The following is a 121,896-nucleotide window of genomic DNA, read 5'->3' as shown; positions in this document are numbered from 1 at the left end:
TTTAGTTGCCATGCAACACTCAACTTAATCCCATAAATATATAGGTTTCCAGATAAATGTGTATGGCCTCAAAATCATGAAATTGATTTTCTTCCACAATTGTTGGAGATCAGGGGTTTAGAGCATTGTGTCTTCCGCTGCCGAAGAAAACAAAACATAAAAACTTGTTTATCTCTGTGTTTGAGTTATTTTGGTTATTATGAACGACAGTATATTGAGAGTAAAGGAAAATGCAATGTTTTCGGTCTATGGCGTCATAATGGAGGAAGGTTTTGAGACAATTTGTTTTTTCACAAAGTAAATATATTGCAGCTTAATATTTATATGACATCTTACTGCAATGTTTGTGGACACGTGGGGCAGAAAAAACCAGTTGACATTAGAGTGTTGCTGAAAGACTAACCACTGTTTCCCTTTCTCTCCTCCACAATCATCAGGCTGGTTTCTGGACCTGTGTGTGCTGAGGGGGTGAGTCGACACATGAAGGTGTTGAAGTGTTCCTTGTCTCGACAGGAAACAGGAAAGGGAGGTGTGTGGTGATGTGACTACCTGAGGATCTCCTGAGCTGCAATTACACGTGGGCTTCAGCCAACTTTAGCAGCAGCATAAACTGAAAAGCTCCCGGGTCGGGTGAGGAGAGGGTTAACTGACTCATCTCTGCTCACTTGCCTTGAAGGGACCGACCTGACACTTTGATGTGGCGCTACAGGCAATGATTCTGGATTAAGGCTCTGAGGTTTTTGCTGTTAAACTGGTGTTTACAAAGACCTGTAGTTAGCTGCTGTTCTCATTGTGGATGCTTTGAAGAATCTTTTACGGTTCAAGCATTTGACAGTTTTATTTCAGTGTCACCGTACAGACAGGTCACTTATGAATGAGTTACTGCAGGAATTTCATCACCAGAGAGATGAGATACGATTTTGGTGCACTAATATTGTGAACAATCACCTGCTGTTGTTATCTCTGAGTGTGTCTGAAAGGTGTAATCAGAGACAATCCATCCACCACTTATCTGTCAGGGTTGTGTGTGGGGGAGCCAGTGGGCTCGGGCCAATCGCAGCTAACCCAGGTCCACCCTGGACAGGTCGTGGACTCGTGGAGACAAACAACCATTCACACTCCCGCTCAGACCTATGGGAAATTTAGTGTCGGTGGGCGGAAGCAGGAGGGAACAAACACAGAGACAACACAGAGAACATGCAAACTTCATTCAGAAAGTTCCCGGGCCCAGGGTTCGAACACACAACCTTCTTACTACGAGCGCCTGTGCTAACTCCCTCTCCCTCGTGCTCCTCCCTGTAAACCATGGATGATAAATTAGTAAAATTCAGGCATAAACAAAGAATACAAATGCATTTTTAGGATTATGAAGAACACGTCATCGCTGTTACATGAAAAATTCTACAGATGGAGAGAAAACAAATTCCACAATACGACGAGGGACAAAATCTGCACTGATGTAGTGTAAATAAAAACTGATTGTGGGTTTAAAACCCTATCAGCCTCTTTACGGGCTATTTTTTAAATCGACATTTCCTTCATTACAATGCTTTGCCATTGCCTTAAAAAATTAATGGACTGATGCATTTTGTTGACAATAAGAAAACTGAAATTTACTAATTTAGTCAAAACTGTGTTAGCACAGAACACTTTGTGCTCAGTTTGATTGTTGGGTTCCACACTGAGTGGTAACTTTACTGCAGATCCAGATACTGTGGCAGAACGTTGTTCCAGAACTGCTGAGACTCATCTGGTTTCCTCTCCCGTGCAGTCCTCTGTTTGGTCCGCGGTGCAGGTCTGGGCGTTTCTGGGGGAGCAGGTTTAAGAGGCACTTTCTGTGTGTTGTCTCTTTTTGTTTTTGTTGCACCGACTTTTCCTTCTCCTCTTCTTCTTCTTCTTCTTCCTCTTCCTCTTCCTCCTCCTCATGTTCCTCTCTCTCAGTCGGTTGTTTACTGTCTTTACTGACTTCTTCCTCGTCCTCGTCACCCATTTCTTCTTCCCCTTCATTTGCCTCATCCTCACCCTCATCTCCTTTTTCCTCATCATCATGTTTCTTATTTTCAGTTTGCTCCAGTTTTCTCTTTTCCCTCTGATTTCTAACTTTTGTATCTGTTTTTGGTTTAATTTTTGTTTCCTCCTCCTCTTCAGTCTCCATCATAGTCTTTTTATTCGCTTCCATACTTTCCTCCTTACTGTTAGTTGATTCCTCCTCTTCACCCTCCTCAGCCTCTTCTTCCTCACCTTCCTCTTCCTCCTCCTCCTCTTCACCTTCTTTCTCCCCCCCCTTCTTCCTTATCCTCCCCTCTAACCTCCTTGTTTTCCTCCTCTGCAGTCTCATCCCCCTCCTCACCCTCATTTTCCTCCCCCTCCTCCTCTTCCTCCCCCTCTGCAGTCTCATCCCCCTCCTCACCCTCATTTTCCTCCCCCTCCTCCTCCTCATTTTCCTCCCCCTCCTCCTCCTCCTCCTCCCCATTTTCCTCCCCCTCCTCCTCCTCCTCCTCCCCCTCTGCAGTCTCATCCCCCTCCTCACCCTCATTTTCCTCCCCCTCTGCAGTCTCATCCCCCTCCTCACCCTCATTTTCCTCCCCTCCTCCTCCTCCTCTTCCTCCCCCTCTGCAGTCTCATCCCCCTCCTCTTCATTTTCCTCCCCCTCTGCAGTCTCATCCCCTCCTCTTCATTTTCCTCCTCCTCTTCCTCCCCCTCTGCAGTCTCATCCCCCTCCTCACCCTCATTTTCCTCCCCCTCTTCCTCCCCCTCTGCAGTCTCATCCCCCTCCTCACCCTCATTTTCCTCCCCCTCTGCAGTCTCATCCCCTCCTCTTCATTTTCCTCCCCCTCTGCAGTCTCATCCCCCTCCTCTTCATTTTCCTCCCCCTCTGCAGTCTCATCCCCCTCCTCACCCTCATTTTCCTCCCCCTCCTCCTCCTCCTCTTCCTCCCCCTCTGCAGTCTCATCCCCCTCCTCTTCATTTTCCTCCCCCTCCTCATCTTCATTTTCCTCCCCCTCTGCAGTCTCATCCCCCTCCTCTTCATTTTCCTCCCCCTCCTCCTCCTCCTCCTCTGCAGTCTCATCCTCCAGGTCAATAACGTCTTTCTCCTCTGTCTCGGTCTCATTTGCACTTTTCCTATTTTCTTTGGAGCTTTTCTTATCTTGGTCTTCTTCATCATCATCAGTCTGCCCACTTTCTTCATCCTGTTTCTCATCATCATCATCTTCCTCTCCTTCACTCTCATCTGTCTCTTTATTTTCCTCTGAGTCTTTCTCCTCACCCCCCTCACTTTTAGTGGAATCAGTTCCACTCTCTTCCTCTTCATCACTATTTGTAGACTCTATAGAGTTGCTTTCCTCTTTATCTTCCTCCTCTTCACTTTCACTGCCAACTCCACTCCCAGACTCTTCACTGTCATCGGTCTCACTTTCATCCCCTTCCTCTTTACTCTCTTCTTCACTGGACTTTTCACTTCCCTCCTGCTCCTCTGTTGCTTCAGAGTCACTTTCTCTTTCACTTGTGTCCTCACTGCTTTCCGCTTCGTTCTTCCCTTCAGGTACAGAAGAATCACTCTTTTCACTTCTGCCATCATCTTCCTCACTGCTGGAGCTTGTGTTCTTCTCACTGTCTTCTTCTTCAGATTCACTAGCTCGCTCTTCATCAACCTCTCCAGAAGCACTCTCCTCTTCATCATCACTCTCATCTGTACTTTCATCTTCCTTTTCTTCTTCCTCTTCAGCTTCCATGTTACCTCCACTCTCACCCTCTGAATCTTTCATTGTCTCCTCATCTCCTTCCTCTTCATCCTCAATACCCTCATCTCTTTCCTCCACATCTTCACTGGAGACAGTGGAGGTTTTCTCATCTTCCTCTTCGTGATCCTGCTGGGAGGTTTCCATGTCTGTGTAACTGTTCTTTCCTTCTGTTTGTGAAATGTCTTCACCCTCACTTTGTTCAAACAGGTCACTTTTCACTTCCTCCTGTTCTGATGGATCACGAGTTGTATGATTCCTTTCTCCTTTTTGAGCTACACCCCCAGACACCAATGAAGCGCTGACTTTCTCCGGGATTTCTTCTTTAGGATTTGAGAATTCTGTTGAAGATAAATTTGATGTAGAGGAGACAGAACGTTGCGTAATTGCACTTTGCTTGGTGAATTGTTTTGCACGGCTGAGTGCTCTGGATGACGTGGAGGTGGATGTGTCACCGTCAGACTGGAAGTCCTGTACGTATGTCTCTGCTTCACGAACGGCCTCAATAGCTGCACCTGCCATCCCAACAGCAGGATGAAGAGATACTGCGCTACTAAGAATTTCCCCCCATCTTAGTTTTTCTCCTGTCATACTCGGAGTTTCCTCTTTGTGTCTTCCAGAAACAAGATGTGTATCAGTTGGTTCAGAAACTTCTATTCTCTGAGGCTTTTGTGAATAAATTGGGTTATAGAGCACTTCAATAGGTGTATCCTGCTGTGGAGACTCAGCCTTAGTACTCCTCACCTTGGTCTTTGTATTATATTTGGTATCTGCACCAGCTTCAGCTTTAACTTTGATATCTCCTTCTTCTCCCCATAGCTTTCTCTTTGACTTCAGTTTAGATTCTTCTTTCTTTGTGTCATTTCCTTCAGCACTGTCATTAGGTAGCTTCTGCTTATCTGCAGGTTTACCTTTTAGCTCAGTGGCTGCTCCTTTTCCTTTGCCTCTTATTTTAACTGAACTATTTACAGTTTCAGCTTGGACCGGTGTCGATTCGACCTGTTGTGGCCTCCCTTTGACTTTCACAGGTGTAGATCTCACACTTGAGGATGTCTTAGTTTCAGTTCGAGCTGGTGGGATGATGGGTGTCAATTCTTTTTTCACATTTGGTGTTTTACTTTGATCTTTTCCCAAAGTAGATTTAATCTTTTGCAGCTCTTTTGTTGGAGTCAACTGGATGTCGGATTTTTTTGCTCTGACTGTATAGTTGGTGTCTTCTTTTGCTGAGTTTTTTGTGGATGTTGAACTTCTCCTTTCAGCAGATAAGCTTTCATTTCCTTTCAAAACCTTAATAACGGGAGATGTCTTATCCAAGGTTGATGATTTAGTTTTCTCCCTTTTTGCTGTACCTCTCAAGTCTTTATTTAAATAGCTGTCTTTCGCATCTTCTTGGATTATACCACCTCGCTGGAAATTTAGACTTTTTCCGTCTTTTCCTGTTTTTGTACTCAGCTCTGAAACCTTGCTCTTGTCATATTTCTCTGACTTGAAATGGGAGAGCTCATTTTGAGTTTGTTTGTGTTCTTGACTTATAACTGTACTGGACTGTTTGATAATGTTCTCTTTTCCTTCTCTCACAGGAGACACGTTTTTCTTTAAGGGGCTAGAACCCTTCGGGAGCTCTGTGGGTAAAGCTTCGTTAGAAATTTGGTCCGTCTTCCCGTTTGACTGCATCTGCTCAGCGAACGTCTTGGACTCTTTTGTAGCTCTTCGAAGAGCACGGCTCTTTTTCTTCTCCTTGAGTAAATCAAAGAGAAAATAGAGATGTAGTAATATGTAAAAATAAAAATAACACAGGCAGAAAAAGGTTCAATGCTGGGCGATGCCAAGTAAAAGAGAAGTTGTACAGGCACAGCAGCAGACCTGCAATCAATATGGCTGCATATGTAATTATGGCATGTTACTGCCAAATTTAATCTCACATTCAATTAGGAGGATAAGGCTATTTTGAGATTTCAGTTACAGTAGTTTTTGTAGTTACATCAGTATGTTGGGAACAACAATAATACTTTGTCTGGATATTGTTTATATTCATTTCATAATTATGTGATTTCTGAAACATTTTTTTGTGTGATTTTTGAAACACATATAGAAAAAGAGCTTGGAGCATATGAGATAGTATGGCTTTGTGCAGTCTGAGTAAATCTTTATGGTAATGCCAAGAATATTGTCGGGCTTATGTACATAGTGGGAATATTTAACAAAGATGCTATCAACAAATCTCTCATCAGGTCTAAATACAGATGTGGGTGGCGGAAAACCATTGTGATGGTGGAGAAAGAATTAGAAATCTTTTTTCCCCCCATTTGCACTGGAGATAAATAGATTGTGGTTAATTGAAGGTCAGTGAGGTGTTACTTAGTCACAGCAGCTTTTCTAGCACAATAAGGGGTTCAAATTTCACTTCATTAATTCAAAGATTTGTTTCAGATCATTATTGTAGCTATATCTTATTCTCGGTGACTCTTTAAAGCCCACACATGGCCAAGTGGAAAATATGTAGAAAGTAAGATTGATTGATAAGAATTTATTCAGATACTGTACCATAGTTACATTTTGCTCAGTGCCAAAAGTCTATTTAATGAGCATTTTAAAAATAAAGTCTTTGGCTGAGTAGTGCAAATGAACACAAGAGTATGTTGTTACTATTTTAGTTGAGTAAAGCCTTTGAATCTCTCTGCCATCACTGCACGCAACAGACTTATAGTCAATGCCTATTTATCACTAAAACTAAGACAGGAATGAGTTAGTGAGCACCACATGTTGTACTACAACGTGGGAGACTTCTTCACAGCTTGCTTCATCCCTGGCTGTGGAAACAGCCATGAGATGTGGCAAAAATCCTGCCAATTTTTACAAAGCATCATGCGTGTGTGTGTATCTGAGGGTGGAGCCCAAACACATTTGTGTATTAGAAGAACCAATCCAAACATCTCAATCTGCTTTGAGGAGATTGATTACAGACAAACTGGGAAAACAGCAGATGAAAGTGAAAAACTGACAAAAAAAATAAATTCTAGTTTATAGTTCACCTTATTTCTCCACAGAAACAAACACACACACACACACACACACACACACGAACACACAGTATGGATGCTGAGCTATGCATATTTCCTGGAAAAGTCAACGAGTGTTCATAGTTGCTGCTTCCTGGCCTGGAGTGCACATAATCTAGACCACAGCCAAGAGGCCTGAAGAGGAAATGAATCTCCGACTTGCTCTGTGTTTATGACTCTATGGACAATATACCTTAGTATATTTCTGTACTCCAAAGTCAAAGTAATGTACAGGGAGCTTTTAAAAATCATGTTTTTTACTCACCAAGTTTGGCAAAAAGTCTGCTCCTTTTTCTTCCATATCTTCATTGATCACTTGTCTCAGAATTGTTTCTCCCTCTGAAAGAACCGAAAGGAAATAGTTCATCTCTGGTGCAAAACAGTATTTATCTTTTAATTGATTTCAGCAAGTTCCTTAAATAACGTGGCTATTAGAGACCCCAGAAAAGGTTTAAAATTGTAGGTTCAACGTACCTGTTTTTGGTGAGACAGGAGACTCTTTGTCTCTGGGATGTTTACTGGGAACCTGAGTCGGAGGGCTACAGGGATCTTTAAGAGGTAAAGAAGATGACATTTTGCCACTTAAGGCCTTTTCAGCAGATGCTGCATGTTGCACTCTATTTTGGGGAGAGACAGGAATGTCTTTTTTATGTTTAGTTTTAGACTTAGGTGATAGAAAGGATGAGGGCAATTGTTTAGATTTAGACTTTGAGTGGGTGGCGCTGGAGTCTTTATTCTGAAACTTGGTTGATGATTGAGATTGTGGGCTTGATGGCGTCTGCAGGGATTTGGACAGGGATCTAGGCGAGAATGGTGGACTGCCAGATGGAGCTTTGGGAAATGATGAAGCAATGGTAACATCCTTTGACAGTGTTTTTGGAGTTAGGTGGAGATTTCTAGATGTTTGCACGGAGGAGTTGAGGAAGCTGGAATTTAGATGTGGGATGTTCTTAAATGTCTCCCTAAACAGCTCCCCAGGGCTTTCCTGAAAGACAACAGCAAAAGCTTTCCTGAGAAAAGGTTTGCATCTATGGAGCTCCCCCAACCGGTTAGATCGTGGTACTACAGCAGAGCCACATGTTGATGCAATACTGCTTCCTTCTGGCATGAAACTATAATTACATTTCACCTGAATGCCCCAGAATAAAACATTTAGGGTTTTCTGTAGCTGGTCGTTCAGACAGAGAATTCTCAAAGCAGATTAACCAACCTTGTGCATACACAATCCTAGTTTAAGTTCACAGGTTCTGCTACACATAGCCGGCACCACAGCAAAACAGCTACTTTAACAGTTTAGGACCACTTAATTTTATGTGTCTAATAAGAATGTGGCTCAAAGATTGGCTGTTATAAGCACAAGAATCAAAAGTGGAGGTTCTCACTTTTTCTCTGTGACGAGCTCGAGCAGCAAGGGCTGAGAGTGGGACAAGTGCAGTTGGATCAATCAAATTGTGTAGCAGGAAAATTTCAGTGCCACTCGACTCCAAGTTGCTGTCGATTGTAACCTTCTCTGGCGCCATGTCTCGGCGCTCTGGTGGCCTGGGTGCAGCCAGTATCATCATGTGGTTACCACCGCAGGATACCTTAAGACAGGAAGACATCAACGTCCACATGGAAACAATGTAATTTATTATTGCATACTGCTCTCACACCCATTTATACCTGTTTATTTTCAGACTCACAAAGTGACTGTGTTTACACAGAAACTTATGCCAAAAATATTCGGGGTTTGTCATTCTGTCAAAGGGCATTTTAACAGCGGGGCAAGGAATGAAACCATGAGCTCTACTGAAGCTTTTCTTTCCATTCACTTACTAACTGAACTTTGTATTTGAGAAACCGTGCATTAAGTGTTGGGCTGAAGTGATTCATGAAGTTCTCCTCCCCTAATCCCAGTTTTCCATGACGACCATCACCAAATATGTAAAGCAGCCCATTGTCTGTAGAAGAGAAAAATACATTAAATTATATTTTTAAATTGGAATTAATTTGGCTTCACTGCTCAGGTATATTCATCATGACAAGGGATGAAGTGGTTTGTGAACAAATCAATTGAAATGACTAAAAATTCACAAAAGTTTTGAAAACTGATTATTTGAAGTGATTTATCAGGTTGTATGTCCTAATTCAAGTGATTCTAAAAATTAGGTCTTGGGAAATAGGGCAATCATTAAGAGATAGCTAACCTGTGATGACAGCGGTGTGGTTTTCCCCACAGACAATGCGTCTGGTGTTGCTGTCAGAAAAGTGCTCCAGTGGTTTAGGCAAATCAGCTTCAAACAGAAATGTCCCATGGCCCAGTTGACCATAATGACCTCTTCCAAATGTGTACACGTGGTCCTCTGGCATAACAAAACACACACAGAGAACCAGATTTTACTGCCACATGACTGACAGTTACTGTAAGTTCCATCTTTTACTTTAGATGTTATTTTGTACATGTAATCTGCTTTTCCTTTTAACTGTATCCCATTGATCTGATTATTTCAGCTACTTTGTAGATGAACATTTTGCTCTCTATAAAAATAATTTGTGTCTATATCTGAATCTTTGTCACAACAACTTCAAAGATGTACAAATTGGATGTACCTATATTAGCTTTTTATCCAATTTAGCTGATAGTATGGTCTTTTTCTATTTCCTCCTTTCTATTTTAACACAACAGATTCTTATTTACAATTGAATGTTTTGAACATATCACAACTTTTACTTAATTGACTTACTGAGGTAGTAATCAGAATTTATAAATCCTAATTCTAATTACACAACTGATAAATGATTAAGCAGGTGAAATATTTGTGTCTTTAATATATGTTAACTATAATACTACAATAGAGTAATATAAACATGATATGTAAATAAATAAGTAGACGTGTGAATAATTAAGAGCAGATACCTGTTTCTGGAACAAACCTGTAAGTGCCACAGTGTGCTCCCCTCCACAGGACACCTGGGTGACGCGTCCCAGGATCTCTTGGACCTGCTGTGGCACCCTGTGATTGGAAAGCTGTTCTACATGGAGACCAAGCCGTCCATTTGCACTCTCGCCAAATGTGTAGAGAACCCCATCAACTGAAAGACAACAATGAATAATGTTAAAAATAACTGATGGTTCAGTACTTACTTTGGAGCATTGGCACATTAATCTGAAGGTACAAAAGAATATCCAGCAACACAAGGACAAATTATGTTAAAAGGGTACATTATTCCAGAAAGCGGTGAAGTGCAAGTGAACTCATCAAGGTGAGCTGACTATTTCTTTGTATTGTGGCTGTTAATGAGTCTTACAGCTGTTCCCTCTATTTGTTCTGCATGTGCTTCTGGAATTGTTTGACAAAATAAAGACAGTTCCTGAGGAGTGATTTTTGGCTGTGATTAGCTGGCCTGTACCTGTAACAAACGCTGAGTGGTGGTACCCGCAGGAGACCCATGTCACTGGTTCACCAACATTTATCTCCCTGGGTTCTGCTGCAAATCCTTCACCCCCAAGTCCAATCTGACCCACAGAGTTGTCTCCCCACATGAACAGCCTTCCGTCCTCTAACCGACACACAAACAGACGAGTTTGACACACAAGCATGTACAGTTTGGACCACAAACACCTATATTGCATTATGACTTGTCTCTTTTTGAACCTGTTAAGGCGGCGGAGGTGTTGCACCCAGCAGAAAGCGTCCTGATTGGTGCATAGCCACAGAAGGGATTCAGCAGCTGAAAGGCTGTAGTGTTGTTGCAGTGTCCCAAACCGAGTTGCCCCTCCTGGTTCCGGCCTGCGCCATACACACTACCCCCCCCTAAAAATATAGAAATCCTAGTTCATGACAAAAACATCCACTGGATGCCACGATTTTGTGTCAGAGGGATCTTTGTATCGTCACGTATGATTATTCATCTTACATGTGCAGACGATCGTGTGATCTCTCCCACAAGCTACAAGCTTCACCTTCTCGGACTTTAAGGCTAAGAAAACAAAACAAAACAAAACACAAGGCTACTATTATTAAAAAAAAAAGGACACACACAAAAAAAACAAAATTAGTTGATTCGTTTCTTAGTCAGCTGACCAAAAATATACCAGGATTTTTTTTTTAATAATCCAGTGTTCTGCTGTTTTTCCTAAACTAAAAATATCAAATATTTCATCTTGCCTGTAAAATTTGCTTTTTTGTTTTAGTAAATTGTATATTGTCTGATAGCAGGTGTCTGACTGCACAATTAATGGATTACTCAAAAAGTACTCATCATATCATTAAATACAAAAATAGTTAGAGGTGATGTAGAATAACTTACCTTTCACAGAGGCAGGTTTGTGGACAGCAGGCTTCAATCCCAGCCCCAGTTGGCCCCAAGTATTAGCACCGAACATAAGCAGCCTCCCATTTTCTGCAGTTTTTACAGACATGGAAATATGACTTGGCTGTAAAACTCACACTTATTCTATTAGTATACTTAAAAAAAATAAATAACTAATATACATAGTGTGAATACCTGTGATGACAGCAGTGTGCTCCCCTCCACAGGATATATGCACTGGATGGTCATTCCTCAACCAGAATACACTGGGCACATTATGTGCAAAGCTGCTTCTTCCAAATGTGAACAGGGCTCCGGTGGCTGATGGCAGATGAGCAGTCATACATCACACAGGTTGTCCAACTAACACCGACTAAATCCCGGCCCAAGCTGCTGTCAGCCCGACAGAAATAGCACACACACACTCACACACACTCACACCGTTAGTGAAATAAAAAGGGTCGAATAAGGACCACACAGAAAGCTCGATGCTGTGGAGCCTGAAAAAACCTCACCGGGTACATCCACACGGGTCTGTCCGGTCATCTCCGCCGCTCTGCCCCCTCACACCTCCTGCCCTTCACGGTGCAGCTCGGAGCCGACAGCCGGCGGATGAAGGGCGGGTGGGGGGGGTGGGGGGTAAAGCTGTCCCCGCTTTAAGCCCTAAAAAAGCTATTTTTTTTTTTTTTTTACAAAAATCACAACAGGGAAAATAAAATATGGTGTTTTAAACTGCTTCGTCATAATTAAACACATTTCACACCCCCATCAGTGACTGCTGAAAGCCAATAAAATGTGCGCTGCTTCACTTTATGTTGCGTTCACGTCATAGAATGAAATTGGAAAAGCAAAACTTGGCGGTGTGACCTCATTCACATCAGATAAGCAGCCCAAATAAGCTGCTGAAACCAAACACATGCAAATAGTCTGCAAATCCTATTAGGAAAAAAATTTAAAGTTGTGGTGATTTTGCAAATTGGCTATGAAGCCACTTTCCCTGAATGGTTAACTGCAGCACTATCAAAGTTGTGATCGGTCACGACACGTAAATTCAACATATCCACAAATATTTTTTATGTCAACGTAAGTGAGATTTCAAGGTGAAACCTATTGTTAAAAACACTAATATTTAGCTTTTCCCACAATAGTTCACTGAGAAAACTACTGCGGAGATGAAATTTTGTGATTTGCCCATCGAACTTCAGTAGTGGCTGCTGAAAAGCTCATATTCCGTTTTGTGCAATATAAACATGTGAAATAAAGCGTGAGTGACCCAACGTGTGATGGGGGATCTGCTGGGTATGGACCTGCTCTATATGTAAAGAGCCTTGCTGTAACTTTGTTATGATTTGGCGCTATATAAATAAATCTGATTTGATATTTAACCAGTACCGCGACATCGCGTGAAGGCCCGCCCACTTCCGCGTGGCGTGGTGACGTCAGTTGAAAGCCACGCCGCTGACAGCTCACAGCTCGTCCCTGTTGGAGTTCCACTCTAATGCGCAATGTTTTCCCAAATGTTGTCTGTAAACAGACCCATTTTAAAATGTTTGAAGACTTTGCATAACCGAGCCACACGTGGCTTTAGGTAAGAGAGTCTAGATTACTTTATTTCCGAATCAATATTGTCAGAAGTCAACTTCTTTTTATCAGCAGCGAAAGGAATATTTGCTTTTCTCTTAATATTTTCAGCATCGGACCTGCTGCCCAAGGCGCAGTGAGTTTAAAGGGTCGCAGCTGTCTCACACTGAAGGATTTCAGCTCAGATGAAATCAAAAAGTTGCTGTGGGTGTCGGGGGATCTAAAACATCGGATCAAGCATGAGAAACAGGTATCTTCAGTTTTCTATTTAATGCTAAATTCACTTTCCTGTGCAGTCCCCGTGTGAACCAATTAAGGAAACTAACATGTCTATTTCAGTATCTCCCTCTTCTGCAAGGAAAGTCCATTGCAATGATATTTGAGAAGAGAAGCACCAGAACAAGAATGTCCACAGAAACAGGTGTCCGTTTTGTCTATATACATGATCTTTACATGTAAGGCTTTTTCAGATATTCACATGATTGATAACGAAGTTGGGTCACTCCATAAAACATCTGTAAAGGTCCTTGGTTTGGCTTTAAGGTCTAGCAAACGTGGATTTGTGTATTATTACATTTATGAAAGCACTACAAAAAATAGGACCTTGTAATGTCAACAGTACTGATACCTCTCCCGAAAGTCATTGTTCAGATGGACACAAAAGAACTGCTGAAAGGCGACTTTCAGTGCATCCCTGCAACAAAGCACTGAACAGCACTGTCACCCACATAACACTTGGTATCACTGAATGCTTATTTGATTCAAACACCAATACATTTTTCCTTTTACTGCACAGCTTTTAGTGAAGTTCAAGTTGCTGTAATATCACAATTTCAGGTTTTGCTCTGCTGGGTGGACACCCCTGCTTCCTCACCTCACAGGACATCCACCTGGGAGTGAATGAGAGCTGTGCAGACACAGCTAGGTGAGTCTTCTAACTATAATTTCACTTACAGGAATATGCTACACAAATCAGTGGTTCCTCTTTCTTCTCACACATTAACTCATCTCATAATTCTTTTTTTCAAGGACATTTGTGGAACACCAATGCACATAGACATACCTTAACTATAGCTTTTCAGGTCAACAAGAAGCCCCTGGTGCTGTTCAGCAGTGTTTTCCAAGGAGCCTTTCTGTTCAATCCAGTTTTTGAACAGCATGTAATCTTTTCCTCCACAGGGTTCTCTCAGGACTCTGTGATATCGTCTTGGCACGAGTGTACAGCCATTCTACGTTGGAGGAGCTGGATAAGGAAGCCTCCATCCCCATCATCAACGGGCTGTCTGACCTTTACCATCCTATCCAGATTCTGGCGGATTTTCTCACTTTGCAGGCATTGCAACTCTTCAGTTTATGAGAATTTTCATCAAGCATATGACAACAACTTTGCTTCTTCTAAATCACCATTATTCTCTTTCAGGAACATTATGGGTCCCTTAATGGATTAACGGTGACCTGGATTGGAGATGGCAATAACGTCCTCCACTCTTTCATGATGACTGCAGCCAAACTGGGGGTTCATCTTAGGATTGCTACACCGAAGGTTTACCTCTATTCCCACTATCATGTTCATCACCTATATTTGTGTGCAGCTAACCATAGACATCTAACCTAAACAGATAGAAGAGATGCCTGAGAAAGTTGTGGTTCTGTAGTGAAATGTGCATCAGTATTCCAAATCAGAAACTAGAATAAAGTGTGTCTTCGTTCACAGGGCTATGAGCCAGAGAAGAGTGTTATTCTGGAAGCACAGCGACTGTCAAAAGAGGTGGGCTCCTTTCCAGATTTTAGTACTTTAAACTGACCTGTGGTCAAGGAGAATTAATGTGACATTGCATTTTGTCTCAGTACGGAACTCAGCTTGTGCTCACCTCTGACCCAATGGAGGCTGCCCATGGCAGCAACGTTTTGGTAACTGATACCTGGGTTAGCATGGGACAGGAAGAGGAGAAGAAAAAGAGGCTCAAAGACTTTGAAGGTTACCAAATCACGATGCAGGTAAAGAGAAACCGTAGTACTTTCATTGAAGGCACAATCCAACATTTTTATTTTCCAGGATCCCTTTTTGGTGCACAAACAAATAAGGACCTTCATTGAAAAAAGAAATCATTAATAACTTAGTACCTTGGCTCTGGTTATTACAGACAGGAAGTGTGGCCAAACCAGACTGGACTTTCTTGCATTGCCTTCCTCGTAAAATGGAGGAGGTGGATGACATGGTGTTTTACTCCTCCCGCTCCCTCGTGTTTCCCGAGGCTGAGAACAGGAAGTGGACAATCATGGTGAGATGAAACTCTGTATATTTAGATCATGTAATTCAGCTTTGGTCTCCATAATGTAAATGTCATTAATCACCACTGACTTTGTGTCTTTCAGGGTCTGATGGTCTCTCTGCTGACTTCGTACACACCGCAGATACCCATGCTAAAGTTTTAAATTCAGGCCTTAACGTGGTGTTTTACTCGTGTTGACTGTATGGCATACTGCATGTGGCGTTCATTTTCCCCTGGGCGCACATATTAAACCGGGCGCTTTTAGAAATGTTGAATAAATGCTGTCAACGCTGGGGAAATGTTTTTTGAACAGTCTATGGAGTTTAAAACAGATAAAAAGCCTCCATCCGTTTGATTCCTATCTGTCACGTGCAGGCGGAGTGCGCCATCAGACGGACGGAGGCGGTACCGCCTCGCTTCCTATTGGATAAGGGGCGATGACGCGCATGTGCGGGAAGCTTTGATCTGTGTGTGTGGTCCGGACGGATAAAGATGATACTTCATTCACAAAACCACCGGCTCCTTACTGAGTAAACACACATTGACATCTCAGGCTGGTTCAACAAACACCAGTGCGAACACCAACACCGCACGTTGCACCCCGAAGCCGGACGAAAAGGACATTTTTATAGTTTGTCGGCGCATTCACCGTCACGATGATTGAAAAGCACAACCATTCATTTCGACTGCCACAACAAGCCGCGGTCGGTACAACTGTCACTGTGTGGATGTGAAAACAAGGCAGCGACCACCCACAGACCGGGGAGGTCTGCAGGGACACGGAGCCGGAGGAGGGTGGGGGAGAAGAGGGAGGGAGGAGGGAGGGAGAGGACGCCATTGCAGCCGCAGCTGGCCGTCTCTGATTCGGCTCAGACTTTACCAAACTTCACGATGTCCGGCGCGGAGGATCCGGAGCTTTTTCAGGATCGACTCTCGGTTATTGCACCGCGGTGAGCAGACGGACAAGTAAGATGGACGTTTTGTCACCACAGAGGAGAAAATGTGGAGCCACGGAGCCGAGCCAAAGCAGGTAAAGAGGTCCGTGTTTCTGCAGGGGAGGGGGGACAATGGGAGAAAGTTTCAGCTAGCCCAGGCTAACTAACGGTTGTTGTTTTAGCTAGCATGACCGCTAGCAAGCGTCAGTCTGGTTATCGTTATCTTTAATAAAGGTTACATTTACCTACAGTAGGTTGTTCAGAAAACTAAGATGTGGGGGTAAACTCTCATCCATGCTGATATCTTCTGAATAAAAAGTTAACTTCACCCGCTGAGAGATGCAGTGAAATGATGTTATCTACCGAGGCTAAAGCCAGAGGAGCTTATATTTCACATTAAAGTTCACGGCTTTGGATTACGCTTTAAGTTTGACCACAGTCCATTTAATAAAGAGGATTTTTTTTTTTTTTTACCTTCCAGACCTTATATCTCTGTATAAAGTTGGTAAATAAGAGAAGTGTCTTACATGTCCCATTTATTCTAAAAGGCAAAAGTCACTTTAAAAATGTTAAACATCGTTGAACAAGCTAAACAGAAACACGATCTGCTGTTGTCATTGATAAAAACGTTATGAGACGATTTGCACTTTTTGTTTTGAGTAATTGCCGGCTTGCTCCGGTTTGCTCTTTTCCAATCGAAAATTAATTTGTCAAATGATTTCTCCAGCTTTACATGTTGTCAGGAAATGAATCGTTTTGTAGACAAATCTATCAAACTCCAAACAAGATCCACACACATGCTTTATGTTTTCCACGTGTTGTGTTTATCTGGTGGATAAATGCACAAAAAAAATTAAGCATTTCAACCAGCCGTTTTTGGCAGCAGAAACAAGTTTTGGTTCAGCCCTTCTACTGTCTGTGATAATGTTTATTATCTAAAGGAGATTACTGTTCTAAGGCCATGTAGATCTGAAACAGTACAAAAACCTAACTGGCTACAATTTCAGTAATTCTGTCATTGTTTAATCATCAAGCACAATTAACACATCTCTCTGGGTAACATTTTTAAATGTCGAAATGTTGTAACTTAAATATATTTAGGAACTTGAGAGTTTAACACAGAATTTCCAGTTATGTTTTTAAAATGTCCAGACAGATTAGTTTGGCCTTTTTAAATAAACAGTTGAACAATCCTTTGTAATATCCTCATTCATTTTTCTCTCTAACCCTGTCCTGCTCGACAGCTGTCTCAGACCATTCCTTGACCTGTCCAGTGGCCCCGTCTCTCACTATGAACAACAGTAGGAACTGCACCGTGGTGGGGAATGGTGACAGTCTGGCTGCCCTGGAGTCAGTCTCCATTGTGACCATCACGCTCTTTGCCTGCCTGGGGAACTTCCTAATTGTGGCCACCCTCTATCGCAGACCTTATCTGCTCACACCCAGCAATAAGTTTGTGTTCAGCCTGACCCTGTCCAACCTGCTGCTGTCGATGCTGGTGCTGCCTTTCGTGGCTGTAAGCTCAGCAAAGAGAGAATGGGTGTTTGGTGTGGTCTGGTGCAATTTCACTGCCCTACTTTATCTGCTCATCAGTTCTGCCAGCATGCTGACCCTCGGAGCTATTGCCATCGACAGGTTAGTGCAGAATAATCATTATGGGCGCTTTGAATAACAATTTAAGTTTATATCTTTCACTTGAATGAATGCATTTTTTGCCTTCTTGAGCAGCAATTAGGGCAAAACCAGTACTGCAAGTTGTAAAAGTAGTAGTAATATTTGCAGAATTGCAGGCTGTAAAAAAACAAACAAAAACAAAAGATGGCAAGAGAACAGCTGATCACTGGCTAGCAATATTGGATAAAACTTGTATTAGGCAGCTTCCATATGTTTGTGAGTTTGAGTTTGGGTATTGCCGACGAGGAATGTTTAAATTCATCACAATTGTTCCATTGTAGCTAAAACAGCCACACTGCAGAATGTGGCTCAATATTTATTGTCATTGGAGCAACATTTTCCTGGTCAAAAAATTACCAAAGCAGGTAATGTTTGTATCTAGTGTCTAGTTTTCCCCTTTTGCCCTGCTTTTCTCCAATCCTCAATGAAACACATGTCTGTTCCTAATGATCAATGTTGCATTTTTGGGTCAGTCTTTAGATTTGTGAAAGAAGATTAGTATCCCTGCGCTTGGTTGTGGTATTTTTCTGGAGAGATTTTTCCCAGCTTTAGTGAAAAGAATTACAAAGTAATGTGATACAGTGTAGTATAGTAATGTGAATATATCATTCATCTGCTGAGCTGAGATTATATCCACTGATCCTTCAATTCAGAACATTTTAAATGAATGAGGCCAAGGGTAAAAATAAACCCCTCCATGGGTACCAACCAAAGTGTGTCTCCAGAAACAAGCACTGTGAATTAACATTCACTGACTCATCATTTTTCTTTGATCATTAAGTTTATATGTAATGCGTGAAATAATTATTTTGGTAATTGAGTACTGCTTTATATTAAGGCAAAGTTCTTCATTTGGATTTACTTAATACATAATTAGCCCTACCCCTAATGAGTATTCACTCCTTAATACATAAATATATAACATGTATCTTTTTTTCAGGGATCAGAAAGGATGTGAATGCTCTTACTGAGCTCTACTGTCCTCTCTGCTCTCACTCCTAATTACCCTAAGCACCTTTGGGAATTTGTGATTACAGTGCAAGTATTTGTTCTTCAGCAAGCTGCTTTCCCTCTCCTCTGTATGCAGCTTTTCAGAAAACACTTTACAGCTTTAGTTGGTGCGTGACAGTCAAATCTGACTGGTTGTTGTTTTTTGAACCAGAAAACTCCCCTGAGAAAAGTATTGTTTTCTTAATTGAAGGTTCCCTCACTGCTTTCCTCTTACATCACAACAGGTACTACGCGGTGCTCTACCCAATGATCTACCCCATGAAGATCACAGGAAACCGGGCAGTTGTGGTTATCACCTATGTGTGGTTACACTCTCTGGTGGGCTGCCTCCCTCCTCTGTTTGGTTGGTCCACTTTTGAGTTTGACTGTTTCAAATGGACCTGTGTTGCATCTTGGCACAAAGAGGTGAGCTACACTGCCTTCTGGGTCTCCTGGTGCATCCTTCCCCCCTTATTCATCATGCTGGGCTGTTATGGGGTCATTTTCCGTGTGGCCCGCATGAAAGCTCGAAAAGTACACTGTGGGACGGTTGTTGTGGCTCAGGATGACTCAAATGGAGCTCAGAGGAATGGGCGTAAGAACTCAAGCACCTCGACTTCCTCTAATGGGAGCCGGCGGAGCCTTGTTTATGCAGGAAGCCAGTGCAAAGCCTTCGTCACCATCTTGGTGGTGATAGGCACCTTCCTCATGACCTGGGGGCCATATGTTGGTGTGGTTTGTACCGAGGCTATCTGGGGACAGGGAAGTGTGTCTGAATGGCTGGAGACTCTGGTAGCATGGCTTTCCTTCTGCAGCGCCGTGTGCCACCCACTCATCTACGGTCTGTGGAATAAAACGGTGAGGAAGGAGCTGTTGGGGATGTGCTTCGGAGACCGTTACTACAGAGAGTCTTTTGCCACTCGGCAAAGGACATCCCGACTCTTCAGCATCTCCAACAGGATCACAGGTGAGAGCGTTTTACGTGCACGTTTCTATGAATGGGGTGGGTTTGTTCAATTTGAAAGATTAAAAGTCTCATTTATTATCCACACCTGTTTTATAGATGTAAAAACGTGACTCCATGTGCTACGAGCAGGAACAGTTTTTAGGAAGACACATAGAACAAACGAGAACAACAAAGCTTGTGGCTGCAGCTGTCTGCTGTACTATATGAATGTGTAATATCTGAGACTGAAAGTTGCTTGTGTTCTTTCAGACTTGGGTATGTCCCCACACCTGACTGCCATGCTGGCAGGTGGAGGCCACCTGTTGGCCCCTGGGAGTAGTACAGGAGATACTGGCTTCAGTTTCACTCAGGACTCATGTAAGTGTTACACACAGCAAGTTGGAGTTTTTTTTTTAACACTAAATCATAATTCTTACATCATAATACAGCTGCACAGTTATTGGAAAAAAGGCAATGAAAGGTCTTTTTAATCAGGGCATAGTTTTTGTGATTTCTGAGCAATTTATGTTTAGTGTTGTTACATGTTTTCATTCCATATTGCTGACCTTACACAGAACAGGGAAACAAAGGTTTGTCTGATTTGTGTCCTGGAAAATATATTTAATAATTATTTTTCTTAGTTTTACATTTTATAGATGAAATGTTTACATGCAACAGAGGGGAAAAGCCAACTATAATTCCTCCATATAACTGGGTCTGACTAGTCAACTACCCAAAACTAAATTTTAGATTATTAAATATAAGAAATACTAAAATCTGAGAAGCTGGAACCAGAGAGTAAATTACCAAATTACCAAGTTGTCCTGGTAATTTACTTAAATGTTGAATTTATCAGATTTGCAGATTGTCTCTTTGGAATAATAATAATTTGTACATTACATACTATTATTGTTTAAATAAATTGAATGCTTATATAGTGTGACCAAGAGTTGGATCTGAAATGTGTTTATTCATGCTATTAAATTACCAAGACTTTGCTTTTTAACTTGGTGGAAGTTGAGCTTCCTAATGTAACCACCACTGCGCTGTTCACAGCCTCACATTCCTTTTTCACAACTCACGTTTTCATTTGAGGATGGTGTAAATAGAGCAAGTAATGTCATGTGTAACACAAAGAGGATTCCAATTATGCAGATCATACCTTTCTGGTTATCAGACGTATGACTAATATTTTTGTTCGGCACGTCTCCCGGTTAACCAGGATTTGTGTTTCCCCTGCAGGTACAGATGTGATGCTGCTGGATAACTTCTCCATTGACGGCTCCTCCCAGCCACAGCAGCACGGAAATCTGTCTGGGAAGAGGAGGAGCTCAGTCACCTTTGAAGACCAGGTGGAGCATTCCAAAGGTATCTGTCATTTCCCCACTTCTCTAAAGATTAAACCGGAGGGGGTTTGAAACAAAGCTTGTGGTCAGGAAGTTATATAACAAACCACACACAAAAGATTTGTTTACTGTCGAATTTCCAACAAATAATTCACTATCACTTTTCTCCTCAGCTGAAAACACCAGTGCATCCTCAGTCCAAGTCCACGCAGAGGTACACAAATCTCTAGACACGTTTGCCTCCTGCCTGGCGAAGGCTATAGAGAGTGACGCTAAGCTCACCCTGTTTGGGGACAGTCTGGCTCTGCCTGGGGGGCTGTTTACAACGAGGGCAGCACCGAGACCCAGATACCTGGATGGTCAGAGGCTGAGGCTGGAGAGTATCGATGAAGGGATTGTCAAAGATGACAGAGATGAAGAAGAGCAGGATGAGGAGGACAAACCAGCCTGAAAACAGCTGCTGTGGTAGCTTTGGACAAGCTTAGACCGGACACCATTATTACTGGTGAACTCTAAGGGTTTCTCCCCCTGAACAAAATAATGAGACCTTTCAGAGTGGAGCTCGTACTGCTCCGTGGTATACATTATGAAGTCTTGCTACACGTCGGTACTCTGTACTTGAAATAATTAGGAAACAGGAAGAGGCACATTTTTCATTCCACTATGTTGGACCATTCAAACTGCACACCAGACTCTGGAAGCTTTTGTATGGCTTCAAGTAATCAAATACTAAGATTTAAACACTGTAACCTTAATGGTCTGAATGTTGTAGTAAGTACTTTACTACTATATATTATTGTTGTTATTCCACTCCACATTAGGGCCGTGCTGAATGAAAATACATTAACATTCGTCTTCCATGTGACTCAACACTGTCATCTTTAAAACTTGCTCTAAGCCACAGTAAGAAAAGTACGTTTTGTCCAACAGTCCAAAAGCCAAAGATACTCAGTTTATTGTTACCATGTACCACATCAAGCATTAAATGTTCACATCTGAGAAGCTGGAACCATCCGGTAATTACATGTGATTGGTTGATCATGCGAACAGCTAAAGACCAACAAACTAAATGATCTGCTAACTAATCACAGCAGCTCTACTGAACTGGCTGTAAGTGTAAGCATATAGGAATGAATAGGAATTATTTGGTATAGGAAATTGGCAAATTATGAGAATGAGCTGTTTTAAGAACGATCAATTATTACAATGATACAGTTAATCTCTGAAACTCAAAGCCCTGAGCGTCAACAGAATCTGCAGGCCAACATTTGCAGTGTTATTATGGTACATCAAGTGTGAGGTGTGTTTCGCATTGGGCCGGTACCTGGTGTAGCCACAGCTGTATTCGGACCAGGCGTCTGTCACAGATGACTGTGGTCAGGCACAGTAATTGCACTTGAACATACAGTGTGTACTTGTTCTCACAGAAACCACTCTTTGTTTGCCAGAGGAGATGATTATTCTGTGTTTGTGTTCAGTCAAAGCACTGCAAAGCAGAATAACAGCAGTGATAGTGGAATGACGACATCAGAAAATAGACTGGTGAAATAATGGTGCCATCAATGAAAATGCATCAGCAACGCCCCGCACTGCATAATATTGTGCTCACAACGGGCAGTGCAACTTAACAGTGATGAAATTGAAAATCAACAGACTGAAAAAGTAATTGGGCTTTAATTTAAAAATTCATTTGGTTGACGTGGTTACCTCAGTTTGTACACGCCATTATTTACTTTACTATTATAAAAGGAAGTCTATTTGTTTATGTGTAGAGCACAATGCTAACGCTTCAGTCTTACCTCATATTCCCACCATATTTGAATAGGTACTGCTTATGTAAGAGAAACCTGAAAAGTGATGTAACCGTTTCATTTTCACCACAAGAAAACTAGTATTTCCATTTAAGTTTTGTATTAAGATTCTTATATTAAGTTTTGTACATAAAGTTTTCTTGAACAAACTTGTCTGTGTTTTGTTGTCATCAGTTTGTCTGCAGGTTGATTTGAGCTCCCGGAATAATTAAAAGGCAAAAAAAAAAAGTGTTGAATTGAATCTATGACCCTAAAATATTTTCTTTCCTATCATGAGCAGTAACAGTATGTTGTTTTATGGGGATGTAATTATATTGTACATGTTAAATTGGTTTAATTCTCTTGTGAAGCTGAAGTCAGCGGCATCAGATCTAAGTCTATTACTGCTGGTTATTTAAAAAAACACTTTAATTACAGTTAATCAATTTTAAGAGTGAATTCTTTTTCATAGAGACAAGATGTTTTTAAATCCATCCCATTTTAGTGAAAATGTATATTCATTGTGGTCCACTGTGTCAGGAATTCCATATTTAAGTCTTGAATTATTTGAAAGTCATTCGTTTCTCTGTTAATCCGCTGGACACATACAGACATCTTTGAGATGCCATAACATCATAACTTTATTTTTGACAAATTCTGTAAAAGATTATAATTTAGTGACATAACTCCTTGAGGAACAAAACCTCAGCTTAGTCCCCCCCCCCCCCCCAAAAAAAAAAAAAAAAAAAAAAATTAAAGCATTCGCGAAGTTTGCTTTACTTAAAAGTCCTCATTCACATGCGTAACTGCTGGAGCAGCACATCAACATCTCAGAGCTCTGTGCTACAAATCCAAAAGGTCACACGTTAACACTGATCGAAGCTCACGCTCTCCTAACAAAATAATATTGCACTTAACATCCTCGCACACCATATATAGTCCTTTCCTTTTGCACTCACACATAGTTTATCCTCGTACAATAACATCAGTAAGAAAAGTATCTTAAAAAAAAAAACAAAAAACACAAGAGGGCTAGAAATTAGACTAATTTTCAAAAAGAAGTATTCTACACTATTCTTGTACAAATCTCTTTTTTTCCAAGTGCTATACAGCAAAAAGAAATAGTGTTTTCTTTATAATAAAACGCCAGCAGACTACTGCTCATCCTCATTTTCCTGGCCCGATCCTTCAGAGCGATCGCCTTCTTGTCGATCTACAAGTCAGAAAAGGAAAACATCAAAGAGAGTGACAGAAGGAAAAAAGTTAAACAGTCCTGAGAAAATCACCCCCACAAAAAAACAAAAAGGTTGGGTGAGCGAGTGTGTACCTGTTCTGATGTGATTAAGGGAGGCCAACATTCGGAGCATGAAAGACGCTGGGACTGTGATTGTATTTCGTGTTTCCTCAAGCATTAGCTCGTTCCGAGTTATTACCTTGACACCAGATAAGAAAGAGAAACTATAAAACTTGATTTATAACAAGAAGGGGGGAAAAAAAAGCTTTTGTCATAGAAAAGGAGGGAAAATCTTATTAGAATTGGGAATATTAGCATGTGCCATTTGTTCTTTCAAGTTTCTTTCATCATTTTACTTCAGTTAATGCAGATATTTAAAGATATTAGAAATTAAATGTGCATGTATGTATCCAGCAAGTGGCACCATATCAGTATTGGAATGAAAATGGAACTTTACTTTTACGTTGTTCTATACGATGATTCCATGTTTAAATATAAAAAAAGAATTAAGACTATAGTTTGGTGTAGCATACGGAGTAAAATGCTTCCTTTTGGAATGTGGTGAAATAAAAATATAAAACTTAACTACTTTACTCCACTTGGTGAATAAATGTGTTCAGTTCAGTTCGGTCCAGGGAACCGAGCAGCTAACGTGGCTCTAAACAAACCCGCAGTGACAAATGCTCAAAAACTATCTGCTGCCTTATCAGATCCTCCTCCTGTTACCTCGTCAGCGAGCACTCTGTTGAAAGATGGCGACTCTTCCAGTGGTGACCAAATTTTGATATCATAGTCTATCCCTGAAGAAGCCAGTACTGAAACAGACCGGAGAATGTTGGTGAAAGTTGGTGAAGTGGGAAACATAAGTGACAGATCTTGGTTGAGGGGGTATGAGGGGGTTGATCTGTGGTCCAGGAGGAAGCCAGACCACAGATCCAGCTGCGGTGGGACTCACTGGGGTCGAAGGGGTGCGGCTGCAGGCAGTTGACCACGTGGTTGTCAGCTTCAAGAAGCATTAGATGCTCTGCAGTGTGTCTGTCCCAGATGAATATGTGGCCACAGTCGGAGCCGCTCATCACAAAGTTGTTGCCCCAGAAACATGACTCCTTTATCTACGGAGAGATAAAGCCGACTTCAAAATTTAAAGCATTTAAAGAAAATTCAAAGAGAGTGATTCGTTAATTCACTCGCTCGCCTGAAATTGGGCAGAAACAAAGGGAAACAACCGTCCTGGCTTTTATAAGTTAAATCACCAGTATTTTTCTGTTTACATTCATGGCTTCTGGTGTTTATCTATCTGCTCAGAACTTCCCAATCCCCTAAGAACAAACATGTTTATGTTGGTATGTTTATTTGTTAACTCCAGGTATCAGCTTTGGCTGTTTGACTACAACTACAAAGAACCTGATTTCTGCCTTCTCCCCAAAATTGCAGAACTATTCCTTTAAGATACATTTTTCATAGCGGTTCTCAACCCCCATCGAACATGATGTAAGTGAGCTGAGCTTTACCATTGTCCTGGAATTACGGTGGCCCTTGTAGACCATTTTGACCGACGGTCTCCTGATATTCTGGGTCTCGCTCTCCTCCATCTCCCTTCTCTCTTTCCTTCGGCGAAACAGCTCCTGGATTCGGGCTGCCGCTGAACGTCTGATGAATACAACAAACACTAGCAGATGCAATTATAAAGCACACAAAACAAGACAGACAAGCCCATGCTGCCATTTCTTGTGCTTATGAACTCCATGCCTCGAATTTATGCTGCAGTGATCTTTTCAATGGGTAACAAGCTTCTTTTGATAAACAAAACTGGAAAGCAGCCACTATAAAACGGCAAAACACTCACCGGCTAGGTGGGAAATGAATTAAGCCATTAGCATTGTTATGCAAAGCCTTGTTCATTCAGTGTCTGTATTCAAACGCACGCACTCCGGTCGATGATGAAAAAGTTTCAGTTGATGTGGTTTTTCCAAAGAGGTTTACACTGCCGGGCTCCTTTCCATTACGAAGTCATGCACACATCTGTCATTCCCGCTTTTTTTCCCCGACGCTCAGTGGTGTAACATCTTCAAAACACCCACGCTGTAAGCGGAGTCAGCACTCACATGCTCGGCACTCTAACACTACAGTTAGCTGTGGCTTCATTTGTGTTTTGTTTTGTTTTTTTTGTGTGTGTGTGTGTGAAATGACACAAACCGTTATCTTCAAACTACACACTGCTGAGTTCTGTTGCATGTCACACACCTCACAGGTTAGATGCTTTTAATTGCTTTTAATCGCCAGTGCAAGGACTTTACCTGATCATCCTATCTCCTACTGCAGATCCTCTGGTATTAAATCTATATGTGTAGTGAAATAGTCAATGGCAAAGCATCACAAAGAATCTAAAAGACAATAACGTGTATTGAAACATTTGAGGACCAACACGTTGTCTGGCATACCTCTGTCCCTGTCCTCTGAGCCGCGCTGCTGGGATCAGAATTGGATCGTCATCGCTGTCATCAGAGTCCTGGTTTCCCCGTGCAGGCTGGCTCTGGCTCTGGCTCTGGCTCTGGCTCTGGCCCTCCCACTCCGGTGAGAGAGGGCCTCTCCACTGCGGCCCCCTTCCACACTGCCCCTCCGCCGCCGTCGGCTCCGCCCTCCTGCAGCCTCCCGATGTGTCCTCCGCGTCCTCCGCACCCTGCAGCTGACTCCTCTCCTGAGGGCCAGACACTGCTCCATGGCCCTCAGAGGAGGACCCTGCCCGGGCTGGAGCTGACGGGCTGGAGGAGCAGGAGGCGTCACATGGGGGCTCTGCAGAGGCGGCGGACAGACGCGGCTGCTTCGGGGAGTCGGAGGTAGCTGAGGGGAGACAAATTAAACATGTAGGGTTTTCAAAGATCCTATGTCATGTTCACAACTTTACAAACCAAATTAAATTAAAAAGCTGTCAAAACCAATCGACATCTGCTTTCATCTAACTTGAGCTTCACAGAGAGTACATTTTTATCTCACCCACTTGGATTAAGTTGTCTCTGCTGACATGTTCATAGAACAAACTTGATTTCTGATCAAACTTGTAACAGCTGCAGGGTGTCTTTGGCTTTTACTCTGAATGGGATATGAAACTACGTCAGGGAGCTTTCCTCCTGGATGAGCTGAGGTCCTCACCTTGCTCTGACACTGAGCTCTCTCTCTGACTCTCTCTGCTCTGAGAGGCCTCAGATGTTTTGGGGGCTGCGCTGCCCATCGAGCTGGATGTGCTGCTCCTGTAGAGGAAAGAAAACAGTGGCCCTCATTCATTTTTAATAAGAGAGAGCAACACTCAGCATTCTCAAATACTTTTATTAAGATTTTCAGAGTTTGCCAGGGAGCAAACTTTGAAAATCTGCCATCTCTGAAACAGAGGAGGAGCTGCTTCCTCCAGACTCCACAGCACGGCGGACAACAGATAAGGACATATTCTGCAATAAACATCACTTCATTTGCACTCCTACAGTTAACTAAACTGTTACAGTAAACAAAACCTTAGTCGTTATTAACCTGCTGTCTTTAATCTTCCTCTTTTCTTATTATTTTGTCTTACCTCTATGTGTGATTTTTTTTTTAATTATTATTATTTTACAGGCGAGTGAACTGACATTTCCCTGTACATTATATCAGTGACTTCAGAGAGCAGAGATCTACTGGGTGTCACTCACCACTCATCAGTGAAGTCCAGCTTGATGGTGCTGGTGGTGGTTCCCTCTGAGCTGTAGTGCAGGCTGAGCACCGGCTCCGCTGCACCTGATCGACTGCCAGTCATGGTGGCGGAGGATGAGGTGTTGTTGGTGGAGGAGGTGGTGGTGAGAGCGCTGCTGGTGGCTGGTGGAGACAGAGATTCACCAGAAGAACCTGCAGCTTCTGCTCCTCCTAAGAGCAGAGAGCAGAGAGAGAAGACACAGGCAAAGCAAACAAGGATTTATTAATGAGATTGAAAAAGCAATGACAGGCCCGTTGAACATTATCAATTTGTTTTCTGTTCAAATCAAGTGAGAAAGTTGCTTTATAAGCACATTAGTTATTAACCAGGGGTCATCCATCAACTAACAGAGATAGGAACATGCAGAGTTAATAACATGCAGCAGACAAAATAAGAGCAGAAAGAGGTGGACACACTGTGACAGACACAACACCAAGTCAAAGCCCTTGGAAGATCATTACACACACGCACACACACACCTCTGTGTGGCCACAGAGATTCAGCCTATCAAACACAAGGGTCAAACGGTTGATTAAAAAATAATTAGTATTAAAGCCTGATTATGAATATAATTGCTGTATAACTGTTGTCCTTCTTAAAACCAGGGCACAAAACCCCAAAGCAAGAGGATGTTAAAAACTGTTATACAATGTCAGTAATGCCACTTGGTTGAATTAATCTTTACCACTGATCACACAACCTTCAAGTGTGGGCATCATCAACGTAGATATTCAGATAGGTCATAGAGTGGATGCCACTAAATAACTTCTTTTATGTGTTGACAGAAAATGGAAAAAATAAAACGGCAGCTATGACGAAAACAACATGAAAGGAATTGAGGACAGATTGTGGAGAGGGCTGAATGAGAAAACAGTTTTTGTTTCTGAGGGAAGCTGAAGAGGACAAAGCGAGTGGCAAGATGGGGCAAGGTGAGGCTTGTTGGGGCGGGAGGACGCACCCTGCTGTTCATCAAGAGTCATGGATCCCAGCTGTTGGTTTACCACAGACGAGGGGGAATCTGGAACATAAATGACACCGGCTAAACATTGGAGAAAGAGGTCAAACCTGAGCGCTTACACAGTCAACAAGCGTTAAAAACTTCAAGTAAAACAAAAGTACAATCCAAGGCCAAGCAGGAGGAGCTGTAAAAATCAGCCAATGAAAAAATAAGCTTCATCTTTGATCAGGGAAGATCATTTCACATACTGGCGCTGCAGCATCAGCTTTTATATGCAAAATGAGCGTCGGATATTAGTGAGTCTGACCAAAAACAAGAGAATGACCAGTTCACACATGCTTACTACAGATGGACGACTTAATACATGAAGGGGCAATGTTACACAAGCTGAGAAATCACAATCCTCCAGATTTACTTATCGAAGTATAAACGAAAATTTAAGCCAATATATAAATATAATAAATTAAGCTTGTGTATTTTAGAGTTAGCTACGAGTAAAAAAATATTGAGGCCTGTTTTAAATTAGATAAAACTTTATTCTGTTACTCGATCACCAGCTTCAGTTACGTTAAACAATGTGTCCAATAAAGCCCCTTTCAGACAAAAGACCTCGTTACAGCGTCACAGGAAGTTAACACTCAGATTTCATGTCTGAGTCACTTTCAGTCACTTTCAAAAAAAAAAAAAAGTGGATTCACTGGGAAAGTGTCTCTAACATATCATGGTCACTAATTAAGGCTCCAGCAGAAATTTAGCTGCATCCCTGATGGAGCCTCTGTTAATAACGCAGATGAGGAAAAAAAAACAAAAAAAAAAAACACATTTTATTTATTCCACGTCTGAAAAGGGCTTTAGTTATGACTCAAGTCGAAGTGAGATCAAACCAAAGTGAATCATTGTGGCCACTAACTCAAGACAACTGATCGGGTGAGAGTGCTTCATCAAACATGGGTGAACAACCACATGAGCCAAAGCAGAGCTTCACGCACGTCAGCTGGTGCCACTCCAACAGACGAGGTTGCAGGTGAGAACTCAAGCAACAAGGGGAGTGATGGAATGAGAGCAACAGTGAGTGAAGGGCTGAGCAAACCATGGAGAGGCGACACAGTGGCAGCTACAGAGGTTAATAAGTACAAGGTGCATTATTGGAAAATGGAAAGAGGATCACTGGGGGATTAGTGGTCAGTTCTGGCAAGACTGGGTCTCTCTGGAGCCTGACTGTCTCTACAAACAGACATGTCTGCTTTGCCAACATAGAGGGGAAGAGTAAGATGGCAGGGGGAGGTGTGGGGAGGGGTGGGGCTCCAAGTGATCACCCCATATGGAGGGGAAGAGGGGGGCGGTTTCTGCAGGGTGGCGAGGGGGAGCTCGGAGGGGAGGGTAACCTGTACGGGGTAGAGTCTCAGCAGCACCAGCAGCACCAGCAGCACCACCAGCAGCAGAGGTAGCAGCTCTTTGTGACTGTCTCTCAGGGGCTGCAGAGGAAGCAGAATGTGCCGCTCGCTGACCCTGTCCTGGGGGGTCGGCCAGTCGAAGTAACCTCTGCAAACGCCTACACACTAAACTTATGGGCAGCCGGTGAGGACCATACTCTGACAAAGAGGCACAGGAAGAGAGGGAGAGTGAATGCAAGATTAAAAGACTGACGGAGGAGGATGTGAGGAGAGGATTGGGAGCAGAGTAAGGCGGCAAAAATATGAGGAGGAGAACAGGATGCTGAGGAAGAAAAGAGTGAAGTGAGGCGGCTGCTTGAGTGGAGTGGCTCCAACAGACACACACTCATACTCGGAGAGGAATTCCCCCTAATATTGAATGTAGGAAGACACATATTCACTGTACTAAAGAGTAAAATGTAAATTTCTGAGACTAATTTTGTAAAAAAATTCACAGAACAATCAGGTGAGAGGTGTGACTCTTCTTCATTTTTTAATATTTTACCTGAGAGTGCTGGAGTTTCTGAGGTCGGCGTGGCTGTAGGGGTGGGGGTCCCAGTCGTGGTGGCCTGACTCCTCTGCTCTGAATCAGGAGAGGATGTGAGGGGGGAGGAGGACGGGGCCGAACTCTCCACCGATGAGCAACTGGAAGGAGGAGGTGCTGTGACTGCTGATGAAGACCCTGAGGAGGAAGAGGAAGTGGATTTAGGCACCGGGGCAGCGGCGGCAGCAGCGGGGCCAGCAGGTACCTCTGGACCCTCTGTCCCCACAGGCCTCTCAGGGGCACTGGACTCCTGACTGGAGCCTCCTGCTGGGGCAGCTCGAGTATTTGATGCAGCTTCTGGACGGGCGGCTGTTCCTGAAAGGGAGAAATGAACACGTGGAACAGGTGTTGAATTATCAAAGAAAGCAGCTATTGTTCACAGATAAAAACTGCACCCCACTGAGGGCACAGTGTGTCTGGAGGGGGCAACAGAAGACTCACCTCGGGGTCGTGTCTGCGGTCGGGTTCCTCTGCTGCCCTGAGCCTCACTGGCCTCCTCAAACCAACGAGACAACATGTCCGACATCCTCTGCATCAGAGAGACATTTGGGCTCTGTTCCCCTTCAGGAGAAAGAGAAGCACAATCAAACATTACAAAACATCCGATTTAAGATTTCAAAGAGGAAGCTGCTGCAAGATTTTGTAAAATGTAGTCAAGACGATCATTATTGGTTTTTTCCTCTTTGGAGAGGAAATGAGACAGTTCACAAGTATAGACTGAAAGATTGAAGAAAAATGTGCCAAATTTCAGACTGAAGCGAACGAGAGGTTGATACTTTTGGGTGGAATATCCCTTTAAAACAGAAACTGATATTACCTGTGGGCACAGGTTGTTCAGCGTGCATCTCTCATACATTGTGTGCTGATCTAAAAATTTGAGTGGATTCCTGAGAAGCAGCGGTTTTACTATTGCCGATGAGATAGACAGCAGTTGTACGTGATGAACAGTTCCTCTTAAGTCTATTTCAGAATCTTTCACTTCATCATTTTGATGTGAAGTTAAATTGTTACTCGAAACAAGCGTCAAAAAATGTGTGGGCTACATTAAAAGGAGGGGAGCGTGTTTGTGACATTGTCTCAGTGGCCAGATCTATGAAGTGAGAGTTCTGCTTTAAAGCAGATGAGAAGCAGCACACACATCAATTACAGCACTGCGATCTTACCGTCTCTCTCCCTCTCACTCTCGGGGCGAGCTCGGGGTCCGGTGTCTGACCAGTCCCCTCGTAGACGGAGGCGCTTCACTGGAGGCTGCCTCAGCTGTGGAAACACACACACAGAAAGATTAGCAGTTTGTCAGTCAAAGCAATGTCAAAAATAGCTCAGCTGCCAGAGCAAAACACTGCTCGTCTCTGTCAATGCCCTCTTTAAAGTGTCCCCCCCACCCACTTAGGCTGCACGTCTGATGTTGCCTTCACTTTCCCGTCCCCTGGCTCGCTCTGCAGGGCGACAGGCTCAGAGCCAGAAATAGAAAGAAGGGGATCTTAGTGTAGACACTATCAACTGCTTCACTTAGGAAATATCATCAGGTCTGGACGTGGACTGGAGGTGGTGAAAAGGAACAGATGATAAAAGACAAAGGAGAATAAATAAGAGAGGAAAAGACCGTGAACAAATGGGGTCACAGATGCAGGAAAGAGGGGGAAGTGTAAGCCTTTACTTGGTTGGTGCCCACATGCCACCCCCCTCACCACTGAACTATTTTGGAGGATGGAGGAACACTGCTTGCGTCGTTGCTCTGTATTTGGAAAGGAATGTGTGTGGTAGTTGTATCTCGACACAGCTGAACTCGCCACAAGGCTTTGAAACGCTGACACCATGATCCAGCACATTCAGGTACACGTGAAGCCAAACACTTAATCTGAGCTAAAACGCTCCGGAGTGAGTCCTCAGCCCAGCAGCTATAATCATAGAATATGTGGGAGACAAATACTTGTGTTTAAGGTTTAAGGTATGACAAAATCAGTTGAGGGTTGTTTTTTTGTTGTTGTTGTTGTCCTTCATCTAGCCTCCTTGTCATGGTTTTTCAGGGTCATTTGTTCCCCTCAAAGCACTGCATCAGCCAGCACAGATTTAGCAGCAATGTCCGCAGTGCTCTCATAGTGAACAACAACAAGGTTCACTGTGTTTACAACAAACATTCCTTCACTGTGCCTTCCCTAAAAAAAAAAAAACACTGAATGAAGACGTCATTGTTTAAGGGTCGAGCCTTACCTGCTCAATAATCTCCCCTCAGATGAATATAGGACACACCTTACTGACTGATGACACTCTGACTGCTCCTCTTAATATTTGTCATGAGATCTAAACTTTTCTTTAACCGCAGTTCTTAAGTATTGACTATCAATAGTCAATTATATATTGACTTTCCAAATTGCGTTTTATGAGCAAATACCTGCAAAAGTGATGACAATTCCTATTCTGTGTTCAGGGAAAGCAAATGTTAATATACTAACATACTCAATTCCAGTTAAAACGAACCAAAATTGGGGCATCTTGAAAGTTATTGTTACTGAAGTAGTTGAGACATGAGTGAAAATGACAAAGCCTCAAGGTAACACAAGAGTCACACAAGTCTTAAAAGGTTTTTTATCTGTATCTGTATCTTTGAATTACCCTGGGTATGAATTGTGCTCTATAAATAAACTTGCCTCGCCTTAAGGGAGAAAATCCACTCTGCTCTTACCTCCTCCCTCCTCTCCTCTGACGGGCCCTTCAGCTCTCGGGCTTGGTCATCTTTAGGATCAAACAGGTAGATGTAATCAGAGGAGTAGCTGACCAACACCTCCTGACCGTCCTCGCTGTAGCAGAGAGACGTCACTCTGCATGACTTGTTGGACAGGTGAGCAGGAACAAAGCGAACACACATGCCTGTCGTTCCCCGGCCCGTGTAGTTACCTGAGGGGAAGAGAGAGTGTCAGCTGGGCTGTCTGGATTCTTTCAGTGCTCATGAACTTGCCTGCGAGACAGTTATGCTGTGAAGAACCTTGAGATCCTTTTTACCCCCTCTAACATCACTCCACAGGGTTAAAAATCATTGACAGCATCCAGACCCACAAAGAAACTCACCTCACTTGGCTATAATCTGTTAAATACAGTTATATTTTCAGTATTGTTCTGTTTTTGTTTGTATCTATTAACATTTAAAGTCACTGAGACCAAAACAGTAGATCGCATCAGACTTCTTTTAAAATACTAATCAATAGATTGAGGGCCAAAATACATCCAAACATGTCATGTCAACATATGTGGAGTTCTTTTAAATCAAGTCTCAAAACTTTTCTGCATGTCACTGTCTTCTAGTACCTTTAATTTATGGTTATCCTGTTTCTGGCTTCATTTGTTATGCCTTTATGTAGTTTAAAAAAAAAAAAAAAAAAGCACACTATTTTTATTTGAATGATCTTTGACAAATAAGATTTACAATCATTCTGTTCTCTTCATGTACTCATGTACACATCTAACAAACAGACATACCGGGACAGCACAGCTGCATGGGAATAAAATCCCAGAGAAAAATTTGGCTCATTAGTTACATTTTCCCTCTACAACATCGAAAAGGCATCATGAATCTACTATATTGACATAAATATGAAGGAAGACAAAGCTGTGTGAGTGACCTCTGCACTGAAAAGCCCACCTGTCGCTCTGGTGCCCAGCATGCGTCTGTCATAGATTCGCACCGAGCTGTCAGAGCAGCCCACAGCCAGATAATACGGCACAAGGGGGGAAATGGAAATAGATGTTGCAGCTCTGCGACAGTTTATCAGGATGTCCTGAAATAAAGGAAAACGCAATGTGGTGAAATTTAAAGAGGCAGCATTTTAAGTGAAACACTGAAGGATCAAAATATACATTCAGATGGATATATCCGGCTAACTCTGATAAAACCAGTCCAATCCAATATGAATTCATCTTCATCAAAAGATATGATGTTTAGTCATCATTTTTGTTTAAATTAAGTCCAACATCTTGTATAATAATTAGGAGAGGGAGGTAACAGAGTCTGGTAAAATCGTTTTAAGGTCACAGGTGACTGATCTCCAGAATGAAATTCAAGAAGATGCAACACAATCTGGGATGGTACGACCTCTCTCTTCTACTCACACATGCACGCCAAGAAAACTGTTTCTGAATCACTTCAGAGAGACATGGCAGCACTGACGCCAAACTCTTATCAGAGAAGTAGCCATAAAATGTTCAATATCAACTCCAGTGATCAATTCAGAATGCAAGTAAAATTGAAGTAAGCAAAAGTGGTTGAAAATTGCTCCATCGAAATGGAAATCACATCCATTTTTATTCAATTTCAATTGTAAGTAATTCAATCAGAGTCCACCCTCAAGCTCGATACATGTTGAGTGACAGACTGAAAGAAAAGGTATCTCTTCTGTGACCGTACATCTTTGCAGTCTTCTTTAGTGCAGCTCGTCTTTGTGCGAAGATCAAACCACCTCACTGTGCCGTCCTCCCCACACGACAGAAACGTGTAGGGGTCATTTGGTACCGTCATAATCTGACAACAAAAAGGAAAGAAGAGGGTTTATATTATAGAGAGAGAAGACCTGAGTGAGATAGATGTTATTTCTGGGTGACATGCTGCTGCTTCAGAACCTCATACGCTGTCCCATAATGGCAAGTGAACTGACACTGTCTGTTGTACTCAGGACTCTTCTCTGTGTGGGTGTAGTAGATGATGCCATCTCCAGAGCAGGAGATGATCTCCTGGTCGTTGGTGTGGGGCATAAACTTTGCACTGAAGATATTTGCCCGATGTCCTGATCGTATGGACTTCTTGACCTGAAGATGAGAAGCAAAAAGGCTGTTTACTTGGAGAGTCTCAGGAAGGAGGAACATTATATCCAAGTGCATATGAAAGTCTCTCTGACCGGAATATATCTTGTGCAAAAGAGGAAATTGGTTTTTGTTCCCTGAAAATAAACTCAGAAAAATTTTAATCAGTGGTTAAAGAGCAAAAAGAATCTTAACTCTGGTTCCCTTTTTTGACTTTTAAGAAAAATCATGAAAACATTTAGTGTGAAAATTTGGATCAAAGAAATGTTCAAGACATCAAGAGATTCTTTCACTTTTTCTGTGAATTTTTTTTGTTGAAAACAGGCAAAGGGAGATCTGATTCAGGCCTTATGACCCTTAAGCCCCTTACATCACTGTTAAATCCCAGACGTACACAAAATATACCCAACCACAGGCTTTAACCACCATTAGTCCTTTAAGGGAAAACCTCTGCAGGCGATCCCTCGTTAGAATCTGCATTTCTAAACATTTTCACACTTCAAGGCATCAGAAATTAGGTTTCATCTCCTGTCGACTCGCAAAGCAAAGCATTCCTGCACAAATAAAGTCAGACAATTTAAGTGGAGCTGTGTATAGCTGCTGTCACTGTTTTGATGAAGACCTACCTTCTTGTTGTACGGATTCGTAATGACCAGAAAGGTATCATCTGACCCTGACAAGATGTATTCTCCGGTGTCATTCCAGGATATAGTGTTGACCTGTGGAGAGACCACAGCTTGGATTTAGAGAAGTCAATATTGAAAACTTGGTTCGATCAATTAAAATGAATTAAAAGTTATTTAAGTAGCAAAGATATGCATTCACTCTCATTATTTTGGGAGCTATTTACACTTTTACTATGGTTTATAAAAGCTAAACCAGTTGTGTCACAACCTGGATGTTTGGATGCCTCATGAACAGCTGCAAGGTTAGAAAATGTAAAATTCCTCCACGGAATTGCAGAAATTTTTCAGAATTTTTTATTTAATCTTTGTTCTTTGCTTTTTGGAATTCAATTCAACGTTATTTATATAGCACCAAGTCAGAATCTTGAACTAAACAGAACCATAGGCTGAAGGGTCAGCGCAGACAAGAGGCTGGAACCACTGGTGCATATGATTAACTGAAAGCTACAATGAAAGGTGTAATGAACAAGAACACTCTAAAACTGCGTTCATTAACATTTAAATAACTGAACCTGATCTGGTCGCACAGTTCACATAATTCTAATCCATCAGTGGATCTAGAGTCCAAGCAGAGCACGGACCATTCACTTCCTTGTTTGCTGTTACTTTGATCAGCATTTCATCACCAACTATCCACGAGATATTGTTTCACCATCACCCTGTTGACTTTTCTACTGCAGGATCACTGACTTAACTCTGAGCTTTAATTGTGTTTTGTAACCGATTCAGATCAACGGATCCTTTTACTTCCATTTATTTATTTATTGATGTTGCAGCCAGTGATGTTTTTTGGTGAGACTCTATGAGGGTCTGAGAAGAGCAGACGGAAACTACAGAAAAATCCAAAACAGCTTCATATATGCAGGTGTCCAAAATGTAAAAGACGGTGAATGAAAAACACATGGTCACTTGGGCTGGTTTCATTATTAGTCAACTTGTTTATTTCTTTGTTTTTCCACCAATCTATAAATCAAACCAAAGGGCTTTTACATTTTAGTTTTTTTTTATACAAAATACAAGTTGAAAATAAATGTTTACCAGTTATTATTTTTGTGTTTTCTGGTGTAACTTTTCTCGTTTCACTTTATGTGTTTAAAAATGTGAATTTCTCTCAAGGGCTCAGTCATTTTATGGAGGAAATGAGACATAAAATGGGAATTCAGGAACCATCAATTTTGTCAGGCGTTCCTTTTTTTTTTTTTTAAATCACTGAAAAGCCATAATTGAATCCTTGCAGTAGCTCAAATCCTAGCACCCATCCTTTTCAGTTAATAGTCCAGTGTTGAGCCATCCATAATTGATGACCTGCTGAAGGTCTCCAGGGGATCAACTGCTGCACCATCCACTTTAATATACTATAATATAACTGACATATATTTGTTTGAAATTAACTGATCAACCTAATGATTAGGTTCTGTACAATATTATCTGCAACAAATATCTATTGCATGTTCCCAGCACCTTAAGGGAGGTCTTGAATTTACATAATAAAAATTTTAAACTACATTTTTAGGTTCTGCAACAAAAATGTAAATATCACTTGATAAATGGCTGAAATAATGCTACTTAAATAATTATAATTGGTATGTTTAAGCATTAATTAAATCAGTTTGCTGCCTTAAGTGGGCTACAGAACATATTTGCTTATACATGAAATAAACAGTTTATATATTCATAATATCAAAGACAAAGTATTTCTCTAATCCTTTTTCCTGCAGCAGATCTGATTTAGCTCTGGTGGGTATTAAACGGCTGCTCTCCTGGGGCTCCTGTGTGTGTGCTTGTTGTGGTGTTCTGGATGGACTAGCGGCCTGGCTGATAAGATGACAGGACGTGTGACCGTTATGTCAGCTTCAGGTTTCTGGGAGGCATTAACAACCTGACCTCAGGTCAAAGATTTGCTCCCTGTCAGAGACCCAGGCCTCACAAAGTGACGAGGAAAAGGTGTCAAAAAGTTTCATACATACACAAAAAGGTGAGGGGAACTTACACAGCCATCATGAACATTCAGTGTCGCTTCAAGTTTAAGCCTCTGCACAAATTCTCTTCTACCTGTGAAAAGAGAAAAATGTGATTTGTAGTAATTGTAAAGACTAAAACTCGAGCTCCTGTTAAATCAGCCTATAAATGCAAGATAATGTGTGTGACGGGCCCACACCTATGTGTAACTGTAATGTGTCAGTACAAAAATGTTTGTCTCAAAGTGTCAAGGAAAAAAGGACATTTTCTCTGTAGAAAAAAAGAAATATTTAATTTTCTGAATCATTTACTTGTGGAGTGTGTGGAGCAGCTTCAGGACGACAGTATCACTGACTCGAGGAGTCAGACCTGTCAGAAACCACCGTTTGCACATCGGCTCAAGGATCAATCTTACCTTGATTTTGATCAAAATTGGAATGTGGAGTTAATGGGAAACCTTTACAGGTGCTGATCAGCGAGTTTACAATCTCTGGGTTTTTATATCAACACAGAGTTATCAGGTGTTTACATGTCATGGCATCCTGCTTTCTATCAGAGGGCTTCAGAGCCCAGGATAAGGCCTTATTCAGGTTTCTCAAACCAGTCCACACATAACCAGAGTGATGCTTCCAAACTCTGATTACAGCCAGGACACACTGGGACTAATGAGCCGGCTCTGTGGTCAGTCAACTATGGTGTTATTCAGTTGAGACTACAAGGGCTGCTACTAACTATTATTCTCGCTGATAATTGCAAAGTGAACTTTGTTGTCAAGTCAAATTGCATCTCAAGCAGCAGCAAATTATTATTTTCACTGTTTTTAATATAGATACCTCATTAAATGTTTTGTAAATAAACAGCAAAAAACAAGAATTATTTTATAATGATGTAAAAACACTAAAGCTTGATGCAGGTGACATTTATTTAACAAAGTTTGTGAAATTGTAAACACTTTACTAATTATTTTATAATCTCTTCTCGCTCTCTTTTTTATTTTTATCCTTAATTATTTTTTAAAAACACTTTGAATTGCCCTGGATTGCATCTCAGCCTCAAAGCTTCAGTAAGTGGACTCATTTGGGTATTTTATTGGTAGATTAACTCTGAAGCCATGTCAGGATTTTTGTCACACATCTGTCCAAACTGCTTTGTTTCTGTTTTGCTCTCGCAAGAATTTCTGAATTTCTGACAACGTGCCACAAATAAGTCCTCAGTCATCAGAAAGAATGAAAGAAAGAAAGTAAACGCACAGCAGCCTCCATGGAAGTTCCCCTGGTGGAATTCATTGTAGACTATGTGTTGCTGCCCCCCCCCCCCCCCAGAGCTAAATATATCCTTCCAGAGCTGTGACCCACTCATCACTGCATGCGTGTACTCATACACAATAACAGCTTGAGCCATATCTCAATCATGCTAAATACTGCACTGACTAAACCCCAGAGGCCCCCTCCCACCTCCACAGGCTTGTAAATCTCCATCCAGCCACTGTCAGGTGCTGACTTTTTGACAGGACACGCTGCAGATGGGTCTTAAGGAGCTCTCTGCCTCTGCCAACGGGACTGTCCTCTATTTACCCCGCAGTCACTGCAGCTCTAACACGCTGTCCTCCTAATACGGAGACTCACAAAGACACAAAGAAGAATGACCGATATACACGCAGACATGTCTCCACTGGGGACTACGTCCGCAAGAACACTCAGACAGCGCGACAGCGTTGCCCTGGCCAGCTACACCTAATCCAAAGAACGATACCAGACTCAGCTGCCTCTCCACAATCAAGGATATGAATCACTCAGAAAACACAGTATACTGAAAAATCCTGGTCACACCTGGTCTGGTAAATAATTAGTGTCAATATTTCATGATCCTGTGGATTCAGTTCAATTTGCTGCACTGCTGTTTTAGGCTCTCCTGACAGAAGCACAGCAGGCAAGACAGGAAACTGCTGTATGTGTTGGGTGGGGGTGACGAACACTGATTTTATTTTTATTTTTTATTTTTTTAATCTGAAGATAATTACAATAAACTGACTATCACTGCCTATATACTCAGCTATGTTTTTTTCCAAATAGATATTCAACATTAATCTAAATAGCACTTTTATAATATGTTTTATTTAAAAACTTTGGTCATTCATTGTTCTTCAAAATCTATATTTAAAAGGTTTACCTGTGTATTGTCTTGTATTACCCATTTACTGTACTGTATTTATTTTTTTTACTTCAACATTATTTTTTTTCCTTCTTTAAATCAATATTATTAAATTAGATTAGAATTTCAATTAATACTGCTTTTTTGGCAGTACTTAGGGCCTCAGTGAATGTTAGTGGAGGTACGAACTGGGTTTGTGAGTAGGTTTTAATCACTTCCTTACAATACTGACTTTCATCTGTTTCCACCTCTGCTCAGTACAGCTCAGCCTTCTGGCAAATTATGTTTTATATTTGAATAACAACAAAAGTGTCTCTCCGAGAACTTTTGAGACTTTGAGCACGTTTTTTTGTTGCACATGGTTTAATTTCCACTGCACTTTCTAATGCACTTCCTAAATGCATTACACGATTGATCCAGGTTTTTAGTAGATTTTCAACCCATTCAAAGGCTTTACTTTAGACTTCAGTTGCATAAGCATATGGTGATGTAGCCAGCTTTGCTGTGCATTATCTGTCTGCACAAAAATCCTGTTATTACATCTTCGCTGAAATCCGTGTGCAAACCAATTTAATCTGTCCAAGAAGACATAAAAATGATCTTTTGGTGATCTGCAGCATCAGGGCTCACACATAACATTTAATCCCACATCTCCTCTGCTTTAGCTCTGGACTCCCTTACATGAGTAAATGAAACGTGCATGCCTCTGCAGGAGAAGCACGACATCCTTGTCATGTGTGAAAAAGCTTGGGGCACAGCCATGTTGGCTTCAGCTGTCAGTTCCTCAGGTTTCTGCCTCGGACGGTGATAAAACGACACATAATGTTCAGGTCGCTGTTAGCATGTCGGAGGTTTGGTCTGGTCTTACCTAAATAGTTGGTCCTGATGCTGTTGGGTTCGCTGTATCCAATTAAGCGTTTATTTACATCCCAAACCAGGTTGCCAGTGCAGGACATTGTGGCCAAATGTGGCTTTTAATTAACAATAACATTGAAACTAAGCTAACCCTTTCCTGTTGATGTCGCCTTTTCTCTACAGTCGCCTCGGTTTAACCACCGGGATCGGCCCCCGGTTGTCGGGACGGTACGGACGAAAGCTAGTCCCCGACTCCGAGCGTCCTCATCGCCGGTGGGAAGACTGGCGGCTCCGGTCCGGACTCTGCGGTCCAGCGGGGTGTCTGCGGACTGTCCCCCTGCTCTCCGGGCTGCTAAATGTCCCTCCTGTTAGCATAGCCTGCTGTATTTCTCCCCGCACACAGCGGTCAGCTGTGTCCAAACAACGCGATAAACACAGAGGCGCTCGATTTAAGGCACGGAGCAGCTGCAGGGGCGGAGTGCGCTCAGGAGAGCCTTAACAACACACAGAGCCTATTTGCTGGACTTTTGTTTAATTAAATTTTATTTTGTTGGCATAATAACCAGTATTATCAAACATTTTGAGCCTCTTGTTGTCTTTGGACATTTATTCCTCCAGAATTATCATTATCATTGTGATTATGATTATTCATTCATTTAACATGATTATTGAATATTGGAGGTATTTAAGCCCAAAAGTATTCCGCATATTGATGATACAATATAGGATAGTGCATATAAACAACTAAAAATTTAGGATGTGTTTGTTATGTTTTACAGTTTATGTGTTAGTGCATGATTGATAATAATCTATTTGACTTACTTCATACATTTGCCACTTGAAGAATTCAGTTTTGTAAAAATATTCTTATCCGATGGCAGTGCCCGCGGACGTAGTGCAATGGTAGAGCACATACTTTGTATGCAGAGGCCCCGGGTTCAAACCCCAGCCACAAGACAAACCATTGGCAGGCCTGTGCCCCGTCCTAAACCTGGCTGCAGCAGGAAGGACATCCAGCTGTAAAAACAGCAGAACAATCAGTCATGCAAGTCACAGAGCTCGCTTGTTGTGGAAAGAGGATGATAAACTAAATCCTATATGTCAGTAGACGTCAAGCTTGCATTTTTTCCCCTCATTGGTTGAAAAGTAAATGACATACGGTTCATTACGTTCACTTCATCAAGTAAGTAAGCTCTCTGCTTTGGTGATAGTTTGGAATGAATAGGTTGGGAGACAATTATGGGACAGGCAGCATTAACTGCTGTTTCAAGGACTACTACAAAGTCCTTGAAATTGGACTGCATTAAATGATCTGGGGTAAATATGCATTCACATATGCATGTCATCCCCTGAGACCTGGACTGATAAGTGGTATAGATGAAGGGATGCATAGCGGTGGACAGATTTCATTTAAATGTGTCTTCCCTTCCTTGCTTAAATGTTGATTCAGATTAAAATATTTACATGCAATGTAACAGTGAATTTCTGATAAAGGTGACTAGACTTAGTTATTATTTTGGATGGGGTTGGGTATACAGGAGGAACTTACATTGTATTGAACCATAAACATCATTACTCTGAAAGAAGAAGGAGGAGTTAAACTGTGACCATTAAGCTATTTTCCTTGACGAAAAAGTGGTGAGGGGACCGTTTGTACCCACCCGGTCCGGACGCCCAGGTGACCAAAAGAATAATACAATATCAACCAATCATATCGAGGCTCCCAACAGGCGGGCCAATGAGAACAGAGGGGCGTGGCCACGCCCCTCACGTGATAGGTTGCATCGCGGGGAAAGTCACCTAGTCGTTTCGGTCAGAGGGAAGCTACTGTCGGCTAACGGTGTTAGCATGAGCACAGAGCCGCCCGGCGAAGGTCGACAGTAGGACAACAGCATCCAGCTCCACGGCCACCGGCTCACCCAGCGCCCCTTCACCGCCTCATCTGTTCTCATCTCCGCAGGAGCCGAAGTCGAACGGGTTTCTAAAGCCGCCGGCTCTGAAAGGAAGACACGTCGCCGGGCTAGCTCTAAGTTTCTTCTCCTCGGGCTGAACATCCAGTCATGGCTGCGCTCAGAGCGTCATACCACCGGATCCTGGACAGGATCGAGCACATGCTGCCCTCCAAACTGAGACCTCTGTACAACCATCCTGCAGGTGAGCCCCCCCACCACCACCACCGGCTGGGTGTTAGCTCCGTGCAGCTGCAGGCCCCCCGGCTGAGGTGGAGGATAGGAAGCAGCTGCAGAGTGTACCTGTCCCCAGAGTCTGAATGTGGGTTTGCTCCGATTTAGATCAGTAGCTCGGTGTGTAAAGGTCAGCTGAGTTTATAGCAGGAAAAGTATGCAAGTGTTGTCTACAGGCAACAAGTTTATTGTAGTGTGATGGTGTGATGGCGGTATGAAGGCTGTGCCATCGAAACAAAGTGTCATATTCAGCACGTTGCTGGCTGATGTTATTGACTGACACTGGTGGCTTACAGCTCATGGTGACAAATACAAGGTGAAATTAAGATAAATGATCAAACTCCGAGCAGTCACATTCAGTATGATGTGGAGATGAATTCTGGCTCGTCTCCTGATTATGGTCTGTGCTTGTGCTCAGAAATCCAACTGGGCTGTCAGTCAAGGTTAGTTTTATCTGCAAAAATCGGTTCAATACCACTCTTTAAATTATTAACTCAGCATGTAATATTAAGAAAGCAAGAAATATATTTCACAAATTCAGATGCTCAACCTCATATTGAATACAAATAAAAAACAAAAGCTATGAATATTCTGCTGGAAGGAGGAAATGTGTGGATTTTGGCTGAATTAAATTACTTATATATCTATAACAAATGTAATTGAAGCTCATTTTCTGCAGTTATTGCAGTAACTATCCAGTTAATCTGCTTGATCCACCTTTTGTCTGAATTTCTTGCAGTCATCTCTTATTCAATGGTTACAAACAGCACCGTAAAAAGTATATTTTTTGATGTACTTTATATAAAAGAGGCGAGTCTAAATGAAGCAGAACAACCTTAGAGGTAGAAGAGCACAAGAAAGGATTACATGTCCAAATGTTTCAACGCTAACCCCTAACCTTCATAACGGGAGAGATCACTGCAGTAGACTGCATTATTACCTAACAAACGATGTGTTTCTCCTGTTAAAGTACACACACACTGTTTCTCTTTGACTCTGACTTTAAGTAGAGGGCATCTGGGCGTCATGTGGGACAGTCTGATCATTGTTTTGTCTGCACAAGGGCAAACAAGGACTCTGTGAGCAGGTGTAAAAGGGCCATGACAAAGGGATTGTGTGTGTTTATTTACAGTCAGTTATGTATTATCTTCCTGATGGTGTGACATTCAGTGTCAGCTTTGGAATTTTTTGTTGCCCAAAAGCAAAGATAAAGAGTTTGAGAGGAGCTCAGTTATACTGTACCATTGCTAGTTTCTAAATTGTGAGAGTTCACAGCTAACAATTGTTGACAAATCTTTCAATATCAAATTTATTACAAAAATATTATTACATGATGGCAGTAGACTTTAAACTAACAGAGTTTTCTATTCTTCCTTACACTTCTTCTATCTGTTGAAAGAAAATGACCTCTTTTAGTCCTTTTTAAGTAGGTTTGTCTTAAGTATCTGTTGCACTGTTCAGGTCTGATCATCTATCGAGACTCAGCGTTCATCTGTAGACTCATTCAAATCTGAGCCAGCAGATAAATTACCTCAGAGAGAAAACCATGTAGTGAAGCCAAATAGTGTAACACGATATCAATTGTTAGAACATGTTTCTGAAATGGAAATTAAATGGAATTGAAACATTTTTGATGTATTTTATGTGTTTGTTTTTTATTCCAGGACCTAAAACTGTTTTCTTCTGGGCCCCTATGTTTAAATGGGTGAGTGCATTTCACAGTTTTTCCTCTTCACCTTTATGTACATGTACAAGATCCCAACCTTTTCAAGAGTTGTTTACTTTTGATCAGCTTGCAAGTTGCAGCTACTTAAACCAATGATTTAAAATAATTTAGAACCCTGTAGATATAGAATCATGTAGACATCAAGAAAGCAAAAAGTACAAAAACCTATTTTATTTTTTTATTTATTATTATTATTATTATTTTCGTGGTGGTGGTGTCTTTGTTTTAATCATCCCAAAAGTCATTTGGGGTCCTGACACAAAGGTCTGTGTAATTTGCTTATCAGTGTAAACAAATTAGTCATTATGTTGTAGATATGTGGAAAAAAAATCAAAACAGGTTTAACAGGGTAAAGAAACTCTGTTTTCTTCTCTTCAGGGTCTGGTGGCAGCTGGTCTGGCTGACATGACTCGACCAGCAGAAAAACTCAGTACCTCCCAGTCTGCAGTGCTGACAGCCACAGGTGGTACAAGGTTTTAATTATATTCATCAGTGTTTCAGTTTGAAATAGAACAGAAGTTGTGTGATCTATAACTGAAACAGTTTTAAGCTGGGGTTTCCCTTTCTGTTGTGTCAAATGAGTAAAATTAAAGGAGAAGAATGTTTTTGTATTTATGTTCCGATTTCATTTTATATTAACGGAATAAAATATTGAACAATACCAAAGATGTTCCCATCATCAACTTTCATTCATCGAGTTTGAATTCTTAATTTTTATGTATCGTTATTCAGCTCAATATTTGAGAGAGAGGGACCAAACTGTGTTAAAGGCCACCTGATGCTTCTGCTTTTTCCATATGTGTCTTTCAAATAATCTTATGTTAGCTTTTTGCCAAAATATAGACCTTGTTGTCACGAGCAGCCACTGGTTCAGCATTAGGGTGCATAACCTTTACCCTTAAATGTCCTTTTCCATCAGGGCTCATCTGGTCCAGATACTCGCTGGTCATTATCCCGAGGAACTGGAACTTGTTTGCCGTCAACTTCTTTCTCGGCACCGCAGGAGCCTCCCAGCTTTACAGGATCTGGAGGTTTGTGGTGAATTTAAAGCGAATATAGCTCACTTATAGCAGATGAGTTAGTGGCTTCTGTCAGTTAAAACTGACCTCATATTCTCTCATGCTGATTAATGTGAAGGAGTCCAAGATAAATAAACAGTACCTTTCAATTTAAAGTCTTCCTAAATCATTGCTGACATGAAATCATAGAAACAAGTTAATATTTCATGAAGACCGTTGCAGGTGCAGCAAGAGTTGGAATATGAAATATAATATGTATAACACATTAAAAGGAAGTCTTTGATAGAGTCCCAGAGCCTCAGATAAGACTTTCCTGACTTTTTCTGACCCTCCTTCACCACCAAAAATGCAAATGCAGATTTTCCTCGTAAAATTATTTTACTGATTTTTATTTCTTCAACAGGTACGAGCAGGATAAGAAGGCACAGGATAAAGCGGCTGCAGAGTCCTGAAGGCTGCAGTGGTCTATAAGGGGGACTTCAGACCAGGACTAACCTGCCCCATCACATCATCCCACAATGTTTCCATTGCATCCATGCCATAACCATTACTATGCCACATTCAGCCTGTTGTCTCTGTTGGAAATGTGCACTTTTCCTTAAGTTTCAAATTTCCTCAGGGTGTTGAAAAAAATGTAGAAAAAACAGAAATAAACTAGACAAAGGTTTTTTTTTTTTTTTGTTTTTTTTTTTAACTGTAATCGACACACTCAAGAACGGTGGTCATCAACGCACAAGTATTGCTTGTTCAACAAGTGATATGATTGTACTTTGTTTGGTTTGAGTTCATTGACATGTCCTGAACTCTTTTTCCATCAATAGTTTTCAGGTGTAGCAAATCAGTACTTCATGCAATAATTTCCCAAAAATGTAACTTGGATTTGTGTTTGAGTTCAAGGAATGTTTTCAAATGAAATGTAAACAGATGCCATCATATTTCTGTTGACTTATTTATAACTTGATTGACAGTTGCACCATCTTGTACCTCAGTGATTATTAAACCATTCTTGATTACCATGTAACAATTCCTTCCATTTTAGTGTGTAAGAACAAATTTTTTAATTTTGATTAACTTGATTAGATTTTTTTTTCTTGCAGTCAAATCTGTTTAGAAAGATGCTGTTATGTTCTGATTTTCTATCATGAACACTTCCACCAATGCACGTGTCTGCATCAGTGGAGCTTTGTTACAAAGGCCAACCAGTAAACACTGGTTCTGACACAGTAACACGCGCTTTAATAAGACCTGCTTTTGATTCCTGTTTTTAGAAGTGTTTGTTACTTTGCCAGTTGCCTCACTGAATAGTTGTGATTTTAGCAATAATTGGTGTAATTACTATGAAATCTTTATCTGCTGACTGAACAAATGGCACTTTTAAAGTTGATTATGGCTTCGTGGCTATGTAATGCTAATAAATTTGGTTTAACACCTGCGCTTGATTTAATCCCGTCTGATATATGGGCCACTTCTTTTCTTTTTTTAATCCGGACAGAAAAAGGATATCTGTGCTGCCGTCAAAGGCCCAGCACAAAAAGACTCTTTAAGCATGGATGAATGACGTGATAAAATTTGTAAAAAATTGTGCAAAAAACCAAATGGATGGGTGGAAGGGATGCGTCAAGTTGTTTAGATGCTGAGTGATGTTATCTTGTTTGGGGGAAAAAAAAAACAAAACTGAAAATTACTGCTTCAGTGTTTTTACTCTGTGGAGCGTGAACTTATATTGACATAACTAATAAGGGCCTCTGTATGATTTTGTTACACTTATTTTCAAATCAGAAACCACACAAACTATGGTTAACCACAATTTTATTCACAACCAGAAAGGATGAAACAGGTTTAGCGTTTTCCACCGACACGGGGTGCGCTGACTTTCATGGGCTTGGCAATCTTGGTTTTCTGTGCAGTCTTGGCTGCAGCCTACAAAAAGGAACAGAAAGTACATTTACCATTAAAAACTGCTCAAGCATCTAATAATCTAGTGATCCTTACAAATGGCAAATTACTTTGTCAATGTGCAGTTAAGCCTTTTTGAACCAGGTCAAATGGTGTAGCGCTTGCTAACCAGCATAAAGCCCTTATTTAACCCCTGAAAATGCAACAGGAGAGCGTACCTTTGCACTTGGGGCAGCAGGCTTCTTGGCTGCCTGCTTTGCCTTCTTGGCCTCCTTGGCAGCTCTGTGAGAATAACAAGAAACAATACAAGTGTGTAAAATTTCCTTTGAGCTATCACAAAATTAAACAGTAAATTATCTGAGGACTTGAAAAATTTTGTGTTTTCATCCAAGAAATTAAACTAAATACTCAGAAAAACTCTACATCAGGTAATATTTGTAAAGCTGCTGTCATACCTGATGGCCTGCTCCCTCTGGGCCTTGCGGACCTCGGGCTTCTGGTTCCTCTTGGCCATGATCTCAGCCAAGGAGGCCCCAGTGATGGCCCTCTGAAATTTGACTGCGCGGCGGGTGCGCTTCTTTGTCACCTCTTCCTGTTAAAATACATGATGTGGGGATGAGTTTGTAGCCCAATTAAATTTAGTTCACAGAAAACAGGCAACATGTCCAACCCTGCCCTAAAGACAGGACCAGGTCCATCCCACAACTTCAGTCTAGTGAAAATGTCTGCTTCAAGCCTCCTGTCATCACTGTAGGTATTAGAAACTGTTTCCTGATTAATGAGGGGACCACACAACCCTCTTCAATGAAACTTTAAAGGAGATATGTACTGTATTGAGAATGTAAACTTAAAAAAAAAACAAAAACATTTTTTTCCAAATGAAACTTAAAAGAAGCAAATCCACTCCTTTAGCACAGTAACAACAATCAGGAGTATGGACAAAGTTCTGAATCATCACCAGTTTGTGATTTCTAATACCTCACACTTAAATAGTAAATGATAGACATTGCCTATTATCTTTGTGAGCTCCTTAACAGGTGCCACATAGACTTAAACCATGTGATATATCATGGCAACATCTAAGATGCTTTTCAGGAACAAACTTAATTCTAACATGAGCTTAAAAAATAAATCACCATTAACTGCTGGTCACTGTAAAGGAGCCTGTCTGAAGATAATCCTGTTAAGTGTAATAGGTAAAATGTTGGAGAATTTGGAGGCTGGCCGATGGTGAGAGGTCTGAAAAAAAGAACGTCAAGGGCCAGTACTATGATCTCCAGTTGTTCTATGGCTACAGGTGTGGAGTGAGCATTGCTACCAAGACTGCAAAACACAATCCAGCAACAGCACATAACACAGACCAACACTGTGCACACCATTCACCTGCAGCCAAACTGAAATGTGTAACCCAGGAGGAACCTGTGATAGCACGTGTTTTATAATCTGCGCTAAAGTACGGTTTCACAAAACCACACAATCTGTGAAAGTTATCCACCATGATGATATCCAGGCAACATTTACACATTTTCATCTCTTAATACAAGTACAACAGCATATAACAAGAAAGGATCATACATCGAGTCAACAATCAAACATCAAAACCAGCGCTGATCTCACTACCAACAAATGCTAGTCAAGATGATGATACTGACCGCTACCTCAGCAGTACCAGATAGCATGTACATTTTTTTTTTTTTTTTATAAACGCAGACACCTCATTGACTCACACACAGTTACTTACAGACTGGCCTTTCTTGTGCTTGCGTCTGTAGAGCACAGTCCAGTTGATCTGTCTGGGGTTCCTCTTGGCCAGGAAAGCAGACTCGCATTTGGCGTTCAAAAACTGGAACACCTAACGAAGACAGAAAACGAAACTCAGTTACCTCTTACTTACTACACATTAACATTCAAAAACAATTGCCTTGCTCACTCATTTCCCTCAACACTTCATCTTCATCTAGTGAAGGAGGCAATTGGGAATTCAGCCTAATGAGCATTCTGATGATTTTGTGACATCTGCAATTTGTATACAAAATCAGTTAATGCATGTTGAAGCACTCTTGAATACTACTTGAAAAGACATTGTAAAGACCCAATTACTGCAGCTCTTACATGCAACACAATAAAATAATGTAACTTACACATGGAAAGCAATATAAGCAAAATGGTTACCATGCTAAATGAGTGAGGACTGTCCCAACTTCGCTCTCACTTTAAGAGCCAAGAGACTAAAATCCCTATTGTCTCATAACTTGGCTCATTGTCAAGCTTCCGAGTTGAGGACAAATGTTAAAAAGCTGATGTGTCTCTAATTAAAACGTAAACACTGAATGCTTCACCCAGGCTGTCAGCTAACATTAGCAGGTTACAGAGGAGCCAGCTGAGCCGACCAGGCCTCTCCGCTGACTGTTGTCACTGTACTAATGTTACAGACAAACCTGAGGACACGTAAAAGACGGGAAGGTGGATTTAATGGGGCCAACTGTGAACCGCTTTATGTCTGCGGACACAGCTCACACAAGCCGCTCTCGGACGCTGGAGTTACCTTTCCGTCTATCCTGGCGTATCGGCGGCCATGGCCGGGGTAAATTTTATACCCGCTGAAACTGCACAACTCGACCCTGAAATGGACAAATATCAGGCATCATTGATAGAAACGTATATAAATACAAACTCGATGTGGGTATCACCGGTAAAATGTTTATTTTAGAGTTAGATGGCGTTTGATAGTTCTCCGTTTACTCACTTCATGATGGCTACGAGAGGGCACAAAACCGGAAAGGAAGATGACGGAAACGGAAACACAACTAGGAGACTTCAAATGAATTTATATAAACGAATAAAAGGGGAATATTTGTGGCGAGTCAACACTTAGTTTTAGTCCTTCAATTATTACCTGCATATAGAAATAAATTTTTAATAATAATTTTTCACCAAGTTGATACTTGACTCATTTTAACATGAGGTGGTAGTCTGAAGGTTGCTAAGCAAACAAATTAACATGTATGACACATTTTTTATTTAGAGAAGCAGTCTTACTGAACAAAACAGAAATATCAAACACCACCTGTTTGCCGTTTTGTTGTCGGGGTTTTTGATCAAACCTCTGGCGGGTTTCAGCAACACAAGCGCGCCATCGGAAACGACGGCAGTTGTAGTCTTTTTGTACCACAAAGAGACCGCATCGTAACGAATGTGACACTTTATATAGACTACATTTCCCACAAATCTATCGGGCAAAGCCAGTTGACAAGTGACTTGTCACTTCCGGTCTCCACAGACTGCGGCTAACAGCGTTAACGCTGGGTGTTTTGTCGGGGAAAACAGGATGGGTGTATCAGATTTACAGTTTGATACAAATGCTGGCAAGTGACCCCCCGGTTATTTTTTGTCACAGAGAGCAATTATCTACGTTAATTTAGTCTTAGATATTGTGAACCTTTTATCAGTAGCTAACATTAGCTAGCGTGCATCACCGGTGCTGCCATTAGCGAGCTGCCGTTAGCAGATCAAAGCATCCTGTGACAGACTGACAGTCCTGTAATGTTTCACAAATATTAAACATCGGATAACTCATTTTATGGTATGGTCTGCACATTGTGTTGACTTTGTCTGCCATTTTTGGTTGTAGGAAAGTCAGATTTCATATCTTCAGAAGTAATAGTGTCGCCAGATATAATTACACCATAGTGTATTTCATTTGTTGTTTGATAGATGTGTATATTTTGATGCGTCTCTCCCACCCCTGCGTTTAAAGCTCTTGAGTGTTTGTACGCTTAGTCACATGTGTTATGACCAAACTTAGAGTTGTTGTGGTTTTCCAGCCTGTTTAATCTTCTCCTTCCTCTCTCTTCTCAGGACCTGTGCTGGATCTTTCGGCCCGGAGTATCCAAAAGCTGGATCCCAGTTTCACCTGCTCTGAAGACACTCACACTCTCATCCTGGACCGTAACCACATCATGAAACTGGACCACCTGGAAAGGAGCCCAGGCCTTCAGCAGGTAGTCATCACTGTTTTTCCTCTTTTACTCACTTTTCACCTGCTCAATTTGCTAAATTATAGCATAGGTAATAGTGACTCTGCCTCTGAATGCTATATATAATTTGTATATTTAATAATGTGCTCTAAGTCTTAATCTTTTTCTCTTCAGCTCTCTGTAGCCAGCAACCGTCTGGTGAGAATGATGGGTGTGTCTCGACTTACAGAATTGAGAGTTCTCAATCTTCCCAATAACAGCATTGGCTACATTGAGGGGTTAAGAGATCTGCCTCACCTCAAATGGCTCAACTTGTCTGGAAATAATATTAAGGTATGGGTAAGAGTGATTCTCACCCATCCCAAATATCTTCAACAAAATATCAATACAATGATTAGTTTCAGCAACAATACAAATGTGTTGTATTTTTAACCAAGTGTACATTCTTGCACAGGTCATTGAGCAAATCGGCAACTGTGTTTCTCTTCAACACCTGGATCTGTCTGACAACAGCATATCTACCATTGGTGATCTGGCTAAACTCATAGCATTAAAGGTTAGTGTCTACTATGTCAAAAGCAATCCAAAACAAATCAATGATATAAACTTATAGCACTGTTCTAATTCAGTAATTCACTTTCTGTCAAATTTTCAGACACTTTTACTCCATGGAAACAGCATAACAACACTTCGTAGCGTTCCTGCTCATCTGCCTCCCCATTTATCAATTCTCTCCCTGGCAGAAAATGAGATAAGGGATCTCAATGAAGTAATTATCTTCTTAAACTTCAATCCAGCAATACTGATCTCCACGTAAAATATATTGTCATTGACTAATTTCTGTTTCTTTTTCTTTGGTATTCCCAACTTTTATTCCAATTGCTCCATAGGTGTCATACCTGGCACATCTCCATGAACTGGAACAACTGTCAATAATGAGCAACCCTTGTGTTATGGCAACACCCTCACTGCCAGGATTTGACTATCGTCCTTATATCATGAGTTGGTGCCTGAGCCTGAAGGTCCTGGATGGCTACGTAGTCTCACAAAAAGAAGGGTGTGTTCTTTTATACCCTTCTAACAGTTTTCTTTTCAGGCTCAACATAGCAATAGGATTCTCATCTCTTAATGAATCTGTCATTTATTGTGTTTATTCATCACAATTTCAGTCTGAAAGCAGAATGGCTGTACAGTCAAGGTAAAGGACGTTCATATCGACCAGGTCAGCATGTACAGTTGGTTCAGTACCTCACCACTGTTTGCCCTCTGACTTCATCACCGGCTTTGGAGACGGCAGAAGATGCTAAGCTGGAGAAGATTCTCAGTAAGCAGAGGTAGAAATCTGATCTAACTAAGAGCCTTTTTACCAACAGTATATGCTCATTGATGGATAAATATTTATATGAATGACCTTGTATTTATATTGTTACTTTGTTTCCCTCAGGTTTCATCAAAGGCAGTTGTTAGAGGAGACTTGCAGCAGCTGTCCTAGTCCTCCTCGTCCAACCCAACTTGATGTGGAGAAGCACAGTCCTCCAAATGCCACTCCACAGGAGGGAGCCAGAGAGGTGAAGAAAACAAACATTGCACCAGGACCAACAGCAGTTCCATCAGTCCAGGAGACAGGTAAAAGAACTTTGGCTCTATACCATATTTCTGTCCAGAAATCCAGCCTTTGTGGATGTTCTTTCCTTATTTTAAATTTTTTTTATATTGCTATCTTTCTTTAACTGACAGAGCCAGTTGTTCAGTTCAATACTTGGGTGAGCTGTGATTCTTCCCAAACACCATTGCCAGTGGTTCGCAGCCCAAGGCTCAGAGAGGACCACATCTATTTGGAAGATGTTCAGACAGATGAGGAAAAACTCAATGGAAGCATGCTTTCCACAGAATCCACCTTTCTACCCCTCACATCTGATCTGGAGCCACAAACAATCCAGTCTGACAGTGAGGAGGAGACAGAGACATTTGAGCCTGACTCTCTGGCCCTGAAGCAGCCAGCAAAACCCAAAAAACACTACTCAACCAGTAAACATCAAACTTCACCAGTGCATAGGCAGGAAAGTCGGACTCTTGAAGAGGTTATTTCTGGTGGAGCCGCACATGTTGTCTCTCCAGGGATTAAAGTCAACACACCACAAAATGATTTGGAAACATCCTTTGCTTTTGGAAAAGCAGAGATGAAAGAAGCCCCCAAGCAGGAAGATTTTGGCATATGTGCCAGTAACACAGGTTTGATGGAAGCAGACAAGGCTGCAGTTAGAATACAGTCCTGGTGGAGGGGGCAGTACACTCGCTGCTTCAACCCCATGGCCAGAGAGGTGCGCAGTGAAATCCGCCTGCGCAGAATGCAAGACCATATTCTCTTCCTGTCTGAGAAGCTGGACAGGTAGTAATAAAGTTTTTCGTAATACTGAGTGTTTTTTTGTTTTTGGTTTTTTTTTGTCATTTTTATTTGTGTTACAACAGTGATTGTGCTTTCACATATGATTGCAGATGTATAAATATGAAATTAAAACTTAATTTATTAAAAAGGTAAAACTGATGTGTTTCCAGTGTGCAGAAACAGTTTGAAGAAGAGAGGTTACAAAGGATGGTTCAGGAGGAGGCCGTGAAGTTTCTGTGGAAAGAGGTCAGTTACTTATATTTAGCCCACATTCACTACTACTACTACTACTACGTCACATAATGTTGATGTTTTGTGGTGTCCTTAGATGAATGTGATCCATATGGCTGCCTCATTAGTTTTGAATGATCATTGTTTGTTTATATGTAGCTCCAGTCTATGCAGCATTGGAAGGAGTCTGTGGAGCGGCAGCTGGCTAACAATGCTCAAGTTGTCGCCATCCCTCAAAACTCGTCTCCTGGGCAATGTAAGGCTGCCCCACCTGTTGCCTCTAGCACAACCAACCCACCTACCACAGATGTGTCCTTCCCAGACTCTGGCTTCCAGTCGACAAGCGACCAGCCAGCAGCACAGGAGGACAGCTTCCTGAGCAGTGGGACAGAAGATTCTCTGAAGACGGTGCGAGCGCTCAGCCCCATTCGTAGTGGCTTTGCCAGTGGCAGCGACGGTGTGGACAGTGCAGACTGCAGCCTGCTTGAGCAGTACCTCTCCTCTGTACAGCAGAGGGAGGAGGAAGCTGAGGAGGTGATCAGTGATAGAACAGAAACACCGCAGCCCTCCTCACCAACTTCACCTGGTAAAGTAGGACAGTCCAACTCCCCTTCACAGAAGACAGCTGCTCCCGTCTGAGGTTCAACACCTACCTGGAGTCGGCACACATACAGAACTTCAGAATTTGTGCAAATTGGATATGTAACCCCATTTTAAACATGACAGGAAACTGCACTCATCTTGATTTCTGACCCAAATCTGACTGTGGGGGGGGGGGTAAATAAAATAAAATAAATAAATAAATAAAATAAATAAAAATGAACAACACTGCACTCAAGTCTGAAAACAGAACAGGCTTGAAAACAATACCTTACTGTGAATGTAACTAAAGTTTTTTTTTTTGTACTCACTACATCATTAGCTATTCAATGGACACTTTCCTCTCCATGTGAAGACAATGATTGCGATGTAGCCTAAGAAGGTTTTAGCAACTCAAAAGACATTTTTTAACACCTACAGTGAGCAGGATCCTTTTCCTCTACTGACGCAATGACCAGATATATTCCGTTTGGCAACATCCACTGCACTCTTAATGAACTGCAGTAACCTAGGAGTTTATGAATTAACCATAGTGCACTTGTACACACATGTATGTATTCTACACACTATTTATTGTGTCACACTGTTAATGATTAGAGAAAAATGCTGTAGCATCTTTATGTTCTTAAGAGAAATGTAAATAAATCTGAAATAGTAATTTTCCAAATATTCCTATCTATTTTTACTCTGTTTTCATTATCAAGTACTCTCATTACTTCTGAAATGTTTAATGAATTCAATGACAATTAACAGCTAATTTTCTTTTAACCAGAATCTGTGCCCAATAAAACTGGCAATAAGTAGACGTTAGTTTAAATCAAGGGGAAGAAGTAGGAGAGTAAGCAGTGCCATCCATTATGTTTGACAATTTTTCTGACCGGAGAACAGAAAAATACAAAAATACAATTGGCCCATCCCTCTACATTACTTGCTCGTGCAGCAGTTGAGCTACATCTTTTTCAGCAGGCAATATCCCTCCCCGATCACAACTCATCCAATGTAGACCACAAGGACAGAATAACGAATCCTTCCGCCATGCTGTGCAAATCTCAACACTAGTTGGAAGCTGCAATGTTTAAAAAGTCTGTTAGAAACATATCAGTTGTTCAATTTAAATTGCTGCATGACAGCATAATACTGTTAAGAAAATCTATACATGACTATAATTTTAATTGAATTAATATGTATTGACAATATAATCTTAACTAAACTTTAATCATTTATACATGAATAAGCCTAACAAAAATTCATACCAATAATTTACAATTTCCATAATGTCTCAACTTTCTGACTTGGGATCTTAAATGAGTACACATACTTCTTGTCAAGTATTACTCCAATACAAGTAAAAGTAACTTCGTCCAAATATTACTTAAGTAAAAGTATAAAAAAATACAGGAAAGTAGCTTTATTGTCGTTATACAATACACAGATGTAATTCTGCTACAGACATGTTTATAGCTCAAAAAAACCTTCAGTTAAAGAGGCCCTTCCAGAACTGGTCTCTGGAGGGATCCGGTCTAGTCTCTCGTCTCTGGAGGGGTCTGGTCCGGTCCAGAGGTCTCCAGCTCCGGTCCTGGTGCGGTCTGGTCCGGTCCAGAGGTCTCCAGCTCCGGTCCTGGAGGGGTCCGGTCCGGTCCAGAGGTCTCCAGCTCCGTCCTGGAGAGGTCCGGTCCGGTCCAGAGGTCTCCAGCTCCGGTCCTGGTGGGGTCCGGTCCGGTCCAGAGGTCTCCAGCTCCGGTCCTGGAGGGGTCCGGTCCGGTCCAGAGGTCTCCAGCTCCGGTCCTGGTGGGCTACTGTCCTGCAGGTTTTAGATTTTTCCTGCTCTAATACACCTGATTCAAATGATCAGCTCGTCATCAAGCTCTGCTGAAGTCTGATCAGGAGTCACTCATTTGAATCAGTAAACATCCAGGACCGGATTTGGAGACCTCTGGTCTAGTCTCTAGGCTTTAGTCCGTACAAAACAAGTTTTCTGTGACACAACAAACGGTCTCAAACTCGTGGAGGTCTGTGGGGGTCCGGTCTCTGCTGGTTGTGCTGTGTTACCTGTTGCTGTCTCCGTTACTCACCTTGATTAATAGACTGTCCTGTGTGCTCCGTGTCCAGTTCCTCCTCTTCTTTTATGATAGTACTTCTTGTGATAGATGCAGGATGACGACAAAAAAGGAAGCTGTTCTTCGCTGTTCCGAAGTCTGTAACCTCACGCAGTCAGTTTTATGTTCGCTTGTTTTAATTTACCGACCGAGCGGAACTTAAACAGTCCACAGTCCCCTAGCGTTCACTATGTCAACGTAGACATGACGTAACCCACATCCAGCCAATCAGAGGCTTAGGGGGGCGTGTCTAGGCGTGGTGACAGGAAGCTCGGTCAATTGTTATCCAAAGCGGTTCAGATTCCGGCGACCTGCAGGACATCAGTCTGTCTGTCCCTACTCGGCTCGAGTCGCCGCCTTTTCCGGTCTCCATTAGCCGCAGCGACCCCCGACACCCCCACTTACCCTGCCGTCGGGTTAACCCCCGTCCTAACGCGTGAGCGTTTGTTAACCTCGCGCCCACGAACACTTGGACCACCCAGCGTGCACGTGAGCTCCGGGAAAGCGGTCGGTGTAACTGCCATCGTGTGAAAGGTGCCGGCGTTTTTCCGGCCTCCGGGACGTCACCATCCAGCCGCCTGTCTGCTGTCCCACCGGCCGCTTGGTGAGAGATGAGTAAGATCTGGAAACCAGACCGCCGACCGGTGTGTTCACTGTCTTCACTGTGTCTACTGTGTCTACTGTCTTCACTGTGTCTACTGTCTTCACTGTCTTCACTGTGTCTACTGTGTTCACTGTCTTTACTGTGTCTACTGTCTTCACTGTGTCTATTGTGTTCACTGTCTTTACTGTGTCTACTGTCTTTACTGTCTTCACTGTGTCTACTGTGTTCACTGTCTTTACTGTGTCTACTGTCCTCACTGTGTCTACTGTCTTCACTGTCTTCACTGTGTCTACTGTCTTCACTGTCTTTACTGTGTCTACTGTCTTCACTGTGTCTACTGTGTTCACTGTCTTTAGTGTGTCTACTGTCTTCACTGTGTCTACTGTCTTCACTGTCTTTACTGTGTCTACTGTCTTCACTGTGTCTACTGTCTTCACTGTCTTCACTGTGTCTACTGTCTTTACTGTCTTCACTGTGTCTACTGTCTTCACTGTCTTTACTGTGTCTACTGTCTTCACTGTCTTCACTGTGTCTACTGTCTTTACTGTCTTTACTGTGTTCACTGTCTTCACTGTCTTCACTGTGTCTACTGTCTTTACTGTGTCTACTGTGTCTACTGTCTTCACTGTGTCTACTGTGTTCACTGTCTTTACTGTGTCTACTGTCTTCACTGTCTTCACTGTGTCTACTGTCTTTACTGTCTTTACTGTGTCTACTGTCTTCACTGTGTCTACTGTCTTTACTGTGTCTACTGTGTCTACTGTTTTCACTGTCTTCACTGTGTCTACTGTCTTTACTGTCTTCACTGTGTCTACTGTCTTCACTGTCTTCACTGTGTCTACTGTCTTCACTGTGTCTACTGTCTTTACTGTGTTCACTGTCTTCACTGTGTCTACTGTCTTTACTGTGTCTACTGTCTTCACTGTGTCTACTGTCTTCACTGTCTTTACTGTGTCTACTGTCTTCACTGTGTCTACTGTCTTTACTGTGTTCACTGTCTTTACTGTGTCTACTGTCCTCACTGTGTCTACTGTCTTCACTGTCTTCACTGTGTCTACTGTCTTCACTGTCTTTACTGTGTCTACTGTCTTCACTGTGTCTACTGTCTTCACTGTCTTCACTGTGTCTACTGTCTTTACTGTCTTCACTGTGTCTACTGTCTTCACTGTCTTCACTGTGTCTACTGTCTTTACTGTCTTCACTGTGTCTACTGTGTTCACTGTCTTTAGTGTGTCTACTGTCTTCACTGTGTCTACTGTCTTCACTGTCTTTACTGTGTCTACTGTCTTCACTGTGTCTACTGTCTTCACTGTCTTCACTGTGTCTACTGTCTTTACTGTCTTCACTGTGTCTACTGTCTTCACTGTCTTTACTGTGTCTACTGTCTTCACTGTCTTCACTGTGTCTACTGTCTTTACTGTCTTTACTGTGTTCACTGTCTTCACTGTCTTCACTGTGTCTACTGTCTTTACTGTGTCTACTGTGTCTACTGTCTTCACTGTGTCTACTGTGTTCACTGTCTTTACTGTGTCTACTGTCTTCACTGTCTTCACTGTGTCTACTGTCTTTACTGTCTTTACTGTGTCTACTGTCTTCACTGTGTCTACTGTCTTTACTGTGTCTACTGTGTCTACTGTTTTCACTGTCTTCACTGTGTCTACTGTCTTTACTGTCTTCACTGTGTCTACTGTCTTCACTGTCTTCACTGTGTCTACTGTCTTCACTGTGTCTACTGTCTTTACTGTGTCTACTGTCTTCACTGTGTCTACTGTCTTCACTGTCTTTACTGTGTCTACTGTCTTCACTGTGTCTACCGTCTTCACTGTCTTCACTGTGTCTACTGTCTTCACTGTGTCTACTGTGTTCACTGTCTTCACTGTGTCTACTGTCTTCACGGTCTTCACTGTGTCTACTGTGTTCACTGTCTTTAGTGTGTCTACTGTCTTCACTGTGTCTACTGTCTTCACTGTCTTTACTGTGTCTACTGTCTTCACTGTGTCTACTGTCTTTACTGTCTTCACTGTGTCTACTGTCTTCACTGTCTTTACTGTGTCTACTGTCTTCACTGTCTTCACTGTGTCTACTGTCTTTACTGTGTTCACTGTCTTCACTGTCTTCACTGTGTCTACTGTCTTTACTGTCTTCACTGTGTCTACTGTGTTCACTGTCTTTACTGTGTCTACTGTCTTCACTGTCTTCACTGTGTCTACTGTCTTTACTGTCTTTACTGTGTCTACTGTCTTCACTGTGTCTACTGTCTTTACTGTGTCTACTGTGTCTACTGTTTTCACTGTCTTCACTGTGTCTACTGTCTTTACTGTCTTCACTGTGTCTACTGTCTTCACTGTCTTCACTGTGTCTACTGTCTTCACTGTGTCTACTGTCTTTACTGTGTTCACTGTCTTCACTGTGTCTACTGTCTTCACTGTGTCTACTGTCTTCACTGTCTTTACTGTGTCTACTGTCTTTACTGTGTTCACTGTCTTCACTGTGTTTACTGTGTCTACTGTCTTTACTGTGTTCACTGTCTTCACTGTGTTTACTGTGTTCACTGTCTTCACTGTGTTTACTGTGTCTACTGTCTTTACTGTGTCTACTGTCTTTACTGTCTTTACTGTGTTCACTGTGTCTACTGTGTGTTTACTGTCCTCAGTGTCCTCACTGTGTTATTGTCTGTGTCTACTGTCCTCAGTGTGTTCACTGTCTTTACTGTCCTCAGTGTCCTCACAGTGTTTATTGTGTCTGTGTCTACTGTCCTCAGTGTGTTCACTGTCTCCTGTCCTCAGTGTGTTCACTGTGTTTACTGTCCCCTGTCTGTTCACTGTGTTCACTGTGTCTCCTGTCCTCAGTGTGTTCACTGTCCTCACAGTTTTTATTGTCCTCAGTGTTTAATATAAGATAAGATAGTGCTTTATTTTTCCCACTCACGGGAAATGTATTGTTACAGCAGCAAATCCAGCCTGTGTTTCCTCAACATTCATTCAAGAGCGGCGGGCCGCCACTGTTGGAGTTAATACACTGTTAATTACGCACGAGAGCACAACCTTGACACAATGACAGCTGATTGGTTAAATGGCATGAAATGAGTCAGTAACAAAAAAATTAAGTTTCTTGGTTTCTAAACAGGTTATGTCCAGTTGATCAGATATGAATATCTGCTGGTTTGAATTATTTCTTATTTTCAGCAGGGTTTTGTCAGCAGTTCAAAAGTTCAAAGACCAAAACATCCAGGAGAAGGAAATACTAAACCACTATTGGAACAAAGGATGTCAATAGGATGACTCAAAACTGTAACTTCTAAAGCTATAACTAAGGGAAAATAAATTTTTAAACAAGTGAAACTATGACATATATAGCTCCATAGCCTTTAGCAGAAGGGCCTGCAGTTAAAATTATGCGTTTGGATGAAGTTCTGTTTATCCTCAATGAACCATGAATTTCCTGCTTGAACAATGATTTGTCGTTTTGGCTATAGTTAGAATATGTTCAACTTTTCCGTTTTTCTCTCTTCGTCTCTGACAGTGTCTATTCATCACTTGCAGGTGCTGAGGAAATAATGCCATCATTGCTGCAGTGACAGCAGAGAGAGAAGCAGGGCCTGATCATGGGAGACAGAAGGAGGTCATCATGTGCCGAAATCTGTCCAAATATGCCCTCATCTTCCTCATCCTAGCTCTGTCTGGTCTCATCTTTCTGCTGCGCAACATCCACACTGTGGAGGTGAAGAGAGAAATGGGTTACACATAACCCTTTATTACGTGCTTCCTTGTGGATATAATCATTATTGCAGTGATCATTATATGCATATACAGTAGATAAGAATTTTATCTACATTAAATATAAAGATAAAAAATTACGTAAATGTGTCTCAAAGAACATCTGTTGTTCTGTTCTCTATTCATTTAGTTTGATTATTGTTGCGATATACCAGAGAAAAGGGAGGGGTTAGGACTGGAAGGGCTTCCGGTGTAAATAATGCAGCCAAATCAACTATGCAACTTAGAGCTGACTTGCGACCCCAAATAGGGAAAAGCCAAAAGAAGGAGAAATAAATTATAATAATTGCTGTAATACAGCAGGCCTTTGTTAACATACATTTATTTGTACTGCACTTAGTTACATTGGGTAACAAAAACTTTTGTTTTGTCAGTATTCTTCTACCAGTCAACCCTCCTTTTTTCTCTCCAGAGCTGGAATTGCCACACGTTTTCAGCCCTCTACCAGCTTCAGAGCAGGATCCAGTCATCCTTCGTACACATCAATCTCCCCACATTTTATAACAACCGCACCTTCTGCGCTCACCTGGGTCAAAAACCCTCACCTGAAGATGAACTGGAAGAGCGTTTCCTGCTGGACTCTATCACATGGCCCACGCCTCCACCTCATGCTGCACCAAATGCCTTGCGGCAGACAAGTGACCCTGTGCACAGCCTGTTTGCCATCCTTCCCACCAAAGAGGGAAGAGAGTGGCATGTGGGTGACCAGCTCGAGGCCCTTATCCAAATGCATGACTTCCAGGGTCGCCCCAAGCGCTATGGCGGGGATTTCCTTTTGGCCAGACTACACTCTCCAGAACTTGGAGCAGGTGTAGCAGGAAAAGTGCTCGACCACCGAAACGGATTTTACTCTGCTGTGTTCCCTCTCCTCTGGGTGGGACCGGCACAGGTTGAGATCACGTTGGTGCACCCCAGCGAGGCAGTTTCTGTGCTCCGACGGCTTAGGGAAGAACGTCCAGATCGGGTGTTTTTTAAAAGTCTGTTCCGTCTCGGTGTAATCTCTGAAACTACTGTGTGCAACATGTGCCTGCCCCCTGATCAGCAGCCGTTGTGCAACTACACCGATCTTTACACAGGGGAGCCCTGGTACTGCTACAAGCCTAAGATGCTCAGCTGTGACACCAGAATCAACCATGCCAAAGGAGGCTACCTAAAACACCTCATCACCAACAAGGAGGCATTGCTCTTCCAGAGGTTAGTAGTGTTAAAAGAGATAAATAAGACGAATTCTTTTGAAAATGAAATTGTTCAGTCACTCTATTGCAGTGTATGTTGATTCCTAACAATGAATATGAGCAATGGATTTTATTTTCTGAATCCAACATTGATCTTCCTGCTTTCAGAAATATATCCTGCTGGTTCATCAAATGTGTATAAATCCACAGATGAAAACTGTCTCACTTAAAAAAAAAAGAGAGAGAGCGAGCGAAAGAAAAGAAAAAAATCTACATATTTATGGTCTATTTTACAGGTTTCTGTTAGTCTCTATTTTTTTTTATCAGATTTGATGCCATTAACAAAAATATAATAATAGCTACGCTCTATAATGTTTAACCTTTTACGTTCTTTCTTTCTTTTTTTTTTTTCTTTTACCTTAGTGGTGTAAACATCAAAATTGAAATACATGCTTCAGGAACCGACAGAATCAATGTCCTGCCACCAAGGAAAGGTAAAGTGCACCCACAGAAAAAAAACTATTTGTTTGAGATTGCGCATATTTTGATTTATTCCATTAATTAATTTTTATCCTCTTTTGTCGTCTCACTTGTTAAATAAAGTAGAGGTAGAAAGCAGCAGTATAAAAGAAGAACCCATTAAGGTTACCCCATCTGGATATTACTACGCAAACTCTTGGAGGGCATTAGGTGGCGTTACAATGCGGCAGTTCAATGAAACATCAGCCATCACTCAATGTTTAAGGAACAAGGTGATCAACATGTACGGTGACTCCACAGTCAGGCAGTGGTTTGAGTACTTCATTGCTTTCCTACCAGGTGAGGGTTCTCTTCCTTCTCTCATATTTTATCTGTGTACTCTGCAATGTGCCCTTTGCCTCCTACCTACTGGATCATCTATTTATTCCACTCTCCCCAGAATTGAAGGAGTTCAACCTTCACAGTCCGAAAAATGTTGGGCCTTTCATGGCAGTGGATACCACCCATAACATTCTCTTGAAGTACCGCTGCCATGGCCCGCCCATCCGATTCTCCACCGTCATGTCTAGCGAGTTGAGGTACATTTCAAATGAGCTGAATGGCCTCACTGGCGGTCCCAACAGTGTTGTGGTTCTCAGCATCTGGGCCCATTTCAGCACCTTTCCTGTGGAGATATACATACGACGGCTGCGTCACATTCGGCAGGCTTTGCTAAGACTTCTGGAACGAGCACCAGGAACGCTCATTGTGATCCGATCAGCCAACCTGCAGGCCTTGGACCAAGAGGTGAGCCTGTACAACAGCGACTGGTACTCCCTGCAGCTGGATGAGGTGCTCAGGGCCATGTTTAAGGGAATGAATGTTCTTCTGGTTGACGCCTGGGAGATGACTGTAGCACACCCTCTTCCCCATGCCCTCCATCCACCCCCAGTTATTGTCAAGAACATGATAGACCTGTTGCTGTCTTACGTCTGCCCCGAGAAGAAAAATACACAGCAGTAGAAGCCCAGAGAGAAACTAAAAAGTTCACTGTGTAAATCTACCAACAGCTCTTTCATTTATTAAACTCTGATGTGTTCTGTGAAGCTACATGCCCTTTAAATTCCATCTTCCCTGAGAGTTTTGCCAGTGTCGTTGTACTGATCTCTGGTTCATACACGCACACAAACATAGATTTATATCCCCAATGCCAAAGACATTGGCAGCTAAATCAATTAACCCGCCAAAGCTTTTTTTGTGTGTGTGTATATGTATATACGCAGCACTTTGCCTGCAGAGCTTTTGTTTCCTCTCTCTGACAGTGAGCGTAACTGCACAAAGCTCTTCAACTGGGAAAAGTTATACAATTGTGATTTTTATTTCCACTGCTCTCCCAGATGCTTTCTTGATTTTTCCACCATTACACTTAGTTGCTGTAGACTCAACTTTGCTGACATGGTTGCGTCGATCCTTAACTCTGCAAAACTGACCATTTCTGGTTGCCAGCATGAGACTGTGGTAATAGACTTAACTACTTCAGGCTTAATCAGCATTGTGTAAACTCATTGGTCATGGTTTGAATGTAAGACATTTATATGTTGCACTACATTTATTTGTTGTCCTTGCTTGGAGTTTGATATCTCAGAATGTTGGCAGTTGGCAGTTTGAGCACCGTCTGTAGGTTTTCATTTGTTGATTATCTGTGTTAGAGGGGAAACCTTGTTTTTCTTGTTTACTCAGGCTGTTCATCATTAGAATATGTCTAATTTTGAGTGATGTTACCACATGCAGTAATTAACTTGTCAAAAATAATAGCTTTACTTAGTGTTTAAAATACAACCATCATCTAAAAAATTGTCATAACATCTTACATATGGGTATCGACAAGCTTTATTTCATTTAGATTTAGTTTGTTGTCTATTGATGACTTCTATGACAGATCTGCCTCTCAGCCTTTCAGACCCAACATGTTTTAATGAGGTTTGGAAAAGGTTCGCACATCAAGTCAAACACTGGCAGTGATGTGTGCACTTGACCTTGTGACAGTGTTACCTTTACAGTTCAAATGACTCTTTTGTATTAAACGTGAACATGTACTCAGACAAAATAATTTTTCATATCCAGCATCCATTTTGGGTTTTTCTATATGGGCCTTTTAAATTGAACATAATCAAGCTCAGTCGTGTGAAGATAACAGAGAGATTGCTCTAGCAAAAGGAACTGGGGGATACAAAGCTTACTTTGTATTTGATTCCATCTCTGACAATGATCTGTTCCACTTATTCTTCAAAATAACTGAATTTCTGTCATGTATTTGGTGTTTTGCTTTTCTAACATCAAAGGGACCAGATCACGACTGCATATTGTCTGAATTACATTACCATGTGCTCACTCAAACTGTGGGCTAGAGCCAACAGCATGGTGACATGCCTGAAGAATGATTATATGCTATCACAATATCAGTATTGTATCTATGCTCTGAATATGGCACAAGATTTAATAATTGTGTCTTTTATTTGTTTGTTTGTTTGTTTTTTATCTATATTTCTAAAGAGGGCTGGCTAAGAGGACACACTAAAAAGAGATAAATGTTTTCTCTAAAGCTTTGGAGAGCAGATGCCTTGCAGTGACATTGAGCGAGCATGGCAACATGATATCATCTCCTACTGTGAAGGGTGAACCATATTGCTGCAGCTCTCAACAGCATATAATGAGATTTTAGTGTTATCACCTTGCTATGTAGAAAAATTGAAATGGAAAAATTTTGAAAAAACAGGAACATTTTGTTTCTAGATCTGTGATTCACAAGTTTGCAACATCGTAGCACATTCATTGGTGTTGGGAATGCAGAGAGCTTCAAAGGCCACAAGAAATAACTTTTTTTCTGTGAAAGTATAAAAGGTATTTGATTGAACCTTGAAGAGGTATTATTTTGGACATTGTCTCTTATTTTTTGATATAACCAGGTCTTTTATTATGATATTGTAATGTACATGCATAGCATGCTAGTTTACATTATTCACTTTTGTTTGTATCATAAAAGTGGTAGATGGGAAGAGAATCTTAATCTGTGTCAAAAAGGCAAGAAATGTTTTACAAGAGATAGAAAAAAATTGATGTTACCTTTTTAGTAAGGTACCTCTGCAAGTGAAGTGAAAGTTTGTTTCATGTGCTTTATCTCAGAGTGCTTCACTATATGAAGGCAGGGGTACAAATAGGGACGTCCTGCTCAGCACAATACTGTATTTTGGTTTTCTTTATGTCCAAATTGACCGTATCAATGTCTGTTTATTCATTTTTTTTTTTTATCCTATCACATTAAAATAAACAAACACTGAAAACCATACTCCCTTACTCTAGGCTAATGTTGTTTTGACTGTGGATGAGTGAGGAAAAAAAAAGTTTGTTTGGCCTGGGAGCCAGCTAGCACGCCTCGATCCCTGGTTTGACATGTCCCACGTGACTTTTCTCGTGTGTCCTGCAACATGTCAGGTTTAATGTGATGGGTGACGTCATGTGTGACATGTTTATTTCATGGTTTAACTTTTTGAGTCTGTCTTCTCAGAGAACACAAACATACAAAGCCATTAATTGCAGTGTTGGTTAAGATAAACTAAGTAATTGGACAACTACAGCTGTCACCATTTATAAACAAAAAGTTAGTTTGAAAACATGTTTGACTAAAGCTTATCCTGAATCTAGAAATCACAGAATCTTCAATTGGACTGCACGAGGGTCAGTGATGGTAGAAGTAAAAATGTATGTACGGTACACTGTTGACAGGGAGGGCTCTGTTCTCTGGTGCAGTTGGATACTGCTCTGGTTTTCAAGGGGAAGGAAGAATTCTCAGAGGACACATGACATCTGCTGTGCTTTCCTTCCATGGAGACCAGCATCACCAGGGAGGGGTCAGGAGCACCTGCTTTGTTGTTAGTCATCAAGCCATCAAGGTTGTTTGAATAATTGTCTATGAAAGAGCAATGCCTGTTCAGAAGGGAACAAGACCAAGAGCAAGGCACACTGTCAGTTAGGAAAAAGGTTTGTGTGACGCTAAACTTAAGAAAATGGATAAACCTGGTGATACTACTTTTCGAGGTAACCAATGGCAGAGACTCTTCAGGTGGCATCGGGGGCAGAAAGTTAATGAGGAGGGAGAAGCTGCAGTCAAAGATGACAGCAAACATAATACCATCCTGGATCTAAAGCTGAAATTTAAGTGAGTAATTTATTGTTGGATAAAAATGTTTTAGATCCCGACAAAGAGTCTCAATCCTTCAGTAAATGGGTTGAAGTCATTCTAACCATTCCATACTGCTGACCAATTGAACACGTATTGTGGTTTGAAAATGAACGTCTTGCATCAAGCTAATTAAATCAACTTAAACTCCTTTTTTTTTTTTTATGGATGACAAGAACATTTCTTAAACTGCGTAACCTTAAAAAAGATATAGTTTGGCAAAAGGAATGATCTATAATGAATTAACACTAAAATCATGATACATAGGTGAAAACATTCAATGGCATTTAACAGCAGCATATAACATATATATATATATTCTCAAGTATTTCCTTTCCCTCTGTCTCATCATTGTCATTTCAGTTGGAAGGAGTGGGTGGTGGATCCTGCAGATCAGTTTTATTATGTTTGGCTGCAGGTTATGATCTTTCCCATTGTCTACAACTGGGTGATCATCATTTTGAGGTAAAAGAACATATTGGATTTCAAATAATATACAGTACATTACATACCTGCACATGTAACTGGATTCAGTCATTGTTGTTTTCTCAGGACCTGCTTCACAACAATTGCACGGAGCTACCTTCCTGTGTGGCTTACCCTGGACTATGTGTCAGACCTTGCGTATATATTTGATATGGTTGTCACTGTTCATACAGGTAAATATCAATCATATCAATCATAACATTGCTACCTTCACTTGTGATCTTTAAGCGTCAGCTCTTCAAAATAAGGTTGATACTCCCTAAGGTTAAGCCGTTCTAGTCTTTTACAAAATAATGTACCGCGGATAACCATCTTCCTTCTCTCTGTTCTTCCCTCTCCAGGTTACTTGGATCAAGGCATCCTGATAAAAGACCTCGCTCAGCTGAAGAAGCGATACCTAAACTCTAAATGTTTCTTAAGGGACCTTGCATCTTTGCTGCCCACAGACTTGCTCTACTTTGTCTTTGGCATCCAGACTCCGATGGTGAGGATCAACCGCCTTCTGCGTCTGCCGCGACTCAATGAGGCCCTGGATCGTATGGAGACAAGAACCTCCTATCCCAACACCTTCCGCATCTCCAAGCTCATGATTTACATCTTTGTGTTGATCCACTGGAATGCCTGTCTCTACTTTGCACTCTCCAGCTACATTGGCTTTGGAAGTGACAACTGGGTCTATCCCAACATCACCCGCGCAGAGTTCGCCTCAATGCGCCGTCAGTACTTCTACTGCTTCTGGTTCTCTGCCCAGATTTTCACCACAGTTGGAGACACCCCGTTGCCAAAAAGGGAAGAGGAATACTTGTTCATGATTGCAGACCTCCTCATTGCTGTGCTGGTGTTTGCATCAATTGTTGGCAATGTTGGTAATGTCATCTCAAGCCTCAGGGACCGTGATAATGTGTTCTTCCCTAACCATGAACTGGTAAGTTGAAAGACTGTCAGGAAAAAGACATTTTGTTTCTGAAATTTGTTCTCTTTCTATCACTCTGAATTTTTTTGATGACACAAAATAAGCCAAAAGAAATTAACGTGAGGCAGATTCGTGTTTGGCTTAGATTAGGATAACATTTCATCTATATTGTGGACAACAAAGCTCTTCCTTTCCTTTTGCAGGTGAAGGCATACCTACGTAGCCATAACATTAGCAAAGAGCTACGACAGCGAATTGACAACTGGTACCAGCATCTTTACATCAACAAGAAGATCATGAAAGAGAATGAGATCCTGCAGCAGCTGCCCTTACACCTGAGGACAGAGATCGCTGTCAGTGTTCATCTTCCCACGCTCTCCAAAGTCACCATCTTCCAGAACTGTGAGAAAAGTTTGCTGGAGGAGCTGGTGCTTAAGCTGACACCTCAGGTCAGGCAGACAAGGCTCTTTGGACTAATTAGGATACCTGTCATTAATTTCTCCCACTGTTAAGAGCCTGCTCATACTCAGTAGCTGTATTGCTTAGTTCATTTTGTAGATATGGTTTCATTTGTTTAAGGATGAAGACATGATCATGTGCTTTTCTTGCGCAGGTGTTCAGTCCAGGAGAGTATGTGTGCAAGAAAGGAGATGTGGGCCATGAAATGTACATAATCAAAGAGGGAAAACTGGCTGTTGTAGCAGATGATGGAGTCACAGAGTTTGCTGTGTTGACTGAAGGGAATTTCTTTGGGGAAATCAGTATCCTCAATATCAAAGGTCAGTAAAAACATATTTGTCAATTGATGCAGGTGGTGAAGGAACTTAATTAATTCAACAGTGTGAAACAGTGGCCTCGACAATTCAATTGCTTGAGATGCTTCAGTTTGTGCTGTATACAACTTTAGGATATATGTCTGTAATGGGTCTGCAATGATGAAATGTATTTATTTTAATTCTTATGGATTATTTCAGGACAATACACATTAATCAATATGGCCATCGATGAACCGCTGTTCATTAACTGGGGAAGATTTTATTTAAAAATAAGGTTATCAAATAAAAATATGGGACAGTAAGATTATTAACTGATATGAGACACAACTGTAGATTAGTAACACTTCAATATTAATACTTTACAATTCCTTTTAGGCAACAAATCAGGAAATCGTCGCACTGCCAACATTCGAAGCATTGGCTACTCTGACCTGTTCAGTCTGACCAAAGAAGACCTCACAGATGTGTTATCTGAGTTTCCTGCAGCCAAACATCTCCTGGAGGAGAAAGGCAGACAGATCCTCACCAAGATGGGCATGCTAGAGGAAAATGGAGATGGAGAGGTGAAGGAGGTAGAGAAAATTGAAACCAAAATAAAAAGGCTAGAGAGCAACTTGGAAGTCCTGCAAACAAAGCTAGCTCGACTTATGGTGGAATTAGAGTCGAGCAACTGCAAGATGAAGGCCAGGGTGAAGCAGCTGGAGTGGGAGGTGGCAGCACTGCATACTCAGCTGCCAGACAATGGCGAGGAAGGAGCATCAGCATGGGGAAGAGGTGAAGGGGTAGGGGGGGAGTTTCAGTGGGAGCGAGAAGAGGCAGAGGGAGAAGAAGAGGAAGGCTCAGATGCACAAGTGAAAAGCCAGGGACAGGAAGAAGATACTAATGATGTGACCAAAGAGGGAGATGGAGAAAGCACAAAAAGCACAAAGGAAGATGTAGAAAGGAAGATAGAGGGAGATAAATATGGGCTAAAGGACCCAGAGGAGCAGGAAGAGAAAAATAAAAGAGAGGGTGAGAAAAACCAAGAAAAAGGAGATGATAGACCTAGACAAGGAGATGGAGCAGAAATTGAACCTGACGACAAGAATGAGGAGAAAGAATCAGAGGAGAAGGAAAGAAAAGGCTGAAGAGGACTCAAGGATGTGACAGAAAGGTGAAAGGCTGAAAAATGTAACTAAAATGAAAACTGATAATGAAGTTGAAAAAGAATCCAAGTGTGTATTTTTGTTTCAAAGCATTTGTTTATATTAATAAAATTATTGGAAACCTCAACATCTGTTACTGTAAGGTAACTGTGTTACCCTAGATGGCAGCATTATATCCTCTACTTACCTCTTTCATTCAGTCTAGATGACACTTAAATATGTGGTGTAAAGGAAATAAAATACAACGGTTTGTCTTTGGATGTGCCATTTTTGCAACTGGGTGAGTGACAAAATGTCACATGGTTAAACATGTTAACATGTTCTTGATCGATGAACTATTGAACTATTTTTCCTATTCCATAATCCCTGAGATGTTTGATCAACTCAGGTAAAACTATCTGTAAAAGGTTTTGCAACTTTATATATAATTTTTTAGTAAACCATTGCTGAACATTTTGTTAATGGCATAAAACTAAAAATCATACATGAGCTTGTTTTCTGCAGATCGGGAAGCTGTCAAGAAACCTGGAAGCCAAACATGTTGAATTGTCTTCGTTGGCAGCTGATCATTTTGACCGGATTCATTTGTTTGTAATTTGACTCTCTTGAATGACCCATGAGCTCCTCCAGGGGTAATGTGATGTAACGCGTGTTGCCATTCTCCTCAGCTCTTCAAAGTCACATAGGCCTCTGCATGAAGTGAATAGGTGAGCACACTCCCTGCAGTAAACAAACATTTCTTAAAATGTTAATGCATGTTTGCTTTTTATTTCACCTCTTTCAAACAAACAGCATGGCATCACGTGAGGGATATATATGGTGACTCAACCGTTAAAAGAAAAATAGAAGTGTATAAGAGAAATAACAGTAAAAAACTTTTTAGCCAAGATGAGAATTTGAAAAAGCGCAGATTGGCCCTTTAATGACGCACAGGTTACGCACTTCCCGGAAGTGCAGTGGGGACACAGGCCCCATCGATTCAACACAACTGCACACATTAGCACTTACTAATAATAAAGCTCTGTTTGTTATTTTCATGGAGTCCTAACGCTAACACATATGGAGTGTCAAGAGGAAAAGCCAATCATCTATACTATGGAAAACAAGCCGATTGTGACATGTGAGTGTTGTTGAAACGGAGACGGTCAGTCTGATTTGTTCTGGTCTTGACAGTTAGCCTGCCAGCTACGTTCCTTAGCTCGCTTTAGCTAAGTTAGCAGGTACAGTATATTAACGGGACTGGGAATGCTGTGTGCGTGTGTGTAGCGATTGGTGTCTCATTTTGAACTGGTCAAAGCTTTATTTCTGTCATGCCGAAGAGCTTCGCCGCTTTTCTGCGCGTTGCTCATTTAGAAAGCAGCGTCGCTGTTAGCTAGCGAGCTAGCGGCTACACCGAGTAACAGGCCGAGCTAACGACATAACGTCACGGCCAGTTGCTGCAGTTTCGGTGGAAGGACTTCACCTTGTTCCCCCCCTCCCCTCCCCCGGACAACCACCCTTTCCCCGGCTGACGGCGCCGACAGTAGTCGGTACATGATGTTTGGCCGGTGGGCTCTGGGTTGCCATTCATAAATCCCCTGACGTCCTGCGGAAGCTTGCTGGAGGAGCTATTTTAAGAGCCGGCGGTGGTCGTGGGTGCCAGCCTCACCTCACGCCGCAGATTGCTCCTTTTTTAGGACAGGGTGGTCCCAAGGTGGTCCAGTACTGGATCAGACCCTGGAACTGGTCTGGCAAGTCACCACGACGCTTGGTAAATTCATAATTTTAAGACACAAGTGAGAAAGCCAGGAAGGAGCTGTGTTTCCTGTGTGGGGGGCGGCGGCTGTTCCTTATGGCATTGAGGATATGAAAAAACAAACAAGTAAATTAGTCAGAGTTCATTTTAAGGAATCCCTTTAGGGACTGTTTGACACATACTAGAGTCTTTAATCATTAAAGCTGAAAAGGGTCGACACATTTATTGGCTGACTGAGAAGAATAATTGCCTCCTATCTTGTCCCTTATAGCAGTTTATCAAAATAATATTTTAAAGCTGTACACAATAATGTCGGGATCGATGCTCTTCTCTCCTTCAGATCACAATCAGATCAATATTTTTCGACTTCAGTGAGACGAAAAAAAGCAATATATTGCCATTAATGTTGATATTCGTCAGATATTCGTCAGAGAAACTTTTTGATTATTTGATGATAAAATTGTCCTTAGTTTCAGCCTTGGTGGACATGAATGCAGACAGAAGACAATTTCAGCAAAATCTCAATTTCCTGACTGGAAAAGTACGAAGTTGTAATTGTAGACGAGTACTGCTAAGTGTCTGTTATTCGATGAAATATTTATCTCTCATGAAGTAGTAAGAATCTCTCAATGACAGCTCTAAGCTATGAAACCCACTGTTACATGGAGGACATAAAGTAGGAATGAGATACTGTGTAAGATGTCACGCATCGCTAGCCTTTGTCTGTTTGTGATGATGGCGCGCTGAGGTTATTGATTAAGGTGACTTGCTGGCTGTAGGTGTAACTTAGATTAAGCTTGATGGTAATGCTGATTTATAGATGTATGAATAAAAGCTTCCATCAGGGTTTTGAGTGTGCAACCATCCACTCCTGATGCTTTTGCAGGTATCCCAGCATGATGAGCAATGTATTTTTAGTACAAATAAACGCTGTGTGCATGATTGGCCCACACAGTCACAGGGAACTTACTGCTGTTTGTTTTACAGGGTGGAATTGATTGCCGCTTTGTAAAACGGTGAACATTCGAAGTTCAATGTCGCTCAGAGTATATTGGAGCTTTAAGGAGAAAAATTAATGCCATAAACTAGAGCACACTAAAGAGTACTTCTGCATTCAGCTTCCAGTTTCACATCAAATCACACTTGCTCGTGCCCATTTCAAAAGACAACTAAATGTTGGCTGCCAGGCGTTGTAAGAATAACCTCCATATAGTCTGCTACTCTGTAGATTGTGTATATAAATTACTCAAATTCTTTCACAAATGCATATGCTGCAGCGGTTGCGCCATACACCACACAGCAAAGCTCCACACACAGATTTTTTTAATTTGTCTACGTGTTAGTCAGGGAACAGCTGGGCTAATTGTTGTCAGTAAGATTTATCAGCGCAGGGACCAAACCCAGGACATTTTAAGTGGTGCTGCTGGTCATGTAGAATGTTTGAGGGTATTTACATCTGTACCGGTTGAAACAGTATAACACCAGTGTTCCTGTTTATCCTCTGGGGGTGGTTCTAAAAAGGGCTTTTTACATGGTTCATTGAGCGGGTGGCCTAGTTCCAGTGCAGCTTGGAGAAGTACCTCAGTCCTGTAAGGCACTGGGCATCAAAATGCTCACAGCTACCATGTGTGACAACTTGAGTGTTTCTGACATGAGACGCCTGCTGTGAAATTTAAGTCACTTGCCACCACACACACATTGCTGGACTTCGGATTAAGCCAGTTGTAGGAGGCCCAGTGTGGGCCTGGTCCACAGGTTTTGGTGAGAATGCATTAACCTGCATGAATCTTTGCAGCAAAGCAGGGACATGGGAGAGAAGTCTGACTGACTCTCATGTCACAAATCATGAAATGTGCAAGGACGTGATGGGAATGGATTGGAAGTGCAAACATCCAAGGGTTTTTGGAAGCTGGCATTTGCTGGTCAGAAATTAGAGTTATACAAAATGAGTTAAGATGAAGAATAATATTCTTTTTTTTTTTCTGTGTTTCAGTGGAAACTGTTCTGCCAAAAGTGGCCTCATGCTTTCAGTGCCATCAACTTAATTAGTCTGGAGTCTTCATTTAACTATAAATGACAAAACAAATAAGTTACATGTCACAAAATTGTCTAAGGCACAGTTCCCAGGACATAAATTATCTGATTTTTCCCAAAGATTTGAGAGTTAATGCTGCAAATTCTGAATATCCCCCACGGTGGGAAAAGAAATGTCCTAATTCAAGGTAACACATTATGTATATCTATCAAGTTTTTAAACATGAGAGGGCAGAGAGCACTGCAGGACATTGACCTATACAAGCTCTGATGGACTCTGGGTGGTGGAAATCAGATCTCTCATCTTTACTTTGTTGACAAAAAGTTTCAGAGGGGTTTGCTCTCCATATTGAGATTAATGCTCAACAGAATTATCTGCTGCTTTATACCAGAATAAAAGTATATTGCTAGTTTTTGTAGACAAAGGAACTCTTGAATTATGTGTTAGCCCAAAATATCTGTTTGTGAAATGTGTAGATGTCACTGTAATAATATCCTGCATCTATAGCCCAGTTATTTCTGTGAGGATATGAAAATGAGCACATATTAGATTTCAGTTTTTAATTTCTCCATTTCTAATCTAAGTCCTAATTTTTTCTCACCCATTTCATCACAGGCGCTGGAGACCAGGGCTTGTTTACGTCTCTCTACACGTCATTGGCCCAGCAACTTCCCAGAGAGCCAATGGAATGGAGGAGGTGCGTACTGTCTGTCTGAAATCAACACAGTATTAATTATCATAGTGAGGCTCAGTTGCTGTTGACCTGGTGTCAGCAATAACGCTAAATAAAATTGGCATGGCGTTATTTTGGAGGATTTAATTGATTGACCACTCTGCAAAGCTCCCGTTGATTTAGGGGGTACAGTGTGGAACATCATTACTCTCTGTGTTTAATTTCTCACTTAAATGTAAAACTGTTCATTAACTCTGAGGGGTAAGAGGTTTAATTGTTTTATTCATCTGCAACAAATCATTTAGGTTGTGTGAGGTCAGAAACAATATCCCTCACTCGCTTCACTGTCCTCTTTACTTTATGGAAGAGACATTTAATGATGGGGTGGATGCTTTCTGTGATGAATGAATGGAAATGGAGCAGGATATATCACCTTGAGTTTTATGAGCTACAATGGAAAGTAAAATCTTGTTGGGCTTTTTAATGTTACGATATTCTATTTAAGGTAATAACTTATGTGTGCAAATCCATTTTATCAAGTCAGTGAAGGACAGAAGGACAGTTTTGATGCGACTTAAATGGGCTTGGGTACATTCTGGTTAGGGGTGTCACAATCCTTATAAATAGGCTGTTGATCGAAAGGACATCACGATTTCGATCTTTGAAATCAAAGGTGGAATCAAGGATGTAGCCACAGCGTCACCTCCCACGGGTATTAAAAACATGCACGTGTGTTGAAGTGCGGTGAGCCAACATTATCTCCTGTAAGTTGAATCCGCAGCCAGTTAAAAGAAACCATGACAACTGCTGATATAGAAGATCCATTAACCGAACCTCCTTCTCCAATCCTGATATTTTACATCAGCAAGTTAAAGTAACTTGTTTGGTTTCTGACAAACAAGAGATGCGTTTCTAAAATGGAAATTTGAAATACAGAAAGTTCTCTTGTTTTCTCGCTCAAATAAACAGTCTCGTGTGTTCAGGTATTTGATTCAATAAAGGACAGCATTTGTCAAAGCAATGATGATAAACTGAAACTTTCTCCTGATAAAGTCCAGAACCAGGGGTCAGTATTCATGTGTTTTGTTTTTTTTTTATATAGGAGCATATATGAGCTTGCATGGTTATCTTACACCTGTCCAATATTCAGGCATCGGTATTCCATAGATATATAATCCTATGCAATGTCTTTCCTCAGGAAAGAGATCTCACAGCATACAAATGAGCCTATAAAACTCTGCTGTCTTCCCTGTACAGGACATACGGCCGTGCACCCAAAATGATCCACCTCGAAGCTAATTTTGTTCAGTTTAAAGAGGAACTCTTGCCCAAGGAAGGCAACAAAGCTCTTCTCACCTTCCCCTTCCTCCACATCTACTGGACTGATTGCTGTGTGAGTAACTTTTGCAGGAAAAACACACAGACACACACTGCTCAACAACTTTAATCATGCATACACTCAGCACTCTAACAGGCAGGAGTGAAAATAAGGTATTGCTCTGTGCTGCATTAGACTAAGTTCAGACACCAGGGAGCCTTGCTAAAACTTTGGCTCTGTTTAGTGTTTATGTCTTTCGTACATGTTGGAGATGTTTTAAATGTATGATGAATGATCATGCAGGTTAAATCCATCCAATGCCTGGTGCTTTTAATATTGCTTTCAACAATTAAAATGAGAGGTTACCTGTTCTGTATCGGAAACTGGTGGAACAGAACCTTGACAGTTTGCTTAGTCCACCTATTTTCAGAATAAGCAAATACATCTCCATGTCTATACTCTAAGAATAGATTAGTACTCGTTATCATATCTGGGAAAAAATAGGTCACAGACAGCTGTGTTATGCAAGCTATGGAAATGCCTGTGAGATGCATAAGATAGAAAAGCTCACTATGTTAATAATGTCAGTGACAATGTTAAAAAGTATTTTAAAATCTACCTAAATTAAAAGTTAATGTTTATGTGGATGAAAGTAGGAAATAATCAGTTTAAAAATACACCTCCATTATTGTACACCTGCATTATTGTGCACATGCTCTCATTTGATGCACTTTTAGGAATCACCAGTTCAAAGTAAACTTGATGTGCACTTTGGGAGAGACAGCTCAGGGAAAGCAGCTCAGCTCAAGCCTGAAAAACAAGAAGAGAAGCAGGATACTGCTGCTGCTGACTGAGCAGTTGGCTAGTTAAAGAAAGTGCTGTCATCAGCCTGTGACTCATGACATTTACTAAGGATTGAGCCTCCAATGTGGGAGCAGTGAGCCTGTGTGTTCATGCTGCATGGACACAGTAATGTTAACACCTGAACAGTATTACAAATGAATACAAAAGACTTGGAGTAAAACTGAAAATCTGTAGTACTTGGGCGGCAACGTTTCTGTTCAGATTGTGCCAAGTGGTGTTTAATAATCCAGTTAATATTCAGACATTACAGGAAATCTAAAGGTAAATGACACAAAGCATTAATTGGATTTAATTCCTAAATGTGCTCTTTTTTAAACACACAAATCTTACACAGATCTGCAGGTTTAAAATATAACACACAAAGGCATCATGCTTAAGAATTGGGATTTAAAGAGGTACAAGTTGGTTTTAGTTTTAGCTTGAAAAAACTGAGCTAAATTGAGAGTTATGGGCATGTCGCTCAAGCACAGCCTGCCTACACCCACACAATGTTAATAGTCAACTAGTCAATAGCCAACTGAACTTGGTGGGCAGGCAGGGCCGCTGTGCACATACTATGACTATATCTGTGTTAGTGAGTGAGGACAAGTGAGCAGCATCTTAGACAGAGGTCCAGATATCTATAAAGTCACAGAATCCAAACTGTTCACTCTGAGATCGGTATTTCTATTCAAATAATGTCATTCCAGATAGTTTTCTGCTTAAATAGTTCACAATATTTTTCTGGGCTTAATTGTTGATCTTGGTAACCTCAATAGTAGCGGCCAAGAAAGTTGAGCATTAAGGAAGAGAGATCTATCGGCAATCAGCTGACTGTGGGAGGCAGTGACACCCTTATCAAGAACAATCAGACAGAAATAATCCATTAATGATGAATTCTAGTTGCAACATTTAATATCCAGAAGGTTGAAGAATCATGAAAGTAAACTTGCTACTCAGCATTCCATCTGCAGTGTAATGCGGAAACATTCTCAATGGGTTCAACATGCAGACCTATCTTTTTCCATTTCCTTCCTTCCTAATGCCTTGTGGGGTTTTTTTTTTTATTTCCTCCCTGACATCTTGCTGATTGATTGATTTCTTAACTAATACCCCACTTTTAACATTGGGCAGCAAAAGTTATGATTGAAAGGTTATTTCATAAAGCTCTCCTCTGATGTAAGTGTTAGATTCCCTGAATCAAAAATGGATTGTGTTTTGTTGTAGGATACAGAGGCGTATAAGAGCACGGTAAAGGAGGACATGATGCGCTGGCAGAACAGCCTGCGTGCCCACGGCTCAGCAGACTGGGTCATCATCGTTGTGGACACTAATGACACTAAGAAGAAGAACAAGCCCAACATCCTGCCTCGGTCGTCTATCGTTGACAAAATCCGTAGTGATTTTTGCAACAAACAGAATGACAGGTGAGGAAGTCCCTTCAGTGTCCTGTAAACAGAACTGGCAGAAGACTCCTTCCTGTTTTAGCCACATTAACAGTCAAAGTAGGTTGCAAACAAAATCTGTGTTTGAAGCTTTTTCTGAATGAATGACGATGGTTGTCCTCCAGGTGTGTGGTGCTGTCAGATCCTCTGAAGGACTCATCTCGGTCTCAGGAATCCTGGAATTCCTTATTACTCAAGCTGCGAACTCTCCTCCTCATGTCCTTCACCAAGAACCTGGGCCGCTTTGAAGATGACATGCGCACACTCCGGGAGAAACGCACTCAGCCCGGCTGGAGCTTCTGTGAATATTTCATGGTCCAGGTATGAGTCGGTTTCTTTACATCCAACTAATTGTATTAAACTCAGGATTGAACCAATTCATCATGCTGATGTCAGAGTCTAGTTGTGTCTCACCTGAGAGTGAATGCATGTGTGTGTTTGTGCAGGAGGAGCTGGCTTTTGTGTTTGAGATGCTGCAGCAGTTTGAGGATGCCTTGGTCCAGTATGATGAACTAGATGCTCTTTTTACCCAATATGTCCTAAACTTTGGAGCTGGAGGTACAACATCACTGCCCAGTGCTGCGGTTTATTTTGATATGAATTCTTAGACCAATAAACATGAACAAACTGTTTCATCGTTCTTGCTTTTGTTTAGTCTGACCCATCTGTTTTCCCTCTGTAGATACAGCTAACTGGCTCGGCTCATTCTGCGCCCCAGTGCGCAGCTGGAGCGGCTTGTTGCTTCGTCGGCCCATTGACATGGAAAAGAGAGATGGGATCCAACGAGGTGAGGCCAGTCTGTTGGATCTGAGGAGCTACCTCTTCTCCCGCCAGTGCACCTTACTCATCTTCCTCCAGAGGCCCTGGGAGGTTACACAGAGAGCCCTGGAACTGCTGCACAACTGTGTCCAGGAGCTGCGCCTGCTTGAGGTAAACTGATTTTGAAGGTAAACCTAAAAAGTAAAAATTTATTATTTTGTTATTGAAATATAGACTTCCCTTCATCCAAACTCAAATGTGTCTCACAGAAATGATCACTATCACTATAGCAACATGAGTAAAGTGTAAAATCTAACAGTGGGAGAAAACTAGTTAGCAAGTGAGCACAAAAGTCAAAAGATTCATTGTATGAATGGAAATTCAGTTATTGCAAACTTGACCTTGATGCAGACAACAAACCTACGTTGAAAACATACAAGACTCTTTGATAATATTCGTGCTTTGCTGCTCTTCGTCTCGTGCAGGTGTCAGTATTGGAGGGGGCGCTGGACTGCTGGGTGTTCCTCAGCTGCTTGGAGGTTTTGCACAGAATTGAGGGCTGTTGTGATCAGGCCCAGTTAGCTGCAAACTGCTCCCACACTGTGGGACTGTGGGCTTACGCCACTGATAAGGTAACAGAAACATGATGTACCTTTGGCTTGTCGTGCTCCCTGCACTGGAGCACTGAAACATGTCCATCTCCATTCTGCTGTGAACAGTGGCATTAAAATCCTGCTTCCTTTGTGTTTTTTTTTTTTTTTTTCCCCAATCAGATTATAGAATTTTTTTGTTTTGGCACAAGGCAGAGTGATTGGAATAAATTTGAAATTCTGACATTTAAGAGGACCAAATCATTTGTGTCTTTTTTTTATTTGTTTATTTAGATATTGAGCAAAAAATAGATATCAAGTGTGAACATCTAGGAAAATAAAATTCTTATTCTTGTCTGCGCTCTCCAGCTGAAATCCCTGGGGGAACTCTGTGGCCTGGTGTCAGAGAAGGGCCCCACATCTGAGGACCTGAACAGGACTGTAGATCTGCTGGCCGGACTGGGAGATGAGAGGCCTGAAACTGGTGAGTTTTTGGACTTCTCTTCAAAGAAACTCTTCTCTATACCTCCTGATGATAACATCAGATGTATCTGTGGCCTGTAGCTGTTGTACCACTGGCACTTAAAAGTGCATCTTTTAACATCAGACACGAAAAGTCTGTCTATTAGGGCACCAATTCATTGTGGTGTGTCAGGGCCCTTAGGATCTGATTTGCCTCTTTATTGAAAGACGTGAGCTTGTTGATTTAGCTGCAGTGAAGGAGCCTGACTCCAACTTGAAAGGCGCAAATTAACTGCCAGTGTTCCTCTGTCTCTCTCTTCAGTCAACAGTTTGCAGAGCCCTTATAAAAAGCTGAAAGAAGCACTATCGTCTGTAGAGGCTTTTGAAAGACACTATCTTGTAAGTCAACACTTTGCTGCAGTTTGGTCTCGTGTGCCGTTAGTTGTAGGCAAAGCAGAAAGTTAACATACATTTTCTGAATTCCTGTACCAGCTTTTTGAAGCCACAATTTTTTCTGATGTAATCTACTGGAAACTGATTATGTTTACTCCCTTCTCTCTCACCCTCTTACTCCTTTACCTTCACTTTATTGGCCACTTCTTGCATCAGGAGCTCTCTCACGCTGCTATGGAAATGTACCGAGCTATTGGACGGCTGAGGTCAGCCAGACTGGTGGGGAAAAGCCTGGCTGAGTTCTACATGTAAGGAGGAATAAAGCTGCTGGTTCAGTTAGGGTATATATGGGTTTAAAATGTCTTCCTTCTCCAGACCTGGATCAGTCACTGCTGGTGTACACCCACACAGTCCTAATGAGAAAGAATAAATGGTAGTACTTATATTTTATAATGGGTGTGAGAGAGATCAATTAGTTTTCTTTAAATACATATATCAAGGCATCACCTGATCCCAAACAGCAGCCAGTAGGAGACAGACAGCTCATAGCTTGCTGTATGTCAGGCCTCACATGTATTTGGTCTGTGTAACAATACCTCTACTGAGGTGGATTAAAAAAAAAAAAACTGTTTAAAATTCAGTGACGCTGAGTCACAGCTCTTTGTAGCAGCAATATAAGCAACATTAATTTCACTTATTACATTAGTCTCTGTCTGTTGTTCAATTATACTTGGGTCATAAACCGATTTCACTTTTGAATAGCTTTTCTAAAAAAGTTTTCAAGGACAGATTTTGTTCTTTTCTGTGAATTAAATAAAAAAACAGAAAGGGGGAAAATAATCAAGTTGATAAATGTCTGTGTGTTTATCAGGAGGAAGGGCGACCCTGAGAAGGCAGAAACATTCTTACAGGAAGCTCTGAAGTCATACGTATCAGAGGGATGGAGCCTCCCTGTCACTCACACCAGGAAACAGATCGCTGAGTGTCAAAAGCTGCTGGGCAAGACTGAAGAGTATCCTTCACATCAATGGCATCACATAGATCACCTGCACCTATAGCTAAATATGGCAACTTTCCAGCAGTGCAGAGGCTCAATTACAAGGAAAAATTACTCTCATTCATTTGTTTTTGATACCAGATGGAACACAAGGTGATTGAATGACTAAGATGATATAGGAGTTGTGTAGTTTCAGATATTGTTCAGAAGATTCTGAACTGATGATGGAAATCCATCATTTTATTGTACATTTTCAAAATGATTTACTTAATTTCTTGCTTCAGTGTAATAGAGGTAATTTCCTTGATTTCATTCAAAAATCCTAATAGGTTCATTTTATACTCTGTATTAGAAAATGTATAAAACTTTTTCCCGTCATATTTTAATTAGAGATTTCTTCTGTTGGTGAAACCTAATATTGTCACGTCTTTGTGAAGAAAACAAGCTCCTGTGCCATAGTATCAGTGCATCACGGTTTCCTTTACCAGCCACCACAGCTACCTGCAGACCAGTGCCTTGTTGGCCGGTGACGTCAATCTGACCACAGAGGAGAGGAAGCACTTTTGTCAGGAAATTTTGACCTTTGCTGGAAAGTCTGAAGATCAAGGTAAGTAGTTGGGTTCATCATCAGTCTGATTTTCATGACTTTGTAGGGTTCATGTAGTTGTGTGTAATGGTATGTAAGGTATATTATACTGCAGTTAGTCATAATGTGCTTAATAATCATCCCTATTTAAATATATTTGTGAAGCATTTTTTCTTACATTTCATTTTCTTCCTCTGCAGCCCACAAAGTGAGTCTCAGCATGGAAGTGTTCGCTCAACTCACACGGCTACAATTCCACCCAGCAATGGCTTCTGTGCACTCTGGGGCCGTCCTGCAGGTGGAGCTCACTCTGAGATGTTTGATGCCCGTGTCGGTGCACATACAACAAGTAGCTGCTAGCATTCATTTTGACGTGGATCACGGGGGGACTCAAGGAAGATCCTCAGGAGCTCAGAGACAAATGAACCCAGGGACAGTAGAGTTTAATCAGGGGACCTTGTCAGCAGGTCCTCCCTCCTCCTCTGCTATACGTCCGCCTTTAGAACTAGATGAAATTCAGGACAGGAGTCCTTCAGACAATTCTCTCAACTCTACGGGAGTGGTGTGTAAAAACACACACCTGCTTATGCGTCGGCATGACAGCAACTCACCGCCAAACACACCCAACTGCATCAGCCCTCCGACTGTTACCATGAAAGAGGGAGCACAGATGCTGAAGGTGCAGGATATAAAACTAGAGCCTGGGAATAACAGCATCGTCTTCACGGCACCAGTAAGAGACAAGTGTGACCTTTAGACATTGTTAATCAGTTGTTTAGTTCAGAAATAAATAGTAAATAATAAATCGAAATAGTTTTTAAAAGAATGTGTTTTCTTTTTCCCTCCTCAACATTTGACGATCTGTCTTATTTTCTTTACCTCCCAATGTTTTGTGCTGTCACTCTGAACTATTCTCTCTTTTATTCTGTAGAGTGGGCAGCCAGGTACTTACACCTTGCGTCAGCTGTGCGCCACGGTGGGTCATGTGCAGTTCGTGCTGCCACATATCTACCCATCAGTCCAGTACAATGTGTATTCTCAGGAGCCCCAGCTCACAGTCGAGCCTCTCTCAGGTCTGACTTTTATTTATTTATCTTTTTTTTTTTAACTGCTTAACATCCAATGTTCTGGTATCTGTCACAGTTTTCAGGTCTGTTTGTTCCAGCCAATCAATTTCAAAATGCTTTAAGAAATCACTTGACAGGCTTTTATTTCATTATTTGAATAAACAGCAATTAAAAATATCACTGCTCTTCCTACTTTGCCCACCTTGAAGAGCATCGTGCTTACTGCAGTTATTTTTCTATTTTCAGACCCGCTGTTGGCCGGTCTGCCTCAGAAAGTAAAATTCACGCTGCTGACGGGTCACTACACTGTGAAGAAGGGAGACGCTCTGCAGCTCAGCAACACTGACACCATGCCCATCCTTCCCTCCACCAGCTGCACTGCCCGCATCAGCAACCCCGCAGCTGGTCTGTTCACATTTTTAAGGCTTTATTAGAACCTGCTTGTGGCTTATAAAGATATCATTTGTGACACACACTTAATTATTTCAGTTTGTAGTTGAGATTCAATTCTTGGATTGAGTTATGATCTTTTCTTGCAAAAGATTTAAACTGCTGTGTGTTGAGCACACAATTACCAAGTAAAACCATGTTGATCAGGTTCTAAATTTTCAACAAGCCAGAATTCTTATGTATATTCACACATCTACTCTTTTACTTTTTGAGGCATTAACTGACCCATTTTTTAAATTTCTCATTCCACCTTCACTCTCACCTCTCATCTTATCCTCCATCCAGAGTTGGTGGGTGAAAGTGTCCTCTCCATTCAGTCGTCTGAGAAGGTGACCAGCATCAGCCTGCCTCTGACCCCTCCTTACCACACTCTGGAGTTCCAGCTAGAGGTTTTGTGCATCATCCCATCTGGGTCTGAGCGACCCACCAATGAGAGGCTGACCAATGGGGAGGTCCGCCATCGACCACGCAGCTACAGCCATCCTGACACACCCATGACCGCCATCGACCAGAGGGTGAGGCACAAATACACTGTTTCAGTTTATGTGATGGAGATTGTGATGACATTTCAAATTTCTAGTTCTGCTGTGCCTGAGGAAAGTGAGAAAGTTGGCCAAATAAGTTAATGTGATAGTGAAGTTGTGCTGTGTTTGTCCACAGATGTCTATTGACTGTCCGTGGTCAATCTACTCCACACTGCTAGCTCTCACCTTCTACATCCCCTTCAAAACTAAACACTCATTGCTTTCTGCTGGTAACAGGTGAGTCTCTCATCAGCATTTGAAAGGTCACAGTGCTTATAATTTTTTTTCCTACTACACTGACACAAAAGAAAAAAGAAATACCAATGCTGATGAAATGCTAACCCTTAAAATTTAATCCTCAGAATACAAGAACCAATCTTTTTTTTTTTTTTTACAGTAACAACAATTCTATACCATATGGCTTCCTCAGACTATTCATACACTGATCTTTTCAACCCAACAGGAAGTACATCCAGGTGTGTGTGCAAAATGTGTCAGATGTGAACTTCACACTGGCTGAAATGAAGCTAACAGAGAAGCAGCAGGCAGCACTGGAGCTACAGTCCCTTAACACTAAAGCACAACAGGTGAGGAGAGAGAAACTAAACAGGTATCAGTGCCTGTCAAGCGCATCAGCATTTGAGATTTTGTAAAATATGATTTATAGTATATGAGCTAATTATGAGGCTCATATTCAGACTACTGAGGCTAACTAAAAAAAAACCCCACATGAACACGTTTTTCTCTCGTCGTTTCAGCCTTGTTTGTAGATGGAACGAAACCTGAAGGAAAAGCTCGGTTTCCAGACAGTGTATAAGAACACACTTAACTCAGGGGAATGACAAAAATAATGATTATGTTTACAAGCAGCCACATTGAGTTTCCTCAGCAGAGTGGGGAGGGTGGAGAGCTCAGTTTTTTAATCCAGCCAAATGGTTCAGTCGTCTGAGCTGACGGCCTCCTGGGTGCCTCTTTATGGAATTGGGAGAAATTTAAAGTGCAGATGTCAAGCTGAGTTTATGTGCAACTAAATATCTTAAAAACACACTCTTTACTGAGTAAGAGCACTTTGATATGAGCATTTAAACTTTTAATTCTATTGTTTTGGTAAAAACTTCAGTGGTAACTTGAACAGATTTATTTGTCATACATGTTTTTAAATTCATCAGTGTGAACACTTCCTGACAGATACCACACATTCTCTGGGATGATTTTTTTTTCTGAGACTGTCACAACTACTAAAATTCATTTTGATATCTGTTGGTTTTGTGTGTGTTTGTGTAGCTTCTGTGCAGTAAGCACAGTGTGTTCTGCCTGTGGGAGGTGAGGTGGAAGGATGACCTGCCTTCCTGTCTCCAGTGTATTTTCTCTGCCAACTTCACTCCACTCAACCAAGATGCCTCTGCCTTCAAACCCTTCCACTACCAGTTCCAGTTGGAGAGAGTCACTGTAAGTCCACTTCAGGGTTTATTTTTGCTCTGACTGCGTTGGCAGATCTGTGGATCTTTGGGGGGGAAATGCTCAGAAATGTCGACTGATGAGTTTTATTGAAAAAGTCCTGCCACAACCAGAGAATCTCCCACCACAAATAACCTCTGCTTGATGTTGTCAGACATTGTACAGTGTGAGAGCGGAGATCCTGCCTCCTGCCGGTGAACAACACTGTCGCTCTGGTTTCCTCTGTGGGCTGGAAGTGTGTATAACACGACTGATCGAGCCTGCAGAGGGAGAGGTGACAGAGGAGAGCAAGACTGACTCTGATGGTCTGAAAACCACCAAACTCATGTATGAAGGTACGTCTGACCTGTCTGGGTTTAAAGTAGGATTGACAAACTTTTCATCAGGTAACGTGTATATAACAGATTTTTTTGATTGGCTGTGAGTATAACTGAAAATGGCCGTGTCTCTACAGTGGCAGACAGCAGCAGTAACTGGGCTGTGTGTGGGAAAAGTTCAGGGATGGTGTCAATGCCCATGAGGGCCAATGCCACCCACAAGGTGCAGATCGAGGTGATGCCTCTGTTTGCAGGACACCTGCCTTTCCCCAAAATCAAAGTGCTGAAATACCTGCCTCACACTGCAGCAGTGGCCATCCAGCCAGACCCTGGTAAGAACCCCCCCACACCTCCCTGGCATCTTTGTACATGTTTGTTCCATAGTGAGGGAGCAGAAGTTCAGATTTCTTGGCAAACAGTAGTAGATGGACTCCTCCTGGATAAGCTGTCATTGCACATGATGTGTGGCAGAAAGTCCCACATCAAGCAGCAGCTAAAACAGCAGCAGGTAGTTTTGCTCAAGCTGTGAGAATATACCACTTGTTGAGGATGAGTTTTACCAAGATGTCACAACAAGCTCCAAGCAAACAGAACAAACTGAGTTGAAATCAGGTGGAAAGTCACACTGCACCATGTTTTCACAAACGCTGAAGGCTCTGACTTTCCAAAACCCAGTCCACACACGCCTGCAGCAACAGACGTGGTGGTTGTTTGTGTTTTTCAGTGGCTTTTTGTTGATAGCCTTCCTTAGACCTGTTGAACTGCTCATCATTATTGCCTGTCGTTAACTATGATGGAAACACAATCTAAAAACAACAAAGTAGCAGTTGTAATTTTCGTTCTTTGTTGCCAACCTCAGACAGCTGCGTGGAGAACGACAGTCTTTCCCTCTTGGATAAGATGCTGGACGACCAGGCTGACACGGCGAGCATCCGCAGCCGAGGGAGCATCCACTCCGTGGGCAGCGGCGACCAGCAACAGAAGGGCGTTGCCATGCCTCGTCTGGAGCCCTTCAGCCCTGGACAGGTGTTCAACCACAGCCACGCACGCCAGGTCCTGGTGCTGCCCGCCACCGACGACCACATCATGGAGGTCAACGCCACATGACCCTGGTGGCAAGACCTCCCGTCCTCTTCTTATAGGACTGAGCCCAGGCCCTGGATAGACTCTGCTGAGCTTTCACTCTGGGGCAGACTTGGTTCATGAGTGTATATCGAAGGCTGCTGCAGGCTGCTGGTATGGACCCCCCCACCCCAAGCATGAAACATTCACATCACTGGAGACATTATGGACTAGACACAGTGAAGAGCCAATGTCATCTGCTGGTAAATTGACATAATACATTCTTTGCCATACTTTGTACATAACTCATTGGATGGATTTATAGTTCTAAATATATAAATATATCTATGGACTGATCAATCAGATCGCGCCTGTTCTGCTCCTTCGAACGGAAGAATAACACTCCTGATTGTCCCATGATGCACCAAAGCCCTAGATGTGCGTACACCTCGATCAGCAACTCAAGTACTGTGACTGTGACTCAGAGTTTTCAGCTCTACGTGCTGTTCCTGCTGCCTCTCCAGTGCTCCTCAGTTTTATATTTGAGACTTTCTTTGAATGAGCTGCTGTTTTCATCAAAAATTGATGATAGAAATTCAAACTAGGCAGGATTACAATCATTAATGTGTTTGGAGATATGTCTACTGTTCTCACAGACTCGAAGCATTCCCACTGCTGTACGATGAAGTAGAGTATTCATTCTGGGATCAGATTATAATATCAGCCTGATAATGCCTCCTTTTCCAAACTGTGAAAACTTTGATGTACTGTCTGACACTTACCCACAGGAGCCCAGAGCGTTCTCCCCCACACATAATGAAAAAGAAAAAGTGAAACGCTCACTCACTGAACAAGGAGAGGAGTAATTGTTGAGTCTGTGTATTCTGTACTGAGTAACATAATAATAATAATCACCTAAACTGACACACACACCCTCCTGAGAAGATCGTCCTTTTCTAAATTTAAAACTTACAGGTTGTAAGGTTGTATTTTCTGCTACATTTTAACTAATTCCTGTACCTTCCCACACACTGTGGTGCTTGTTGGCCGGTTTATCTAATGCTCGATCCAAACTTTGCCTCCTCGTGGATCAATTCAGTGAACAACAAATGTTTTTCAGATTTCATTTGATCAGAAAACTTGTCCTTCCTTATGTGAAGTTATGTTTGAACATCTAAAAAGTATGCTTCAAGTCCAAAGCAGAGTTTAAGTGGAAATGAATGTGAGATCAATTCATAAGAATGTATGTGCACTCTTAAATATCAGTTTCATTTCCAGTTTACAGAAAGGAAGAATTTATTCTTTATTCTTTATTCTGGATATGTCTTCAAAAACACAATAGGATTTAATTTAATGACTTTATTTATCTGTAACAAAAGCAGCAGAGACAAATGTGAACATCAGCAGTGAGCTCTCAAATATAAAAGCAGCGATGAGAGGAAAGGCTTAGGCTGAATCTAGCGGTGTGCTCTGTGTATCTGTTCAGCTGTAGTTCTGTGTCTGTCTGAGGGTCCCACGTGAACGCGTGTGACCAGGTGAGACTTTTAAATAAGGATCAGTGCACATTATTGTCTTTTTGTCTTACCTATCAGTGGGTTGTTCATATACAGTGTGTGTGTATTTATTCTGTGTGTCTGTGGGGTGTGTGTGTCGCCAAATCCATGTCTGAGCTATGCACACACACCGCTAGGTGTTGAATAGATCAGTGAAGTAAATCTTCATTGGATTTATTCAAGCATTTATTTGAAAGGATGAATGTCAGCTACTTCTGCCCTGCCCCCAGCTACCCCCATACCCCCATCAGGACACACACACACACACACACACACACACACAGTGTAACCACAGCCTCCAGCTCTTGTTTGACCATTGTACATACTGATGTGTAAATAGTGATTCAAATCAAATCATCTTTGATTGCCAACTATATTAAAAAAAAAAAAGTCATTGGAACCGTCTGGGTGTGTGATTTTTATCGCAGCGCGTCAGCTGTAACCAGCAGCATGAACCTGCCGCCTAAACAGCCTCCATCTTCTTTTCACGCAGCTTCAGAGCCCGATCAGCCAGTGGAGCACTGATGAGGCTGGACAGGTGACCTTCTCACTACACTGGAGGAAAAAAATACTTTCTTTGTGACCACTAAAAAAAAAAAAAAAAGATGTGTGTCTGCATCACTTGTTGGTATCTAAGTGGAAGCTATTTTCTTGACATTGCAATTAACATTTTGAGTGAATCAAGTTTTGTGTGAGTAGACGGACTCAGAATCAGAGCCACATTTCTCTGGAAGTAGAGAGATGAGTGGAAAATTCCACCTTAAACATGAACATGGATGAATGGAAATAAAAGCCTGTGAGACTTTCATGGAAGACAAATGTTGACTGTTCCATCATTGTTCAACACAATTATTGCCACAAATTTGGTGTACCCCACCCAAGAGGGTCCCAAAAGAAGTCTGGAGGACTGAAAAGGTGATTTAAAAACAAAAAGGAATCAAGATTGCTGCAAGTTTGAAGAATATCTGACAGGAAATACCTCCGATGGACACTAGATGGAGGAATAAACCGACTGCAGAGGACATGGAGATAAATCAGACCTCAGATCAGATCTCAGTCCAGGCCTGACGTTGGTCTGCAGCTGAAACAACTCTGAATCCGAGGATGGAACCTAATGATCTTAAATTCTCCGGGATTTTGTTAACATCCTGTTTTTCCTCCGAGAAAGCAGCTGCTTCACAACGTTTCTTTTCAAACAGCATCAGAATTGAAAATGAACGTGAAGTGTTTTTTTTTTAATCTACAACTGAAACTTTTGGGTTTGGTGAACAGACCCACGGCTTGTGTCTTAGAGTGACACATTTTTGGTTCATTAGAACTCGATAACAACATGAAGTATTTTTCCAGCATTGGGCCTTGTGCTTTCAGCTTTGGTTGAGGATCTCCACTGACCTGAGATCCGTTTGTGTTCCCGCCCCTCTCACCTTATCTCATTAACATAATGATGCAGCTGCACACCGGGAGGTCCCCGGGGTTAAAACAAACACTGTGTCCGCCTCCTGGGAGCCACATCTCAGGCGAGGACCCGGGAGGACTGCTGGGGGTCAGACATGGGAGTCATCGCTCCTCTGGTGCTGCTGGCTGGGTGTTTTCTGGCCGGGTGTGATCCGACACATGTGGAGGAGATGCAGAACCAGGAGCGGCTCTTCCTCGGCTCCCTCGGCCTCTCCGGGAGGCCTCGGCCCGCCGGGAGCCACCAGTCCCGGCGGAAAGTCCCCTCCGCCCTCTGGACGATGTTCCGGAGGTCGGAGAACATCCAGAGCCGGGAGGGAGACCCATGCACGGTGTCGGAGTACGGAGTCCGAGGCAACATCATCAGATACGTGCAGGACCAAGGTATGGCTCAGGCTGTGACCGAGTCTAAGACATCACAGCCTCAAAAGCTGGTGAGAAGATGAGTTCATAGCAAGACGGTTTATTTTGAAGAGGTGTCAGCTTGGAGCTCCAAAAAACGCAGATCTGCAGAGTTTAATTCCGTTAACAGTAACTGTTGCATCTGGGGGGATTTTAAGATAGTAAATAACTATGATGTTGACAGAAAATGGAAAAACTTTCTCATATAACAACAGACAGACACATGAATATTATTTTCCACAGGGCCAGTAAAATGGAAGCAGATTTTTTTTTTTTTTTTTATCAGTTTCTGGACGATTCCAAACTGTGTAGGTGAACAAACAAATATTCCTGATATTTCACAGCTCAAACAATTAAAATGCATCAAAGCTTAATTTTTTTTTTGTGTTTTGGAATCAAAAGCGTATGAGAACTTAGATCATCCTAAGATGTTTGTTCTAACAATAATGTTTATTCAGTAAATAATAATAATATTAATAATTCAGCTTCGCTCTTGTGCAGTGTGAGTTCGAGAAGTCAGAAGTTGTTGTTCTGCAGGATTTAAGTTTGTCATCCACTCAGTTTGAACCGTGTTACGTCTGACCCGCCCGTGCTGGTGCTTTGCAGGTAGACTGGTGTCTGGATGGAGCAGCAGCTGTCAGGTCTGTCTGGAGAAGCAGCTTTTCTTCAACATGTCTGTCCTGCAGCCTGTGGAGCTGCTAACTCTGGCTCAGCTTGAGGTCAAGTTCCACTGGAACCCCTTCAGATCTGCAGAGCTGCTGCAGGGGCCCCGGGCCCTCAGTGTGTCCCTGTACAAAGTGATCCGAGCCACGCTGAGGGGAGCCAATCCTCAGGCCAACCGCAGACTCCTCCTGTCCCAGTCTGTCCAACTGCAGCCTGAATCCACCTCCCTCACCTTGGACCTCACCTCGCTGGCAGAGAACTGGCGAAAACCAGGACACAACTACGGTTTGGTTATAGAGCTGCTTCCTCTCCGCACAGAGCCAGAGGAGCTTCTTCCTTTTCACCCTGGGAAATCCCTCCCATTGGAACCAGCTCTCACTCTGCCCCTGATCCAGGCCTCCCTGGTAGCCGTGTCTCTCAATCCCCACCAGTGCCGCTCCAGGCAGAGGAGAAGCACCGTCCACCTCCCTGTGACGCCCAGCAACGTGTGCAAGGCCCGACGCCTCTACATTGACTTCAAGGACGTTGGCTGGCAGGACTGGATCATCGCTCCACAGGGCTACATGGCCAACTACTGCCATGGGGAGTGTCCGTTCCCGCTCAGTGAGAGCCTGAACGGCACCAACCACGCCATCCTTCAAACCCTGGTGCACTCCCTCGATCCACATGGGACGCCCCAGCCCTGCTGCGTCCCCATCCGCCTGTCTCCGATCTCCATGCTGTACTATGACAACAACGACAATGTGGTGCTGCGTCATTACCAGGACATGGTGGTGGACGAATGTGGATGCCGATGACCACGATGTTTCTGATTCTTTTCTTAGCTTTTCCACCCATGTCAGATTTTTCCTGTCACTGCAGTTTGATCATTTTTTCATTGTGTAATGTCACGTCTTTGAATCATTGGTTTTAAAGATTTATCGGTTTGTCCTCAGGGAAGTTGGAAGGTTTTTAAAAATAAGACACAAATAAAAATTACAAACCAAACTGGACACTGGTTTATATTTCATTCACTAGTTTTGGTGGAGTGTCCTGTTAATCCACCGTAGTCTCAAGGTTGAATAATCAGAGAGGCACTTGATAAATTCTCCATAAATCAAAAGCTCCAGCCTTTCCTTTTAAATGGGGCTAGGTTTGGGTTGGGGCAGGGGGCTAGTCTTTAAATGTCTGAACAATCAGAAGCCCAAGCACATCAAATTTGCAGTGATCGAATGAGAGAAAAGCAGTAAATGCAAACAGAAGACTTTCAGTTGACTTATTGATTCACTTTATTTCTTTATTGCAGCCTGAAGATAAAACTTGGATTGTCTTGGAAAATAGTTGCTCATTTCAAATAAGAGGATTTGCTTTACAGACAGAATTTTGTGTCCTTTTATTAGTAGCGCTAATACATCTCCTGTCACATTTAAGTTTTGAACTGTGACATCTACTGCTTTTCATGGCTCTTCATATATATATATATGTTACTGATGATGTTTTAATATTCACTACAGTAAAGGTGAGACCACACATGCGACCAGAGCCAGTTTAAATGTTCCCCTGATAGAGACCAGCCACTCTTTTTATCTGCTCAATAAGAAATGAACTCTCTTATCTCACTTTCCTGCGTGATAACTCACCCTCCCCCTCCCTCGCTGAGCCAGACAGACCACTGGGGTTGCCATGACAACGGCTGGTCACCACAGCAACCGGGAGAGGCTGACAGGTTGTAGTAATTAGTGAGATGAGTTTGGGGTGTGAAGACGCAGAGAAGAAGAAGAAGAAGAAGAAGAAGAGACCAGCAAGCAGATTTTGGCTCTGTCAGCGTTCTCAGTGGGGTTATGTTAATGTTTGTTGGGAAAACAGGTTTTCTAAAGGTTCCCACACTCTGTTTCTGTCTTCCTCAGGATGGGAGAACATTATTTAACTTCCCCTTGTCAAGATCAGTTTTCAAACTTTTTATCCAAACATCATTACCCCCCTTTTCTCTCCAACAATCAGTTGTAAATGACTCAGATACAGACATAGATGTGCAAAATACAGAGAGGAGCATCTAATTTAATTACTATAATGAAAATATTGTAAATTACTTGATATGAACACTGTTCTATTATTGGAAATATAATACTCAAAATCAGTCAGGTTTTTTTAATTGATGAATTTATGGCATTTTTTATGCCCTATTTAACAATAATGAAATGTATTCAAAGTGAGAGATGTCCTGTATAACCATTTGTCTTATGCTGGCCAAAGATTAAAATAAATATGAACATCTCTAATTGTTGAAAGATGCTTAATCTGAAAGCCCTGGTGAAGTACTTTCACTACCATTAGGGTTGGTTTTTCATCCCAGTCTGCTTCCCTCTCTGTTTATTGTTCTGCCAGTTTAATATCACTTAACTGACACAGAAGATGAATGAAAGGCAGGGAGGGATAGACAGGAAGAGGAAGGAGCCTCCGGCACAACAGTACTTTGCTATCAAAGACAAAGTCATTTCCGCTTCACCCTCTGAGGCCAACAAAACCCAGTCTCTCTAACAGCCAGACTCACAGTGTGTGCGTGCGTGCGTGTTTTTATCACTTTCTATAAAACTCCCTCACTCTTCACCTGAGTGAAGCTTTACTCAGTTTCTAAAGAGCCTTGAATTGAAATTGGTCCTTATTAAGCTTTACGTTGATGACATTGGTTCTCTTATTGAAGCCCGAGGACACTTAGCAAACTGGATTCGGACCAAAAGGTTAGTTTGTTTTCAGCCATGTTAACACCAGGGCTTAAGGATGCCCACGGCAGCCGATTGTCCAGATTGAAATATCTCAATGCCTTTTGAAAGATTTTACCTGACATTTGGGATGGTGCAGAATCTAGCAGTCTGGATTGTTTTTTATTTTCTCTTGTGCCACCATGAGCTTAACAGTTGTGGTTTTGGGTGAAGGCCTGGCCACAGGAAGAGCACCATCCCAAGGCCCACATTTGGAACTGGACCAAAGAAACCCATCGCTGTTAACATCGACATCGGCCTCTGCTGTATTTTGTGTATGGTTGATGAGCAAATATTAGCTTTCACTTAAAAGTAATTACCGGAAGTGATCGATTTAATTGTGCTTCACATTAGCATGTGAGCTAGTTGATAAAACAGTTTCAGTGAAAATTCGCCTTTATCGCGAGGCCTTCGTTATCGACCAATCAGAGCAGATATTTATTGACCCCGTGGAACACTTGATGACCCTTTGACCTTTGGAAACCCGGAAGTGCGATAACGTTGTTGGCATAGCGACCGAATTGCTTCCAAATATACAGCCTATGCTCGGGGAGACATTTTGCAGGCGAAGTTTTCGAGATACAAAAATAAATATTTGAGGACAGACACTGGGAGACAGAGCAGCACGGCTCACACAGACAGCCGCGGGCTTCGGGAGCTAGCTACGACTGCTAGCTGGATTTAGCAGCCTTAGCATCCGAATTAGCTGCTTTTAAATGAAGGAGCCACGGGACACCACAGCCCCGGACTTCATTTGAAGAGTTTGGGGGAGGAAACAAGCGTCCGTACTGGAGGACCGTCCGCTGGGTTCGTGTTCATCGGATATCTGAGACCCTGGCGGAGCTGGTTCAGAAACACCGAGGAGGCCGGTGACGTCATCAGGAAGTAGCCACCGGTGAGTCCAGCTCGGTGAATTGTGTGTGAAGCTAAAGAAGATTGCTGTCACGTATGCTTTGCTAACGTGTTGATCAGTTTCAGCCTGTTGAACTGATGGCTTGATCACACGAGATTTTACATTAGACTTATTCTTGTGTGCAGCTGACGGTGCTGACGTTCACTCGTTGATTTGATTGTTGTGTATTTGAAAGCTCATAACTTCACTGACACATTAAGTTGTCGTGTGTGTTAGGCCATCGGTCTGTGCACTGGGGACTTTGGCGCTATCTGGTGGAAATTTAAATTGCATCTGCATATGGATAGCCTGCAGCAATATATTTTTATTGACTATTACATCATCAGCCACAGACGGTTATAAAGATGGCGGCTCGCCACAGAAAGGATTCCTGTGATTTCACGTTGGACCTCTTGTAGTGAACAACAGTTGTTGCTGCTGGTTAATTGCTGCAGGACGCCTCCTTTAATACCAGTGGCATTGGTTACATTTACCTAACAAACTCAACAAGCTGGCTACTAACTTTTGTGATCATGTTATCATCATCATGCTACCTGCAGACTGCAAATACCAGAAATAGATGCACACACATGCTGTTGTTAAATCTGGGCTGGCTTGACTGGTACCAGGACCACAGAGCAAATGTTGTTTGACACAGCAGATAATGGCAATGCTTTCTCTCCCTTCTCCCAAATGAGCATAGTCAATGAGAAACGGATAATCAATACCAGTTTAGATGGAGCCCGTGGAGCCAGTATGACTCAGCCCATCCTGACTGCATACAGCCTCTTCCACATGCTCATGTTGTGAAAACAATCAAACAGTGTTTTGTTTCTGAGACTTAAAATGCCATCAGAGGGGAAAGTGTGACGTGTAAATCGATTAAATTTGATTTACATCTTCTTGAGCCAGCCTTCATTTCTGGTAGCGAAAGTTTCAGAGAAGAAAGAACTAATGGCCTAAACTGCTAAACATGAGCAGCCGGATATTCTGTATTAGTGCTTCACCCCACAGAACAGGATGCTGGGACACATGGCATCATAAAGACGATGACTTTTATTTAGTAAAAGATCGTAAGCAGCATGCTGTGATGGAAGACAGTCATTTCATATAAAACAGATACTCCCAGAGATTACTTCAGTACAAGAATATTGAACTTTTATTTAACTTAATTTTCCTGTGCTTTTTTTCACAGAGAATGATTTAACAAGTTAATAATAGTTAGTTTTGATTCATTAGTATTTGAAAAATCTAAATAAACAGTCAAAGGCAGCTGTCATATTCATCTGGATCATCTGCAACATAAAACTGTGTTAGGTTTTTTACGTTATTTAATATCCATTTTTCATTATGAGGAGAACTATCTTGACTTCTTCATTGCATTTTAGTTGAAATGTTTGTTTAATTTTAGAGGTAATATTCGTATAAATACCAGCAGGGGGCAATGTGGCTTCAGCTCTAACTGACTGTGTGTGTGTGTGTGTGTGTGTGTGTGTGTGTGTGTGTGTGTGTGCGCGCGCTCAGCATGAGGTAGGTGGTTAGCAGTGGGTAAGGGCTAAGCTGACCAGTGCAGAGACTATCAGCACTGAGTATTTGAATATGCATGTCGGCCGGGCTGTTTGTGTTTGTTAAGGCCTCAAATGGTAGATTTTGTTGTACTTGTTTGATTTCAGTTAGTTTGTTAATAGGTTAAACATGAAAAATCAGTCGAGCCTCACATTTGTTCTAATGCACTGTAAAACCACAGATTTTCAAACCACTCATTTTCAGATTGATTGACATGACTTAAAATACACCTTTTAACATCATTCAAAAAATTTTCTGGTGTATAGACACATTATTGTAATATTAATAGCAGTTGCATAGACATTCACCGTGTTCATCTGAGGCTCAATGATCCCTGACAGGTTTGTGGAAAAAATAAAAACACAGATTGGCATTTGCTAAAACGATAAATTCCAACACAAACATAGCACCTTAAAATTTCAATGTAATTGGTCACATTTAAAAAGTGAAAATTTTAGTGATGAAAAAAATCATAGTGGCATAACATATAAATACCATACTGGAAGATTTGTACGTAAACGCCCATGTACAATTAGCAAATAATTCACAAAACATCAACATAGTAATTATGATACCTCAGGTGTTACGGCCAGCATCATTGGTAACATTGGAACTGATCAAATCCCAAAACCCCAATGCAGGATTTTAATTGGTAAAAGGTTGTGTAGTCACTCACAGCTGCGACTAGGTGTTCCCAAAGAGCCACAACTTCCTGTAAACAGCCTGAATATGAGTAGATGATAATACTGGTGGCAAAGATGACAGTGAAGCGCTCCTTCTCTCTCAAGCACAGACACACTCATCATTCCATTGACCTCCACAGCGAGTACTCTAATATGCCGTCTGATACGACAAGTACTTTGACTAATGTTCTGTCAGTGCAGACACACACACACACAGATACATGCACACTCACGCATACATGCACACAAAGAAAGAGGGTGAGAGACTTCTTGGCTTCCACGTTTCTAATCCTTTTACAGTGTGTGTCACACTGACACACATTTGGCACACGCACTGTATCACCTAATCAATGGTAATGGAATCACTGTGTATCCTGCCTAGTAACACAAGCCTGTGCGTCACTAACATGCTAACCTATACTTAAGGCCACACACATACACATGTTTGCATGTCGGGACACGTATATACTGTCAGCATCACACTAGGCCAGATGTTACACAGTAGATAATGTTGTCACTGTGCCATGAAAATCCCCACACAATTAGGGGATAACGCATTACATTTAAAGCTCCATAAATGGAAGTCTTTCACCAATTAATCAAATGACTCTGTGCAATGTGTGGGAGTCACTTGTGATTTGAGAAATTTTGCCAACTCTGCAGTCACTTTCTAGCATCTTTAGCTCATAGTTTTGATTTTATGCCATGTTTAGTTGTATGAGCCTCAGTGTTTGTAATGTCAGTTGGAAGCTGCAGTGACAAATGAGAGACTAGCTGGTGATAATAGTTGTCTATGTAGCACCAAAAGATCCAAATATGTTTCTCAGGAGTTGGAGGAGCAGGATGTAAGCATAATGAATTTAGAAGGACAATGTGTGAGTTTTACTCCACAAAATTTCTAAAAACAAAGCAAAACATTCATACTTGTGTACAGTCAAATCTGAATGGGTAATCAATTAAGGAAAAAGCAACACAGTGTATATTTGTTGCACCAACAGAGTGAATAGTTTCAGCAGGATCACAAGATAAGAGAAGGATATTCTTTTTATTGCTCTGCCTATAATAGTTTTTTCTATTCCTCGGTAAAAGTTGCCCCCAGCAGGTTTGTGAATGAGTCTTAAGAGGAAAAACTCTGTGCTCCAAACTTTTTGGTGCCATTTTGGAGAACCCCTGGTGGTAAAATAAAATACTTTGTGAATACGGCCCCTGGATGTCAGCATGAGTTGTGGCCGGCAGTGTCCTGTAATGAGGTGACAGCAGGTTCCACCAACACACATTTTAACTGTGCACATGGACCCACACACAGACACACAGCAGACAGAGGTGACACCATTACCCCTGACCCTTCAGCCCTCATCTGTGTGTGTGTCCAGGTGTGTTTGTGTGTGTGTCTGGTGGAAGGGGCCGTGGCAGTCGGAGTTTTTAATTAAAAACGCCTGCTTCACACTGGGACACTTCAAGACAGTCACATAAATTTTTACACAGATATGATTTTAATGAGCGTCTAACATCATTGTCAGATATTAAGATGCATCATGATCATGTGGCCGAAGACAAGGTCAGACAGCTGAAAACCTGCACTGGTTTGTGTATAATCCAAGTATTAGTCAGTGGACAAAACATGAAAATACTTTTTTGGTGCTTTAAATCTGTGGAAACAATTTTTATTTTAAATTAGTTGGACTTAAAACTTACAACTGGAATGAGGTGAGAAAAATCACACCCATATGATCAGTGGATGTAAGATTACTTTCACAAACTCCCCTGGAGAAATTAATCTTGTCTGAACAAGACTTTAGTCAGTCTGAGTCACTGCCAGGAAAACCTTTTTCAGATCTACACAGACACACAGAGATAACTTGACCCAGACAAACAACAGGCATTGAAGATGTAAAAACCTATATATAGATCTAATGGCAGTAGAATTTTGTGTATGAAGCAGTGTGCTCCAGAAGACACACACACACACACTCAGAGGAAGACAGAGATATTTAATTTTTTTTCTTATACCCTCTGGGTTCCTCAGACCAGCACCAGTCAGATTTACAGCATATTGATTAAATTAGCATTTGTTCCACAACCTGAATATTAACTCATTCAACATGCACAGATACACACAAACACACACGCACATACCTCTTTACATATATGTGTGCACACACACCTTCATCTTGTGTGTACAGAGCTTATTATGAATTCACACACACACTCAGAGTGGGCCAAGAAGTGATTAATTTCTCCTCAGAGAAAGAAAATTGACTTTACAGAAAAAAACCTCTGTCATAAGGCCTAAGGTATGTTTGGTTTCCAGGTCAGTGAAAAATGGCAGCAGGCGATGATCACCTGTCCGCTCCCCGAGGAGGAGAACAGTGTTTTCTTTCTTACCTTTTTATTTCTCCAGGGAATATTGACAAAGCTGCTGTGCAGACACATCATATAACACATTTATGCAGGAGGGCTGTCTGGTCATCTCCTAATATTGGAGTACACACAAAAGCAATATACACAGCAGATGATAGTGTCCTTCCGTTTTGTCATCAGCAATTAGAAAATCTTTCACCCAATAAATGTGTCATTGAAATGTGACTAATTAGCCAGAAACACAACAAACAACCCAGCTTGTGTGTTCTGATGTCATGTATGTGTGAATGCCACAGGAGATGAGGTTGATTCTGTTGTTCACTAAAAAGAACACCAGGAAATGTAAACTGTGTGGAAAGCAGGAGTGAGTGGACAAACTGTCCTGATGCTCTAAGAAGATAAAAGATGAACAGAATAAAATCTCTCATCAGTAGTTTCAGCTCTATGCAAAGGGATATTATGAGCCACAGGAATATTGTTTTCTTTTGAAGGTGCTTCTCATATACAGCACATACTTTGGACATACGAGGCAAACACAAATTTGAAGATGTGCACTTCATAAACAATACCTGCAATTTGATTTAATTTATACTTCTCAACTGCTTTCACAAACACCTCTGAAATCTACTTAAAACTTACTTACTTGTTTAATTAAAAACAATCTCATTAAAATTCATGAAATCACTTCATATACTAGCCTAGCAGGAGGCTAATGATATTCACTAATTTAGCTTTCAGGATCATTTGCTTCCTTGTTGACTTTCTCTGGTCTTTTCCCCCTCACTGGCTGTTGATAATGTTTATTCGAAAATGTCCTTCTTCGTCATCATTTCTGGTCATTCAATAATATCTCTATCATCGTTGTTTGTTCGTTTTGTCAAAAATGTTCTCATTTAAACATCAACAAATATAGTGCATTTAATGTAAGAATCCTCCTTTGAATACCAACACGTGTATCATATCAATCCACGTATACCTCATAGTTTATTGTGTTCTCATGACTAAAAGCCTATGTTCCTGTATATATTGCAAATATTAAATTTTGAGTAAAGAAAAACACCAGTTAGAGTGAAGTATACAATTGACATGAGAAAGATTAAAAGCATTCATGTTGCATTTTCTCTTCTTTATTGAAGTAAAATTCAGTTTTTATTTTTGTTAAACAAAGGAATCGTCGTTTTTTTCACCCTTTTACAATGAAACCCTTCATTGTGGATTATCTCCCAGCCATCATGTGCTCGTGTTAAAGGCTAATGAGTTAACTTTATTAGCTGCACTGTTGGGACATTGGCTTATTAGATAGTTTTTTCCATTCCCTTTCTTGGATCTTCAGAATTTTCCTAAGGCAACATGAAAGTAAAGCACTCTATCCTGACATGGGTTATCCCCATCCATCTGCTACTCTTGGCAGATTTAAAGAAAACAATCAAACTGAACGCAATTGTTTGTGAAACCTATGAAACCAGAGCCACAGAGGGCTGGAGGATTTCAAAGAAGAGCAGAGCATCAGCCAGAGAGGGCTGAATAAATCAGAAGTTTCACCTTGACTGAGATTCAAATACTCCTACACCTTTGTTTGAGCTGGTGAGTTGAATCACCCTTTGTATTTCAATTTAGCTTCTCTGGTTTAATCTGTTTGCTGTTTGACAAACCAGGGAGTGAAACAGGTCCCAGACGGCAGCACAGATAGGAAGGTGAAAGACAAATTCTAACTGATGGCTGATGTTCAGACTGAATGTGAAGAAATTTTAGAAGAGGTTCAATGCACACAAAGTCTGTGTTAAGATGTAAGTGGCGCATTGATGTTTTAAAACTTGAATGTGAAAATTCATGGTTTTCCAGAGCTCTTAAAGGGAAAACTGCAGAAGAATAATAGAGAGAAGCTCTCACACAAATAGAATCGCTCCACCCAAACATTCACACTCACTGTGCACATAATTATCGGGCTAATGTTGAAAAGTCTTCTTTATATATTATTGTGCCAACGGCAGCCTGTTAGAACAGCTCCTGGTGTGAGTTACTTGTTTTTTTTCCCCCTAAAATCTCTCCTGTAATTTACTTTTCACGGCATATGAAAGTTGGATCACAGCATTAATAGCGGTGCCGTGGACTGTTCGGTTTTTCTGCGCTTTCGGCTGCTTTTTTTTCTTCTTCATAATACTTTTTGCAAGTGTGACTGACGCGCAGCAGAGAGGAGGCATTGTTTACTTTCACCACCTGCTGATCACGCTGACTAAGCCGGGGATGCTGCTCGGAACAGGACCTGACATTCCGCAGGAGTTACAGTGTAAGTGAAAGTGAAGAGGAGGTGGTACAGGCCATTGGTACCGGCGATTATAATGAGGAACGTCATGTCCTCGGGGAATAAGATGGATGAACTCGGCGTGCTTGTGAGGGCTAACTGGATGTTCAGACTGAGAGGCCTCATACGTTTCACTGAGAGGTGGCTGAGGCATGTGTGCTTAAGAAAACGTCATGTCTGGCCGTTGAACTTTTAGTTGGGGGATTGCGCCCCTGCTATCTCCACAGGGAATAGGCTCTGGTATTATTGTTGCTGTGAATGTCCCTCCTTCCGCTGATGTAGCAGCAGCAGTGGCCTGTTATCAGCTCTGTTGTGTCCAAACTACTGACACTGCATCCAAATGCCTGCATGGCAATAACTGGGGATTTTAACCATACCAACCTGGACACTGTTCTACCCTCGTTCCACCAGTATGTTGGTTGCCCTACAAGAGACAATAGACTATTTTGAATCCATGGACTGGGAGGCACTTGGCACACCACATGGGGAGGACATCAACAGCATTACTGACTGCATCACAGAGTACATTAAGCTCTGTGAGCTTTCCACCGTACCAACCTGGACTCATGATCCCCTCATGATGGCTCCTCTCCTTTGCTGCCTTCGCCCCTCCCCCTGCTCCTGCTCCTTCCCCCTCTTGGTATATGTCTGGACACACTGACACCTCTTGAATGCCCTTCCCCCTCTGCCCCCCCTCCCCACAGAGAGACTGAATGAATTTGAGAAAGGCTGCAGGCCTGGATGGTCTCAACCCCAGGCTATTAAGGTGTGCTACTAGGCTGAAATTCTACTACTGCCCAGTTGCCCAGTTGGCCTGTCTGATGTGATGATCAGTGATATAGGAGCACCACAGGGGTGCTGTCTCCCTTCCTCTTCACTTTATACCCCTCAGATTTTCAGTATGACTCTGCAGTGGTTGGGTGTATGAAGGATGGACAGGAGGAGGAGTGCAGGGCAGTGGTGGCTGATTTTCTGAGGTCGTCTGGTGAGAATCGCCTGCTTCTGAATGTGGCCAAGACCAAGGAGATGGTGGTTGACTAACATTTGACATGTTGGAGGAGAGGAGGACGTTGACTAAACTCCATCATGGTTAACTCCAGCCACCCCCGCTGCCATCTCCTGCAAGGACAGCAGAGCATGTTCACAAACCGACCCCGGCAGCTCTGTTGTCACAAGGATGGATACTTTAAGTCTTTCCCTCCATCTGCCATCAAGTTGTTCAGTAACTCTCTGGTAAACCACATTTGATATTCAATGTGCTGCAAGAACGCTTAGTATCAACAGCTGTATATAGTATATGTATAACATCTATATATATATATCCTAGGAATAAGCATCTGTATACATATATGTACATAGGTATCCATATTCTTATATTTTGTATCTGTATATTTTTATTGATGGCTTATATACTCTGTTTTTGTCTTATCTTAAAAGTTTCACCGCTTATTTACACAAGTGCTCTTATTTCTGTTTTGTCTGCATAAGTCTACATTTTAATACTGATTGTAGGCTATTCTTTTGTTCCTCCCTTCAATTTGTTGGTTTGTATTATTGTATTATTTGTTAATGCTGCTTTTCACTGTGAATTTCCCTAAAGATAAAATAAATTATCTATCTATCCATCTATGTATTGGCTCTCGGCTATAAGCACAGACAGAAAAAACACTTTAGCTGACAAATTAAAAATGCAGTAAATCAAATAGAATAATACTCAGCGTTTGATCTGAATGTTACCTCAGGGGCCCATAAAAGTCCCATATGTTGGAAATTGAGGATAAATTGTAATTAACCATAAAATAAGAATAGATGCTGGATTTCTACAATGAAATGAAAAAGAAAAACACACAGCCTGTATTCAGAAAAAGTGACTGAGAATGAATCACCATGACTCCAGTAATTTTTATGATATCACCTCTACAGCCAAACCCGCCATGGCACACTCAAACACACTAATCCAAGTTTTTTTTTTTTTCTTTTTTTTTAGGTTCAACTTTATCTGCAACACAACAGCAAGAGGTCAATCTTTGCTACTACTAGCAAACTACAATAAAAAAGTATATAGTATATGTGCAGTTTTACTTTGCTCACATTTTTCCTGCTTTTCCCTCAACATTTATCAGACACAGGATATACAACACATGTGTGACAATAATACGAAAACTCACTTCCTCTGCAGTGTCAATAGACAGACCTTCAATCCGGACAAACTGTGTCAATACAGGTTTTAATCAGTATTACTGATCAGCCACACAGGCAATCTATGTGGCTGAAAAGAGACTGTATGCCTGTTTGGATTTCATAAGTACAACATTATGACAAAATTATTGAGCCAAAGCCATCAGTCTGCTCCTCTCTCTCTGCTGTCCCTGACTCCCGAACCAAAACTCTAAATTCATGTTAAATACGGAGCCTTGTGAGTAACAGGGTTAGGTTTGGGGGCTGTCTCACCTTGAAACTAGTATTCATTCTTTCACTTTCAGTGTTAAAGCATCTTCAGCCTTCAGAAAATATCTGAATAACATTTTATTTGATAAAATAAAGAAATGATAAGATTCCACCATGAGTTAAAGGCACAAAACCATTTTTCATGTTCATCTAATTTTGCATAGTATCGATCCCCTCGCTTGCGCGCACATGCTGCTAAGATATGTCTCTAATATATGGCTGGTAATTGGTAGTAGATTAAATATAATTCAGTATTCACAGATCCTTTTATCCATGGTCAACACCTGACAGGTATGGGCTTTTACATACAATATTTTTTTATTTACATCTTCATGAAAGTGAATCTCTCCCTTCGCTCCCTCCACTCCGTCCTACTGCCTTCACAGCTTTCATTGCTGCACTAAGATGTAACGTGATGCAGTTATCACCATGGAGATGGACCCTCTCTGGACAATGTCAAGACTATCAGCCTCTTTCTCTCTCACTAAACTTGATTCCAGACTTAAGAGCTGCTGAGAGCCAAAGCAGATGGACAGCCCCTAAAACACCTACACTAGAAATTCACAAGTGGAAGTCTGGCACAGGATTTTCAACAGTATGCCTAAGAGGAAAAGTGTGAATGTAATGAGCTTATATAAGCACAAGCTCAGCAGCTTTGTCATACCAATAAGTCAGTATTTAAACAACAAAGAGCGGTGCCCACAATAAAGCTGCAACATTCAGCCTTTTCAAATTAATTAAACTGAGAAGCTATAGCTTATCAAACACAGAAATATCCACTCCAAAAGCAAGGATAACAACAGAAAGAAACAAAAAATGAACAAAGCTTTTGCTGTTGGTCATTGTAAGCTCCACCAAATCCAATATACTATAAAAGTACTAATACAAGTTAGGATTACTGCCAGTAATTGCAAATTATGACATAATTGTCTTCTGCTGTTTTCTAGTATGAATGAATGAATGAGTGTATGAATGCACAAGAGTTGAGGTTCAGAATGGATTTTGTTGTTTTTTTTTTTTTATAAGTAACTACTTGTAAAACACAACTGTTACCCTCAGCACAGAAACAGTGGCATCCAGTAAGGACATATTGGTATATCAGTCAAAGTCAAAATCAGGGGTCACATGATGCCTTCGCCTCCAGAGAAAATAATTTCCTGTACACACACGCACAACCACACACGCACTCGCATAGAACTAAAGAAACTGTAAAACAACTAACAACACTGAAATTGTGTTTTCTCTTTCAAAATTGAAACATGTTGAAAAGCTGTGTCAGGAAATTGTTTTTATAGAGTTCATTCCAATAGAGAGCTGTAATGTTCAGGTGCTGTGCAGAAACCTGAGGAATGAAAGTGGGGCCATCTTGGATTCAAGTTAAATTCCAATTTAATGAACTCAGCCTGTGGACTTTGTGATTGTGTGATATCACAACTTCCCTGGGGGTCAGGCAGCACAGTTTGTACAGCTTTAACATATGCTGTTTTGAAGCTTTTGCTGAAATGTCTGACACTATTGTATTTGTGGGGGAAACTGTCTCCTTGAAACAATATCCAGATTTCTTAAATTGGGACTGGTTTGGTCACTAATATTAACTAAGACCAAACACAACATGAGACAATTTTAAAGGAAGTGAAATCTGAAATCTGAAGCTGGAATCTATTTCTGATCTATTCTCCTTTATGAGCAGAGAATATTCATGCTGCTAATTTTCACCACTCTTTTAAGGTAGTACAGCAGAAAAATAATCTTCTGGTAACCATATAAACAGTATTGATTGTTCACAAATTATAACCAATTAACGGGCTGGTAAAAGTTAGCAGTCCTGGAGTTTTGTCACCAAAGGTGTCGCTAAAACTGTAAGAGGGATTGCACACAGCTTCATTTGTTAAGTGGTTGTCGTACTATCTTTAGATAACACTGATGTACTTTCGAATATAAAAGGAACCAGATTATTTTCTTCCAGAACTGATATTTTGTGTATGTCTCTTATTTTAGGTTTATGGTCCGTGAGATACTTGTTTTTCTTAGTCTTTTTTTTTATTGTCTACTGTAACTAAGTACTATTAGATTCAATTAAAGTATATTAATGGTGCTCTGCCAGATAATAGGGCTGAGAGTGAGGGTTCAAACATCTGCGAGCATGTTCTTGTAGCTGAGGGAGAACAGAGATGGAGACAGAGATTGAAAGAGAGAGGAGAATGAGAAGGAAATAAGGTCCAGTGCGTCCTAGAATAGAAAAAGAAAATCCATTTATCCTGAGAGGCCTGCGGGGTTGGAAGTAGCAGGAGTCCGCTGTTACTCTACACACACACACTCTCAGACGCACACAGACACACTCAGACACACTAAACCTCTCATCCTACTGGAGAAAATGAATTCTTTTGCTCTTTTTCCTCTTTTTACCCCCCTTTTACCTTTTTGCCACTGTCAGCGCAACTGCCATAACTCCAGCTTGGGCAGAACCCCCTCCTGACACACACACACACACACACACACACACACACACACACACACACACACACACACACACACAGAGTCACTCACCTGGTCACTTGCCCCAGGGGTTGTGATGCTCTTCATTCTATACAGGGGTCTGTGTTTCCTGTCTGCCCGGCCACAGAGAATAGGAAACCATCAATAATCATGCCAAGAAGACAGGAGGGAAGAGGAAGAAGGGGGCGGGGGGCATAAAAGAAACTAGCGGCAAGAGAAGACACCAAACAGAGGAAATCTAAAACTGTGCTCAGGCTGAAGAAGAGGGGCAATGAGATAACAGCTGAGGATGGAACAGATGAGGAAAAGTCAACAGCAAAATGTGTTAATTTTTTATGCATATTTTGCAAAAATCCCCAAAAGAAAATGCAGGTTAATTTTCATTTTCATCATCTGTTGTGTGAATGGGAGTTTATTTGCATAGAGGAGGTGAAGGCTATAATTCTGCTATCGGTGACATCGAACTGTTGCAGAACAGGTTGGTGCAACACACTGACACAATTAAATGGTTGCCAGTCAAACCTCAAATGGTGAAGAAAAAGAAAATATGTAGACATAAATAATTCCTGCTTGTTCCAGGGATTTTCTCATACCAGAGAGATTTGGTCTGCTGTTATTTTTTGAGAATAAATAGATGACTGTCATCTTAGTTGTTCATTAGGCTCCTTGCTGAGTTGATTCCTATTCCCCTTCTCCCATTCCACCTTTAATCCTCCTCTCTCTCTTCCATCTTTTTCCTCTTCTTTCTTCCTCTTTCCTTATTTCCTAACCACCTATCCTACTGCCCATCAACCTATTTCCTTCTCTAATCTGCCACCCTTCAAAACAACCTCTACACTTCCCTCCAAAGTCCATGAATACCTTCTCCTCTACCCACTGAAATATCACCTGTCATCAATGAAGTTTTCCTTACCTGAAATTCATGCCAGAAAATAATCTGAGTCAGTTGTTGTGTGTGTCTTAATCATACCTTTCATGCATACTTTCAGTTTAAGTCTAACCAACCTGAAATACCAGACACTTGAGACTGTGGTGAAATGTCACAAAAGGAGTTTGGCTAAGGTCAGAAAAGAATTGATAAAAAGTTTCGTCTGGAGCAGTCTGCATCTTCGTCTAGTCTAGATAAAGTTTTCATGTCAAGGTGCCACTGACAGTGAGATGCTACCACACAGCCTAAAACCCAGAAAATAAAGACTAAAAAGAACAAGAGTATCAGGTTACACATCCCTGTTTTGAGTTGGACATTGACTGATAAAAAAATTAATTCTTAAATTAATAAAAAACAAACATTACAAATCAAAACAAAAAAGGAAAACCCTGAAACAACTGATTTTCATCATATAAGGTAAAAAGCAGTGCAATGGGGCAATGAATGGTGCTCCTCCCTTATCTAAACTTGGAATCCCTTTGAATACATTTGCATGTGCTGTAGGAATTGCCCAAAAATGTATAAAAGGGCCTATTTGGAATTTTTCCAATTATAAATTATGTGAAATTACAGTTCAATATTGCATAGTTTACCATTAAAATGAACACTATTGATTAACTAATTAATTAGATATTGCTCTGTAGCTAAATGTTCAAACAGTAGGAAATAGAAAACAAAAGCATGCAATTAAAGCTGTTGGTTGGTAAAACATCAGCCACTGTTTGGTTGAGATGACAGTCACTCAATGAATATTGCTGTGTTTGTGTGCATATGTACGTGTCGGTGGGGGCAATACAGAAGTTAACGGCAACATGACAATAACTCGATCCCTTAAGTTGTGCTGACTGGCCTACATGTTTCAAATCACCATCAGCTCAACTTTTTATTGCTGACCATGCAACCGTAAGTCCAGTGTGCCACCAAGCACAAACCGGGACAGTGAGAGTATCGGCCTGGACTGATCATTTCATTCAGTTCAGTCCCCTCTGGCTTTTGCCTGTGATGGGATCCTTTTGAAGGGCACTTTAGAAATAATTGCCCATTTGAAAGGAGAAATTTGGAGAGGAGAAATGGGGTCCTTTCCACCTCTGAAGAGCCACCAAAGCTATATAACCATCCAAAATCCGACTTGTGATTCTGCCTCAGTTTTTGAGACTAAACCATTTACACTGTACAAGAAAACATGCTAATAGCACTTGTTGTGCAATCAGTGTGATATCCTTACAATAAGTCCTACTAATTCCAATGCCACCAGTTAAGACCAGATCAAGAGTGTGATTGAAACAGTGATTAGGTTCATTCACACACTGGGAAAAAGTTGAGTCCAGTAAATGACTTAAATGCAGAGCTAAGATTGTCACTGACAACATATACATGAATACTGAAATCACCCACTATAGTTACTTAATCCACACTAAGTACAACTCTAACAGGAACTCACAGAAGAAAAGAGTACAGACCAGGTGGACGATATAGTGCAACTAGCAGAATTGGTTTATCAATTTTCCAGTTTGAATGGGGAGACTGAGGTTAAGGCTTTTCCAAACATCTTTTAACAGATTTTGGTTTAATATTGATTCATAAGATGGAATGAAATATTGCAGGCACCTCTCCTCCTCCTGGTATGAATATGAACGTTAACATGAGCGGGGGGTGTAGATTCATTCTGCTGAAGCCAGGTTTCCATGATACAGAATAAATCCATGTGATCAGTGATCAGATCATCAACTAGCAGGGGTTTGGATGATAGTGATCGAATATCTAATACTCCACATTTAATATTTGTAATAGTTGGATCTGCATTGGTTGTAGTTCTTGTTTTTAGCTCATCTTCTGTTTACTTTTGGTTTAACAGATCTTTAGGTTTAAATTCTCATCCTTAGGAGGTTTGGGGACAGACATAGTTTCTACAGATATTGTTTCTTTTCCTGGGCAGGCAATTGCTCTGAATGCAGCTCTGCCTCCTGGTCTGGACTTGGGAATGTCACAGTTTTAACTTTCCAGTAAATTCAGTTAGATTCCTAGATATAGGAGCGGCCCCCGCCACGGTGGGATGGACAGCATCTCTCCTAATCAGACCAGGTCCCCCCCAGAAAGTCTTCCAGTTGTTTATGTAGCCCACACTGTTTTCTGGACACCACCTCACCAACCAGTGGTTGAATGACAACATGCAGCTATGCATGTTATCACTGGTCAGATGGGGCAGGGGGCCAGAGAAAACTATGGTGTCTGACATAGTTTTTGCAAAATTACACACTCCACATTAATCTTTGTGACCTCTGACTGTCGTAGTCTGGTGTCATTACTGCCATTGTGAATCACCACTTTACCTTTATCTATCCTTAGCCGGCATTTTCAGACAAGACTGGATGTCGCCCACTCTGGCCCCAGGGATGCACTTAACTATCGCCGTGTTGCTAACTTCAACTTCCTCAGAATAGAATCGCTAATAACTAGAGTCAGTTTCTCTTATTAATTAATATGAATTGCCTAATTAACTAGCAGTTCACTGTGTATCAAGCCTCGGAAGCACAATAAAAATCAACACAAGATAACACAGCTGTTATCAGGGTCCTCTGTGCAGCAGGGCCAAAATATCCAGGCTTAAACTTATTTACAGCTTGGGGGCCCCAAATGAGCATTTTCTAGGGGACTAGAAGTTCTCACAGTCCCACCTGTGTCAGTATGTTGGTCCATGACTGAGCTGGCAGTTCCATATTGGAACTAAATACTTATTAGTGACTAATACTAGAGGTAAATTTGGGTATAGGTGGGAAAGTTGAATAAATCTGCAGCTGTGATAAAGACTTCTGAAAAATGGCTCAAGTTGTCCCTTCTGTCATGCTGCTGAACTGAAGTACCTATGCAATCATTTTCAATGAGGATGAAGGAGATATGTACTTGAAATAGTCATCATCTGAGACACACACTCACTCACAGACACACACTCACAATGCTTCTGAATTCTTCCAGAGGGGGGAAAAACGATGATCAGGGAAATAAAGTGAGCTATATATGGGTAATTTATCTTATTACATTAGTGGTGTGAGGTAATATGAGATAGTGTTGGTAAAATTATTAACCATAAAACACTAAGGAGACTTAGTTGGGATTAGAGAGAAGGAGATGGACTACATTGGGGCCACTATATCCTGCACCTACTGACACATTGGAGATGGGGAGGAATTAGGTCAGGGCTCGAATGTGGAAGGTAATAGATGGCTACAGCAGAGATTTATGTGTGACACCCTCTCTCTAGAGAGAAGTAGAGGAGGGAGAGACAGAGAGAGAGAAAGAGAGATGGGAGGTTGGTATTGGAACTAAATCAGACTGTCAGTTGGTGCTGAATTCTTCCTGAGGCAAGAGAGGGAGGGAGGGAGGCAGGGGAGAGACGATGGGAAAGGAGAGCAGAGCAACGGGAAGAGAACTGGGACATGGAGAAGGGAGAAGAATAATGATGGAGGAGGCAAAGAGGCTGAAAGAATGATCAGGGTGGAGGAGTTCACGGAGCAAAAAACAGCACGCTGTCAGGACACAGCGGAGATTGGGAGGCTTTTTTTTTTCTCATGATGTAACTTAACTCTGCGGTGGCGAGGGAGGAGGAGTTATTTAAGGGATCCATTGATCTAGAAGTAAAAGTCCTGTTCATTCTCTATATAGAGAATACTATGTGGCTGACAGTTGGAACACTCCCAGGCTTAGGTGAAAAAGAAACTCTGCTGCTGAATCATCAGCACGAAAGATGAACAACTGTGTTTGAAAATAAACAAGTGCTTGATAAAAAGTTCTGTGAACACTTGAGATTTGGCACACTGGACTTACGGTTGTCAACACTGCTAATGGCAGGTAGTTTACTGTCACACTCTGTGTCAACTTTAGAGCAATTCAAGTAACTACAGCGACACATTCTGCTCCTAGTTACAAAGCTCTCTGAGTTTCAGACATAAATAGTGCTGTCCTAACAATGGACTCAAGGGTTCCAGGCATAGTTACAACCTACTTCTTTTCAAATATTAAGGAGAAAGCATAGTTTTTAGCCAATGAAGCTGCATTTGTTTAGTGAAGTTAACATTTTTCATAACCATGAAAGAAACATGCTAATTTATGAGTTACAACCAGTAACCAGTTGTAACTGGTTATATTAGCGCACTGTGTCCGGGTAAACATACAAAACTGTCCTTCCACGCAGCTTATTAAAAGTGCCAAGCTGCTAAAACACCACCCCTTATTTTTTGAACCATTTTAAACTTTCAAGTTTGTAGATTGGCTGTTTCCATTTTGGTTGTTAGAAACCAGAAGAAACCGCATTTGGATGAGAAGGAGTGACAGGTGGATGTGACCTGCGCTATGCTCTATCCAGGCCACCCTGAACTCGGAGTCCTGCCAAGCTCTATAATACCACTCACATGACAGGAGGGGCTGATTTATTGGAATAAAGCCCAAACTCTCTCCTCTTTTTTGTGTTGCAAACCAACCAGATGATAGATGAAGTAGTCCGCATGATCACAACCTGCCCAGCTAAATACTAATTAGTGGAAAACTGCCAAATCTGGCAGCACTGCTGGGCAGTAAGAGCCTGGTGCAAAGGACCCATGAATTTCAATTCATACTTTTTTTCTTGACATGTTGGCTGCAATAATGGACAGTGTTGGTTATTTTGATTTTTAAAATCTTTGCTGATATTTCTGCCATGTAGCAATGTATTGTTTCAATATCTATAAAACTTTAATGCGTTGTCTGCAACATTATTAAAAAAATTCAGCTCATGGTAATTAGTTCTACAGTGGCCCAAATATGCAGTCCAGCACACTTGATCTCATCCATCATCTACAACTATCTTATCTCTTTTTGATACAGAATATGTTCTGTGGACGTTAAGTTCAAACCTTAATGCTAATTGTCTCTATCACTGATGATTGACATTTCTCTCTCACTTCACTCAGACGAATGCTGTACAGATGGTCCTTTTAACTCCCATAGTCAGAGAGACCTGTGTGTGCTTTAAGCAGAGTGCTCTCTCTCATGCTGCAATTCAGGCACATGCCACACACACACACACACACACACACACACACACACACACACACACACTAATCAACGTTCCGCTTGCTGCCAGTGGCCCTTATTGAAGGCTGTGTTAATGATGACTTAAACAGTTTGTCTTTAGCTCTGGTCAATAGCTCTAAACAGCCACGAGTCACATCACCCATTACAATTAGGGTGGAAATATTAGAGCTGCTGCAGTTGCACTCGCTGTTATTGTGTCCTTGCATGTCTGTGAATGTGTGTGCGCTTGTGCTAATGAAGGTATTGAAATTGTCATTAATGTGTGTGATGACTCAACACTAGGAGAGCAATTGGGTTTATGAAAGGCTCATTGGTTTCCATATTTCAGCCCTAAGCAATATAAATGTTTATGTGTTTTCTCATTGACAAGTCCATTTAAAGCAGCTTCCAGAGACCTGACAGGCCATAACTAATTCTCTGAAGCCGCCGGCCCACCAGGGTTACACTGACACTGTGGGATTCTCTTAATGGCCCAATAGTTTCCTTATGTCTAGAATAGATACAGTCCATCTTCTATCTTCTAAGCACCACGAGGCCAGAGGTTTTTGAGTAAGCTATTGCCATAAAAGCCTTCACACCACAACTTTCCGGCTTTCTACTAGGCCTTCAGCAGCTGGCTTTAGGGATGTGGTCCCATTTAGCCACATGAATGGAGGAAGAGTTTGCTGCTGGCTGAGGATGAGTATAGGAGAGCCATTGCTTGATGAAGCTTTGTGCATGAAGTGTAGAAAAAGACAGGAGCTTTTACCAAACAAAAACTATTGTTTTTCAAACAAAAAATATTGTTTTTTGTTTATTACTATAAACAAGAATATGTTATATATATATTGTTTTAGTTTGCACCTGTTAGTCATGACTTTTGTTCTGCCATGTGGGCAACATAACATAATTAGCATTAGCTGCTTATTTTGGCTGGTGGTACTGTGGTTACACTGTGGTGAGCACTCACAGCCAGACTATTTGGGCTTACACCCAGGTGCAAAATTTTCTGTATGGAGTTTGCCACTGTGGCCACAAGATTTTTTTTTTTTTCACATTCACTCTGAAAGCACCTTTAGGGGAAGGACTAAACTTTAACCAATCTAAAGTACACTCACTAGGAATCAGGCAACACTGGCATGTTTTTAGAGGTTATGGGTATCTCATGATGTTGCCTCACTATAATCTACCAGTAAATTTCAGAAAAATATGCTGAATGAAACGAAAATGTGAAATATCATTTTGTCTCCTGAGCTGTAGAAGAACAAACTTTAAGCAGTAAGAAACTTTCTTGGTCTTGATATCCAGTTGAAGAATTTGTTGGATGGACGTTTGTAATGCGGGTCAGTTAGTTCTTTCTGTGTGGATAGCTTGGCTTTATTTAACTAAATTGGATGACATCTGCCGCTGAGATTTCTACTCTCACCCCTACACAACTGTGTAACTTCAATTCAGTCTGCAGTGCTTATATAAGATATATTTGAAAACAAAAATCTGCAACAAAAATAATGTAAATTTATTCAGGTAAAGTTCTTTAGCAAGATCTGTGGATTAGTCAGAATCACTAAAATTGTGTTTGAAAAGAGACACTGCTGTGACTTTTTAAAAGTCAGTTTTGAATTATTTAAACACTGCATATAAAAATCAATTTAGCTCCATTTGGCAGAGTGGAGATGATTATTTGAAAAAAAAAACTTGAACTGCAACTAAAGCTGAAAGAAGCTGCAGCACTGGATCCCGCTGAGGCGAAGTTGGAAAATATGTTCTTGATGTGATTCGAGAAGCCCTTAAAGGAAATCTCTACATCTGCCCATGTGTGTGGATGTGATAAAGCTGCTGAGTTGGAATAGTCTCAGTGCACTCAGTGTTTACTTGGCCTCCATTATCTTGTATTTGTAGTCTGATAGTGTGTCTTGGCAGGGCATAAGCACACTGTAAATCAGAAATGTGTTTGTACATGGGTCTAAAGGAATTCAGATATGCACCAACACAAATATAAACACAGGTAGGGACCATGAAGGCAGGACAGCTCTCCCAGTTGTATTTAATTGTGTAAAATCAAGTGAAAGAAGCTTAAAACAATGAGCTGGATGTGTCCATGAGTTGTGCCGAACATGCACACAAACCCTCACATTAGTGAAGCAGCCTTTGCAAGCTTCACTGCTCAACACATTTGAATATGCAAATGTTTCCCGGCACAAAAAGCCTTGACAAGCTGTTATTACGTGATTCCTGTGGGTGCAGAGACAACAGCCTGAAAAGATATTAGAAGAGGCAGAACAAGAGAGAGGAGAGTGGCCCTAGACAGTTTCCGGGGAGATGTGTGCCCACTTGCCTGCATGCAAGCATTTGTGGATGCTTCCATTGATGTTTGTGTTATCGCAAGGGAATGTAATGATGCCTGTGTTGTTTCTCTATTGCTCACCAGAATGCAAGAGGTGCTGGGTCATAGTGGTTATGTAGGGGATGTTTGCAGAGGGTATGAAAACATTCCTCATCACAACTCAAAGCAGCAGCCAGCCATGACTCTCAGACCTTTTGTGCTGGTGGTGTTACGTTAAAAGAAAAAAATCCAATCTAATATCACAAAAGTCTACATTATTGCTTTGTTTCAACAGTTATTCTCTATTCGTTTCAATGTGAGAGGCTTGTAACTTGGCTATAGGGAAAGGAATAAAGGTACACAGGAAACAATTAGATCATGTTTCTTAAGGATAAGCTAAACATATCAACATTATTGAGTACAATTTATCTTTTACTGAGAACGTTTTCATTTCACAACCTGTGTATTAGTAAGTTCCATCAGAATCAAGCATGTTGTATACAAGGAATTAACAGATGATATTATACACCAAGACCACTACTAGAAACTAAAATCGGCAATTTTTTAAGGCATTGGCCAGGAGTTGTTTAGCTCAAAGACTTTTGTGCATCTTAGTAAGTTAAAAATAAGATGGAAATTCTGTCCATATAAGAAGTCTGCCCAGCTCAATCATTAGTTGAGTCACCAAGTTGAGAGTTCATCTTTGGAGTTAAAATTTTTTTGTGGCAAAACAAATGGAGGATGAATATGATTTAATTAAAATTGGAAACTGAATGTGTCTGGGCTGTTCACTTTGAAGACTCACATGTTTCAGCTTCACTGGGGTTGGTAAAAAAAGCTCCTGTAGCATTCAAACCTAACCCAGTCATGGATTGCTAATGTTGAAATTTCCATTGTATTTGTTTCAGTACCGATTTTAAGTTAGAGTAACCTAATAAACCTAATAAATAATTGTTAAACAAAAGTAATCAAAGAAAAGAGCCTACATAATTCCAAATTTGTTGGTTTATCTCCATAATAAATGTTGCTGAGTTGAATAATATATATATTTTTATTTTGGCCAATTATAGTTGGTCAGTAATTCAAACAAGGTCTGCATTAATATTTTATAATATATTGACATTTAACAAATCATGCTCACGCTAGCTGTTCACATTTCTTTAGTAAATACCTGGAGTCTGGTCTGTCAACTTTATGAGTGTTGACTGCATCCTGTCCAAACCTGGGTGAGGAAGTCGCGACAGTGGTGAAGGTCAAATGATAATATGGAGGAAGATGCTGCAATGAGAAGAGGGAAATGAATCCTCCTCCTATTTGCTGACCATTCTGTAAAGGTCAAGGGGAAAATGTTAGAAATCTAAAGGGAACGAGAAACTGCAATTGACAGTGGTCAACAAAACAAAACAAAGGGAAAGTTGTTGTAAAGTGAAGTTGTAAGGCTCTTGCTTCTTATTTTTAACCACTGATGAGTTTCATGTAGAAGGATGCACCCCCATGGAAGTACAGTGTTTAGATCAATATAGGGGACTCTGCCTGTCAAAAGCATTTAATGTCAGAAGATTGGTATATAAAGAAACAGAACTGAGTGGGCTTGTTGTGGCTTGAGGTTTTGTTCCCAACAGACCACATAAAGCTCCAGTTTTGGTTTTTATTTTGATATTTATTTTGACATTCATGTTTGAGTGAACTGCAGACAGATTAAAACAATTAATTGTACTATTAGCCAAAATTTAAGTAGCTCCTCTGCAAGATACTAAACAGCAGACCCAAATAATCCAGCCTCAGAGGAAAAGTATTTACTAAGACCAAACACCTCAATGTAAAATGTAGAGGAGCTGCAGGTGGCTGGCTCAGATACTGTGAAGTGGATCGAGTGTGTTGAAGGAAACAATCTTAACAGCTCAAGTGGCAAGGTTGCCTCTTGATTTATTGCCTGTTAAATGCATCTTGGAGTCTTGCATATTAATGAGCGGCATTATGTTAATGGTGTTGTAAAATAATACTCTGCGCTGCAGGTGTCATACATGGCAACTTCAACAACCTTGATCATCACAAATGTGACTCTGAGCTGAGACTCGTTGAAGTGCGTTCACTAAAGGGCAGAGCAAACATAGTGATTGTTGGGGCAGCGATTTCCTCTGTGTCCTACAATGCAGGTTTATGCACATTATTGTATTATGTTTACACGATTTTCCAGCTGGGCAGCGTTTAGGTCATGGCCACAGTGGATTTCAGGCATTGACCGTAGACTATGAGTCAGGTCAGATATCACACATGTAGTTGAGATTTAACCATGACTGTAAACTCTGCCACTTTGAGTTTCATGAACATACCGATAGTCATGGCCTGTCTCTTCACTTTCCAATAGTGACTCACTGTCGTTTCCAATCCTCTCTGAAGGCCTAGTGCTCCTGAGTGTATAAACCTCTTCATGAAAAAGACAGTTCCAACCATCACCACCACAGACTCGGCTTCTCGTAAAAAAAAAATGAAGAGAAAATCTCAACTTGTGGTTTAATATAACACTTTTGATTTCTCATGTGATTGGATAGTGCCCAGTACACTGAACCCAGGCCCTTATTCTTATCTTCAGCTGTTATCCTTCAGAGAAAGGCTCTGATGGACCTGCTCCTGTAATAAGATCATTGTTCATAAAACTAATGGCAAAAGTCAAACATTTGTAATTTCATCACTTGGATACAGACCAATATGTGTAGGTTTGTGGTAAATATTAAACTGAAGCTGTATAATGTACAGGTCCAGGGCAGTTGTTTTAATTATTTACCCTCTACAGCTTCTTTGAGTATATTTGTGGTGTAACTGGATCATATTAAAGGAGGTTGAATAGAAAAGGATAAGAATAAGAATACAAATCTTTTCAGTGGCTCTTTCACAGTGAACACTGGGGCCACTTATGACCTGACCTCTTCAGAGTGAGTCAGCCAAATGTCAACTAACAATAAAAAGAGGAAGATACAATATGCCCCACACAATAAAAAAAATAACATGAATGGGCTTCTGGCTTCCTTTCTAGCAACCTGAAAGGTCAAGAACCACTTAATATATATTCCTAGATGTCTGAATAACTTACATATGTAATAAATATTAGAAAATACAAGCACTGTATCCACAGACTAATGCTTTACACACACACACACACACACACACACACACACACACACACACACACACACACACACACACATGCGTACACCTGCATGGGGACAGTCACACACAGCTTCATTCAGACGGGTGGTTAAATGTCATTACAGCTGAGAGTCTGAGTGGGCAGAAGGTCATGCAGTCATTTACTGAAGGATGCTCACACTCAAGTGTATGCTGGCTGTTAACAGAATAATGACTGGGAAGACAGTTTTTTTTTTTATTAAGGATTGTGAATTTGGGAAGAGCTTTGGTGTCTACAGATACCATGTCTCTACTAATGCAAATACAGAGACCTTCTCGGGATGTTGATGTTTGCTTGTCTTTGCTTGTACAGCAGCAACATTAAGATGCTCCTTGGTGATCAAATTCTCTACATCAATTAAAGAACAGCCCCAAATCCGGGGGCACAATACAGAGGCAGAAAGGTCTAAATGGCAATTGAATATGGGAACAGGTTAGTGATAGGGGTGAAAACAAAGTAACACACAGTCAAAATAGCAGCTTGACAACTGGGAACCAATAATAAGGACCTCACCCTGATAAGAGACACCAGCCTGAAAATAATCTACGCAAAATGAAAAGGTCACTGTTCCTCACCTTTTTGATGACAGTCATAACCCTGGGCTCCTTTGAAAGGCAGCTCTTCAAATTTTACAACCTAAAAGGTCAGAATGAACATAAGATACTGGACTACGATTTGGCTGTGAAATAAGCTTTACACCCTGTTTTTGCATATTACTTCCTTTTTTGTGTGTAAAACACTTTGTCATAGCCACAATTATTGTGTCAAAGACTTGCTGCCATATGAGAATCATAAAATGCTCTGCACAGATACAATCAGGAGATTACGAGCTTTCATACGATGCACAATTTTTCAAAGTTGTGTGAAGATTAAGTGTGGCACAGACCAAAACACAACTTAGGTTAAGACATTTGTGCTCTTCTTGCTGTGAAAAAGGCCTTTACGATTTGATGATGATGATGATGATGGTGGTGCCATTTCTTTAGTTTGATTAAAACTACAACAGTAAACAGCAAACTACAAAAGTACAACTCCAGTTTATTGGGCTCACACACATATGTCTGCATTATCAGAGCTCATTACATCAAATTTAACTTGTATATCAAAAATGAAGAAACCATGCCATGAAAAAAAAGGTGATGCCGATGTGCAAGGATTCTCATTGCTTTCACATACAGTGTTGCCATTTTGAGTTCTTCTGATAGAGAGATGGCATAAGAGAGCACAGATACAAAATGTCCCAAAAACTTTACCACTCATTATAAAAATAAATAAAAAGAGAGTGTTCAGTCCTGCTTTAGCAAATTTAACTTTCGCTTGACCAGTGTAAAGGAATTAAAAAGTGCCTTCGTTAAAGGGCAACCTGCATAATGCATTTCAGTGCAATTCCCTCGGGGACAGTTTAATGGCAACAAACAGCAAACACAACAAATGAGGAGGGAAACTTTCCCCCTCAGCACTGTGTTCACACCTCCCTAATTTGAGACTGACGTCGCAGACAAACTTTCCAGCTCCTCTCTTCAGCCTGTGGCCAAATCAAAAGGTTCCACATCATTAGGAAGGATGAAGGTTGCTATACTGTTAATGAGATATCCAATTAGCCTTTACTAAAACAAAGACACAGGGACAGAGAGACTCTGAGGAATAGTTTCCCTCCTCTATAAGATTTGCCAATCCTTTGCCAAGTTTTCACAGACCAAGAGAAAGATGGAAAGAGAGAAGGGGCGACTGAGGAATAGTAATGTTTGGAAGAGAGCTACAAACAGGTGGAGCAAGTGCTTACATTGACACTGATGCCATTACTACCCAAGACATCATCATATTATCAGTACAAAATCTAACCGTACACAATTTGACCTTTCCAGTGTGCTTAGCTCAAGGGGGTGTTTTGTTTGGTTGTTCAATGTGCAACACAACATGCATTCATTCCTTCAGTTCATTAGCTAATGTGCGGATTCCCCCCATCCATGTAGGCAAAGACACAGCAGCGTTCTGAGCTGTGTATGTACACAACCAGAGGGCACCATCGTCAAACCAAAACAGTGGCAAAGACTATACACTGAATATCATTAGTTACAGTACCAATAGCTCCTACTTAATTAATTCCTTTGGGGAATGTGCATTCAATCACAGAAACAAAAACACAATAGGAGCACTGAAGGAAGTACAAAACAAAGCGCAACATAACGTGTAGATCATTGATTGAATTGACTCTACTACTTCTAAATATGACACAATAAACAGGCCCTGCACTTTGCAGAACCTATGCTGGAAGTGAAGAACTTGTATGTATGCATATATATATATATATATTTATATATTAGTGCTTGGAAATGTCAACATCAATATAGCAACCAACCCTACGTTTCGCATGTAGACACAGGTAACGTGCAGTATTAATTGTGGTGTTCACAGCTCCAGACCACTTGTTGACACTTTCACAAGTCCTCCAGAACTGCTGGAGAAGCTCAGGCGACTTTTGAAACATGAAAGAACATACTCTTCATCCCTCACAGGTCTCCTAAAAGTGGCATTCACTGCGCTCTGTTTTCATCAACTTGTATATTCAGAATGTGTTATATCACATTGTATTTTGTAGGTGTTTGTGTTCAGGTGGCCATCCGTCAGTGGTAAACATATCGGATGGAGCAAACCAGTGAAAAAGCCACAGCAGGGTGTAAATAATAGAAGCCAGAGAGCACAGAGGGAACCCAGCTTCCCCTCTGTGCCTCCAGCCAGCACAGAAACCGAGCTGCCTGCACCACAAAGCTGCATATAAGATTTATAAGCATCACAGAATAATTTAGTTGGAATTAGGGACTGGAGGCACTGTGAGAATGGGATGAAAATGGCTGGATTGCAACTTTAGCCCAAGGCTTTCAAGCGTGTCTCGTGTTGTGACAGGTCACGCATCACAAAAAACAAATTGCTCTGCTCCATTGTTGACACCTCCCCTGTGTGCATACAGGTGCCAACACTGGCATACACAGGAGCAGAGTTCGCACACGGACTGTGCCTGGTGCTGCCTATTGTTTAACTGTTGGTTTCGCTTCTATCTACAACTTAAGACTGCTTTAAATGAAAATCTGTAGGTGTCAGACATGATTCTGTGAAAAGGGCTGCTTGCATCGAGTTTAGTTTGGCTCTCTGTGAAGATGACTACTTGACGATGGTTAATGGAGCATCTATAATGTGTAATGTAGCACTTCTTAGGGTGGCATAGTGTAACTTATAATGCAGTCCTAGTCCTCTTCAACTCAGAAGCTGTACTGGTGGCTAATGTTTTACATAAAGGTCGTAGAAATAGGTCTTATTTCTGTAAATCAACTAAGAACATCCTGTACAAATGTCTGTGCTTATCAACGTTTTTGCAGCATTTTTTTTCCCAGGTGCTGTTTTTTTGGCTCTGGCTGAAATGAGAGAAATGACACTTCCATTTTTAACAGTCTGCATAGCTCCAACAAACTGGAGATGGTTATTTAGTGGTTGGAAAACACA

General features: G+C 41.5%; 11 protein-coding genes, 1 long non-coding RNA gene and 1 other non-coding gene across 21 annotated transcripts; 8 read left to right on the top strand and 5 right to left on the bottom strand.

Annotated features, from left to right (window-relative positions):
• Window positions 1-1,694: 1,694 nt before the first annotated feature.
• LOC115062158 (X-linked retinitis pigmentosa GTPase regulator-like) lies at window positions 1,695-11,638 on the bottom strand. The gene is given in 19 exon segments (XM_029530783.1): window positions 1,695-1,810; window positions 1,813-1,932; window positions 2,023-2,142; window positions 2,218-2,267; window positions 2,269-2,506; window positions 2,727-2,790; window positions 2,841-2,936; window positions 3,381-3,973; window positions 7,274-7,325; window positions 8,182-8,382; window positions 8,615-8,739; window positions 8,986-9,141; window positions 9,713-9,871; window positions 10,190-10,339; window positions 10,435-10,593; window positions 10,697-10,759; window positions 11,090-11,182; window positions 11,288-11,413; window positions 11,608-11,638. Coding segments are annotated over 19 exon segments (2,712 nt in total).
• A 908-nt stretch (window positions 11,639-12,546) lies between these two features.
• Window positions 12,547-15,239, top strand: otc (ornithine transcarbamylase). Its single transcript, XM_029530467.1, has 10 exons — window positions 12,547-12,680; window positions 12,785-12,923; window positions 13,013-13,094; window positions 13,511-13,598; window positions 13,853-14,006; window positions 14,094-14,216; window positions 14,388-14,441; window positions 14,522-14,671; window positions 14,818-14,955; window positions 15,050-15,239. The coding sequence occupies exons 1-10, from the start codon at window positions 12,598-12,600 to the stop codon at window positions 15,107-15,109; spliced, it is 1,071 nt and encodes a 356-aa protein (XP_029386327.1). The 5' UTR covers window positions 12,547-12,597; the 3' UTR covers window positions 15,110-15,239.
• Window positions 15,240-15,779: 540 nt separating this feature from the next.
• gpr161b (G protein-coupled receptor 161b) lies at window positions 15,780-22,855 on the top strand. 2 transcript variants are annotated; one of them, XM_029530337.1, is made up of 6 exons: window positions 15,780-15,976; window positions 17,126-17,516; window positions 18,791-19,512; window positions 19,762-19,869; window positions 20,734-20,859; window positions 21,011-22,855. In XM_029530337.1, the coding sequence occupies exons 2-6, from the start codon at window positions 17,173-17,175 to the stop codon at window positions 21,286-21,288; spliced, it is 1,578 nt and encodes a 525-aa protein (XP_029386197.1). In that variant the 5' UTR covers window positions 15,780-15,976; window positions 17,126-17,172; the 3' UTR covers window positions 21,289-22,855. The 2 variants fall into 2 exon arrangements, with proteins under 2 accessions (XP_029386197.1, XP_029386198.1); XM_029530338.1 differs by having other exon boundaries at window positions 15,780-15,984.
• A 519-nt stretch (window positions 22,856-23,374) lies between these two features.
• Window positions 23,375-41,365, bottom strand: dcaf6 (ddb1 and cul4 associated factor 6). Of its 4 annotated transcripts, XM_029492900.1 has the most exons (21): window positions 40,973-41,365; window positions 37,985-38,046; window positions 35,935-36,027; window positions 35,129-35,314; window positions 34,917-35,030; window positions 34,155-34,290; window positions 33,201-33,412; window positions 31,681-31,774; window positions 30,959-31,078; window positions 30,479-30,832; window positions 29,926-30,132; window positions 28,541-28,600; window positions 27,542-27,752; window positions 27,012-27,109; window positions 26,303-26,702; window positions 26,159-26,200; window positions 25,373-25,511; window positions 24,817-24,973; window positions 24,588-24,676; window positions 23,955-24,060; window positions 23,375-23,840 (listed from the first exon to the last, which is right to left on the bottom strand). In XM_029492900.1, the coding sequence occupies exons 1-21, from the start codon at window positions 41,058-41,060 to the stop codon at window positions 23,782-23,784; spliced, it is 3,027 nt and encodes a 1,008-aa protein (XP_029348760.1). In that variant the 5' UTR covers window positions 41,061-41,365; the 3' UTR covers window positions 23,375-23,781. The 4 variants fall into 4 exon arrangements, with proteins under 4 accessions (XP_029348760.1, XP_029348761.1, XP_029348762.1 ...); XM_029492901.1 differs by lacking the exon at window positions 26,159-26,200; XM_029492902.1 differs by lacking the exon at window positions 29,926-30,132.
• A 1,385-nt stretch (window positions 41,366-42,750) lies between these two features.
• On the top strand, window positions 42,751-47,320 carry mpc2b (mitochondrial pyruvate carrier 2b). The gene is made up of 5 exons (XM_029530390.1): window positions 42,751-43,113; window positions 44,807-44,847; window positions 45,247-45,331; window positions 45,788-45,899; window positions 46,291-47,320. Exons 1-5 carry the CDS (start codon window positions 43,020-43,022, stop codon window positions 46,337-46,339), a joined length of 381 nt encoding a protein of 126 aa, XP_029386250.1. The 5' UTR covers window positions 42,751-43,019; the 3' UTR covers window positions 46,340-47,320.
• Window positions 47,321-47,679: 359 nt separating this feature from the next.
• On the bottom strand, window positions 47,680-50,572 carry rpl24 (ribosomal protein L24). Its single transcript, XM_029530606.1, has 6 exons — window positions 50,530-50,572; window positions 50,329-50,404; window positions 49,525-49,635; window positions 48,239-48,375; window positions 48,002-48,065; window positions 47,680-47,807 (listed from the first exon to the last, which is right to left on the bottom strand). Exons 1-6 carry the CDS (start codon window positions 50,532-50,534, stop codon window positions 47,727-47,729), a joined length of 474 nt encoding a protein of 157 aa, XP_029386466.1. The 5' UTR covers window positions 50,535-50,572; the 3' UTR covers window positions 47,680-47,726.
• LOC115035308 (small nucleolar RNA SNORA23) lies at window positions 48,983-49,167 on the bottom strand. The gene has a single exon (XR_003840338.1). It is a non-coding gene; the product is annotated as a small nucleolar RNA SNORA23 (small nucleolar RNA).
• Window positions 50,573-51,071: 499 nt separating the features above from the next.
• Window positions 51,072-55,646, top strand: cep97 (centrosomal protein 97). Its single transcript, XM_029530343.1, has 11 exons — window positions 51,072-51,148; window positions 51,642-51,784; window positions 51,935-52,093; window positions 52,215-52,316; window positions 52,416-52,529; window positions 52,651-52,817; window positions 52,930-53,094; window positions 53,205-53,386; window positions 53,498-54,149; window positions 54,317-54,392; window positions 54,537-55,646. The coding sequence occupies exons 1-11, from the start codon at window positions 51,112-51,114 to the stop codon at window positions 55,014-55,016; spliced, it is 2,277 nt and encodes a 758-aa protein (XP_029386203.1). The 5' UTR covers window positions 51,072-51,111; the 3' UTR covers window positions 55,017-55,646.
• On the bottom strand, window positions 54,236-57,204 carry LOC115061825 (uncharacterized). The gene is made up of 3 exons (XR_003842359.1): window positions 57,050-57,204; window positions 55,906-56,043; window positions 54,236-55,030 (listed from the first exon to the last, which is right to left on the bottom strand). It is a non-coding gene; the product is annotated as an uncharacterized LOC115061825 (long non-coding RNA).
• A 182-nt stretch (window positions 57,205-57,386) lies between these two features.
• Window positions 57,387-66,389, top strand: nxpe3 (neurexophilin and PC-esterase domain family, member 3). Of its 4 annotated transcripts, none has more exons than XM_029530515.1 (6): window positions 57,387-57,677; window positions 61,220-61,397; window positions 61,866-62,647; window positions 63,052-63,122; window positions 63,232-63,447; window positions 63,548-66,389. In XM_029530515.1, the coding sequence occupies exons 2-6, from the start codon at window positions 61,305-61,307 to the stop codon at window positions 64,108-64,110; spliced, it is 1,725 nt and encodes a 574-aa protein (XP_029386375.1). In that variant the 5' UTR covers window positions 57,387-57,677; window positions 61,220-61,304; the 3' UTR covers window positions 64,111-66,389. The 4 variants fall into 4 exon arrangements, with proteins under 4 accessions (XP_029386375.1, XP_029386376.1, XP_029386377.1 ...); XM_029530516.1 differs by having other exon boundaries at window positions 57,387-57,688; XM_029530517.1 differs by having other exon boundaries at window positions 57,387-57,717; window positions 63,235-63,447.
• A 1,341-nt stretch (window positions 66,390-67,730) lies between these two features.
• Window positions 67,731-70,659, top strand: cnga4 (cyclic nucleotide gated channel subunit alpha 4). The gene is made up of 6 exons (XM_029530792.1): window positions 67,731-67,789; window positions 67,877-67,983; window positions 68,152-68,735; window positions 68,927-69,172; window positions 69,337-69,502; window positions 69,875-70,659. Exons 1-6 carry the CDS (start codon window positions 67,746-67,748, stop codon window positions 70,624-70,626), a joined length of 1,899 nt encoding a protein of 632 aa, XP_029386652.1. The 5' UTR covers window positions 67,731-67,745; the 3' UTR covers window positions 70,627-70,659.
• Window positions 70,660-71,613: 954 nt separating this feature from the next.
• trappc10 (trafficking protein particle complex subunit 10) lies at window positions 71,614-88,188 on the top strand. Of its 2 annotated transcripts, XM_029530166.1 has the most exons (23): window positions 71,614-71,764; window positions 75,030-75,111; window positions 76,345-76,480; window positions 78,476-78,675; window positions 78,819-79,014; window positions 79,140-79,251; window positions 79,376-79,623; window positions 79,938-80,084; window positions 80,412-80,526; window positions 80,827-80,903; window positions 81,114-81,205; window positions 81,769-81,909; window positions 82,392-82,501; window positions 82,681-83,213; window positions 83,412-83,553; window positions 83,794-83,952; window positions 84,283-84,512; window positions 84,658-84,758; window positions 84,985-85,108; window positions 85,806-85,970; window positions 86,134-86,314; window positions 86,434-86,628; window positions 87,156-88,188. In XM_029530166.1, exons 1-23 carry the CDS (start codon window positions 71,704-71,706, stop codon window positions 87,401-87,403), a joined length of 3,795 nt encoding a protein of 1,264 aa, XP_029386026.1. In that variant the 5' UTR covers window positions 71,614-71,703; the 3' UTR covers window positions 87,404-88,188. The 2 variants fall into 2 exon arrangements, with proteins under 2 accessions (XP_029386026.1, XP_029386027.1); XM_029530167.1 differs by lacking the exons at window positions 71,614-71,764; window positions 75,030-75,111 and adding an exon at window positions 76,086-76,153.
• A 2,273-nt stretch (window positions 88,189-90,461) lies between these two features.
• On the top strand, window positions 90,462-92,225 carry gdf3 (growth differentiation factor 3). The gene is made up of 2 exons (XM_029530782.1): window positions 90,462-90,747; window positions 91,372-92,225. The coding sequence occupies exons 1-2, from the start codon at window positions 90,462-90,464 to the stop codon at window positions 92,223-92,225; spliced, it is 1,140 nt and encodes a 379-aa protein (XP_029386642.1).
• The last annotated feature ends 29,671 nt before the right edge of the window (window positions 92,226-121,896 follow it).

The sequence above is a fragment of the Echeneis naucrates genome, chromosome 21 (genome assembly GCF_900963305.1).
Source record: "Echeneis naucrates chromosome 21, fEcheNa1.1, whole genome shotgun sequence".
NCBI classification, from domain to species: Eukaryota; Metazoa; Chordata; class Actinopteri; order Carangiformes; family Echeneidae; genus Echeneis; species Echeneis naucrates.
This window is presented reverse-complemented; position numbering and strand designations above follow the sequence as displayed.

What these genes read in the sequence shown, in the direction of transcription:
- nxpe3 (XM_029530515.1), top strand. Translation starts at nt 61,305, where the DNA reads ATGTGCCGAAATCTGTCCAAATATGCCCTCATCTTCCTCATCCTAGCT. An exon ending in GAGGCATTGCTCTTCCAGAG is followed by an intron (nt 62,648 to 63,051) that starts GTTAGTAGTGTT and finishes CTTTTACCTTAG; the next exon opens with TGGTGTAAACATCAAAATTG. An exon ending in CTTCATTGCTTTCCTACCAG is followed by an intron (nt 63,448 to 63,547) that starts GTGAGGGTTCTC and finishes CACTCTCCCCAG; the next exon opens with AATTGAAGGAGTTCAACCTT.
- gpr161b (XM_029530337.1), top strand. Translation starts at nt 17,173, where the DNA reads ATGAACAACAGTAGGAACTGCACCGTGGTGGGGAATGGTGACAGTCTG. An exon ending in GGAGCTATTGCCATCGACAG is followed by an intron (nt 17,517 to 18,790) that starts GTTAGTGCAGAA and finishes ACATCACAACAG; the next exon opens with GTACTACGCGGTGCTCTACC. An exon ending in CAGTTTCACTCAGGACTCAT is followed by an intron (nt 19,870 to 20,733) that starts GTAAGTGTTACA and finishes TTTCCCCTGCAG; the next exon opens with GTACAGATGTGATGCTGCTG.
- trappc10 (XM_029530166.1), top strand. Translation starts at nt 71,704, where the DNA reads ATGGAGTGTCAAGAGGAAAAGCCAATCATCTATACTATGGAAAACAAG. An exon ending in TGCAACAAACAGAATGACAG is followed by an intron (nt 78,676 to 78,818) that starts GTGAGGAAGTCC and finishes GTTGTCCTCCAG; the next exon opens with GTGTGTGGTGCTGTCAGATC. An exon ending in CATCAGCAACCCCGCAGCTG is followed by an intron (nt 83,953 to 84,282) that starts GTCTGTTCACAT and finishes TCCTCCATCCAG; the next exon opens with AGTTGGTGGGTGAAAGTGTC.
- cep97 (XM_029530343.1), top strand. Translation starts at nt 51,112, where the DNA reads ATGGGTGTATCAGATTTACAGTTTGATACAAATGCTG. An exon ending in CTAAACTCATAGCATTAAAG is followed by an intron (nt 52,317 to 52,415) that starts GTTAGTGTCTAC and finishes TCAAATTTTCAG; the next exon opens with ACACTTTTACTCCATGGAAA. An exon ending in TGAAGTTTCTGTGGAAAGAG is followed by an intron (nt 54,393 to 54,536) that starts GTCAGTTACTTA and finishes GTTTATATGTAG; the next exon opens with CTCCAGTCTATGCAGCATTG.
- cnga4 (XM_029530792.1), top strand. Translation starts at nt 67,746, where the DNA reads ATGATCTTTCCCATTGTCTACAACTGGGTGATCATCATTTTGAG. An exon ending in TGGGTGATCATCATTTTGAG is followed by an intron (nt 67,790 to 67,876) that starts GTAAAAGAACAT and finishes TTGTTTTCTCAG; the next exon opens with GACCTGCTTCACAACAATTG. An exon ending in GGTTGTCACTGTTCATACAG is followed by an intron (nt 67,984 to 68,151) that starts GTAAATATCAAT and finishes TTCCCTCTCCAG; the next exon opens with GTTACTTGGATCAAGGCATC.
- gdf3 (XM_029530782.1), top strand. Translation starts at nt 90,462, where the DNA reads ATGGGAGTCATCGCTCCTCTGGTGCTGCTGGCTGGGTGTTTTCTGGCC. An exon ending in CAGATACGTGCAGGACCAAG is followed by an intron (nt 90,748 to 91,371) that starts GTATGGCTCAGG and finishes GGTGCTTTGCAG; the next exon opens with GTAGACTGGTGTCTGGATGG.
- rpl24 (XM_029530606.1), bottom strand. An exon ending in ACGCCAGGATAGACGGAAAG is followed by an intron (nt 49,636 to 50,328) that starts GTAACTCCAGCG and finishes TGTCTTCGTTAG; the next exon opens with GTGTTCCAGTTTTTGAACGC. An exon ending in CAGAGGGAGCAGGCCATCAG is followed by an intron (nt 48,066 to 48,238) that starts GTATGACAGCAG and finishes TTATTCTCACAG; the next exon opens with AGCTGCCAAGGAGGCCAAGA.
- mpc2b (XM_029530390.1), top strand. Translation starts at nt 43,020, where the DNA reads ATGGCTGCGCTCAGAGCGTCATACCACCGGATCCTGGACAGGATCGAG. An exon ending in TGCAGTGCTGACAGCCACAG is followed by an intron (nt 45,332 to 45,787) that starts GTGGTACAAGGT and finishes CTTTTCCATCAG; the next exon opens with GGCTCATCTGGTCCAGATAC. An exon ending in CAGCTTTACAGGATCTGGAG is followed by an intron (nt 45,900 to 46,290) that starts GTTTGTGGTGAA and finishes TTTCTTCAACAG; the next exon opens with GTACGAGCAGGATAAGAAGG.
- dcaf6 (XM_029492900.1), bottom strand. Translation starts at nt 41,060, where the DNA reads ATGTCCTGCACTGGCAACCTGGTTTGGGATGTAAATAAACGCTTAATT. An exon ending in CTCAGAGGACAGGGACAGAG is followed by an intron (nt 26,201 to 26,302) that starts GTATGCCAGACA and finishes CTACACATATAG; the next exon opens with ATTTAATACCAGAGGATCTG. An exon ending in ACAGAGTGCTCGCTGACGAG is followed by an intron (nt 24,061 to 24,587) that starts GTAACAGGAGGA and finishes TCTGGTGTCAAG; the next exon opens with GTAATAACTCGGAACGAGCT.
- otc (XM_029530467.1), top strand. Translation starts at nt 12,598, where the DNA reads ATGTTTTCCCAAATGTTGTCTGTAAACAGACCCATTTTAAAATGTTTG. An exon ending in TTAGGATTGCTACACCGAAG is followed by an intron (nt 14,217 to 14,387) that starts GTTTACCTCTAT and finishes CTTCGTTCACAG; the next exon opens with GGCTATGAGCCAGAGAAGAG. An exon ending in GTTACCAAATCACGATGCAG is followed by an intron (nt 14,672 to 14,817) that starts GTAAAGAGAAAC and finishes TGGTTATTACAG; the next exon opens with ACAGGAAGTGTGGCCAAACC.